The sequence below is a fragment of the Hirundo rustica genome, chromosome 8, assembly GCF_015227805.2.
Source record: "Hirundo rustica isolate bHirRus1 chromosome 8, bHirRus1.pri.v3, whole genome shotgun sequence".
Taxonomy (NCBI): Eukaryota; Metazoa; Chordata; class Aves; order Passeriformes; family Hirundinidae; genus Hirundo; species Hirundo rustica.
In genome coordinates, this window is record NC_053457.1 from 19442543 (window position 1) to 19577662 (window position 135120).

The following is a 135120-nucleotide window of genomic DNA, read 5'->3' on the forward strand; positions in this document are numbered from 1 at the left end:
AGCTAGAGAGGTTAGCAGGCTGTGACCAGGACCAGGCAGTTCTTCCTGAAGCTCTGCCCATATCTAATTCACATACCCTGTGAGAAACTTGCTGTGAGCTCTGCTTCTTTTTTCATGTTTTTTTCCGACCGTCTGTGTGGCAAAGACAGCGTGGCATAGGCTGCTCTCACTCTAAAATCATAGGAAGAACAGGAAGATCCTTCTTTTTTCCTCCCCCTAAGGCATCAATAAAGAGGATGCAGGATGGCATTAATCCAAATGAAACACTAAATTTCATGGTGAAGAAGCATAAAAACAAATACATACTTTACTTTTTGTCATGGATACCAGGGGAAAAAACTATGAAACTGAGATGCTGAAGGGCACTGTCATTTGTCAGTGTCCTGTTTTTCAGATGGCCAGGGGTTGTGGCCGAGTGACCACAGGAGTGAATATATTCCCAGAAATTCCTGCCTGAATGGCAGTGAAGATGCCACTGCCTTCTCTGACACTTGGATTCAGGCCACTGGGTTGTCTTTATTTCAAGTGAGTGGCCAGTAAATTCTGTTGAGTAACCTTATGTTTTCATACGGTGGTGTGTGCTGGGGAAGGGAAAAGGCATTGCTTTCCCACTAAGTAGCATGAGTCAGAGAAGTAGTTAGAAGGAAATGAGAAATCACCAGGGGCCTTGCCAAGAGACTGCAGCTTGTGAGACATAGCACAGTTTGGCTAGTTATTTTGTTTTCTTCATATGATCTCTCTGCAATTCTTAGTTTTGGCATAAAATGGAAAGAAATGTTGAAACACTGGAATTTAAATTCCTCCGGGCTCCTGGCTTTCCTGAAGTAAGGAAGTGTTGGGCATCTCTGACTGACTACAGCTTTGTCTGAATTCCAGCTCAAATAGGTATGGAAAATTTTTTCTTTTTCTTTTTCAATATTCTTAAGCCTTATTTGTCAGAGGCCAAATACATGGTCACAGTCTGAACTCTTAGGTTTGCATGTGCTGGCTCAGAATGCCAGACTGCTGAGGTTAGAGCCAGGTACAGGTGAATTTGTGATTATCCTTGCAATTTCCTTTTAGGCTTTCCTCTTTTAGTGTTCCATCACAGAAATCAGTAGAAATGTTTTTCCTGTCTTTGGGAGAAAAAACTTCACTTGAGATGTATATGACATTTGTCACCTCCTGTCAGAAATCCCAGCAGGTGACCTTGAGACTTGCACAGATGGAAGGTAGAAGAGATGTTGGTTTGATCAAAAGCCAGTCAATCAACAAATCAGGAGCAAGAGAAAAACTGTATTCCAAACAGAGCCAAAATAATGCACTGTCATGTGTTTTGAACATCTACCCAGGACTAAAATCACTACAGCTGTATTCTACGTCCAACAATGGTTATTTAATTTTTGAGGGCTACTGCCATGTGCAGCCTCTATCCCAGAGGCACAAACACAGGGACTCCATGCACAGATTCTGTAACGCCACTTCTAGGAAATCTTGAAGAACTGAATCCCAACATCCACTACACATCCATGCTTCCCTCAGCTTCATGGCTGAGGTTTCATGGAAACCTGTACAGCTCAGTGCTGATGAGGCTGGGAATTGTGCTCTTCTCACTAAGGATTTTTAAGGCAGGAGGAGCACCACATTCTATATCAACTATGGATTATTGATGAGAGGACAAAAGCATCTTCTCCTCAGCAATAAGTGCTCAGTGGAAGGAGCTCTCAAGGCTCATTCTCAGCATCATTCACAGTAACACAGTGCTGTGAAGCAGACCTCCAGCCTGTTGAACCAAACAAATTAATCCCAAGTAAAACATTAGATCCCTCAGTGCCAGATGATTGAGAAAGTCAAGTCTACTACTAAAAGCACTTTGCAAGTGCAGAGGACTTTCAACTTATGAATTTGTACAACCAGAAACTAGTCTGGGAAAATGGTAAATTTTAACCTTCAGATGAAAAACATAAGGCAATGGTGCCTAATTTGAATTTTACTGTCTGAGTTGTCTTTTACAATTTTTTGGAAATGAGGAATAGTCATGTGGAGGTGATCTTTTCAAGGACAACATTTCTAGACAGCTGCAGCATTAAAATGCTCAGTTTTGAATTGCCTTGAATCAAGCAGCTGCAAATAGTTCTGTGGTCCCAGTCACTGAAGAATGCATGTTGGGGCTCCTGCTTCTCTGCTGCTGGAGGGAAACAATTATAATGCATCTTCCCATGCTAGCTGCAAGCTAACAAAAAAAGAAAAAGAGGGCAAATTTTACACTTAGAATAACATTATGAAAGCATATTCACATTTGTAATAACTTATGACTTTACTGCTTAATTTTCTATTGACTTTTCAAAGAACTACTTTTTTTTACTAAGCTGCGTAAGCAATAGTGCCCATGCCCATTATGTTCTTGGGCAAGAAATTATTCTAGATAATAGGTGAAAGCAAATCCAATTTTGTTTTCTCTTTATTGTAAGTTAGCTATCAACCCAAGAAAAGCAGCAGCCTTGCTGTCTGGGTTCTTTCTTTATGTTTTTTGCTGCAGTATATCACCTAGTTTTTCTAAAATTTATACCACCTGCACCCAAAGCCCCCACCAGAACTTTTGATACATGCATGAAAGCAATGTTTGCATGTTTATTTGGTGGCTGGTCGTAACAGAATGAAGACATTGAAAAAGCTGTCTTTTTCCCTGGGTGCCACAAGTCATTTATAAATAAAAAGCAGGGGCGGGGGGGGGGGGGGGGTGAAGTAACACCTCGAATATAGGGTTAAAATGTAATTTTATTTGCTTTTAATTACAGCTGTACATTTGAGAAGGACACTTTTTAATCTCTTATCAAAGCATTCTATTTTTCTTTGATCTAACTATAATTTACTGAGTGCAGTTGCCACCAGCATCTGTAATCCTTCTTAAAATCCCTCTATTCATTCCACTTTCTTCCAGGCTGGCCTTTTTCTGTCCATCATGGTGAACGTATTCTCCCTTTTGTTTATATGTGCATCTGCCACATATCAGGGTTAGAGGCACCCACATACAAATGAATATTCCTTTGAAGTGTGTGTTTTCTTTGTATTTTGTTTCACATGATCATTAATTAATATGATTATTTGCCCCTTGGGGAGATCTCTGTTATCTATATTAATGGAGTCTTTAGAACTGGGGGGGGGGGGCGGCGGTGGAACCGCAAACATTTTCTTATTTGTTACTGTCTAGGAATAATGGCAGGGACATGTAGCAGCTTTCCTAGATATGGCAACACTATCACCAAGTTTCATTGGCATCCTTATGACATTTTTATGTAAAGAAAAATTAAAATGGAAAGTTTTGGAAGTGTAAAATGCTGCCTCTGTCACCTGTAAATGCCAGGGTAAGTGGCTTTAGTAGTTTGAAGCAATCCCGTAGCTGTTTTGTACACTCAGCAAAGTCCTGCTTTTCCTCACACACACAAGGCATCTTGCATTTGATGGACTGTCCCAAAACCACTGACTTGGCACAGAAGTCCTCCAGTGAAGTGTACACTTCTCAAAATGGTATCTAATACACTCTGAGACTACAGTACCCATTTCTTACTGAAAATAAAACCAAGCAAAGTGAGCTGTAGCCATTTAAGTAATCAAGAGGGGATTAGATACCAACTCAGAAACAGAATCATGAAACTTGCAGGCTCTTGGTCTGAGTGTATCTCCATTTTTATTGCAAAGTTACAGATGGGTGGAGTCAGTACACATGGTGCCTATAGACTTTTTTTAAACTAGAAGCCTAAAAATGCATAACTGAACAGAGGAATATTTTACATTTTCTTGCTTCCAACATTTCATTCAAGCAAATAATTCAGAGGTTTTGGGATGAAATGGTAATTTTTCCCTGTGCATTTTGGAATATTATACCTATTTCTCTTTCCAGTTAGAATAGGTTTCATAGTTCATAACTTTATGAGTTGAAGTCTATTGCCTAAAATCCATAGTCTCCTGAGATGTCATAAATGAGTTTGAAGCTTCCCCAATAATCAGTTCTTACCTTCAAGCATCTAAAACCCAGCTGGCTGAAGCTAATATATCCAAAACAAATAGGAAGCTTACAGAAGGAGCCCTTGACTTATTCCATTGCAATGTAAGAGCACCATCAGATAAAAACAAAAATTCCAAAATCATAGATTAGTCTGCATTTTGAAAACCCAGTAACCAGGAAATAGGTGCTACCTTCAGCATCTTCACAGAAGGTTGTGCCACAATTGTACTGGGCTTGACCCTAATTGCCTCAGTTCTCTTAAGATGAAAACCAACAATTTCCCCCTCTCTTTGACCAGCACACAGCAAATTTATCTCATTTTTGTCCTGCCGGCTGTGTGCTGTCAGCCAGTGAGATGGTGCTTCAAGAACTGTCACATCCATATAAGAACCATCCCTAGATGCAATAAAATTACCACAAACCACCATGTTGAAGTGCACAATTTGTGCCAAGGCTTTTCACTTCTCTTTCAGTATTTTCCTAAGTAAACTAAACACAAAAACTCAACCACAAGACATCCCAGATGACAAGAACAATTTAGTAATACCAGTCCTGCTCACAGGAGAGAAAACAAAACTTCTCTGAAGTTTCACAAAATGCTTCTTGCTCTAAGCATAGATTCGTTTCCACAGTCATCTCTTCCCATCTTGCAAGGACAGTTGTCTGTGAGATTTCTGCTGGGCTGAACTAGTGCAGAGTTCTCTTTGATCTTAGCAAACTTCCTCCCTCGTTAAGATGACTTGAGCACAAGGGATGAAAGGGAATAGCTCCTAATAGTATCCTTTAAGAAATGACAGGATGTATTTATTAGTCATAACAGTCGTGAGAAAGAGAAGCCAAGTAACTGTCAGAAGCATCAGCGAGAAGTGGACAAACTCAGCTACTGCGGGGAGCTGGACCTGGAGCTGCAAACACACTTCTTGATCAAAGCAAGTGCAACTCCACCTCTGCAGCCTCTGGAGCTGCAGGTTCATGGAGCCCTTAAGTCCAGGGAAATCATGTAGGGTCAGAAGTTTGCAGGGGTTTGGCTGAGGACTAAACCTCAGAAGCTGTTGACTCCCCCTTCTACTGTGTCTGCACATGGAACACAAAACCTTTACACCAGAAATTATTCCCAGTCGCAGCTGCTAGATATTCATAACAAATGCCTAATGACTAAAATTGTGTGCTGTGGACAGTGTCACCTTTCATGTCATATGGGGACAATTGTGTACTCTCCACTGTGGCTGGGATGTGTCATCCTAACATCATCCAGGGCTGCACTCCTAGACCAGGAACTGCTGTCACTGAGCAGTAAGTTCAGACCCCTGCTGATGCTTTGTATCAAGTTACTGTTTTCTAACATTGTAGATATACCAGAACTGAGGAGCTGCCACTGTGTCTCCCTGCGAGAGAGAAAGTGTAACTGTAGTAGCCTTGTCCATGAATTACATTTTAATCAGGTTCGATTCCAGGTTATGGCAGGACAAGGGACATGCGTGTCCTGTTCCTGAGCGCTTGCAAGTTGGTGCTTCCAAAGGCAATGTGCCTTCTGTGCTGATACTGGGTATCACCAGGAGGAAACACAACAAGGAATATTCTGTTGATGAATGGAGGAGGATGAGCTGCTGCCAACCAACATGAAGTTTCTGCTGGATTGCTCTGAAATGCCTTTCTTCAGAATCACAGAGTCTCTGAATATTCTGAGTTGGAAGGGACCCACAAGGGTCACTGAGTCCAACTCTGACATGAATGGCCGATGCAGGGAATGAACCATGACTTCAGCGTTATTAGCACCATGCTCCAACCAGCTGAGCTTCAACTAATCCAGAGCCAGTCTTCTGGGAAGAACGTGCCTTTCTACGGGTTTACACTGTAGAACTAACCTGGAATAAGATTTCCGTGAATCAGTCCATTTTCCAACCCTCAGAATCTAGCAATCTTATGAAAATCTTCTATTTGTTAAGATTCAATGAGGTGCCACAAACAGCCTGAGGAGATGGAGAACACAGGGAAACTACTGTAACATGTAGAGGTGCAGTGCCGGCCAACGACCAGAAGTACAATGCACCTCACACATCAGAGCCGGTGAGGACACACACTGCACCAGCTCTGTGCAGGCTCCAGTGCCCTCAGGGCACTTTGCTCCTGACACAGCTGGTTATATATCCTGTTCAGTCATATCCTGGATATGCTGGACTTGGGGAAAATACCTGGAACAATTCTGTTGTGCGCACAGCAGCTTGTCTGTGCTCAACAGCCAAATAACCAGAGGTTTCCTCTTGAAGTGGTAAGTTGCCTATTGAGTCAGTGGAATTGGTGCATCTGATAATCATATATGATTATCTGGTATTTTCCAGCTCTAAATCTAGATTTGACAGACAGAGATTTGAACTCAGGGCCAAAGGCTCAGACAGAAGACAAGGAAACCACACTTACTTTCTGTGCTTTGTAAAAGAAAAGAACACAGGACCCGGTGGATTTCCTGTGAAAGGACAGGACACATTGCATTAGATGCTGTCATCTTTTAACAGGTTCTGGGATTATTTTTGAAATGACAAAAACAACCACATGAGTTCTTTCTTGTTTAGGGGGCAACTGTTCTCACAAAATAAATCCAGCAACAAAGGGGAGAGGCAGGGAAAGATGGATAGTATCTGGTTTCACTAACAGTCTAGTCAGATGAAAATATCCCCCCTATATCTGACCCTCAGGGTGTGTTGCTGGTCAAGTGAAGCCAAGTTGCATAAGGTTCAGCCAAGGGAGCACCAATTTTGGCCTGATGAGGTGTTGAGGATGAGATTTGTCACACCATATTTATGTGTATAGAATCAATTTGAAGGAGCACTGCAACATTTTCTATCACATAGGTAGATGGCCTCACCCTGAAATACACTCAGCTCTCCTGCCCGGTGCTGAGCGCTGTCTCTAGAGGACACAAAGAGAAAATGAATACTCACACAATCTGACTCCAAGGAGAAGGCTGAAGAAAAAGCTTTATTATTTACTAAGACCTCATTTGCATAGATTCTGAACAATGACCAGGGACTGGAGAACAAGGTTACCACCTCTCCATCCCACTGGCCAGGCTAGAAGTCAATCAGTTCACTCTCACCAGAAAGGAATGTGAAAAACAACGATTGTTTATGGTACCAATGTGAGAACTCAGCTACAGAACTGTAAACATCTCACAAAACTCACAGAATGTAGCAACAAGCCGCTACCCTCCTGCGGGAGTTAATCAGAGCCGGGGGCTTTGGATATCTTAGGGTTTGTCTCATACAGAGTGTGAGTACTGGACCCTGCTGACAAACCCTCCTTCTCCACTGCAGTTTAATTTTAGGATTTGGCACTGGTGTGTATTTTGTGTCTTTCTTTGTCACCACACACATAAATTAGGGTGGAATTCTTACAGAGATGAGGGGTAAAAGTCCTTTTATGAGTAGTTGTGCCGTAGGTAAGAGAACTCTTTCTCATGCAAAGCAGAAAAATAGCATCTGTCCCACAGGAAAACCAAGAGTTAGCAGAACTTTGAGTCAGTAATGCCTCTACCCCTTTCTCTGCTGTACATCCTCCCTCTTGACATGTACTAACCTAATTTTTCACTTTATAATGGAGCAATCCCTGAAAACATTATATTTTTTAATATTTGCAAGAATATTGTCTCTGAGTTTGACTTGGGTTTTGTTGAAGAAAATAATCTTCAAAAACTATTGGATTCAATCTATCACTTCATTGATCTGGATTTCTAAATTCACTTACGTCTGTGACAGAAGAGCATCAAATATTTTAAGGAGCATTTTAGCTCAAATTTGCACTCTTGAGTTGCCAAGAAATAAACCATTTACATGAAAAGATGCAGCTGAGAAGAGGGAAATAACCCTAATAATTAGCAAATTTAGGATCTTGTTAGGAATTTAAAGATATAGGTTTTGGCTTTCATGTACATGAGATGAATCTTTCCCAGTCCCTCTAACGGTGGCATTGTGTCTGCACCTAGGAGTGTCATAAACAGATCATAACAAAAAATCATTCAAAACCACTTTTCTTTTTTTTTTTAATTACAGTCACTATACAATGCACTATGAATGCTATTATACTAAAAATAAGAGGAATGGTGATGATCCATATTAAATGGTCATGTACACTTTGCTGTTTCCTATATCTCTGCTATTCCTTCAGTGTTTCTTTTATACCCTTTCTAACAAGACAGTGAAAGTGAATATCTAATTCATAACCTCTAATCTTGATACAGTATTCTATCATACTGGGCTGTTCCTGAAATAAATCCGTCTAGTTTTTTATGTCATTTGTATTCTCCAGATCCCACCTACGTAATTGGAAGCTTTTGAGGCATAGTATGTGTGTTTATATCACAACACAAAAGAGAGCTATCCACAGGCTGCAGAATTGTGGGGCATTCATTTACATAAGGTAGGAACTTATAAATCACAAGATAGTTCTCTATGATAGTATGATTTAACATAATTTGTTCACATTCATAAAATATCTTCTTAAAGCAATTGGAAACACTTCTATTTGCTTATCATTTTATTTTTAATAAATGAATTTATTAGAATATTAGGAGGCATTTATCAAGTAAGCTGGTTTTTTTACCAGAAAAATGCCCATTACAGCTCACAGGTAGTTAAAACTACAACAATCTTTATAAAGAATCATTAACTGTATTCTTTGTTTTAAATCCCAGCCACCCCTGTGCTCTGCTAACAAGCTGTGCTGAACCAGGTGTTTCTACTAAGGACCAGCTGACCTTCAGGCAGGTACCTCATAAGAGAGGAGAGGGGATCAGCCCATCTCCACTGAGAAGGCAAGCAGGGGTGGAGCAGCTTTAGGTGACAGCAGACTCCTTTGTAGCCCTGAAATGAGGTAAGTGCTTCCTTTATTTTGGGCTACTGTTGAGGGAGTTATGCTTGCTTTGTTTACACTGTTATGCTGCGGTCTGTTTACTGTGTTTAATTGTCATTTATAATGCGCCTCACAGGAGTTGTGCTTTGAGATTATTGCCTTTGTGGTCTGAGATGTTTTGTGGAAGTTTAGACCTCTGTTTGGGTGCTTGAAATCTGTTCTTCAATAACTGAAACTGTTTGCTTGTCTTCCAAGTGTTCCCTAACATTTAAGACAGAAGATAATTCAGAGGAGAGGTTGGGTATAGCACCTGCCTGCAGAGCAGTGAGAAAGGAGATAAGACATAAATAGAAACGTGAAGTTTGTATGATGGACTACTTGTTGCTCCTCTGCAGGAGCAATTTCTTGAGGGGGATGCGGGAAAAAAATCCTATGTTTGCTTTTTTTTTGCTGGGTTTACCTTTGTTTGCTACAGTTCTTCATTTGAAAGGAAAAAAACCTTGAATATTCACATGGCCAATCTAACATTTGCCAAACAACCCCTACCCTTTCCCCTCTTCAAAACCTGCTGTGAATCTGAGTTCATTACACCTCTCATTCCCTCTTTGATCCCAGTTCCTCCCCTCAGGTTGCAGAGGAGATGAACTGAGAAACCACTGAGGTATGGGGGCTGCCCTGAGACCTCCTACTTCTTGCAATATATCTATGAAAATTACTGCCAAGCATTCCAGGGGAGGGGGAAAGAAAAGGGTGTGGGATGCTTGTCTTGAAGTGTTCCCAGCCTCCCATAAGCAGGGAGGTGCTGGTGTCTGGCTGGAGAGGGGCAAGGAGGAGCTCTGCAGCTGCCCCCTGTGCCCTCTGCTCTAAGGGCTGCATCTGCACTCACGGGCAGGGGCTGAGTCCTGGAGGCAGCAGGTTTTCCTCTGTTTCTGTTACTTTGGGAGAGGCCAGCAACTGTTTCTGAAAAGTGCCTGCTGGCATCAAGCTGTATTTTGCCTGGGAGTACTCCAACATCCGCCTTAGTGCTTGTTCATAGGTAGTCAGGAGCTTGAAAACCATGTTTAGTTAAGTGGCCAAACCCAGCATATGTGGAGAAGTTCAATTGTTGTAGCTGTTTTTCCCTTTTGGTCTTGCTGCTTCACCAGTCAGAGAGATCTCCAGCACTCTCTGGCTCTCTGAAGCCACCAGCAGGTCTTTGCCAAAAGCCTGATTTTATCATTGACTTTTCTGAGACCTGCAGATCTCAGGACAGGGGGCTGTGTGCCTTGTAGCTGTGATGGCACATTGTGATTTAGCTTCCTCCTGAAATGTTTAAAAACATCATGAATTGTTTTGTGCTGCCTGTATCCTGTGGCACCCAGAGCAGATGAGCTGGATGACTAAAACACACTCGGTTTCAGGTGACAGCCAGAGCCTTCCTGTGACTGTCCAGCAGAGCTAACTCTCTACAGCTCCTTGTTACAGGCACCCTCTGTGCAGACGCTAATTGTTCCTTTCCTGTCCCCTGGCAGCAGCCAGGCTGCGGAGGAATAATGCACAGCAAATTGTTTGACTCATGCACACCTTTAGCCTCTCTGCTCAGCAATGAGACCTGCATTCGCACATCAGCTTACGGAGGAATGATTTCCATAGCAACAGCCAGGATATGTGGGATAGTATGAATGCTGCCTTGGAGAGCATATAAAGCACCTTCTTAAGAAATAGCTGACTACACGGGCTCTGAAAAAAAAAAAAAACCAAACCACTCACAGTTGGCTATGTGAAGGGAGTGTTGTGTAATTTTTTTTTTGTTTAGTTGGGTTTTATTGTTGCAAAAAAATTATATTCATGGGGGTTTTGTAGATAGCACGTTTTTAAAAGGAATTTTTTAGGTAAAGAGAATGGGGCATTTTTGCTTTATGTAAACTGTTAGTTGATACAGAGAGCACGGAAAGATCTGTGGCGATTCTTCAGCAACAGAGAAAATTTAACACCCTGAGTGAAGACCAAGGGGAGGGGAAGGATGACTGCTCCATTGATTGAGGGGAAGGGAAGCAGGATCAGCTGGTAGTCCCTTTAAGTAACAGGTTTTGTTGTTATTGCTGTGGGGCAGACTTTCTGTTATCAAAAAACAGGGAGGCAATGCTCTAGTACTTGGACACACAGAGAAACGAGATGAGAAATAAACATGCAGGAAAGAAAACCATTTAACCCTTAGTTACATGCACGTGTACTTCTTCCCCTTGGTGCTGTTCTCATGCTTCTTTTTTGTTTTGTGTTTTTGTGGGTGTTTTGTTTGGCTGTTGTTGGGTTTTTTGGGGGGGTGGGGGAGGGAGTTTTGCTCCACAGCTCTATGTACCCACAAAGCAGCCCAGTACCTGGACACCCCCACCAGGCTTCTCTGGGGAATTGTGGCAGACAAGTGCATTGGCTTCTGTAGGGTCAGGTGTGTTGCTGCTTCAGGAGGGTTTGCCCCTTCCTTGGCCCTTTCACATCGGGGGAGATGTGTCCCTGGGCACACAGCTGCAGCAAGCTCTGTGGTGCCAGCCATGGTTACCTGGATACAAACAGCTCTTTCTTTCCAAATGGCATGAGACTGGAAGGAATTGCTTCAGCTCATTATAGGTGGAATGAATAAAAGCAACAAGGCTGATTTCATCACTTCCTAAGTAAGGTGATATGTAATCAACAGTGTGTGCTGCACTGCAGCACAAGTATCTTAAAAATAAACAGTTTTGGAAGGGGAAAACTTCTTCACATTTCAGAAGTTTAACAGATTAAATTGAATGTCGGAAACAGCTAAAACCATTGGAAGTCTTGAATCTTGCACTTTAGCTGGATGCTGCAGACAAACTCCACATGCTATTGAAATCCTACCCCTTCCACGCATTAAGAGATCTGGATGAGTTTGAACAGCCCATCTGTCTAGATCTTTTTTTAACCTTTTGCTAAGTAACTACTATTCCTAAAATATTTACTTGTTGACTTATACAACCAGCCAATATTTTGTCCACCTGGTACGTTTTCAGTGAGAAGGGCAGGCGTGGGGACAGTGACAACTGGCTGTGGTTCTGTAGGGACCCTGTATGTCTGTAAAGCAGCACCCAAAGGATTAGCTGGACCCTCACATTTGTAATTTCTCTTTGGAAATATGTGTGGTCTAGCTCTGGCACTTGTCCTGAGCAGAGATTCTAAATCTGTGTTTTCATATGGGAGCAAAGAGCAGGGCTGTGAGATTTTTCCTGACAGTGGAGCTGGGAATGGCAAGCCCTGCTTGCGGAGGTCAGTAATGGTGGGTTATCCCACACTGTCTGCTGCTGTGGGGTTTAGGTCTCAGGAACAAAGCAAGCTATGTTCTTTTAATGAGTATCGTGTACTTCCAGCTTATGCTTTAATAGGATTAAACAGTCTCGGCATGGCCTTGGCAAGGTTGCACGTACCCCAGGGCAGAGGAGTCTAGACTCACTCCTTTGATGCTGGCATGTGAGGAGTGTGGCTCTGTGGGCATCCTGGCAGGTGTGGTGTGGCTGAATCCAGCCCTAAAAAGCACTGCCTTTGTCTGTCATCAGCTTAATGCCCTGTGTGCATCTATTCCATGGGTTCTAAAAAGGCAAAAAATGAGCTGGAATACTGCATGTGCTGATGTAAAGAGTGTGGTGAGGGATGCACTTCTCTCTAAAGAGAATTGGGCTGGGGCCTTCAGTAGATCAATGCCATCTCCTTCTGCAGGAATCTTTTCCTCCTCCTCATTTTCTGTCTTTGGTCCTCTCCTCTGTATATGACTCGGCCATATAGAGACATTTAATGTCTAACCCAGCGTGACCGTCTGAGAGTGTCCTTGTTTATAGGGTTGCTTATTCCAGGCTGATGTGTTGCAAAGGAGGTTGAGAGTCTGAACCAGAGTGGGAAGACAGCCACAGGTTGCTTACACTTGGTGTAAACAGCAAGTCTCCCTCTGGGAGCAGGGGGTCTCGGGAAGCAAGACTTGAGTGCCTCATCCTCACTCTTCCTTCTCAGCAAATAGAGCACAGCCTATTTTCATATGCTTTCTTCTCCCACCAGCTACATCTCCTCTGCCCACATGCCAGCTCTCCTGGCAAGTCTCAGACATGGGAGTTGTGGATCTGCATTTCAGTGCCTGGCCAGCCAATACTGTGGAGGAAGAGCATGTGCACTTCCAGGGTGGAGATGTCTTGCTGGTGACTCTGAAGGCAGCTCTGTGGAAGTGAGCTCCAACTAAAATCAATGACTGTAGAAGACCGGTGCTGGAAGCTGGTTTTGTTTTATCCCTTGCATTTGTTTTCTTCGTGGCAATGCAATGTGTCTGTGCCAAGGCTACAGAATAAGATACCTGTTTTCTAGGAGTTTGTTGTGAATACATGAGATTACATTGCCACGTATGCTGAATGGAGAACAAAAAGGAAAGAGCAGCTTGTAATAAAATTCCTTTTATTGAAGCAGTAGGGATCCCCATGATCTTCTACCTACCCTTTAAGAAAGTGCCTCAGCTTGCCAGCACTGGTGACAAGGAGTAGATGCCTTAGAGTTATTTTGTTAGAGGAAAAATACATTAAATATAGCCTTGGGTTTATCAGGTATTAGCTTCTTAAATAAGCATGAGGAAGAGGGTCTCCCTTTAATGTTCTAGGGCTTGTGCTAAGCCTTGAAAAGAAATTCTCTGCTGCTAAGTCTGCCCCTCGACCATCCTTCTGGGGAGGGACATATAGGGTGGAGCTGAACAAGCAAACAAGGAAATTCAGAGTCTTGCCAGACTTGGGGGTGAGTCTGTGGCAGAAATGGGAAGATGGGGCTACAGAAAAACTTGCATCCTGCATGGCATTTTTGGTAGCTTCCTTGGCAGGAGCTCAGCTGCACACCTGGGATCCTCATGAGACTTCACCGAAGTATGACCCACATTCTGGACTTGCAGGTGAAGAAACGTTGGAGAAGCTCTTGTGTCCCATGGGGAATGCTGTAGCCAGGAGCAGAGGAAAAGATGGCAGGGGATATGCTTTGCTTTTACTTCTTAAGTAAACTTGCTCAGAGGCTCTAGGGAAGGGAGTATCTTTTGGTGCAACTGGCTGTACCCCTTGGAGGCTTGTAGGATGGTGGTGATCCCCTTCTGAAAAGGGAATAACTGAGTTGTTATGGGACTGAGTCTTACTGGGCTATCTGGTGAAAGTACTCACATATTGACTGTGACTATGGGATGTTCTCATCTCACGGCAACAGAGTGGTGGTATTCCTCCTCTGATTTCCCTACCAGAAACTGATTTCTTACTTTTTAAACAGTCTCTGAATCTATCCTCAGCTTTGGCCACTGAGGGCATAAAACTTTGCTTTCATCCTTGCCAGGGCCTACTGAACTCTGGCTCCAAGCCAGGAAATTCTGCAGGTCCATACTCAAGTCTGTACAGTGTTGCTTGTGCTTTAATTATCTGCTACTGCAGGTTGTGCCTGCAGACATCTTGAGTTCAGACTCAATCATCTGTGGGAAGAAGCCTTAAAGGGTATCTTAGAAGAACAGAGTTGAGTTGGTGCCCTGTGGGGCTTCTGTATTAAGCAGAAAAACATCATGGATGGCTTTGGGAGGGAGGAACTAGATCAGTTTAACTTGGAAGCACTTTACAAGTGAAAACTTTGCTGCTCCATGCAAGAAAAATGTGCTTGAAAGTATGTTCTTGAGGAGCAAAATAGATTTCAGCTATTGTGCTGAAAGTCCTTGTGTTTCACCGTGGGGGTGTGGGGCAAAGTATGCTGGTTTTATCTTCCAAAGGCAGAAAAACTGAAGTCCTACCCCTAGACTCAGCAGAACTTTTTTTTTTGTAGAGAAAAGGATGAGCAGGAAGGTCCTGCATCCCAGCCAGCAGTGAAACAGGGAGAGAAACTTCTGTTTAATAGTGTGCAAGAAAAAATGCATCAGGTGTTTCCAGAGCAGCACTAAGCTGTAACAGAGCTTGGTTAGCAGCCTCTGGGGGTGAGAAGTTATTCAACCTTGTCATCTGGCACAACAATGAGTGTTCTGTTGTGAACAAAATGCCTCAATACACTGCAGAGAAAAGCAGATCTCTCCAACACCAGCTCTTGGAGGGTAGGAGTGGTCCTTGTTCCACACCCACATTTTACATGCTGATGCTTCCAAAAGGTTCTGCAGACCCTCATTTTTAACATGCAAAATCCTAGTAGCTCCTCCTCTGAGTGTTTGGGAAATCGATTGAGGGTCATGTCTTGTGTTGGGAACAGATGCAGACGCCCTTATTTTGCTCTCAAAGGATATATTTGTTCCACGCACAGCGAACTCCTCCGCGCACGCTTGGCAATTGCTGACTGTTGTGTGCACTCAGTGTGGTGCAGCACACCCATTGCCCTGGGCCCCGGCAGCAGTGGAGCTGTGAGCAGGGCTGCAAGCAGCACACTGGCTGCCCTGGGCATGGCACTGCTCCGTGGGGGTGTTTGTGTTGTGAAGCTCACCTGACTGTGCTCCTGTACTGTCTCTCAGCACTGGGGGCAGAGCTGGCACAGAGGGGCTTCCTGAGGCTTTGACAAGAGCAGCTGTGCCTGCAGCACCTTTAGCAAAAGTAACTGGACAGAGATTTACACTCTGTCTAAAGTCCATTACTCAATAAATCTATTGCCCACTGCTCTTCATTGGTGTCCTGTGAGCTGTCAGCCAAAGCTGCAGGTCAGTAAGTGCACTTTCACATGGGAGCGTGCAAAGGAGATGAATCTTTCCTGGGATGGTCTTCAAGACAGTGAAACTTTCTCCTGCAAGCTAGAGATTGTTGTAGCTTTCAACAAAAAATAAGAACAAGTCACACATCCTCCAACCTATAGCACAAATGTATAGTAGGATTTATGTTCTCAGGGGGAAAAAGCTACCAAAGCAAAGGACTCTGCTGCACAAGCCTGGGAGAAAGTGGGGGTGAGAGTGAGGAGCAGAACAAATGGCGTGTGACAGACCCTGGCTGTGTTTTCTAATGCTGGCTGGAAGGTGCTCAGCAGATAACCTGGGTGTAGGAACCTAGTCAGAGCAGTGCTGAAGAGATTTCCATGGGTCATTGCGCTTTGGTTACTAGGGCGTTAAGCAGTCTACTTGAGTCCTTTTAGAAAATTAATTTTTAAAAGGCTATAACAGTTGATACACTAAACTCTGAAGCTAAATGAGATTTCTCAAGTTTGCCTTGATCTTCTTGCATGGACATGGAAAGGAGCTGGGTCAAGGGCATTAGCTGCACAAGGTGTACACATCTCTGAGCATTACCTCAGGATGAACAATTGGTTTGCTGTGTGGCACCAATTCCTGAAAGAATGTACTCACACTCATTTTAAATGAGGCTTGAGTGTGGTAAAAGAGAAAAAAATAGAAATCTTGCCTGTGAAAACTATGGTGAGCAGATGTCTAAAATGGAAGGGAAGAAGAAATGAGGCAGAATAGTTATCAGAAAGGAGATTGCTACTCATGAGGCAAAAATATTTTTAGGTTCCCCTCAACATGTTTGTAAGACCTACTGATCAATCTTCATAAGGATGGGACATTTGAAGCAGTGAAAACTGGCTATGGAAATACTTACTTCAGAGTCTTCATCACAAGTTTGACCAGTCCATATTTCTTTAGCCTCAACAACTTATCTTGTTCTTTCTTTTTTTTTTTTTCTTGTCATGATGTTACAGCGGGTTTAATAATCTGGCATAGACCAGCTGTGGTAGGAGAAGTGGGAATGTTGTTGAGGTACTCTCTGCAGGTGGTAGAGATACAGTAGGCAAGTTTGAACTTGTGTGAACTGTCCCATAAAGAATTAGTGGGGAAATTACATTTATAGGGTATCTGTTAAAATTTATTATAAGAAAACTTAAAGCAACTATTTGGTACAAGACTTCCATGCTGATATGTCTCTTGGGACAAACCTTCCTGGGGAATTTTTCTCCTTTTCAAGAGACAGGCTTTAGAGCTCAGATCCAAAGATTTGCAGTGTGGAAAATGTTGTGGCAATTTACTCTAGGAGAAAATATTTTGGCGTTATTTGTCTTGCATCAGCATCATTCCTTAATAAACCATATCTGTGCTTTTACAGTTCACATACAATGAGCATATCAAAAGCAGATGTATTTTCCATCATAGATCTGATCAAGTGTGATGCACAGCTGCTTAGTGCTCCGAGCACTCACACTTTCAGAGTGCAATCCCTCCTGTGGCATTGCTTCAGTCACTCTGGATGCCTTCAGTCTTCCTATGATTCCAGGTTATGTTTTCTCAGCTCAATAGTAAATATCCATGTGGACAAATATCATTGCTTTTGCAGAAGGCTGCACTGACAGGGCAGCCTGACTCCTGCAATTAAACCTCAGTGGAGGTTAATTGCAGCAGCCAACACCAGGCTTCAAGAGGGCACTAGTGTGTGGATTATGGATCCCTGCTTTGACTCCAACAGTAATTGGTGATTTTGTACTAAAACTCTCTTGGTACTATTATGGGAATAAGCTGTGATATTAAAATTGCAGCACTCGTCAGAGTGATCATAAAAACTTTAATATTCAAGTTGTCCCCTGAGTAAGATTGAATAAAATTTCTCCCTATCAATGTCTGAACCACTGCAAGACCAACCCCAGTGTTTCCTAATGCAATAAAAGCCAGTCTTGTCTGTTTTCAGGTCATGTTGAAAGTAATTTTTATGGTAATGACATGAACTGGTCAAAACCCAATTCCATGCAGTCAGGAGCTCAGGACAACCCTTAGTCTAAAGCAGAGTGAGAGGTCATGGAGGGTTTAGGAAATTCACACCATATGATCTGCAGGGCACTCTTTTCAGGTTTTGATGAACTTCTTTCTTTAAGATAACTTTATCATGAATGCAAACATCTAAGTGTTACTCCTTAGCCTTTCCTTCTTGGTTTGTTTTTTGTTTGTTTGTTTTTGTTTTGTTTAGTTCCTAAATATAACAGACATGGTGCTGTGGTGCTGCAATTTCTCTCCTGTTTCAAATAATTTCTCATTTTTTTTTTTTTCTTTCATTTTAAAATCCTGAGGATAAGACTCTAGTTTTCTGATTTTTCCATAATTGCAAGTTCTCCCAACTTAAGTTTGTTTTCCCCCTTGTACCTCTATTGCTTGTATTTTAGGTTCTGCTGCTGCAGGTGGCAGTTTCAATTTGATTGCTTTCCATTTTGTCCTCTGCCTAGAGCAAATTTCATATAGCAGCCACCCAGATATTCATCTCTTTTTGGTCCTTGCTCTGCTACAGTAGTCTTAACATTACCTTCTCCCCACCCCACCTCTCAAACCTAAATTCAAATCACATAGTATCAAGTAACCTGAACCTGTAAATAATGATGTGCTTTTACTCTTCTTAAGTTCCTCAGATCTCAAATATCCACTAAGATGGATTCTTATTAGTTCTCTTCATTTCATGCTTTTTTTCTATCATTGAGATCTTCCTAAGAAGTTTCCCTTTGGCTTGCTCCTACCATCATTTCTAAGTTGGACCCCAAAAGCTCCTTGGCCAACCTCAGGGGCTTTCTGCAAAGCAGGGACCTCCACCTGAAGGGAGGTGCAGAGTCCCTTGGGAAGTAGAGCCTCCCTCTGCACACCCTGGCTCCAAAGTCCTTTAGTGTCTCTGGAAGTAGAACTGATAAAGGGTTTGAGGTTTTTTGATATATCATCTTTCCAAACAAAAACATTGATTCACCAAAACAGACTCATCTCTAATGGAGACTTGTGCTTCCTTAAATTCTTGTCACTATGAGAATTCAAAAGCAGAGCAGCAAATAGATAATGATTAAATGGTTTTCCCTGGACAAAGAGGAGGGAGTTCAAAACTCTTGTCAGAATAGGACACAGTAAGGTTGTGAACTCAGGTATGTGGTGTCTCAGAGAAATTCCTGAGTCACTGAATTATTCCAGGGTAGAATTTTTATGCCTGTTTACCAAGCAGTTTCCTCTGTTTCGTCACTTCAGGGAATTATGTAACAAAACAGCGAAATAACATTTCTATAAAACTCTAACCCTATGAGTTTCTATTTTTGAGTTGTATATTTGATTTGTCACGTGTGGCTTCCTTAGGGAGCTCTTGGTTGGCACTCATTAAATCTGTTTGCAGATTACTAAAGCCTATTGCATAAGAGCACATTCATATAGCCAGGAGCCACACAAATACCTAGATAAGTGCTCATGGGGCTAAATTGCTTCTAATAGCTTTTTTTTTTTAATGTGCACATAAGAGTTGTTTTCCTGCCAAGGAAAAGTATTGCAATAAACATAAAATAAAAAACATGAATAATTGGAAGTACTTATATCGATTAAAAATACTTCTAAAGAAATAATAAATGTAGGGCATTTAATAGTATTTTCATGTGATGTTTGGCATTCATTCTTTAAGTGTTGATACAAGATCCCAGCAAGAACAGATAACTTTGAGGAAGGTGGTTTATTCTACTGATAAAAGGCTGTCTGCTGAGGAGGAATATTCCAAAGTTGTCTACTCTTAGGAAGATAAGATGTTCCCAGATGGGTGTATTCCTTCCATAAACTAAAATTAAATGTTTTTGTTGTTGTTGGTTTTTACCCCATCCATCACACTGAATGAACCCTGCATAAATGAGCAGAAAAATAATGACTGAAAAGCAGATGTTCCACTTAGCACATTGTACAAATTCGTGGAGATGAGCAAGCACAAATGAAAATGATCACAGTGGAAAATGAAAAGAAAATGGACAACTAAAAATTAAGGTTGACATAGTCCTGGAAATGAAATACTTTTCTGTATTGTCTCCTGTTATATGGTGCAGTCACCTGTATGGTGACAACTACCTCATACCATTTTATATGTGTTATGGAAATGAGTGCAAACTAAAACAATCTAAAATGCAAGCTTTGCCAAAGTAATTAAACCTCATTTCACTGCTGTGATGACTCCCTGGACTCTCCTTTTTGCTCCCATAAACACCTTTTTCCTGTGTGATCTCGCCATAATCTGCTGTAGCAGTCCATTAGTGCATCTGCACCCACACAGTCCTAGGCTGTTGAATTCACTCACCTGAGCCTGCTGCACATAACCAGACCTCCTTCACTGGGGAAAAGCACTCAGCTGGCAGCTGGGCAAGTCCCTCACGTAAGACCTTGGGCACTGCAACATGAATTCTTGGCAGAAACTTTCAAAATTTACAAACGTAATGTGAATAAGTAACTACACATTATCATAGTGATCTGTGCTTTGTTTTGGAAGTCAGCCTTTTCAGTTAGTCTACAAGTGAAGCATAAAATTATAGGTGCAAACTTGTTCTAGTGTATTTGTGTTGATGATCTCTCTTGCTTACTGTTCTTATGTAGTTGTTTGGCTGTTGCAAAAAGATGAGAGGAAAGGGCTTGTCCTTCAGTAAGAGGAGGGATTGACTTCCAGTGCACAAAGGACAGTCAGTGCAACAGTCTCAAAATTAATGATAATGCAGCTACCTGCAGGCAACACAGCCCTCCAAGCAGGCAACAGGATTGTGTTATCATTACACACCCCAAATTCTAGTTACTCAACGTTTACTGTGCTTTCTACCTGTGATGGTTGAATTGTAAAGGATGCCAGAAGGGAACTGCTGATGTGTGCCAGACACTCCATCATGGTGGGATGAAGTGTAACAGTGCTAGTTTGTCACGGAGGGTCAGTAGCTTTGCCTGGTTCCAGCTGCACTGGCTGCTCTGGCAGTGTGAGGGGTTTGCAGGGCCATGGCCCATGCTGACAGTACAGATGCAGAGTTTCTCTTCCAGTTCCATGTAACGTAAAACTTCACACATGGCATCTGTAGCCACGTGGAGGAAAACAACACTAGAGAAAACACAGTTCCCGCTTCTCCAGTGCTGTCTTTGCACAAAAACTTAGTGTCCTCCAATGATACTCTCACGCTTCTTTCTGCTTTTTTCATTCCAAAACTCTTCTGACTGCATCTGTTGTGACAAGTAAACTGCAGACTTTTTATTGAATATTTCAGAATAGTTAGGTAGACCTCAAATTCATAAACAAGTTACAGGGTATAAAACAGAGAACAGCAGATGGGGGTGCAAGTGGGACAGCAAGGCAGAGATTTGGAACTGAAGCTCATAGCAGCCCCTTCCCTTAAATAAAGCAACCAGAACTGGCTGGAATGGGGAATTCATTTAATACCCAACTGCAATTCCCTAAAAATATCATGGCTGTAAAATCATTCTCAAGTTCATCATAGCATTGCAGGCTTGTGCTGACACCCTGTAAAAATGAAGCGAGAGGGAAGATGCATTAGGGACTCGTGTGACAGCTCATTTAATTTCTGAAACTTCCTGTGGCAAAAACTCAGGTCTGCATTCTACATTGTTCCTATTTTGGTGTGGCTGTCCTTGCATCTAAGCTTAATACCAGGAACGGTCACCAACCGAGTCACTATTAAATAAATATTTCAGAATCTGGATAGAAAATAAATAATAAAGCTGTAATCATGAGGTCTTTGGGAAAGATGATGTCAAGTGTTGTTTGTTTGTGATAGTTGATAGTTCATCTGTTGGTAACATCTAATGCAGAGAATATAGCTTGTGTTGTTATATCTCCTATTCTTTAACATCATGTTTGAACCTGAGGCAAAAATAGTGAAAGGAGGTGAGAGGAAGCAACACTTCAGGTAACTGCCAAATTTGTAAACAGGGTGTTCCAATAATATTTCTTGTATTCCGATGATTACTGTGAGACAAGATGATATTAAAAACCTACAGACTTCTTTCAATGTGGGATTGTAGATGTGGAATATTTGATTTAATACATTTAATTCAAATACTCAATTTTTAGCCTTGCCTATTCATGAGGAAGGTTAAAATCACAACTTGGGCTGACAGAGAATTTTAGTCAAGAACAATATGAATTACATTACCACATCTGAATACTTCAGCACTTATTAAAATAATTTGCTAAAGCAGAAAGAAGATATTTCAAAGCCCAAAAGGAAAAGCTTTGCAGGTGTCCTGTTTGTATAAATTTATCCTTTAAAGTTCTCAATGCACTCAATATTGTATGAAAGGCCACTCAGCACTGTCTTACCATTGATGTTAAAGGGAGGTGAAAGTTAAGCTGCCATATGGAACTGTTGCAAAGCAGCACGGATAGAATCAAAGGAAATGACTTCACTGCCTTGGGTAACAAACTGACCACATCCTCAGCTGTGTCCTTAGGTCTCCTGCTACCTGCTCCCAGCCTTCCCAGGTGCATGCTAAGCTGTGATCTGGAGTGTCTGGGAGTCTGTCCTGCTCCCACAGTCTTCCTGATGCACCAAACCCGGAACATAGCTTCTTCCTTCAATTTTAAATAACCCCCCTCCTTGGGTTATTTATGTGGAAAACACCTGAAATGCAAGTTTGGAAGCTTGGCCAAGCACTTTGGACCCTGCCAAGCTACCTCAGGTCTTTAAAAATTGAAGACTCTGAGCAAGATGCTTTAGAGCCCATGGTTTAGATTTCTAAACCCATAGTAAAAAACTTACTGCTTTCTAGACCAGCCCTTAAATTCACTGCTCCTTAATTTTATTAAATAATAGTCCCTCTGCTCCTCTTAATCACTAGTTGTGATTTAAATGATTACCAATCAATCTGTTTTCCTTTCTAATTAGCAATAAGAAAGAATTGAAGTTGCTTTGCCCCTTGAGTGTGACACAAGGCATTTCCAAGCCTGAGGATGACACAAGCTGCATTCTACATTCTATGCTGAAAACAGAAGAAAAAAAAAAAATCTTTTTAGATTATAAGGAAGTTTTATGGCCTCAAAGAAAAATAGTGCATGCCCTGAAATTATTAACTGCAAGGACAAGGGGAGGCTGGGTCTTATCCAACTGTGTATTTAAGAGATGAAAACCTGGCCACCCACTATTATCATGAACAATTTACTTCAGCAAAAGATGTAGGAACTAAAGTCCAAGTTCAATGAGATGTTATCCACTTCTCTTTGTGACCACAGGGATATCTGGTGGTATACATTTCTTCCCAGGCAGGAAAAACAGATGACTAGGATCATAAAGATCAGCCAGGTGACATCACCTCGATTTTCCCTCTAGGGAGCTACACAAGAAAGGTGTGTTGAAGGCAAGTTTGTAACAACAACCCATAAGAAGGTATGCTGGACACTTGCTGCCCTGCTCAATAGGTACTTTATTTCATTGCTCTGATTGAGAAAGAAGAGGCAGAAATTGTGCAAAAACATGTAAAACATGTTTACCAAATGAAACCATTAACATGCTTATGTTAAATGGAAATACCATGGTATGATTGCCAACTGACTGCATCAGGTTTTACTGAATTTGTGGCCTGACCTAGTAACACAACAATAATTAAGACACATTATCCTCATTAGAGGAAAGGAAAGATTTGTTGTACAAAAGACTAATTAGATAACCTACACCCTCAATATTAAAAGCTTTTGAAATCAAATCAATAGCTATGTATAATTCCTGAGATTAGTTTGTCTTTCATGTAACCCAGAAAATCACCACTAAATGAATTGTGATTTATCTTTGAAGAGCCTGCAACTTCTCTGCTATGGATTAAAGAAATAAATGAGGCCTTAACAGTTTTTGGTGGGTTGTTTTTTTTTTTAAAAAAAAAACCAAAAAAACCCTGAGATAGAAAAGATCACAGGGAATCTAAGCCATTTGTCCTTCCCAAAATGGGAGAGCCTATATTTTTAAGCGCTACTAATGATATGTTTGTAACAGCTTATACTTTCCTTCTCTCTTCCTTTCCTCTTGGAAACCCCTGGTGGTGGATGTCCTATGCTGTGTCTACAAAAGCCTCTGCAGAGATTAACTACAAGAATAATTTGTGCCCCCTTGGGCTGTAAGCTGTCTGTTTCTCTGGAGTGTTTTGACATTCATAAATCCTTTTCCATCCCGTATGCTCCTGGCATAGCGATCAGACATAGCCTTGATGATGCTACCAGCACTCTGTAAGCAGCCCACACAGCATGGGTCTACTTAGCTGGGGGAAGAAAAATAAAAGTCAAACCAAAACAGCAGAACCATGTAGTCAAGGTATATATTAAGAAAAGCACCCAAACCATTACCTTATGCTGTTTTCTGTTGAGACTGCTGAAGGTTTCCCTCACGATTTTAATTGCATGATTATAAATTTTGAGTCAGCTTTTGAATTGTATAGCAGCTCAATCTGACGAAGTTGACAAAAATACAGAGCTCATACCTTGAGCTTTCAGTGATCACCAAAAGGGTAACCACTTAATGGTGGATATTTTCAGTCATGCAACTCTGTATCAGTTTTTGCCTCCTGGGAGTGAAAAGGAGTCCTAGTGATGCCAGAAGTAACTAATAACATATTTTCTAATATGACCTGAAGAAGCTCTGGGCCAGGTCTAATGTAGCTACAGTACTTAAAGGCAATTGATTTATGTCAGTCTATGTCAGTAGAGGACTTAATCCTCTGTGTTCAGATGGCACCACTTTGGAAAAACAGTTGTAAGAAAGTGTTTCTTTGTTGTCTCTCCTCCCCACCCACTGTAAACAGCCATAGGAAGGAAATGGCAAAGTTAGCTGGCTTGCCCCACCTCAGAATTCAAGGTGCATGATGCTGCCTCTAAACTAATCCTGTGATGCACAGCTCTTGTACTTGCCCACTCCATGGCCTGGCTAGAGAATATGTTCCTATTGGAATGCTTCTGCCCTTCGGACAGCGTTGTAACAAATGGTAATGGAGATTGGGCCCATAGCAATGCAGCATGGAGCTGAGAGTTTGGGGACTCTTTAACATTTCAGGGAGTTGTTTTGCCTGCAAGGTAGTCTTGCAGATAGGTGCAATATGTTGTACAGCTTCCCAACCCTTTCTGAACACCCAGGCAGGTGTTCAGAAACCACCCACCCAACATGCAGGCACTGGGTCTGCCATACAGGGACACAAATGCTATACAGCCTGGAGGGAACCAATAGAGTCTCCCCAGGGCCAGAGTAAGAACACACTAGGGCACTGAGATACATCAGCAAATTTGCCATTGCAGTGGAGAAAAGGAGTGTCTGAGAGCTGTTAAAGATGGGATTGGCTCTATTGTTGCCCCAGACTCTTGACAAATAAAGTCTCCCTCTTGATTTCCTCAGTGCACATCTCAGTTATGAAGGCTGTGTGCTAGGGGGTCGGGATTTGAGCCAGTGTTTGGCGACTCCAGAAATCAAAGACTTAGCACTTCAACTCATTTGCAAGTACCGTATAATGAGCTTTGAGAATTCTTCTTTAGTCTGAGTTTGTTCTCAGAAGAAGTTCTGTAGCCTATGTATATTAGGGCAGCGTAAATGACAGATGAGTCAAAGCCTTTTTCAGCCTCTTCTCTTTTGAACCTGCAGAAGAATTATCAGACTTGACTGTCTGTGCTCTCCTGAAATTAATTAGAGCTTTACTTCCACTACTTTTAGACTCAGTGAAAGGGTTTTTTCCCAACTTATCATGATGACAGTGAAAAGCTTCTTAATATTCATCAGCAAGTTCAGCACTTTCAAGTTCCCAAAAAAGTTAAAAGCTGGGAGTTTAGATTTTTTTCCCCCATTTTTCAGATTCTAGGAAGGTAACTAAAATCTCAATGCTTGGAGAAAACTCTGCACAGAACTTAGACTCAACTTCATTGCATGAAAAGGAGGCACATCCTTTAAGCTGAAGACACCAAAACCAAGCCAGATCATAACTGAAGTATGCTTCAAGGCTCCGTGTGAGCCTTCCAGCTTCATTGAATAGAGACACTGCAATGGCTTTTTCCTCATTTCCTTAGTTTGAAAACTTTAACTTTGAGGTGCATTTCAGACATTAGTTCTGAAAAACATTTGGATTGGCTCAACTCCTATTGAAGTCAGCAGAAGCTTGCAGTCATGAAGTCACCATAAACCAAGCTCACCAGAGAGACCAGTTGTAATGGAAAAGAAAGGAGAGTGGTCCTAGTAGGGAATACTCTGACTCCCTGAGACTTAGAAAGAAGCTTTGGTAGCAGACTGAGTGTGATAGCAACCCTTCCCTTTTCCAGTGCTACAGGTACCTTTGCTCCATACAGAGGATATTTCCTTACCCAGCAGGAAATTATCTGAGATACCTGGCAAATTAATGATTTTTTTTTTTTGAATGGCGACTCTTACAACTGAGGAAAGGTTGCACTTCTCTCTAGTGCAGCTGTGGCTGCAGGTCTCTGGAGGAGTAACATTTTCTATCGTTACCTTGAAATCAGGGCCCCAACTGTCACACTTCCAATTTCAGTAAGAAGCAACAATGTGACTGTGTCTACTTGCAGAGGGGTTCTGGCACTGTAGCTGAGTCACATTTTGACACACCTGAGGAGGACAGTGGAATATATTCTGGATATGGGGCACACCCAAAAGTTATGCTGTTCTCTTTCTGAAAAATGGTAAATTTATAGACCTTGCTGGTGGTAAGAAATATTTTCTTGCATTTCTGCTCTAGAACTTGCATGGATCATATGCCTGCCTGCCCAACATCAGCCAAAACAGTCCCTTCCTTATGTCTCCTTCAAATGAAAAAGTGGGAACTCTGGTATGGGCTGGGCTGTCTGAAATGTGAGACGGAGCAAGATGATTGAGGGAGTAAAATCCATTCTGCTTCTTCCTGTGTTGTCATTCAGGGTCATCTAGCTCTTAATAGTGGGGGAAGTCATGCAAATAAGAGCCTCTTCATGTCCAATTTCTTCAACAATTGAAAAAGTAAAGATAAGTGTAGGCTGCCCAAAGCTGAGCTGTTCCATGCTAAATGCCAGCTGTTCTCTTGTAGTATTTTTGATCAGGACAGCTAAACAAGAGCAGAAGGGATAGTTAAAACAGCCTTGCTGTTTTAACTATCACTTTACATGTATGTGTTTATATACATATTGATTTTGATTTGTATGTATGTAATAGTGTATGTGCTATTTTTGGGGCTATGTTTGGACTTTAAATTGGATGTGACTTTTTTTTTAGATTTGAGTTTGTTCCCTGGGTGGACCTTTCCTAAATGAGCCAACCACACTGTAGTTAAACAGCCCATCAGTCCTGCCTGACAATCTCAGCTTTTGGCAAAAGCAGCAAGAAGTACTTGGTGTCTTACCTGCACTGTCTCTGGTTTAAAATACAATAAATAACTGAAACTTTGATTTATTACAATTATAAGTTAGGCTCTGCTGTCCAAAAATACAGTTGCATACTGGCCCACTTTGGGTGATATCCTCTTGCTAGTAATCTCATTAGAATGAAATAGAGGATCCAAAGCTAAAATGCTTATTATGGGATCTATTCATGCAGAAATCTTCCTTTGCCTTTTTAATATCTCTTGCCAAACATCCTCCTAGGTCCATTACAGGAAGCAGTATAAACTATACCTTCTTCCATGTTTCTTAAAATATCTCTCATTGAAGACAGAATACAGAAGAGTACTTGATGCAGATTATACTGTGAGCTCTGCTGCTGTATAGCAATGAAAAAGAAATTGGTAAAGGAAGGATTTGAATCCTGCCTTCCTTCCTGCCATGGCTGAATGGAAACAGAAAACTGGAGGAAAATTTTCCAGAGTGGGATCTTGATCTGGAAATAAGTCCTCTGTACAGGAAGCATTCAAATGATAAATTCTAAAGGAAGAAGTCTTTTTTATTACTTTTGGAAGGTGTGTGGATTTGCATCCTGCCATCTTGTAGGAGACACAAGTGCCAAATCTGAATATTTTATTGTAGAATAATGGTAGGCAATTATTTGTGTGTATGATAAAGCCACAAGGGAGGCGGTAGGGAGGTGGGCAATGCAGCATGTCTCTCTCAAGTGTATCGTCTTCTAGCAAGAAAACAAGATGAGTTCTAAGCAGTTATATTAAATATCTCAAGGGGAAAAAAGGGGGTGATTTTGTATTGGTGCACATCTGATTCCCCAAAGCTACACGTGACAAAGAAGTTTGCTTCATTTAGATCTCAACAAAATCTCACCAGCAAAAATGTGATTTTGATCAAAAGCCTCTATTAAATTGGGTTTGTGCTACCATATCTGTCATTTAACAAACTGGTGGCTGGTGCAAAAATAGAAATATTAATGTATGCTGATACTGAATGTAGCACACACAAAGAAATTTTGGAGGTAGAGGCCACTAGCAAACTGCCATAAGGAAACAATACAAAAGTGATAAGAAATTTACAACTGTTATATGTATGAGAGCATTGAAGTTCTTGTCTGCATTAATTCCTTGTTATTTCTGGGTTACTCTAAGGCCAAGAGTGTGTGTATTTTGAAAAACATACATGTTCAGTTGAATGAAAAAGCTTGAGTTTTAAACCATAGTGTTATTGCCAGAGGTGGATTGAGCTTCTTGGTGGTGGGGAGGGCCTGAAACAATTTCAGCTGCTCAGATTTCAGAATTGTTTAGTTACTTCTGGGCTGCTCTGTAACTGATGCAAAACACAGATAATGGGCTGGGGCAGGGAAAGTAAAGGCTCTTAGTAGCTCTGTCCTGAATGTGCATTTATTTCTGCTCTCAGCAATTGTAGCAGTCACTGCTGCTTGCTGGGGATTTTGTTGCCCTGGGAGAGGAGGCCATCAGAAAAACAGCCACGTGGCAACTGGTACAGCTTGTCTGCTGAAAAAACAAAGCATGATTGTCGTGAGAAAAGCTACCTCCATAACGAGCACTTAGGCTACTCCTGGAACTTGGCACTTTGCTAACTTGTCTCTGTACACACACTTCCCAACCAGCTATTTCTGTGTACCTGAATAATTAGGAAGAAAAATTCTGCTGTTACCCCACACCAGGAAAAAAACCAAGACTCCAAGTACGTTTCTTAGACAATGCCTGTATTTCTTGTGCAGAGTGCTCCATTAAACACAAGAAACAATAAAGTCTTGAATTTAACCAGCATAGTGCAGGGAGCAAATTTTGAGAATTAAAAATCAGTACTGAGACTGCAGCTAATTCAGAAGCAAGGAAACAGTGTCGTTTGCTCCTTTGACTGATGATAAATTTCATAAAATATTTGGGTTTATAGTCCTTTCTCATAGTATCAAACCTAATCTACCTACCACCCTGAGTATTCACAAAGACCTGCTCTTTGTTAAATACTAGAGATTAGCATTGCCCTCCTGAACGGAGCCCCTGGCGCAGTGCTGCACCCACGAGCGATGCTCCTGCAGTGATGGCAGCAGCCGCAGTGAAAAAGTTGTAAAAGTTGTCATGGGTGGGTTCCCCAGCCGAAGATTTGTTTATCTTGAGCATCACCCCCCTAAGCGCACTTCGGTGGGAGCTACGGCGGGCTTTTTGCCATCTGCAGAACCTGGCACAGATGCAGGGTGGCGTTCCCCTTTCTGCAGGCGCTCGGCGCCGGCGATCCCCGCGGAGCGGAGCGCGGCTGGGAGCGGTGCGCGGCTCCCTGCGGCCTCTGCTCCGGCAGGCGAGGATGGGGAGGGAACCGAGCGAGGGTCACGGCTGGGAGGACGGACAAAAGAGAGGATGGGCGGTGTGCACAAAGCTGGGAGAGGGCTACAAGTGCTGCCGTCTTTCCATCGTTAGTAATACAGATGTCACTTTAGGGTAAAGGCGTCTTCCTTGTGCCGTACGACCCTATCACCTGTGCAAATGTTTCTAGGACAACATAAATTTGTCTTTTCTGAAAGAGAGGCTCATTTGGACTATTCGTCAGAAATAAGTTCTAAAACAATCTCAAATTATCTGTTCAAAGTAAGTTGCATCGCTATGCCCGGGGTGCTACAATTTCTGTGTCATTCATATGATAAAGCTATCAGGAGAGGACCTCATCCATGACTTGTTTCTGCTTCATTGCAAAGCTGACACCCTCCAGGTCTGGTAACTTGTTGTGACTAACAACTTGGTGGAAACACTGAGAACAGCTCATGGGGAGGGAAAAGGAAACAAAGGAGATAATTTTCCAGAGCAGAACCAAAGAGTGTTTTCTGAAAGTTTGCTTTGATCCTGTTTATAGTGAAAAGTACTGTGTAAAACAAAACTGTATGGTTTACAGGATAAAAGAAAAAATCTTTAAAGGGATTAAATCCTCATTCTCCTACTTATCTGAACAGAGACTTGTACCTTGACTTTCTTGTCTATGAAAAAAACTAAGAAATTAATTATATCTATGCTTTTTTTGCTTCTACAGTAAGAAATGTCATTCACTAGGTAACATTTCTTTGATGCATTGTATTGCTTTATTGATATTAGGATGATGCAGCATGTATTCTTTGGTAGTAGCTTAGTGAAGTTCAGTTATGTTTAGTTTTACTTTTCCTTACAGTAATGTGATAAATGAGAAAAACTAATGTGCCATTAAGATGTTTTCAATCTGTGAAGAATATTTGCCTCAGTAATTTTCTTTTAGGTGTGTAGATTTGCTGTGGACAGGAAGTGCTTTTTAGGTATTGTTAATATATTGCTCAAATTGATCTTTTCCTCTTTGTGATTTCCTTTCTGTGGGTCTCAGAATTCCTCTTCTGGTTTTCTAAGGAAACAGGCTTATGCAATCATGTGATTTGGATGTGGTCTTGCATCTGTCTGTCCTGCTGTGGCAGCTTTTTAACCCACTAATAAATTTTAACCAAACTGGAGAGCAGCAGCAGTCTCCAAACAATTTACATTCTTATATATTTATGAAAATAAGGACCTTGTTACCAGGGGGACAGAGAGGCTTTAAGGGTGCCCCTAAAAGGGAGAGTGCCTCCACTAAGGATTCAGCTCCTACAAGACACAAAAGATTCCACATGAAAAATTATGTCATGAATATCCTAAATCCAGATAAAACTTCCCTTAAAATGCACACACCATTTGCCCCCAGTGAACTGAGCTCCCAGATAAAATCTGCAGCAAATCAGGCTCTGTGCGCTTTTCTCACAGAACCATTTGTTTTGTGTATGTGACCTTGGCCGAGGGTAAGTTAGATCTAAATTCTGACTGTACATTACTATCCTTGTTTATTTAGACAGGACTGGATTAGGCATGAAGAAATAATCATAAAAATGCTGCATTCTATGATTCATTAAGCTTTTAGTTTGCACTTCGTGACATAATAAATAGAAGTGCACAAAAAGCATTTCTAGGGCTCTTTATTAATAGCTGTATTTCTGGTAAATCTGCTTAGAAAGTAGCTCTTCTCCCCTGCAACAGCATGCAGTTCTTTCACTTCTGATGAAGTTTAATCAACACAGAAGAAAAAAAAAAAAGAAAGAAAAAAAAATTGGTAGACATTCCAGGTCTCAAGAATTGTGGTGACTCAAACACTGAGTGCTTTTGACAGACCAGAATGCACTTGCACAGAATTGCAAACCTTCCATTGTTCTTCTTGTAAGAACAAAGGTAAAAATACAGACTCCTTGCTGCCTTCTCTGCAGCAGTTTTGTCTTGAGGGAGGTGATTTGTCACTCCATTTTTGCACATATGAAATAGTGAATGAAATTCATTACTGCTGTTTGAATCCTCATTCTGTTGTTCAGTACTTCAATAGTTCTCAGGAAAATTAACCCCAGTGATCCACCAGTTCTTTTGTGTAGAGCAACTGGGTTATTATGCTGAGATGTTAAATGTATTTTTATTATGTAAATCAAGGTGATTTTTAAAATTAAATATTTCTAATGTCATAAGGTATTACAGAGCTGATAATTGTGAAGTTTTACTATTATTTTTTATACTTAAAAGTTAGTGTTTCTACTATTATTTCCTTGTTGAGGAAAAGAAGGGGAAACTGAGAACAGGCTCAGTTTTATAGTTACAATATTTTATAACTGAAACCAAAGTGCTGTTCTCACCTACTGCTGCAAGAAAGCTCATACAGAGAAAATGTTTCACTTTCATGTTGTTCACCTCCCAGTTTCAGTACTGATGGAAGGTAAGAACATTCAGGTAGGAGTCACTTGGATTTTTCCGGTTTTCTCTCCCAGGTGGTGACTCTTTAAAGATCTGTCACCTTTTTCTTGCCTCACTAAAATCCAGGCAGGGATGAAAGTTGAGCTGAGACTAGTTTTTGTTCTGTGTAGTTACTTCACATTCACAAGGGACCGGTGATGGTGCAGCTTGCATCCCTCTAAAGATATTGCTGGTGTGCCAGAGAAATGGAGGCAAACCCCTGAAGTGTGGGCTTTTCAGAGGTGCACTGTTAGCTTTGCTACCAGCTGCAGACAAGAGTCAGGATTTCTGGCAAGTGACAATCTGGAGGCTCCTTGACTATGTTGCAATAGTTATTACCTCATCAGTGTGTTACTATTTCCAACTCCCTCCATGAGGACAGCTTTCTGGGTTTTGCTGTTAGGGAAACCATACTGCCTGGAAAGATATCTATATTAAGATAACATATTATATGGTGTTGGGAAATAGATTTCCATTTGATTGGTTTATTCTTAGAAGATTAACCTTAGGGACTAACCACACATGGAAGTGCTTCTTCAAATGTCATTTCTTATGCTTAATGTACAACTTGAAAACAAAGGCTCTGCTAAGAGCAAAGATGCTTAAAAACATTCACAGGGATTGAATGCCTGACCACCAAATTCTTTTACACATAATATTGAGTCTTATAAAAGGATGCTCTTGGCTTCAATTGCTAGTTGCCTTCTGTTCTTTTGCAATAATATCTCCTGGCTGGGTTCAGAAGAGCTGGCTGCCAATGGGAAGCCTGTGTAACAGGAAGGAGAACAACTGGGAAGATGCAGTAAGTTCCCCTGAAACCTCAGAGATGCTCTTTAAGCAGTGAAAGGAGCCCAATTGTTTTGCCTTCAGCAAAATTTGCTGGGAAAGCAGTTATCCTGTGATAGACAAAATAAGTACAGCATTCTAGGAGATAAGGATACGAACAGGTTTGCACTGCCATCTTCAGCCCTGGGAAAAAATGGAGTCTTTCATGAAGTAGGCAGAACACATGGCTAAATAGGGATTCCCACAGCCTGTTACAGCAGCCAGGGCAGAAACCCAGGCACGGGGAGGGATGCCAGAGATCCTCACAGGAAAGGTACTTCTGCTCCTCTTCATACCTCACTGAACCCATTGCCAGTCACACAGGAAGAGATGGAGAGATTTCCTCCACACAGCCACGTGTAGCAGGTGCTACAAAGGGGAAGTGTACAACCCCTCCAAGGTATGGCAGGGAGATGGAAATATAAGGAAGAAGGAATTGACAGTGAGGCATGACCTGTGCTGGGGAGAGAGAAATCTAAAAAAAATGGGGCTGCTTAGTGTGTTCTAAAGGGGAAAATTGACCAAGAGCAGAGGAAGAGGCTGGGAAGAAAAAAGGAAATTTGGGACAACGTATCTCCAAGCCTGCATTTCAGGTTTGAAAAATGGGTTCCACTTTTCCTCTCTAACACAAACTCCTCTCCTCCTAAGCAAACCAGCTTCACTAGTGGTCAGAAAATATATGGTCTGGTAAGGAAGTGCTTAAACAGCACTTAAGACTTTTTCATTAGATGAAAATACATATTCAACAGAGAAACATATTGACTGAATTTGCTGTGATGTTTCTTGTATCTTCAAAAATTTCTTACTGACTTCTTGGAGAACATGGAACACGAAGTACTCTGCTGAGATTAGTGGGATATTTGCATTATTGACCCCTCATCTCACAATATCTGGAACATATGTCATAGTAGTTTACAAAGCATTCTACTCAAAATGCAAAAGTGCCTTTAAAATACATTAATACTACTTTATATAAAGCCATGTATTTCTGGAAATCTAGCTGCAGAGTGAACCATCACATTACTACAAAGCTGAATTGCTTTAAATACAAAATGCTGAATTTCCAAAAGCTGCTCGCAGTAGCCTCTCTGTTTTATGCACTATTAAACTGGTGTGCAACAGGCTGTCACTGAACATTTGTTCCACATTTTGCTGAATGAAGAATGGATGCAAGGCAGCCGAGGTACCTTCCCTGCAGAGAGCAAAGATGAACAAATCAGAAGCTGCTGCAGGGGTGGGAAAGGAAAGGTGTGGGCTACCAGCAGTGATGCTTATTCAGAGATTGTGAGAGAGGGAGGATGCTGGGGCTTACTGAAATTGCTGAAGCTATTATATAAGCCATTTTAAAAAGAAAAAAACCCCAACCTGAAAAACACACACAAAAAAACCCCCAAAAAAGCAAAACAAAAGCCCCCACATCCCAAACAAACAAACAAAAAACCCTCTAAGCTGTGAGCTATATGGCATTTTACAGCTAAATGGGGAAAAAAAAAGTCCTTACTTGGTGCCTCACAACCGGAAATTGTTTGGCAGTGGATGGATATTCTCAGAAGACAAATAATCTGGAACAACTACCAGGAGTTACTCCTGGCCTCGATTCTGGCTAAGCATTAAGAACATGTGAACTGCATTACCTAATCCCACTAGTTGTGAAGCTGAATAATTTATCATCATAATTTAACCTTTGGTCTAGGACTTGCATCAAATCTGTTGGGTAAAGGAATGTGACCTCTTGGTAACAATTCCTCACTCTTCACACCCCTAGGAACCCTGTGGTAAAGCTGTTGAGAAAAGATGGGTGAAATCTTCCGTAAAGAAAGATGGCATTAAAGTAGGCATGCTGTCAGCAGGATTAAACTTGGGCTGATGAAATGTGCCTAAAATCTCTTCTGAAGACAGAAGTTTTCTATCTATCAGGCGGGCTTAGCATAGCTAATGCCAGTGTAAGTGGATCCTGTCACACCAGTGCTCTTCTTCCTTCAGCTCAGCAAGTGAGGCATATCTGAAAATGAACAAGGACACCCTAGCTCCAGTTGTCCCTCTTTAGTGGCTTTGCTGTCCAGCCAACCTCCTGAGTCAAACTGATAATCAACAGATCAGCATTTGTTCTTCTAAGGGAGAAGGTGTATTTTGTAATCAGTCTCCCAGGTTCTCTCAGTCCCTGGGCGTGGTGCAGGCACTGCACTGGAGGTGTCTGTGCATCACTGAGGGGTTCATCCATACACACAGAAGAGGGGCTCCATCTAATGGTTTAAGAACTCTTGTTCCAAATGAAATAAGTAACATGGGGCTCAGGCTAGCCTTACTCAGGCTTCTGAGGCTTAAGAGACATTGAAACACTAAAGACTATCCCTGCCCAAGGTGTGCTCTCATTTAGACAGATAACTTTTCACTCTTTGTTTCACCAAATACTGTGACTCATTTTTGAGCCTGGTACTTGACGACTGAAAGAATTCATCTCAAACAGAAACTAAAATTTACCTGCATCATACAGCATTTTCATTTTGAATGCCCAGCTAGTTATAGCTGGTCTTTTAAGACCCCAAGTCCTGCAGCCACAGCAAAATTAAGTATACTTGGCTCTATCTGTCAAAGCAAATCTCCAAAACTATTGTAAAACTATTTGAAATTGAAAATAGTTCCCTATTTAATATAAACACTTAAATATCCAGGTTTTGGCATTTATTTTTAAAAATGGTGGTTTTATTATTTTTTATTTTTGCATATACAGAGATGGAGTGAATACAGTTTTACCTGTGTGTCAGTTACTAAACCAGGTCTGACCAGCTTATTTTGTGTGGTGGAACGGGAGTATTAAAATTATTTTGTTCCAAGTAGGAAATAAATTCTGTCAGGAGCCAGATGTTTCCTATCTTAGATCCAATGTGTGAGGGCTTTTTAAGTAAGTTTCAAGGGTATTTACTCACTTCTATTTGATTTCAGGAAAATACCTACATGTAACATAGTGTTTTAAAGAAAGAATGCCTTTTGTAAATCATGATTTATACTTGACTGAGGGTGCTCTTTCTTCTTGCCTATCCTAAATGCATCCTTGAATCACAGCATCACAATATGTAAATGAGGACATCATCCCAGGTAGACGAAATCTATCCATATCTGTGTGATTCAGCAGCTGGGTTGTGCATCCATATTTTTATTTTCTGTTTTGCTATAATATATATATATATATCTAAGCAACTGTGGAATCTTCTCTTTCCCTTTGGTTGGCCTACACAAGTCTCTAATGCATTTACTTAGCATATTTAAAATGAGTGACTTCTATCAGTAACTAAGGCTATGTGGGGCTGGGCAGGTTGTAGTAGAGGAAATACAAGCTGAACACTGAGAGAGGAAGAACAAAATTGCAGTGATTACAGTCACCCAGCCTGGTAAGCCATTAACGTCATTGGCATATTTCATTCACATGATCTTGTGGGCAACAAGACGGAAAAAAAAGGGGCATTGCTTCCTTACTTCCCACGACAGATTTTGTGAATGAGTGCAAAAGCCGACACTGCCACGGTACGTGCGGTTAACCCTCTGATGGGCACTGCAGCTGACAACTTATACAGACACCTGAGTGAAATCTCTTTCTATGGCTTTTATTTCTCCAGTCTGTTTCCTCATGTTCTGTTGTTCTTTCTCATTTCATCTCTTTAACTATAAATCAGTCTTTATCAAATATGTTATATACCAGTGAAGAAGTAACACCTTAAATTCAAAATTCAAATTATCTCCATATAGCAGTGCATATGGATCCTGAATTTGGCAGGAATTTAGATGAGATATTGAAAGTTTCATTACATAAAATTTGCTTGTAGATTCTTCTTATTTACAGCTTTGACTGCAAGAAAACAGATTAAATATTAAGTTGAGATGTCCACCTGCTTCTGTTGATTCGTCACTAAGGATGTCTGTAAATTTGATTGCTTAAAGCTCTTACTCAAAACCTTGACTTTCAATTATATCCACCACTATGTTTACCATCAGCTTACAGAAAGCATAGTTTGGACTTTTAACCAGCGTTATAGGAAACTGTTTGATTAGTGTTAAGTTTCTGAAGTCTAGATCTAACTGGAGTTCAGCTGGGTTTTGAAGGAAGTAAGATACATAGTCCTGCAATTTGTTCATCTCCTGGCTTCCTTTCCATAATGATGTTTCAGCTTACTGACAAGTTCCAGCTATATTTTGAGAGAGATGCTTGTAGGATATGAAGCTCTTAGAAAAGTACAGTGTAATTTACAGTGAGGGATTAAACCTGACTGCTCTATCTGTGGGTTCTGGGGTATTTTTAATCAGGATCATGGGTGGTAGATGTTTCAAACCAAATCCTCACGTGTGTAGATTTGGGTAAAACACACCTTCCACACAGGTTGTTTTTAGGGGCCATATTTGGCTCTCTAAATACACATTTCTGTCCACACACACAGTACAAAGCCATTTGTCACAAACTCCCATTTGTAGCCTAGAAAGTGAGTTGTGGGTGTTTTGGTCGTGGTTTGCTACCAGCTCTGCTGGGACATAAGCAAACAGATTTGTTCTTTCTGCTTCATCCTTCTTTGCGTTCAGCACAGGGGTTTGTCCCACTAAAGTTCTGCTGCCTGAGGAATAGGAACATCATGCAGGATCATTGTATTATCTGTTATTCTCCCTGGCCTTAGTCATGGCTGCATGTACTCAAAATAAAATCCAGAGTCAATGTGTTTTCCTCTGGGATTAGGACACCATAAAAATTGAGAAGAGAAGAAATCTTCAGTGTTTCCTCATTAAAAACCAGTTAGTTAGAAGAGAGGGCTGAGCAGTGGGAGGAGCCAGAAAAAGAATAATCAGGCCCTGTGACCAGAACGGGCAAGAGCACAGTGGGCACATGGCCAGACACAGAAAGGGGTCACAACCAGTATTTACATATCTATGCATAAAATTAGCACTATGACAAATTCAATTATGAAAACACTATCTTTCTTCTGCATGAATTTTGCAGCTATAGACTCATCATGCTCTATTTAAAATTTTTCACGTAATGGGAGAATTTTCATGCATTTGATAAACAAAAATACCTTTGTAGCTGTTCTGATTAGGAGTATAAAGAAAAGTCTGTCAACTTCTCCTTTCTTATCTCTTGGTTCAAAATCTTTTCTATGTTGGCCAAGAAAATATACCACTACACTAACACCTGATAAGTAAATCATTCACTGACTCACTTTCAAAATAAATATATATATATATATTGCCTGATGAAAATTTAAGGTCTCAATAGCTGTTCAGACTGCCCACATACACTTTTACAGTAGTTTTACAAATCATTTGGGATTAAAAACTGCTGGATCACTGCTGTCTGCAAGGAAGCTTATAAGAAAGACTGCTGTGTTCTCAGTGATGGTGTCATCAGGTACATGCAGAGGGGATAAAAAAATGTATAAAATATGCTAATTTTAAGGGGCAGAAAAAAACCCCAGATTTATACTGTGCATTTTATTATGTGCTAAAAATTGAAATTTTTATAATATGTGCATGCTGTGTCATCCTAAGTATTTGGTAGTGGACAGGTTGATCCTTGAATATTAGAAAAAACTTCCTCTTACATAAGAACTCTTCAATCCATCAGTGTTCTATTGTGTCTTGTCTGCTTCTTTTTAAAGAAATTCAAGGAAGATCTCTGAACTGTGGGATGGATTTGTCGCACAAATCCTTCTCTTCCCTCTTCTCCATGTACTGTTGCATCCCATTGTAAGGAAAAAAACTCCAGCATCCACAGCTCTAGTTATATACAGCCAGACCTCAACCATGTTGCCCTAAATATATAACCCCTTAAAATTGTTTGTTTTGACCAGAGACTAGACTGAAAATAAATACTGTGTAAGAGGAACTTCTTTTTCCCTTTCTACCTTTTAAAAATCTTTACTTGTACATTCTAGTTGATATGCAAATAAAAACTTAGAAATACATTTGCCCTTTAAGTACTAAGGTGTTGAGATGCCCCAGTGAGGCCTGTGACAAAGTATACCAGATGAAACTCTTGTCACCTCAAGGACTCTGAATTCTAATTTAGAAATTGGGGTAATACAAGGACTCAACTGGTTATAATTTATTTTAATTGTTCAAGTTGCCAGCAAGAACCATGGCAGGTATTTTAGTTGAAACACTAGAAATTTGGAAAAAAACCTGATTTCTAGGGATCTTAAGAAAGAATAGTTATCGTACTTTATTTCACTTCAACAGTGGCTCAAATCAACATTAACAAATAGAAGTAGATTCAATTCAGGAAATATTTTCCTTCAGGATGATCTAAAAATGCTTACATCATAGGGTATACATGGGATCTAAATTTAGATATTTATAGATATCACCTCCTGAGCAGATACTTCTCTCAATCGCCTTGTGAGCTGTTTTGCACACCATAGGCTACAAAAGGGTAGTGCAGAAGACTAGTTCATGTCCTCATCTGTAAACAGAGAGGAAAAGTGTCCCTGCAGACTTTGCTATTCCATCTTCTTTTCCTGCATTCATTCCATTTGACAGTGTAAAAGTGATTGTCTAGTGTGATCTCTGGGCTGTGAAAAGACACCATTCAGTAATTATGCTCTGAATTCCTTGGTAAGGAATTGTTTCCTCACTGGCAGGAGGGAGACTTTCTCAGAAACAGCTGCTGTGATTACTGAGCACAGGTATCAGTATTGTCCTGCCATCCCACTCAGGTAAAGTGTTAGTAGTTAGTCTGTTAAAATCTGCTCTTGTAATTCTCTATGTGTAGAACTCCCCAATGTGCAATAGAGCACATTACTATGAGACCACCTCTCTGTGCCCTTCTCCATTTTGGAGGAAGATTGCCCATAGACACTGGCAGGTATTTTATCCTGCCTGTGAAAGGATAAAAGATGAAAATGACATCTTGTAATAGTCTTTTATATAGTGTAATTATACCTTAGTTCATATTCCATAAAATGATGAAAATCAAACTGGGAAACTCCTTTCTCTGATATTATAACCAAAATGCTTCATAATAATACTATGATATAGAGCATGGTTGAGTTAAAAAGTAGTGAAATGGAAGGAAGTAGAGAAAGTTTCTGGAACAGTGCAACTGGAAATGAGATATGACTTGCCTTAAAGCACAGGAGCAGATCTGTGGAGATTCTTGGTACCTTTGCAGGAGTGCAGAATTCCCTGATGAGGGTCTAACCCTGATGTTGCTGTAGTTGTGCTCCAACACAGAAAATATTTGTCTTTTACATATGTACTTATAGTGCACTAATAAATTATCAAATGTGCTGTTTACCCAAGTACTCAACAGTTTCTGTCATGAGGAGAAAGCAAACTCTTAGATTTTCTTGTGGTAGGCTCTATACCAACTTTGTAAAAAAGCAGCTATTCCAGCTGACACAAGATAGATATCTGGCAATTCTTACCCCTGCTGGAGCTGAAGCCAGGCTGAGCAGGTGTTTTACAGCTCTTGCCCCCTGCAACTGAAAGAAACGCCCCCAGTCTCGTCCAAAGGCAAGAGAGCACCTCTTTTCTACTGCATAATTCATGTCAGGGTGTTTCAGTATTTATAGATTAGAAATAAAACAATGCTCAAGTTGAAAACATCCACCAAAAGGCAGAATCCACAATTTAGTCTCAATGTTGGCATGAGCTACCCTGTAATTATAGTAAGACACAAAGCTGTGCTCAGTAAAATGCAAGGGTGCCTTTTGCTGACCAGAGAACAATTGATAACCTTGCTTGGAGAGCAAGTTAATTAGTAACACAAATTAAATGGAATGAAAAATCATAGTGTAAAATAGTATTTAAAATAGCAACGTGTTCTAAATAGGGAGTTAGGAGTGATGATACCCTCTTTTCAATTGGAAGTAGTTTCAGAGTAGTACTCTGCTAAAGAGTCAAATTCTGGATGAAAGGGAGAGGATTTATCGCTCACTGGCAAGAAGTCATAAGAAAGCTGCATAATTAATGCTAGACATTTTAAAGCAATAATTTTCAATTTCTATGTAATCTTTGGGAAAGGAAAAATGTACCTTGGCAATATTTCTGAGGACGTAGGGAGGGCACCCATTGAGACTTATGTATATTAGGTCAGAAATTGAGAGCCAGGGATCCTAAGGATCCCTGATGTACCAAAAGATTGTGGCTTGCCCTTCACTGGAAATTTTGTGAGCTTATTTGACAGGCGAAATCTACTAATGAATTGAAAGTTAACTCACAACCCTACATGTAGCAGCTGCTGAAAACCACTTGAACAATTTAGTTTTGCTTATTTTTTATTTTTAGAAAATATTTCTCAACTACATATTTTACACTTGAGTACAGCTTTCATGCCAGTTCTCCAAAGATGCATTAGCAGAAGAGGAGTTCCAGATGTGGCTGTTGCTCTAATCACAATTAACTGACAACTTATAAAAGCCATTGTCTTAAGGAAACATCTACATTTTACAAAGCTTGGGATCAAGAAGACAGCCCCAGGGAGTAGGTTAAGACTTCTCACTCTACTAGAAATAAAGTCAGCAGAGGAAGTGAAAGAAAGATAATTAGAGAACTGAGTCTTGAAACAGGCAAATCATTTTCTCCTGTATGCAAAATCTACCATGAAACTGCAAAAAACTGTTCACACTAAAAATTCAGTATCATGTAAGATATAAAATAAAAATAGAAATTATAGTTCAGGTTTTTAAAGCCACTCAGTGGATTTAGGTCTTAAGCAATTTTCATTGCTACACACAAAACGAGTAGTGCCAACTCTTGTGCTTTGATTATTAGTCTCTTGTTATTTGGTGTCTCCTAGGAGCTAAGAAAACACATGAGAAAATAAATTTTCATCTAAACTTACAGTTACATATGTACTTAAATATTGGCCCTCTAGTATTTAAATGGCCCTCTTGGCTGTGAAGAAACTTTTAAAAAGGGAAGTTTGTATACATCATTTAGGTAGACTCAGAACATTCGGTGAGAGGACTGTCAGTACTGAAGTATGTTTTGCATTGGGTGCTTTATGTGCCTTCCTTGCTCTCTTAGTGAAGAAAGTTAATCTGCTCTGAGCTCTGTCCTGCCATGTCTAGACCATCACTGGTAGCTACATTTCCACCTTGTAACAATACCTTGAATAACCTTATCTTCTGGTATGTTTTTTTCTGTGACTTCAGTGTTGGCATCAGTTGTTCCAGTAAAATCAATGAGTGCTCAAGCAAAACAAAACCCTTCAAAAGTCCCCAAAACTTTTAATGATAGGACCCAGGTCTCAGTTTTCAGTGAGCCTGATACGATAGTCTGAAGTACAGTCAGTCTAGGTTTTTCTCAGTGAAGTTTCTTTTAACCTCTCAAAATACTCTGCATTGTGTGATACCCATTGACTATAAACTCTGTGAAGTTAAATGCATTGCGCTGATAAAACCAATCTGGCTTATAATCAAGAACACAATTATAACCAACGGCTGACCTTACAGTCCAGATCAACACCAGTCTGACCAGCAAAGCCTCAAAATATCTTGTTACTGACAGGGTTCACTGCTGTCTAAATAAATGCAGTACTGTGATGTGATTCGAATGATGTTGAAACATCTTTAATTCAGACATCCTGGTAATTTGTCCCAGGAATTGACTAAAAGGGAAAAGTTCTAAGTAAGCAGGCACAAGAGAACTCTTCTCTAGAGGTTTGGTTTTGTTTTGTTGTTTGTTTTTTGTTTTGTTTTGTTTTTTAAGTACAATGCTACTTGGAGAGCATCATGGATGCTTTAATTTGAAGTTCTTTTCATCTAAGAATGAAAGTTGAAGTCAGGAAAGCAGCTAACTTGCAGGCGAATGCTCAGCTCTAAGTATCAGCCGTCCTGACAGCTGGCCAACCACTCTACTGGCTTGTGAGGAAATGGTTCTAGCCAGGGACCTCATCCCACACTTTGCACAAGCGGCTACATGGAACAGGTTATAGTGACTATTGATTCTGTTATCAGTACGGGGAAGTTGAGTGCTTCACCATCAAATGCCAGGAGAACTTGATTGAGAAGCTTACTCATCTGAAAATGAGTCAGGGAAGTTCCCGTGGTGGGTACTGAGAGCGAATAGTGGGAATTCCTATTGCAAAGAGCTCTCGGCTTATATTTCGATTTATTGTCATTGCTGACTGTGGGATGGGAGTAAAAGGAACATTAAGGAGCTGCTTAATGAGAATTAATGAGTACATGAGTTATGTCATACAACTGTTGCGTTCTGATCGTTTCCTTGGTTAAAACTGTTTATTTCAATGGAAATTACCAAGGATAAAATATGAGTCACACCCACCCCAGCAGAAATAAACTAAGGAGCAAATACCCATTGCCGGGATGGCCTTTTGCCTACACCGAGGGACCAGCGCGGTGTTTGTGTGCAGCGGCTGCTCTCATACAGCAACCCTCTCTCCCTGGGGCTGTCGGCTCCGCACCGAGGCGCGGTGACCGCGTACTGCCCAGACTGAAGTTTTCGGGATGCGATGCGCTAAGAGCGGGCGAAGGAGAAAGGTGTGGCTGGTGATGTGCTCTTGCCTGGCCCCGGCGTGGGCCCGCACCTGTCCGGGAAGGGGCGGAAAAGGGCAGCAACGGCTCCCGCTGCTCGGCGGGGGCCCGTCCCTGGGGCGGAGGGAGCACAGCCACCGCCCTGCTCGGGAAACGCAGCCACAGGAGCCCCTCCTGCCCGAGCGCTACCGCTGACAGAAGCGGCGGAGCGGGGCCGGCAGAGCCGCCCCCCCAGTTACATAACCAGCGCCTCGGGGGCGGCTCCGCCGGGCCCGGCCCCGCCCCGCCCCGCTGGAGGCCGGCGGACAGCGCGGAGCGCCCCGGCCCCGCCGGCAGGCACCGGGCAGCGGCTCCGCGCCCGCCCCGCCGCCTCAGCGGGCACGCGCAGGGCGCATGCGCGTCCCGGGCCCGCCGGCGCGCCGGGCATGCGCGGGGGCGGCGGGTGCCGGCGGAGCCCGCGGGGCACCGGCGGCCCCGAGCCCCGCGGCCCGGCGGGGGCTCCATCGGCGGCCGAGCGGCGCCGGGGGCCCCCGGGGCGGCGGCGCCCGAGCCGAGCCGTGCCCCAGTTTGTGTCCAATCAGAGAGTGCAGCGCCTGCACCGGGCGGGCGGCAACGCGTAAACAAGCCCCGGGAACTCCTCCGCCCCCCGCGCTCCCCTCCGCGCCGCTCCCCGCGCCGCCCCGCAGCCGCCCCCGCCCGCCGACAAGTCCGGCGAGGCGCGTTCCCGCCGCTCCGCCGCCCTCCCCTCCCCCGCCCGCCCGCCCAGCCGGCGCCGCCCGCGCTGCCACACGCACCCACTCCCGCACACGCCCGCGGGTGCCCGTGGCCTCTGCAGGGGAAGGTAAGGGGCCCGCCGGGGGCCGCCGGCCAGGCGGCGGCGAGGTGCGGATGCGTGCGGGGGGGGATCATGTGTCATAACAAGTTGTTGAACGTGACATTGCTCTTGAACCGCGGCGGCGGCGGACGCCGGGCCGCCGCCGAGTAACTTTCTCCTCCAATTCGGCGCTGAGAAGGGAGCCGGCGGCGGCCGGGCAGGGCGGCGGGGCTGGAGCCGGAGGGGCTGGGAGCGCGGAACGCGCTCGGGAGAGGCTGGTGCCGTTCCCGATGCTCGCGGCTTCCTGGGGCGACGGCGCGCAGCGCGGCGGGGGACGAGCGAGGGCTCCGCGTCTGGCGGCTGCTGCGGGAGCCGCTGCCGCCCCGGCGAGGATTTTTCTAGCAAGGCGCCAGGGCGGGCGGAGAGCGAGGAGCGGGTGCCGGTCCGAGCATCTCCTCCCGCGGGTAGTTATCCCCGCTGATTCTCCGTGGCGGTTTGGCTGGCTTCCGGCGTGATTAGCTCGGCTTATTATGTAAGATGTCACCGGAGGAGGAGAGGCGCAAGCCGTCGGCGTGGCGGAGCGGGGAACGCACCGGTCCGCCGCGCCTTGCCCGCTCCAGGTACCGGAGCGGAGGGAGCAGCCCCGGCCCGGAGAGGACGGGAGCTCCCCTCCCCTCGCAGTCCGCCGCTGGAATACGGCTGCACGCTTTACACGTGGGTTGGGTGTGTTCCCCAAACCTTGCCTTTGAGCAGAAACGTAACCTGTCCTGGTTCGTCTCCCATGTTTGATTGCTTCTATTTTCTCTCAAAGAAAAAAATAAACGTTTGAGCATCAAAAAGTTTAAGAACTTCATTTTTGCTTCCTTTATGTGCATATTTAGTACGTTAGTGTGATCTGGAGACGATTGAATGAATCATCGGTTCCCTGAAATAAAAGCAAGTGAATCATTTCGCATACGCACGCACACAACTGTGAGGGAGCATAGTTGGTACCGTAGACAGGGAAAGGTTGGTGTCAGTTTCTGACACGCAGTGGGATGGCAGAAGTATAGACAGTGCTCAGAAACCCAGCAGGTTTCCTGCGGCTGGTTTGTGAGCTGTGAAAGTTTTGCACCATTCAGTTGCAGTTTTTCTGGCTCGGTGGCTAAATGGTATCCTCTTTCAGTTATCGACTTGTTACCCGTTATTTTAGCCAAATAGTCAAAAGGGGGGTGTAAAAGGTAAGAATTAAGTAACTGTGTTATTCAAAGTGTATTAATTTTAAATATAATTTAAACAATAGGACCTAAAAAGTATCATTGCGCTATGTACAAACCCTGAAGCCAGAGACAGATCCCAGATAGTCTCTGTTGACATAAATATGTATTTTTATAAGCTAAGCCAGTTGATTTGATAAACATATTGGAGTTGTACCTGGATAGACATGTGTTCCTCGTCCTCTTGCCTATTGGTGTTTTAAATGGGATAGAGTCTGGATTCTATATATAGTTGTTCTTTCAACTCCAACTTGCTTCCAAAGTGGATTTTTTCATCCTCCATGGTTTTGGGACACATTTTTCTCTTCCTGTACAGAGGCAGAACTATGACTTTTACAAGATTCTTTTTTTTCTTTTTTTTTTTTTTCTCTGCATACCTGGCACTGTGAAGAAACAAAGTCACTGTTTCTAGCAGGGAGGTAGAGCTTCACACATAAAACCACCTGGTTTTATAACGTAAAGTATAACGTGAAGGTGTTTGTATGTCTTGCCAGTAAAATATTCCATTTTCTGTTGCATCAGGTATCCCTTATTGCACTGCCTGTGCTTTTTATCTCTCACCGTTCTCCACATGGGAATGGAAAGGATTGCTTTGGGTATTTGTCACTGTTGGAGCAAAAGGACATGTTATCATTTTTGTTTGTCTAGAGCTATGTACTGGCATAGAGGATTGGAGCAGCTAAATGAAAGAAAATTGTATTACTTCAGGGTTCATTGCATGGCTTTTAACATCTCAGTATCAGAAATTCTTAACCAAGTTAAGACTGCACTTGACAGTGAAAACACTATAATAGGGAATCTCTTAGGTATGGTGGGTGGTCAAGTAAACAAACAGGAAAATACTGTTTTATTTGTGCATTTCATTCAACAGTTAAATAGCATTCGTCCTTATTTATTGGATTTCCTTAAAAAGAAGATAAAAATATACAGTGTGTGTGGCATTTTGTGCCCAGACTTCAGCTGAAAGCAGTAAAGGAAATGATACTGAAAGTGGACTTACCACTCTGCTCTAGCAGGTTTTCCCTGCTCTATGAACACTCTAGGATTTAAAGTGGAAATGAAAATCCTAGGTTTCACTTCTAAGCCTGCAGGATATGCAAAACAAAGTGAGATAAAATGTATTGGTTTAAAGTTGCTCCTGTGCAGCTCCGTTTTTAGGACTGATAAGCAAATTACTGTGGAATGCACAGAAGAACTTAGAGAAAAATGGAGAGCAATGCAGATAAAAGTGAAGTGTCTGAACTTTGTATCTTGATTTTTGCCTAGCATAGGAATTGTTCTTAGCAAGACCTATTGATCTATATCTATATCAAAATTTATACTGCCTTTTATAAAAAAAAAGATACTAAGTTATAATCTTTCTGTGCTTTGAAAGACTGGTGCTGACAGCATCTTCATATGTTCTTCCAGCTATCTCAGTTAGAACATCCCAGTGAGGAAGAAAAAAAACAACCCAAAAGATTAGTTAATTTTTGCAGTTTTGGCTTTTAGACAAGTGTAATAGTCCCAAGCAAAGTCCTGATCTTTTCCTGTAGAAGGACATACTGCTCGTGTTGAAAAGGGGAATCCTTTCTTCAACTATTGAAAACTTTGCACTAAGTACACCTTAGCTTGGGGTTGTTTGTTGCCCAAATCCTGTTAAAAAACATTTGGTTTAGTTGTATGGGAAAAAGTTTTATTTCTATTATTAGGCTCAGTATTTGAAAGATTAAGAAACAAAGTTGATTCTGTATCGGTGTTGTAGCCATCTGTTTTGAGTGATGGTGCGTAGCGCCTTAGACATTTCTTACAATGAAGCTTATTTTCCTGATTATTGTGTTTTTATCTTTGAACTTTTCCAGTAGATGTAGTGCCGTGCAAAGTAACAGCTTGACAGGCTTTGAGACTGAAGCCCATAATGAGCAGAGCAGGTGTAGCACTGGCAGCCAGTTCCATCAGGCTGTGACAAGACAGTGTGTGTCCATGGGAAATACAAGTGTTGCTGTCCTTATCTTGATTATTGCTTATAAAACAAGCACTGTTCAAGTGTAGGCCACTTCTGGAATGAAAGATACGTAGTGTTACTTGAGCACTGTGGTCTCAATAGCTGTCGCTCTTAGTTCTTACACGTGAAACAAATAATTTTGACTGGTTACCTAAAGCTGAATTTCACAATGAATTTCATAGCGAAATTCACGCGTATGTCAGTAGCTTTCCTAACAGCTGGCCAAACATTTGCTCCTGTGCATTGGTCATGTCTTTCCCTTAATGGAATAATTTTGTTTTCTATTGATTTATGTATGTTTTGAGATTTGAAAGGAATTAAGAAAGTAGCCTGCTAATTTGCCATAATACTCCTATTTTCATAAAAAAATCTGACCCGGAAAAGGCAAGAACGCTTACTTTCTCAGAAGAGGTTAAAGATGAGAATAACAGTTATTGGGAGGTTCTTCACTTCCTTGAGATACTGTCGTGTAACTGTCTGGTGCATCACAGAGAGCTTCAAGTTGCTGTGGCCTGTAATGGCTCAAAAACTGCCTTCCCACACTGAGCCTTCACTGGCAGTCGAGCTGGTGCTCCTTGCTTTAAAGATGGAGCAATGAGTGCTGAAGAAGAGGTATCCACACTGCAAACAGGGAATGCCTTTAGCAGCCCCTTTGCTCAGCCTCAGGACGGGTTCTTCCACAAGGAGGAAAACCACTTTGTGTTCCACAGTAATGCTTATCATAAAGAACCCTTCCCAGACACGACGTGCCCGTGGAGATGTACCAAGGAACAGCAGTGAGACCTAAATGGTAATCAGTGGTATTTTCCTGATTCATGGCTATGATTCTCATTACATGCGTGATATTGATGGCAGTGTTACCAAATTATTTTCTGTCAGCTGAATCTGTAAGTACAATCTGATACCCACAGGGAGAGTCCTAGTTCATCATTGCTGTAAAATCGCTCACATCCAGTTTGTTATTCCCATCTTTCAAACTCCACCCTACACGCTTGTTTTGCGCACCTGTTGTTGCAGCTTAGTTTTTGAAATACAGTCTCTTGTGGAACAATTTATAATTCAGTCTGACTTTTTGCATTGTGTTACATCTATTAAAGGCTTTGTTTATAAACGAAGCCCTTTCAAGTAAGGGAAACCAATATTTAAATATTCTGGAGATTGATTTCAGTGCTGGTTACTACTAATCAGGTCAGACAGAAGGAGAAATTCTTTCTGCCACAAAAAAAAAGTAGTTGATCTTGAGATAAAAATTTTGAGTGATTCTTAGAGAAGTGTCACTATTGATTAAAGCAAGTGTAATTATATTTATTTCCTTCCTTAAGAAGAATAGACTATGTAAATAACAAGACTCTTGATTAATTTCATAATGAAAACATGGTTCTTCTTTCAGATGAAAGATCATCTCTTAAATAGCCAGTATGTGTATTGAATGAAGTTAAAGATGTTTCTTTCTTTCATGGTTTTATAAAATTGTTGTTTACTTTTTTGAAGAATCATCAGTACTAGCTGCAGAGACAAAAGATCCTTTATATGATATAAATGGTATTTTGAGTAAGTATTCTTAGTTGATTCTGGCTGTAGAATTTCTCTGCTTACAAAGTGATTTTGAAGAGCTGCCTAATCAAACCAATATTTTTCATCTTTCCATCTTAACTCTTTTGATAGATCATAGATAGAGTAAATTTTTACGCTTTCATCCCAAATACATATTTACCAAAAGTACAAGAGGGATTTTTTGTGTGTGTGTGTGGATAGTGATCAGAGAATGCAAATAGATTTACTTGAAATAATGTACGCAATGACAGTTGGTGCCTCACACAGGCTAGCATTTAAAATCTACTATTGATGTGGAGCTCTTGTGTATCATTGCTGAAGATTTAAAATGTAAATTTACATGGGTTTATCCTCCAATTCAAAAATACCATTAATTGCAGAGAAGCTCTTTCAGTTTATTTATCGTGAAGTTGGGTGAAACCAGTGAAACTTGTAACAGAGGAGCTTTACTTTCACATCTGGCTTCTCAAGGTGTAATAGCTCTAAGTACATCCACTAGTACAGTAGGGAAAACCACACAAACTGGTGGGCATACAAGCCCTTCTTCAGGTTTTGAACGATAGCAGCAAATAATGAACTAGGGCTGCAGTTCCAGAAGATATCCAGTGCTGCTGCTATGGCTTATGATCTCTGAGCCCTGGCAGTCATTAAACCATAAATAAATTAGGTTTAACTAAACCACCAAGAAACTAGGAAAAAGTTTTCTGCTGCTCTAGAGTATTAAATGAACTTAGAGATGAATTTACAAGCTCCAGAGTGGTGCTTCCCATCTTTTTGGTTCAATTGGTCTGTTAGATCAGCTCTGCTGTTCATCTAACCATAGGTTTAGGCCGAATTTGGAAGAGTTGCTGTAAGTTTATTTTAGTTATGGCAATTAAATAGCTATTTTTATGAAAAGTGTAGTTATCACCTATAAAATGAAGGGGATATTAGTCTGGTTAAAAATTCTGAGGAAGTGCTCTGTCTTGGTCAGAAGGAAAACAGATCATTCTCAGCAGAACACTGAAGGCCTTAGCTGGAGTGTCACCACACACTAAAGACAGTATCTCCAGTTAAGTATGTTATTTTTGATAACCAGAAGATCTGTGGACCCTCATTTCCACGTTTGACTTGGTGATCAGAACTAAGAAGCGGGGGATTAATTCTGGCGCTGGAAGTCTTGCTAATATGTATGTAACATTGACAGAATAGCATTAAAAGAAGAGGATATATGAAGAAAACAGTTCTCTGATATTTCCTGATGGTAATCTCTTACCTTCCTTTCTTGGATGCTTGCTAGGCCACTGCACTAGGTGTGGTTGAGTCATGGACAAGAGTTGCTGGAGCAAGTTTGGTGTTCTGTGGTTCTGGGCTATGAAATACAAACTCTGCATCTGAATTCTTTCTTGGCAGAAGAGAACTCTCCCCACTCCTCCCATCTAGCTGTCTTATACATAGGTTTCTCAAGCGTATCTGATATACAAAGAACATTTGTAAACATCCGCCAAACCTTGGACTGTTGGATGTACAGTTTCCATCTTTTGGAGTGGGTGGGTAATATGAGATAACACTGACAGGTGCTGACTGAGATTTCTTACAAGGGGTGGTAACTACCATGTAATTTTTACTGTATGTTTTCAAGGAAGTGTCTTAACTCTCACGAATCAAAGGAGGAATCCATAAAAATACAAATAGTTTGAAACATTAGCTTTAGCTGATGAAAACTGCAGTAACTTAAGCTTTAGTTTATCCACTTGACATTATGCCAGTATTGAATATGCCTGTAGACAGAGTAACCACACGTACTCCTTGTACTTACTTAAGTTACCATAGACCTTGCCTTGAATTGCTTATAAAATTGTCAGTTATTAAATAATTCCAAGAACAAGATTAGGGAGAAGTAGTTACTTTGCCCAGTGTTAAAATGGTTTTGGTAACATTTTCATTAAGCCAGGACCTCATATTTGATTTAGTTATTGCACTTGCATTATAAATGTATTTTTTCCTGTTCTTGTGAAAACAGAAGTGTTCGATGTAGGTATAAGCCTTTGAAAATAATAATCTGAGTTCTTAGATGAGGTTGGTGAGAGTTTGCCTGTCACATTTTCCAAAGACAGTATCTGTAGCCAAGTCCTCGAGTAGAACTTTCCTTTTCATTGTTCCTCCTTGAGCAGCAGAGAGAACAAGCAAAGAACCTCTCTTCACTTCAGTGCCTTTTGGCTTGGTATTGATTCTGTTTATTCACAAAGGTGAAGTCTGTTTGACAGGTGCAGAAGTCAAACTGCTGACAGCTTAGACTGCATGGAGCCATAGTAACTCAGCAGTAGAATTCCTGTATTTTGGGAATGGTTAAGTATAAATATTAAACTGTTATAATATAGCTAAAGGGCCAAAATGTTAAGGCCTTTCTTATTTTCTTAGTTTATCCATTGTAGTGCTCCTCACTTCTGTTCTTAAAAGGCTTTCTCCCCAGCACCCCCTTATCACCTGCAGGTGAGTGTAGAACGGGCACAGAGGAATGCTGCAGGAAGACAAAGGATAGTCAGCTCAGGGAAGTTGAATATTGCCTTGGAGGACTAGTATCTGCCTGTCTTGGATACTAAATTACAATTTCTTGCCGGGTAGGTAATATAGGTCAGGGGTTCACAGATGGCCTTTCATTTTTAACAGTTGTGAGACACATGTAGCCAAATTTGCCCTTGTTTTGACATCGCCAGTACAGTCAAAACCGTGTGAAGCAGAGCTGTTTTCTGAGTCCTGAGCGTCCTGAAAAGTTGAACCGTTAAACATCAGGTGTTTGGAAATAGAAGAGTACTTGGAACAGTTTTGACCTAGACTTCTGTGTCTCCCTTTTCTGTGTCTGTAAATTGCGGCTTACAGTGTTGTCTTGTTGAATAGGTTGTGGAGAAGATTCTTTTATTACTGTTTGGGGAGCACTGAAATACTGGAGGAATGAGTGGGTATAACTGTGCGTGATAATCAAACACCTGGGAGTAAAATACTAAAAAAGGGCATAACTGTCTTTTATACTAATTTTTTTGGTAGTAAATATAGTACTAAAACATATGTGCAAAGGCACAGATTTTTTTTCTCTGCAATTCATTTGAAGTCTGTAATTTTTACTGAAGTTATAATGATCTCAGCAGGCCCCATTTAGGTATGGAATTCTTTTGAGTTTGGCTTTATGGAGACTTATAAGAGATTGGTTTTGTGTGAAGGTTGAGTATTTAAACAAAGGAATATAATGGACAAATTGAGTTCAGGGAGAGACATTAGTCATACGGGTATATTTTTCCGTAATGTGCTTGGGTGCGCTGCTTGAAGTACAAAGTGCTATTTTATTTCTTAAAGGAATTATGCATAGAGGTGCATCTGTGTAACTTTTAAACAGATGTAAGCTCCTGCTGCCCGAGCTTGAAGAAACTAAGAAGATATCTGCTAATGTTTAGTGTAATATAATGGCAGAGTATATTAGCTGTGGTTCAGTGCCATGGTAACACCATTAGGTGTTAGCCTGATTAGAACCCTAACTAGAATATGGTTTCTAGTCAGCTTCCAACACAGACACATCTTGCTGCTAATAAAACCATCTTGCAACTTTTCTTGTCATTAAAACAAACAGGATTAATTAAAAATGCTTTATTAAAACAAAGGAAGTGTTCTCTAGGAAGCTGTGATAATGGAATTTTTGTGAAGAAAGGCAGAATTTAGGGAAGAACTAGTGTAAGTTTAGGACAAGAGAAAGAAGCCCCATGAACCTGGACAATGCAGAGGCTTCTCTTATACATCAGTGAGTGGGATGGTATTGATCGTTCTTATTGGAGTTAGGTGAAATTTATATTGTTCACAGCAATAAAACCTCACATTCCTTGGAAGTGGCAATTGACAGTTAAATGTTGATTCCTGTACTTTCCCACCAATAAGAAAAGCATAAACCTTGCTGAGCATCCTGTATTGAGCAAAGCCTCAGAAGTTTGTTTTGCAGGAGCTCTTTGTAGGTTAGATAGATCAGGTCAGTGTGGTGTTGCTGTAAGAGTGGTAGAACTTTGGCATTAATGATTATGACTGTTCATTCAGATACTGGACAGTGGTGTTACGTGAAGTGCTGCATCTCACAGGCTAATTGAACTGCTAAACTATAGTCACTTCTTTCTGACCACTTTTTTCCTAAGTATTTTGTGGGCTGCACAGGTTTTAGATAGTGACTAAAAAAGCTGATGCTCCATTATTGTTCATTTTATCATGTTACCATGAGCGTCATTCACTTGGAAGTCGACAGTTCTGTAGGCCTGAGTCTCTGGACCTATACCAAATACAAGGAAAGCAGTGATTCCATTTAAGTTAAACAGGGCATGGAAATCCAACTGCTGACTGTGCAGTTGCTGCTCTCATCTCACTATGTACGAAAATTAATCAGTGTAATATGAGCAGGAACTCCAGAACTCTTTTGAGTGGTCCTAACATAGGAAAAAAACTTTGAAAAAAACTCTTCTACAACTTGTGCTTTAATTTGTTCAGAATATGCACAGATGCACGAGGAGATGTTTAGGCTGTATTCCTTCACCAGAGGAAAGGCAGTGGATCAGATCTTTGCAGGATACCAGTTTAAAGCACCTTCATAGTTAGGATGTCCCTGCAGGAGTGAACTGCATTGCAATTACCTGCACCAGACATTACTGGACTTAATGACTAAGAGTCTTCTTGAGAGTTGTGTTCCTGTAAGCAAATAGCTGCTAAATATTTTCATTTGGGGGGGTGGGGCTGGAGCTGCTGTCTATGTAAGCATATGCTTACAGTCATTTGGTTTTTAGGTCTCATGCTTGTGCTTTTCTCTGCAACACGTCTGAGTTAGCAAGGCTTCATATTTAGAGGTCTAGTTTTTCATTGTCTCTTTTTCTTTTCTTTGCATGTTCCTTATTTCACAAACACAAGGAACTGATCGAAATCCAAGTAGAAGATAAATTTTGGGATAAGAAGAAGCCTGTTTATGCTGAAAAGAAATCACAGAAGGATTGTTGAGAAGAATCTAGAGTTCAAGTTCTGGTATGATATTCTAAATATTTTTCTTGGAATTCAGGTCACTGTCTGCTCTGGAAGACAAACCTCACTTAGCATAGATTTTAGCATGTAATATAGTTCTACTGAGTCTGTGCAGGCCAGACAAGGTTACTTTTTACTAGAAGAACTATGTTTAAATGGGTTCTGACTAGCATAGCTCTTACTCTGTTGTACATGGTACCCACTAAGATAAGTTTCATCTTTTAACCAAATGAAGTGTCTTACATGTAAGAAAAATTTTTTTTTTTTTTTCTTTTTTTTTTTTTTTTTTTTTTTTTTTTTTTTTGTATGGAAACTAGCCAAAAAGTCAGGTCAACTTTCTAGTGCTAGATTTTTTTGCCACTGTTAAAAATGTTTTGAGTATGATTTTTTTTCTTCCTTAAGTTGTAGGACGGAAAACCATTTTTAAACTATTTGAGATGCATTCTTCAGTCTCCACAATCTAGAATCAAAAGATAATTCATTTTTTTAACGCTGAAATGGTTGAAATATTGCACACAGTTAAATAATGCTGTATCATTATTCCCCTAGAAAATACCTTGGTCTATTTCTGACTATTTTCACTGAAGGCACTAGCAAGTATTCCTGCTAATTTAAGGTCCCACAATTTGAATCCTTTATACTTATTTCAGAAGTTCTAAATTTAAATCTGCGAATTTGCACAAAGTAAGAAAAAGGGTATTTTATTTAAAATCAGGTGGTTAAAACCCAATAAATATTATTTAAATTTAGAAAACCTTAATTGCTCTTTTTTTCACTTCTGTAGCACTAAAATTACATATTTGTTTCTTTACTCTTAATTATCTCCAGGATTGTGCTATGTAAAGATTTATCAGGCCAGAAGTTTACTGACTGGAATCAGTCACCTAATCCTAGGGAAATGGCTTGATTACTTTTAATCATATGTAGGTGAACTTTCTGGTACAATTTCAAACCCTTTGTCTTTGAAATTGCAAGACAGAAGGCTGAAAGGTCTCTATGTATGTTTTCCAGGCCATATCCTAAGTGCTCTTTCTTAAAAACACCTGTTCAGTGTCCACTGCACTGCAGTTCAAGCCATGATCTCACTGTTTCTAAGTGCCAGCTTCAGCTGGTGTAAAGTGCTGCTACCAGAAGTTTGTTAGTTCTGTGTTTGGGGCAGCCAGCAGAAAGAACAGGGAGCAGGGGGAGGAGAAACTCATAAAATATTAGTTTAACAAGATGACACAGACCCTTGAGTAACAACCAGTGCTTTGCTAAGAATGAAATGGAGACATAATCTGGCACTTTTCTTGCAGGATTATAATCATGATTTGTCTACAATACACATTTGATCCAAATATTAGAGTCAGCTTAATTATGAATCAAAAAAGCATCCTAAAGGAGGTGGAAGCAAAACAGATATAAATGGGGAAGGCTAAGCATTCGTGTCCTACCAACTCCTTACACACTTAAAACTGCAGAAATAAGTCTGCAGTGTTCAGTTGTTCATGAGGGAAACAGCGGAAAATATCACATAGGAGCACTTCTAAAATTGATATATTCCATATAAATATAATTAAGTTCCCTGACATTAGACAAGTTCAAATAGAAGTCTTACACACTTCCACGTGCATATTCCAGAGCTAAGATCTAAGATAATAAAACAGAAGAATAGGATAGATAGCAAAAGAGAAATCCCTATGTAGAAGCTATTTGTAGGTTCTATTTACGGAATGCCTCATTCTTCCCTTTACAAAGCACAGCCTTCTAAAGGAGTTTTGAAGAGTCATGGTATAATCAGCTGCCAGTGTCAAGAGGAGACAAAAGAATGAAGGTAGTCTTAGATGAATGGGCAAGGGGAATATCAAGCAGTTGTTGAATTACATCGGTTCAGTGGTTGTTAATGCTGTGATCACCACTCATTCTGAACTTGATTCTGGCAATTGCATGCCGAGAAGGATGCAGAGAACTTGAAAGTCGTATAGAGAAAACCTAAAAGAATGATGGAGTTCTTGGCACACATGCTTTATCATGAATGGCTAGGGGCACAGCTTAGTAAAAGTAGAGCTAAGGTGGCACTTCCAGACTGTAATCAAGCCATCTCTTGATATTATCTTTCATCAACTAAATGGAAACATTTGAGATAAAGTAAGTCATATTCAAAACCAGAATATTCAGTCTAGCTGATTGAAAGCAAATCAAATTACTGTATCTTAGCAAATGAGGTAATAAAAAACTGACTAATTCAGACTACTATTAAGTTGTTTTTTTTTTTTTTTTTAACATTTGAAACTAGTAATGACTTTTGTAGATCACTCTTTACAATAGAAAATTAAGAAGGATGCTTTAGTCAAAATAATCTGTTGAACTTCAGGAGAAAATTAATATTTTTAGTGCAACTCAGATGAGATGATTGGCTTTTTTTTACTTGATATGTATTACAGTAAAGATTCTGCAGTTGAACTTTGCTGTGACTTTTGGAAGTTTAATTGCACAGAGTCCTGGCATAGAATTTTTTGTGCAGTTACCTGAAATTCTCTGGAATTCAGATTGCTAATTCAGAACAGAGGGACATCTATAACAAAAAAGCATTAGGATGGTATTAATCAGGTGAGACATTTTCAAGTACAGCACATCTAGTATGGTTTGTCAGCACTTTATAAAGGCATGATAGGGTCTGTCCCTTGTAAAATACCTGACTATTTAGATTTTAAATGCTCTTTTATCTTCTTTTTTGATGAGTAGTATTCAGAAAGCATGAGGAAAATAAAGCAACAGCTAGTCCTGCAAAAGATAGCCCTGGGATACAAGGGAGAGCTGTGTACTGTATTTGCATAACATGTTGGTCTCAAAGTAGGTTAGACATCTGCTTAGCCATTAAGTTTTCTGTAAAAATACTGTTCCCTGTTTGTTCTGTATTAAACCTTTCTCCATTTATATTTTTATGTTCTTTAAAAATAAACCTAGAAGAGATGTGTTGTTTTTACCATTAATAAAAACAAACTAGCTAAGGAGCAGAATGGTCCAAGATCAGCGTTCCAGAATTCTTTCAGAAAGAGGAAAGTCAGACTCGATTGAGTGGCTCATATTTATTTTTAAAATAAGGTTAGAGAAAATAAATATTGTGTGTAATTGTATGCCCAGCTTCCCTAAAGTAACACAGGGGTGTATTGTTGTGTAAATAAAACTTAACATATGCTTAAGCATTATAAGAAGTCAGGTTTCCTGTCTTTAAGGCTCCTTCTCTTCATTGTGGCAATTTTTTTTCATAGCACTGGCAGAAAATAAATATTTTGTTATGATCAATAAAATATCCCTATTAATAACCACATACTTTAAGCCATCTTTGTACAATATTTCAGTGGTATGCAAGATAAAGCTTTGCTTCAGATGTACAGTAATCTTTAAGCCCCTTTAGGAGATTCTTGTTTGCTTTAAGAAGTAGATTAAACAAGTTCTTCACTATTCATAATATTTTTCATATGTGACAGTGATGCAGTGTTTATTTATAGAGTCAAAATCAATAGGGAAAATTGCTTGCAATGACTTCCGACTTAGACTCGGTACATTTGATTTCTATTTTACCCATAAAATTTATGTATGAAAATTTAATGCTAAGTGTTTTTTATTTTTGATGCAATACAGCATTTTAGTGCTCAGTGAGAGAACATTAAGAATATTCAGTAATACAAATGGTACCTTTCTATGAATGCAGTAAAAGCAACAAGTATTTAGTGGGATACACTCAAAAATATTATCATTTGTATCTAGTATATATGCCCAGTCTTAAAAATATTTTAATGACTTGACGTAAATATCTGAGATTATGCTGTAAATCTGTACGGCTTCTTATAACGTATTTATTACCATATAAATGAAACATCTTCCAGCAGCATAGTAAACAATGTCGCTAACATCTGTCCCAATCTTTTCACACATCCTCTCCCCTGGGTGAGAAGCATGTGCAGTACATGGCTGTTCTGGTGGACTTTTTGTGTTTAGTTTGGGGCAAGTGCACTGAAAGCACTTATGTGGAAAACTCACAATCAAGGTATAGTGTTACACAAAATTGTTCTGATTATGTTAATTGACGTATAGGCAAACTAGAAACTGAGCTGCATGCTGCCTGGGTGAGTACTTCGTCTGGCACCCAGCCCACTCCTGCATTCTTTCCATCCCTCAGAGGTGTTGGTCATGTCATCCCGTGCACATCTGCATGTGGCCATGGAGAAATGGGACAGCCTCTGTCTGATTGTAACACAAATACAGGCTTAGTCACAAGTGTGCATAAACCCCCAGTACCTACTCATACATCACCAGGCAGCACAACAGAAAGGTGGGAAATCGCTAATTTTGTTTATTAAGTTATTTTTGTGGGTTAAGCCCAGCGGGCAGCTAAGCACCACAAATTCCTGACTTGCTCACCCCAAGCCCCTGTGAGATGAGGGAAGAGAAGTAAGAAAATTTGGGAGGTGAGGTAAAAGAAAAAAAAAAAAGTTTAAAAGTTTGTAAAGTGAAGGATAGATGAAAGCTGAAAGAAAGGAAACAAATGGGGCAAAGGCAGTCACTGTCCACATCCCTCAGGAAGACTGATGAACAGCCCCTTCCAAGGAAACGGCAGCTGACATCCCTAAGGCCCCCTGTTATGACAGAATGTGGTGTTACATGGCACGGAATATCTCCTTGGTCGGTTCACACCATCTGCCTGGTTGCATCCTCTCCCGGTGTATTGCACCCCCACAGCCTTTTCTGTGGTGGCAGTGAGAAAGAGAGAAAGCCTTGCTGCTGGCCAAGCACTGCCCAGCAATAGGTAGAACCTTAGTGTGCCGTCAGCACTGTTTTAGGCAGGTAACCAAAAGACCGTGTGAGCTGCTGGGAAGAAAGTTAATTCTGTCATAGCCAGGCCCAGTACAGTTGTTTAGCAGAAGGACTTAGGAAACATTTGAGACTTAAGCTATGAAAAGCCATAGAGAGCATCTGAATAACAAAACATTTTTCAGGAAGGAGGAGCACAGTATTTTATAGATAACCTTAGTGCTTTTGAACACGTTTCATAGGTCACGTGGTGCGGGAGATGAATGTTTCTAACTCAGACTGAGAAAGAAATCCACACGTAAAAGATAGTCGAGGTATGTATTTGTGTGTCCCATTGAAGTTGCTCAAGAATTGAAAAATAAGAATTTACGTTTGTCTTGGACAAAAGTTTGTATTTAGGTCAGTAAGTAGTCTGTTTCATTCCTTTCACTGCAGAAAACAGACTACTTATACAGTTGTGTGCATTACATAATCCTCAACTTTCTCTAACTACAGTATCAAATTTCTTGTGCAGAAACCTTTTGGATATTTTGACTAAATGTCTTATGTTTCTGCCCACTTCTGTCTAACAAAGTGCATTCCTTTTTTAAAGAGATGAGATCTGAAAGATCATGTTTGGCATTAGTCTCTGGTGGAACTGAATTTTTTGCTGGAATCTACTGAGTTTTTCAGGTTTGCTCTCAGTGCTGTTTTGGCAATAGAGAGAAAAAAGGTAACTTATTTTTTGTTTACACAGAGTCCGTAGGGCTGTAAGCAGTCTAGAGTTCTTCGTGTGAGTAGCTTTCTTTACATAACAATGTTTGAATATTGTGTGAAAACTTTACTTTTTATTCTTTCATCATCTCTGCTCACATGCTAGTGAAGTGAGTCACTGACTCCACTGTGAAGTAGGGAGTTTGTTTATGAGCGCTTATGAAGTATTGGAAGTACTTTAGACAGATTAGAAGGTACTTACAATGTCTAACCATCCTGGGTTTGGGAGCTGTGAGGAAGGGACTAGAAAAAGAAAAAGAAGAGAAAATTTGGCAGTGTCAAATAAGCAGTTTCTGCCTGTGCAGTGATCACAGCGTGAGCAAACATAAAAAAACACCCTTGGGACTATAACGCTATCTTTGTGGCTTTAGGACTGAGAGGTGCAACAGAGCAGTAGACCAGAGGACCACTTCAGTTCTGAATAGTCCACAAGCTTCCAGCACACTTGTATTAGATAACGCACTGGAATTTTCTCACATAAGAATTACAGGAGTTAGAGGAGTGACACTTTGTTCTCCCAGTTATCAGTTATGCACTGGGGACACTGGTGGTATCCTTTTTTTTTATGTTTTCACCCCTGGTTATTGGAAAATTGTGGTACTTATATGTGTGTGGAATGGGAGTAGTTTACAAACACGTTTCTAGCCATGCTACCAACAGTGCAATGATGGAGATATTATATTTAATAATATATATATTCACTCACTGCGGAGTGAATCTGTAACAGCATTTTTCTATTTCCAACCAAAAATACTTTCAGTTAATTACAAACATAAAATGAGACAGTATTTCTGTTTCAGTGATTATTAATACTAACTGCTGCTTTGTAAATGAGGATAACTGTGCATTTTTATTTCCTTTTTTAATAAGTCATGTTTAGTTGTAAAACGCTATATCAGCTCTAGATGTGTATTAAAAACAATCTCTTCATCACAGCAGAGGTAAAAGTACATTTAAATGCATCATAGTGACATAAAGATAGCATATTTCAGGAAATCATGATGGTATTGTGTGGGATTAGGCTTTGTAAACATCAATATTCATGTTCATGTGTTGTTTGTTAATGTGAAAAAGAAAGATGAGTTGATGGGTCTAAATCTTTGCCATCTTAAGTGATCATTTGCTCTTGCTTAAAACCAAATCAAAAAATGCAATTAAAACACAAAGCTGTGTTTCACTCAAAGCATATAAAATTTTGTATCTATAAATACACAGACACATACTATATAAGGCATGAAGCTCTGAAGAATCCAGGTTTTTATCTTCAAGTGTTTTATCTTGCAAAATGTTTTTCTTGCCTCCATATGCTGAAAATTTGAGACTCAACTCTTAATTTTTTACCAATCCTGTTCTAAGACTATCTGCCAATATCCTGACTATTTTCAGGAGCTGGTATCAATAGCAGTATGAGGCAAAATGTACACTAAGCGTTCAGTATGGCTATTTTTTAAAAACAGAATCTCTCACCTCAGAGATTAGTTGTCTGGCTTAAATGCATGTCAAATTACCATTCAGATGAAGACTAATGTTGTGATTAACACATTGTATTGGAATTTGAGTGTTGGAGGTTTAATTCCTAGGCAGTCATGTCTTCCTGTGTTGCTGACATCAAAAAATCATTAGGAAACAGCTAGAAATATTTTAGTCTTTATGTAAAACAGGCTCAGTAATGAATCCTTTTCTTAACACAGTTTATGTTGGAGACTTTTTAGAGCAGATGGACTCTCAAAAGGGTATGTTTCCACTGCAGTTGAAGGTATTAGCTGAATGGATATATTTGGATATATTTGCCCTAAATGTAATCTAGTCAGTTTCGTTAAATACCAATAAAAATACTGTCAGGTGTTTCAGTAAATGGGACTCGGATTGCCCTGCACTTTGTGTGACTAGATTATGCTGATATTCTGTTCACTTCTGTTTGTTAGGTTAGCTAGTTAAAAGAATGGATGTACTTTTTCCCTTTCAAAAAACAAATTGTTTTTTCTTTAACACCTTTTGTCTTACTCCTTTACTAAATACTGCAGTCAACCTTTAGATTTTCTTCTGATTTATTTTCTTGTAGAGGCAACAATTTTCCATCCTGTCTTCCCTTGGCCCTCTCTGCCCCATAATATGCAGACTATTCCTTTGTGCACAGATGACCTAAAGGCACACCTCTGAAGCTATTTTGCCCAACAGAGCTCTTTTACTGGGGAATACTAGCTGGCAGTTGCTCCAGAATTCCCAAGGTGTATGATTTCCTTGGTGCTTTCACAAAAGCAAAAAACAGGCATAATTAAAGCTTGAGTCCGTAGAGTTTTGCCCGGATTTCCCTGGAGTTTGATTGTGACAATACATAGCCTGGGCCTTAAATTTGGCTACGCTCATTCTCATCCTGAACCACACCTAACAGAGAGCCTGTTTCCAGCCTGAATTACCCACTTCTGAAATGGCATTCTCCTCTAAGACAACTGAGTTTTAAGTGTTCTGAAGTCAAGTTGTGAAGTGCATGTAAAACTTAGTTGACTAAGTAGAGTTCTGTACTGTGAAAGGACATCTCCTGCAATTTGAGATTGTTGAGTTCTCCTCTTCAAGAAGGATTTAGACTCATGTTCCATAAATAACATGGGATAACATCTCTACCCCAAAGCTATACTATTTTGAAATTATTTCTCTGGAAGCTAAATTTGTTCATCAGATTTTGAGTTAAAATTTGATACCTCTAAGAAATGTAGCAACCCACATAAGCAGGGGAATTTAGAAGGGAGATGAGAAATAGAAAATCTTGAACGAAGGGAAAAACAAGGGAAGTTGGGCCACGCAAAGCAGCCATTAACCCAATTTAAGAGGACTGTGTATTTTGCTGTTACGCACTATTCCAGGAAGGTTGCTATAATAATAGCTTTGTCATTAAATTAGTAAATAGTAGCTTTTTCGTGGTTTAAATGTTTAGCCATGTCATGGAGCAAATGGGAGGGGACACAAAGCTGCTGTACAATCCAATATCAATCTGTACTGATTTTTAGGAGAACCCAGTGGCTTTTGTTGACATCATGATGCTCAGCATAGTGGATGCCAAAGGATAATGTAGACAAGGAGGTGACAGAGCCAGTGTAGTGTATTCCTAGTAACCATTGGTCTCAGGAGAGACCAACGCCATAGTGTGAGACCAGACCCCAGCACTCCCCATGGCATTCACCTCTGATACAGGTCAGACTCAGCTGGGGTAACTAACACTTTTTACACTTTCTGTTAGTATTTTTTACACTTTCTGGTTAGTATTTCACAGAATCCCTGAATCACTGAGGTTAGAAAGGATCTCTGGAGTTTATGTATTCCACCTCCCCCACTTAAAGTGGGATCAATAGAGGAGATTGCTCATGACCTTATCGAGTTTGGTTTTGAAAGTCTTCAGTGATGGAGGCTCCACGGGACAATTACAGTGTTCCAACAACCTCACAGAAAAAAATCACTTATTTCTGATGTTTAAGTGGAATTTCCCATGTTTCAATATGTGTCCATTGGCTCTTATAATTTCACTAGGCACTGAGAAGATTCTCTCTCTTTTGTATTCCTTCCTCCATCAAGAATTTACAGATGCTAAGGTCTCCCCTGACCCTTCTTTCCTGCAGGCTAAACACTCCCAGCTCTCTCTCTATCTCTCTGTCCTTGTGTAGATAGTTTATACATTTGTTCATCCTCACATTAGGTTTTTTTTTTCCTAATGTTTAAATGGGATTTTGTTGGTTTTTGTCTCTTGTCCTGTCACTGGAAAATACTAAGTATCTTGCTGTGTCTTACTTATTTCCCCCTCAAGGTATTTATACACATTGCTAAGAACCTCCTCTGAGCAAGGCTAAACAACCTCAGTTCTCTCAGCCTCTTCTCATATGACAGAAGCTCCAACCCCTTAATCACCTTAGTGACTGTTCAAGCACTTTTTATGATAAAAACATAAACAGAGGGGAGAAAATTGTGTGCTAAGAATAGCATGTACCTTTCACTTTTTAACAGTAAATAGTTGCATCTTCTCTGCTAAATGTTTCTGTGTTCTGTCTTTTGAAAAAAGACACTTATCAAAGAAGTAGGGATCTCCATCGCCTTTTGTCTATGCTAAATAAATTACAGTATTCTTGTAAGTGGTTACAAGTTTATTGTTCTTTGGCCACTAAGTGCCATTTAAATTGGCTTCTGTTTACATCAGTGACTGCGGTTTGGACAGTAACACCATTGAGAGGTCACGTTCATAGCAAGAATATTTGCTTCAACAAACAATAAAATTGATTTTTTTTACTGAGTAAAAATCGTATGTAAAGATATGGACAGGTGTTCCTAAAATCCAGACAAACTATGGACTTACTTTTTCCTTCTTCAAAAAAGTGACTGGATGCAGTCTATCAAACTGGATTGGTCATACAAACCAGTATGATTTTCCATTTCTCTTCTTTATGGCTATCTTTGTTATGTGGTTTTGTTAGCACTGCATTATTTTACCAAAAGCATTAGTTTTCAGAAGTATTATTCAGTCTCTCTACTGAGATTCATTAGCTTATGCTTATTGACTGAGGGACATTAACATAAAATAGGATTATAAGAAAGAAGTTTCATTACCTCATCTTGACTGTTTTCTTGAGTTTTTTGTACTGTTCACTGATACATAAATAAAAAGGCAGGGGAAATGATTGCTTCACTGGTACAAATGTTAAGAAAAACAGGTACAATTAAGAAAATTGTACAATATAATTTAAATATATCAGGTAAAACTGTGAATTGCGAGGCTGTGTTTGAAATTAGCTGTTTTAGATGCATTTTTTAACAATGGTTTCTGTCATGAATTTGGTAAGTTGATGCATAATGGAAGACACTGCCCCCAAATACGTATTTTAGTTCCTGACTGTTAAAAGGTTATGATGGCACCAGTGTTTCTGACAAGTTTAAAAGACACAGGATAAAACACCTGACAGAATTCCAGATTTGTCAGCAGGAAAAATGTAAATCGCCTTTATTTTATTCCTACTGAGCAGTGGCAAACTGAGGTCTTGTATTTAAATGTGAATTATTAAATAGACAGCAGGATGATGATAGGAGCAGACTGTGTGTTACATGTATCAACAAGTTCTCATAAGCCAAATTACTTGTCAAAATTTCATATTCCTGTCTATGCATTTATGCTAAAGGGAAAAAATTTTAAGAGTATTACACCTTTTATTCTTAAAAGCTTCTCAAGGATATTAGGTTAGGGAATGGAGTGAGATTTGCCATATAAACTGGTAGGTGATTCTTTCTAGGTTTACGTCTCTAGAACTTGAAGTTATTGCAGCACTGAAGAAAACAGTCACATCTAAAAGACTCAGTAAAATGCATACAGATTGTAGTAATGTAAAAAGGTCAGAAATTGGATATCTTTAGCATAGTTTATCGTTTGCTTTAGAAAACCATTCTTGAAATGTATTTAACATTTATGGGAGCTCAGTTCATTACAAAATGTGAAAAAATTTGCAAGTAAAAATGTTAAGGGTATGTTTGTGCTTTTTCAAGTATGTTGGCAACTGGCAATCTGAAGCTGAGCTATTATAGCTGTGATAAATCTCATAGAATCTCTTAGTGTTTGACAGTCACTATAGAATTTGGAACTCTTGTAATACAGATTAGAAATAGCAGCAAGATATGGAACAATAGTAAAGAATGATGCATGCTCTCTGCTGATTTTGTGCACTTCTGTGAGATATAAGGAGGTGACTGTTACATATATCTGTACAGTCCTGCATGGACTTCCAGACTAAAGCTTGATGAAAGCTGATAGCCACGATTTTAATGAGGATTGTAGGCTTGCATGGACTCTGGGCATGCATAGTGAAGCAAGATAGTAATGTTTATACAATCGAGACCTAAAGATGTTACATAAATATGTACTTAACCTGCCATTTAAGTATAGATATCCCTGCAGGGGAATGTAGTAGTTTAAGCAAGATTGTGATTCTTTGTGAGGAGGAAATGAAGATCTGGTTTTCTATATATAAAACAAGACTCTTAATACAATTATCCATTTTATACATTTGTTAGATTGTTTCATTAAGTGCCATTATATATTTAAGGACCAAAACAGATATTATTTTGTTGTATTCAAACACCTTGATCTCTAGAAGGGCTTTGCCTGTACTGGTATGCTTAAGAATTTATTTTAGACTCAAAAGCATGTAATCTCTTGAAGTATTAGTTACATTTCTCACCAACATTTTCTTCCTACAGAATTTTGTAGCAAAGTAGTCTGCAATCATGTCTAGTTGATGAGACTGGACAAGTTTGAAATGTGAAAATGAGCTTCAGCAGACAGTAAATTTTGTAAAAGCAGGATCGTGATTCTTTGTATTCTGAGAAAGACTCAGCCCTGCTCTGTCGAGAGCCCTAAAAACAGAGAGTCCAAACTGCCACAGCCTACTCAGCTAAAAGCCACATGATCTCATTAGCACTGTGCTGAATCCAGACTTCCAAGTACTACAGGAGGAGGTTCAACATGCAGAGATGGTAAACGTGGTCTCACAGTTTTTGGTTGATTTTTTGTTCATTCTGATTAAATGCACATAAACCAAGAATATGCTGTTTACATGAAGGCAAGGATTTTGTAATTACAAAAACAATTATCAAGTTTCTTTTACATACTTGAGAATTCTTTTATACATCTTTTATTTAGAATATGCAGTGATCATAATGTCAGATGCTCACACCATTTATGCAAGCTTTTTTGGTTTCATGCAGTCATGGAACTAAGGTTGGGCAAACAGCAGTCAACTTCTTAAGCGAATGTCACTGCAGAACTGGCAGATGATGCCAAGTTATGGGCCAATTGCTCACTTGAGCATAGGTTCTGGCTAGAATCCTGAGTTTGTCTCTCTTCAAAACTATCACAATATTCACATGAAAAATCAACTAAATGTATCAGTTTTGCGTAATTGTTAGCATTACTATAGTGGATAAAAATTATTCGAATGTCAAGATAATGCTTTCAGTGAAATATTATATCCAATGACTCTCATTTGTTAATGTGAACTGTTAAAAACATCTGAAATACCTAAAGAGCTTTTATTTTTGCTTTTTCTTATGGAAAGTTTTTTTTATTTAACTCAGTAGGCCAAATTCCACAGTGACTGTAGTGATATGATTGGATGGACAAGATCACATGGGACAGGTTGCTGCACAGACCCTGACTCTCTATATACATAGATATGTTAAATTGCTAGCAGAAAAGATCATAGGAGGATGTGAAGCTTGGTATCTTGGTCTGCCCCCTGTTTTCTCTTAGTTTATCCAGAAGAAACATTCTCTCTGTTTTACAGTTTAAAATCAAATTCACAGGTATCTGTGTTTTCTCCAGCAAAGCTGACTGTTTTAATGGGCTGACAAGTCACAGTTCCCATGAAGGTGTCCTACACAGTTCAAATGAAATGGAATCCACCCAACATTGTGTTATTAAGTTAAAGGTTTTATTCTTGAGAGAGCTGGAAACAGAACTCCTGTTGAAAATCAATTGAAGTAGAGTAGTTAACTCCCTAAGACATTGTGAATGTCCTTAATTTGTGTTGTAAAAGATGAGGTAATTTGGTTGCTACTTTTCTATTTCCTTTCCAGCCTCTCTGTTTTCTGGTTCTCCCATCATAACAGACATGAGTAGATTTGTTGAGGATTGCATTTGCTGAGCTTATTGATGTTTGAAATTTGTTTTGACTTAAGATCTAGTAGGAAATCTTGTTTTTAATTTGCAGCACAAGTTGATTGCATAATTGTGAAGCTGTTTGACATGTGTGATACAATTTGATTTGCATTCCTGCCAGTTTTCAACTGTAAGAAACAAAATCTGTTAGTAACAATTTTAGTAGGAGTCACTAGAGGCTTTTTACAGTTTGTTTTCATTGTTTTCATTTGTCTTTTAATTTCGTGGAAATTGGAAGATGAAACTCGATAAAACTATTTGAATACTTCATATTATTGTTTAGCTGAGCTGTATATGTTGATGTAAGTGGCTTTAATAAATTATGGGGAAAAAAGAGTGGAAAATATTATCTGTAATAGGTATTTTTATATAATATATGTGTACAATGCAGTATAGAATGGAAGAGGATATATATTACTGACAGAAACAATGAATTTTTAGAATAATAGGGTCATAGCATCTGAGACGCTTCAAAAGCTAACCTCACTTCCCCCAAAATCAATTACCTATGGGTAATTGAACAAACAAACAAATTTGAAAAAACAAACAAACCAATAAATAAAACCCCCAAACCCTGTTGTGGCACAATACAAGGTTTTATACTGTAAGAATCTTCGCCTTTAAGGCCAAAATCATGTTAGTTAGGTTATTTCCACATGAAGAATCAGCTTGGCTGCATGGCTGTCTATATCTGTACTGTGCTTTAAAGAACCAAACAAACCAGAAAGCAACAGATGATCACAGTTCATTCATTGGACACTGGGGTAACTGAACAGACCATTTGGTCTGTAAAATTTTCTAAGTTTGTCTCACTTCCTCCGAGAAGTTTCTTGATATGTTTGTATCTGATACATGTAATCATGCCTATTCAAACTATTCTTCAAAATAAAAATCCAGAAGAGTAGCAAAATAATGAAAGAAACAGAAGGAAAATACCTTTTAAAAAATATGCCCATCACACTTAATTCTTAAATCTACAGCTGCTTTTAGCTGATAAGTTTGGATTCTGCTGAGATAGGTTGTTGTTTTTAAACTTGCAAGACCTCTGAAGACTATAATCACAGTTCTTAAATTTGCTGTTTCCAGGGAAGTATGTCAAACTGGTCACAAGATCTTCACTCAGTATGTTTAATGGTCAGCTAATAATACGTTCTAAACCAGGTATTTTTTTTCCCTTCAACGTCTGTATACAAGTGACTAAAGTTAAATCGTCTCCTTCATGCTTGTGACAATTTCTAGTCAATTTTGTTTCAGAGTTATGATGTGGGGGTTTTTTTGTCCTTTCACCGGCAATCTCCCTCTCCCACTGCTGTGACCTTGTTTCGTGTTTTCTGTTTCCCTAGCTGAAAAGAGACTGTGTGCTATGGCTGTCCAGTGGTTTATTGCACTAAGGAAATGTTAAACAATACAGATCTGCTCATCTTTGCCGGAGTCACTTGGTTCTCTTCTTTACTAGCAGCCAATTATTAGAAAGTCTGTAGGAACTTACTTCATGATTTCTCTTACTTCTTAAAAGTTCCTGGAATTTAGTTCAACACAGTTGGAACACTGTGTGACACAATTTTACCTTTCTCTTGAAGTGTTCCTTGTATGCATTTTTCTTGTTTGTGCATTTGTAAATGGCCTAATAATACAGATGTTGGCATTTTGCAGCCTGCTTTGCTACTTTACTTTAGGCTATAAAAGAAGAGTAAGCATTAAGAAATGCTACATATATCCCAGAAGTGCTATTATGTGCTAATATATGACTCTTATAGAGAGCTTAGTAAGGATGAAGAAAAACCATCATGGTAGAAATACAAAACCTCATTGCTGATGATTTTCATGAGTAACCGATGGGGATAAGAATAGCCTGATTCCTATTGTTTCCTATCAAATCACAGGCAGTTTTCACACTGAACATACTACTATTTTTATATGATAAACAATGTTACTACTCTGCCTAAAAAGCAAAGAAATATGTCACATAATCCCAAGACTAAGACAATGACTTGAATAATGGTAGTAAGAGTTTGGTTTATTTGCTGCTAGTAAATTATCCATATATATGAGAAAGTGTGCAAGATGGAGCAAGGAAAATTCCAACTGGACCTAAATAAATTAATTCATCAGGGATTGAGACAAGTTGCCTAGAGAGGTTGTATAATTGCCATCCTTACATATACTCGGAGTTTCTTTGGATGAAGCCCTGAGCAATCTGAATTAACTTTTAACATTAGACCTGATTTGAGTAAAGGCATTAGACCAGAAGATGTCCAGTGGTCCTGCCAACCCACTTAGTGTTCTCTTCTAGATAATGTTCTTCTTGGTTACTTGAGAATTTAACACTGGAAATCAGAGTTCCCAGGTGGTTATATGTGATCTCTTCTTCCTACCTGAGTAAATGTGCAGTAATTTTAAGTAAGTTGCCTGCAGTTTGAGGGAGGTTGATCTTCCTCTTTGTGGTGCAGAGCTGATGAGGTGACATATTGAGTGCTGTGTCCAGTTCTCAGAACAAGAAGAACATAAAGCAAGTGTTAGGGCCCCAAAGGGCCCACAGGGCCCCAAAGATGTTTAAGGTATTGAAGCACTGTTCATATAAGGAGAAGTTGAGAGTTTAGGGACTGCTCAGTTGGGGAAAAAAAGTTTCAAGAGGATCTTTTCAGCATATATAATTCCTTGATGGGAGGGAATGAAAATAAAGATGTCAAACTGTTCTCAGTAGTGCCCACTGACAGGAAAAGAGGTAATGGGTGCAAACTGAAACATATTTCAGAAACATATTAAACATATTTCTGAAACTGAAATTTCATAAACTGAAACGTCTGATAACAAGAATTTTTTTTTTATTTTAATTTTTTATTTTAATTTTTTTTTTTTTTTTTTTTTTTTTTTTTTTTTTTTTTTTTTTTTTTTTTTTTTTTTTTTTACTATGAAGTTGATCAAAACTGGAACAGATTGCCCAGTGTGTGTACAGCCCCATCTGTGGAGATAGTCAAAACCCAGCTGGATACAGTCCTGGACAACCTGCTTTAGCTGACCTTGCTTGAGCAGACAGGTTGGATTAGATAATCTCAAGAGGTGTCTTCCAGCCTAAGGAATTCTGTGAAGTTTTCAAGTTTTTAAAAGCTGTAGAATGGCATTGCCATCTGACGTCTAGAGAATCAGTATCCAGTGAAAGTGAACACTTTGGTTCTCTCGAAATGCCACAGATTACTGCACAATTTCTATCGAGAAAACTGGGGGGGGGGGGGGGGGGGGGGGGGGGGTGGTTGTTGTTGGTTTTGGTTGGGTTTGGTTTGGTTTGGTTTTTTTTGTTGTTGTTGTTGTTTTTGGTTTTTTGGTGTGGTGGTGGTTGTTGTTGTTGATGTTGTTAGTTTCCTCATTCAGATGTGCCCCAGTAATTCTTCCATCTACAAAGTACAAGTTGGAGACTTGCCTAAAAACAGAGTAGCTTGATAAGGATGTAACATTGTACAAATGTTGATCTTCTTGCAATGTTAGAATAATTCACTCATTTCAGATTTTCCTGAGAATTTGGCTTTATTGACCAATAAATTTACTTTGTCTCTGAAATTTACTTGGAAGCTGACATCAAACATTGGTATATTTCAAAAAGTATTAGAACTGTTTTAATGAAATGCTTGGAGTTCGTAAGTTCTTGTGTGTCCTGGCTGTTCCTTTGAAAAGATACATTTTATTCATATTCATAAGTAATTACTCTGTTTCATGTCAGGATGATACAGTAGTTCTTTAGGGATTTCAAGGAACTTCTCCTCAAGGATGATAATGCTTAGAAAGCACCATTTATTTTCCTAGCTCTATATGAGCTAGGAAAGCTCATATATGTGAAAAAGGACTTGGCTTTTTTTTTTTAAAAAAAAAAAAAAAAAAAAGTATTAGAGGACACTGAGGACTGCTGAGTAAAAGTCAGTTGATGAGAAAGTCAAAAGTTTAAGAAACACAGAAAAACGAGAGCAGTTGTATTTTCATCACTTGTTTGAGGGCTATAATCACCGTCTCTGTCACACCATGTGTCTTAGGGTGACTTTATGGTACTGTATTGTATCCCTCACTGTCTGCTTAGGCTGGATATTGAGTTCTGTGCCTTTAAGACTAGATCTAAGAGCAAAAGGAGGGAGAAGCAGCGGCACACAATTTTGTCTGAAGAAGCTTCACCTCCTCCCCTGGATTTCTTTCTCCTGGCATGTTGTCTGCAGCACGGATAGAGGGAGGACAGCTTTCCTTTGCTTTTTTATGCTAGTTTCTCATTTGTGAGCTGAGTCAAGAAAGTTTTTCCTCAGATGGTGGCTTTTTTTCTGGAACTGCTCAGCTTTTCTCTGGTCTAGAACACCAGGACAATCACCTGGGGGCTCCCTAAGCTGCACTGCAGCCTGGATGCCCGGCCTGAGCCCCGGGGAGACTGAGTGAGAGTAAAGCCACACCCACAGGTGATTGACAGGTGAACCACAGAAGGACTCTGAATTTGCCATCTCTTCAGAACAGGGAGGGGTTTTATTGTTCAGTATTATTTATGTTTCCATGCTTATGAATAGTTTGCTTGTTAAATAAACAGGTTTTTTCCATTTTCTCTAAGGAGATTTTCTCCCAAACCAGCTGGGGGAGGGGCTACTGGAATCTGCCTTTTCAGAGGAGACACCTTTTAGGTGTTTCATCCCAAATTTGTCTCAAACCAGAACAAATATTTTGGTGCCCAACATGAGGCTGGGGAAAGTGGAAAAATACTGTACGAATTGCATTTTGGTTTTACTTACTCTATGTTGGGATAAAGCAGTCAGTAGTTATGCTGCTTGAATTTATGTTGTCTCTCTGGCTTGAGGCACTGATGTCTTTTTGGTCTAACTGCACCCTTTTGTTAGAGGAGGAGCACGGGATGCAGCTTCCCAGCCTTTCTTCTCCTTTAAATCTGTTATATCACCTTTTGAGAATGCTCAATTTTCCCTGCATGTTAAAGAGACCACTTTCCTGCTATTTTATCTGGTAATCTTCCTCTATATGGTCTGCAGTGTGTCTAGAGTGAGGGCTGAGATGTCCAGAGGGATTGAGATCCCTGACCCAGGCAAGGAAAATCCTGAGTGGTATGGGGAATGGGAGAAAATGAGCCATATCCTGGAGGAATTTTCTGATCCAAAAGCCTGGGACTTTTCCTGAGAACAAATTCAGAAGCCACATGAGGTGGGGAAATATTTGCAAGAGAACCAGGACACCATGTTTCCTGTCACTAATACGTGACACATATTTACTCTGATGAGGTCAGTTCATTTCTTAATTCTGTTTCATAATATGAAATGACTGCCTTGTTTGATTCAAACTCTGTTCTTGTTACCTTTGAACTGCTATAAGCAGATCAAAATGTTCACATCACTTTTATGGACCTATATTTTTAAATAAACCTGTTGCATGCAATTCTAGGGGCTAGCTATCTTTGAATTTATAATTAATTCATAAGCCTTTATTAACATAATTTGCTCCCTGATGACGTAAAGCTTAAGTATTTAAAGAACTACTTTCCTCTGATAATGAAATGAGAGCTTCTCATTTTCTCTTTATGTTGTGGTCTGCAAAGGTGCTGAAAGCCTCAGCTTTCATCACCTTCAGTCAGCATCTCATAAATACAACTTGGTACCAGCAGGACTGAGCTCCTGCACTGTGGAGAGATGAGGCAAGAATTTGTCATGTACACTATCACTTAACTGGCATGGGACTGCTTGTCCTTAAAAGAGGGACTTCAGTATGACTTATGGGAATCAATATTAGTTGTGTGTGTTTGCAAGTGTCCCAGCTGCTGTGTGAGCATTACTGCGTGGCCTACACAGTATAATAAATGACACAACTAAGTTTTTAATGTGCTTGAATAGAATACTGTGCATCCATTACTGTTATAACCGTGAGCCTAGCTGATTAATTCACGCAGAAAATGTTGGGTGGGGGTTTTTTTGGTAGTTGTTGTTGTTGTTGTTATTGGGGGTTTTTTTTGGTGGGTTTTTTGGTTTGGTTTGTTTTGCTTTGGGTTTTTTTGGTGGTTTTTTTGTTTGTTTGTTTGTTTGTTTTTGTTTTGTTTTTTTTTTTAATGGGACACTTGATAAACTATGCTATGAAATCTTACTTAGAATACAGTTTAGTTGTAAAAAAAGTCTTTCCAGATGCAGTGGTTTGGAAACAGCCAGGAGAGCATCTGCATTTGCTTGGTTTTGCATGTATATAATTTTAATAATGCTGTAATAATCAAACTAGATTTGAACATTTGAGTAAACATTCAGTCAACTTTTACTAAACTGACTGAATGTGACTAAAGAAAATATTCCCATGAAATGTATATCGTTTTTGTTGTCTCTTCTCTGTTTAGCGTGTTTAGCGTCTGTGACTTGGCAGTGTGTGCTCTGTGGTATAAAACTGCCAACGGTTAACAGTAGAAGGTCTAAACCATCAAAACACAACTCTGTTAAGTACCCTGGATCCTGGGGTGCATCAGGCCCAGTCAGGGCAGGCGGCTGTCCTGTTCTGCTCTGCGCTGGTGCGGCCTCACCCTGAGTGCTGGGGCATTTCCAGCCACCTCAGTGTAGGAAAGATCTAAAGCTGTTAGCGAGTGTCCAAAGGAGGGCTCTGAAGATGGTGGAGGGTCCAGAGGGGAAACCTTACGAGGAGCAGGTGGCTCAGGTCACTTGGCTTGTTCTGCCTGGAGACTGAGGGGAGACTTCATAGAGCCTGCAGCTTCCTCGTAAGAGTTTTAGCTTTGTTCGTGTTGTGGAGAAATAACCTCATGCAATATGAACGTTTTATCAGGAAAAATCATTCCGATTCTGTTGAATTGTTCTATGTCTGGTTTATCATGCATTCATCATTGCACTGTAACTTTGATTGTAACAGTTTCTGATGCACCTGACTCAGACTAGCCATCGACGTAAATGGAGATCTATTGCCTGGTAAATATTATAGCAGTAGAACTGGATGGCAGAAACAGGCCAAAGTTATTAAAGCCTTCTGCTGTTGCAACACATGGAAGAAAGGGAAGAGTGCACCGGATGGTGACTGCAAAATGAGCATTTATTTCAAAATGCAAAACAGAAAATACCTAAAACAGTGGCAGGTAATGTAGCAGCATTGCAGCTGATACAGGAAATACCTCCTTATGTTTGTCATTAATGTTAAAAAGAGTATAAAAGAAATTTTCTAGAATAGTACAGTTGGAAAATTCCGGCAGAATTAGTTTTATGGATAATTACCTGGTAATATGATGGATTTCTGTGACTAGGGGGCCTAAAAGCAGATGCACTGAGACAGCTTTTACTCGTGCTAAGCCTTTGGCTAGTTGGTCCCGGTTCGAAGAAAGCACACGAGATTTGAGCTAACTTCGTGCAGCATTTAGTGTTTGCGGGCTGGAGAAATGGGTTTAACTTCCACATTTGCACAGGCAGAAGCTGAAGTTATTTTTAAGAAACGGCGCCGGTGCCCCGGCGGGTGCGCGCCGAGCCGCGGGCGCGGGCCGGGCGCCGCCGCTGCGCTTACCTGGGGCCGGCAGCGCCGCCGCCCCGCTCCCGTCCGGCCGCCGTGCGCGGGCAGCCCGCGGCGCGGGGCTCCGGCCGCCGCCGCCCCGAGCGGCGCTGCGGGCTGCGGCGCGGCGGGGCTCGGCCGGGAGCAGCGCCTGCGCGCCCGTCCCGCCCGCCCCGGGACCGGCCGCGGCAGCCCGGCGGGGAGGAGGGAGCGCTCCGAGCGGGGGAGGCGCGCGGCGTTTCCCTTTCTCTTTCGCCGGGCGCCCGCCCGAGGCCGCGGGGGCCGCGCCAGGTACGGCCGGGGCCGCGGCGGGGGCGGGAGGCGCCGCAGGTGCGGGAAGGGGGAGGCACGGGAGTCGGGGCGAGCGGGGGCAGAGCCGGGCGGCCGCCGCCCTCTCCGGCCGCGGGGCCGGGGCGGCGGGAGGGGGGGGGGGGGCCGCTCCCCGCGGGGCCCGGCGCGGCCTGCGGGCCCGGCGGGGCGGGGCGGGCCGTGCCGGCGGGCGGCGGGGCGGCAGCGGCCCTGCACCTGTCACCGCGGCCCCGAGCCCGTCCCGCCCGCGGCCGGAGCGCGGCGGGGCGGGGGGCGCGGCCTTGGACCTCGGCTGCCCGCGCACGGCGGCTGCTGTTATGTAAATTACAGCCCCGCGCCGCTGCCAAGTTCATGGCGACGCTGGTCCGCCGGGGCATCGCCGCTGTCCGGCCGGGTTCACGCGGCTCTCTTTTTCCACGTGTGTTACAGGTAGGAAAATGACTCGCCCGGCACAGGAGCAGGAGTTACGAGCCACGTCTCAGTGAGACCTGCGGAATTAAGATCAAATGCCTGGAGAAGTCCAGTTGCACAGAGCAGCGCCGCAGCTCTTGTGAACTGCGGACATCGACGCCCCTCAGACTTGCTTCTCTGGCCCCAAGCGCTCTACCTGCATTTCCCCTCTACGAATGGCTACTCAGAGGAGGCACTTGGTGAAAGATTTCAATCCTCATATCACCTGCTATATTTGTAAAGGCTATCTTATCAAGCCAACTACAGTAACGGAGTGCCTCCATACCTGTAAGTAGTACTTTGCAAAATAGTTCCTCCTTCATAAATTATATTTTTTTGAAGTGTTAACGTGTTTAATATGACCACTGTGCTTGGTTTTGTTTACTGAATTTTTACATTAAATATTCTGAAATAATCCAGTTTCTTCTGGAGTTTCCTGAACAATGTTTTGCAGTCTGGGTTATCTTGAACTGTGTGCAGTTCTGTGCTCCACAGTACAAGAGAGATATGGAGCTCCTGGAGCAGGTCTAGCAGAGAGTACTAAGTTGATCTAGGATGTGGAGAACCTCTCTTACAAGGAAGGACTGAGGGAGCTCGGCCTGTTCAGGCTCAGGAAGAGGTAGCTGAAAGGGGGCCTCATTAAGGTGTGTAAATCTAGAGTGGGTGTCAAGAGGATGGAGCCAGGCTCTGCTTGGTGGTGGCAACCAATAGAACAGGAGGCAGTGGGCAGAAACTGATGCACAGGAAGTTCCACCTGAACACGAGGAAGGACTTCTTTACCACATGGGTTACCAAGCACTGGAACAGATTGCCCAGAGAAGGTGTGGAGGCTCCCTCATTGGTGATATTCAAGAGCAGTCAATGCAATACTGTGCCATGTGCTCTGGGATGACCCTGCTTGAGAAGAGAGGTTGGATGAGATGACCCACTGGGGACCCTTCCAACCTGACCCATTCTGTGACGGTATGTCAGCTCTGCTGGAGACTGGGCAGAGTACAGAGACCCTTTTGTTTGCCCTAGGCTAGTGGTGGTTGTGCTGGCTCTAACACCAAATTTATATCACTATGGCCTGTCTCATCACAAGCGAGCTCATTAGGTCAGGTGTGCTCTTTTGATAATATAACCATGCTTGGAACTTAAACGAATGTATCTGTTGGCAGTGTGTATGATGGATACGCTAGTTTGGTCAGTACTGGCCCACATCTCTTATGTGTTCCATGGCACAGTGCAGAGGAATACTTGACAGGTGGCAAAATACTTACAGAGAGAGTAGATCTGTTTCAATGAAACTGTCTCAGAAAAAGCTGTCTTCTGCTCCTACTACATTTAAAACATTGACATGTATGAATTATATTAAATGTATATATAAAGGTATAAATAAATATAAATGTATATAAATATATAAACATATCGATAAAGGTCCTGTCAAACTCCGTTGTCTTACTTTCACAAGCTTATTTACATGCTTGCTTTTTTAACATTTATTTCTAAATAGGCAGTAGTTTCACTAGACCTGCTTTAGAATTTGACATCTTTCCAAATAGCATTTAAAGTCTTCTAAACAAAGAGTAGGGGGAATTGTATGTCTTCTGGTAGATTTCCCATTTTTAAACCTTTAATAAATGTCAGTTAAAAGTCTTGTCTTGGAATTTCCTGTCATTTCTGTGCAGTGTTGTTCTTGCAGTTGTTGTCTTCACTGTTAATTTTTACAATTTCATGTTACATCCCTACTATTTGAAGCACACAGAGAATTAAAACAACGGAAATCACTGTGCAGTAGGAGAGCTATGGCACAGTGGCCATCACAGAAGCATGCACAGCACAGAAGCTCACACAACTGGAGGGATGCAGTGGATGGCTATAAAACTCTTCAGAAGGGACAGGCAATGAAGGAGAACTGGTGGGGCAGCACAGTGTGTTAGGGAGCATTTTGAGTGTCTAGAATTCAGTGATGCCATTGATAGAGTCGAGTGTTCGTGGGTGAGAGTTGGGGGGTGGCCAACAAGGCAGGCACCGTGGTGGGAGTCTGTTACAGATCACCTAACCTGAATGAAGAGGCAGATGAAACATTTGAGAACCAGCTGAGGGTAGTCTCAGTCACTAGCACTTGTTCTAGAGGAATACTTCAACTTACCAGATGCCTGCTGGAAAGAGCAGAGAGAAGATGGTCTAGGAGGTTCCTGGAGTGGGTGGAGGGTAACTTCTTGACATAGTTGGTGAGTGAGGCCCTGCTGTTTCTGAACATAGAAGGACTGGTGGATGATGTGACAGTTGGAGGACATCTTTGGGCACAGCAACGCAAAATGATAGTTTTCAATTCTTGGAAAAGTAAGGAGGGCATTTAGCAGAATCACTTCCCTGAACTTCTAGAGGGCAGACTTTGGAGCCTGGTTGAAGGAGTTCCTTGGGAGGCAGTTCTGAAGGGCAGAAGAGTCCAGGAAGGCTGGATATGCTTTAAGAAGGAAGTCCTGAAGGCACAGGAGCAGGTTGTCCCCATGTGCAGAACGATGAGCTGCCAGGGAGGGTGACCAGCTTGGCTATGCAGAAAGCTTTGTCTGGAATTTAGTAAGAAAAGTAGAGTTTTTGAATTTGAACGAAGGGGCAGTCAACCCAGAAAGAATGCAATGATACCAAGAAGTTATGAAGTGAGAAAATTAGAAGGGTCAAGGCCCAACCAGAACTTAGTCTGGCTACTGTCATAATAGACAATTAAAATTGCTCCTATAAAAACATTATCAAGAAAAGGAGTGCTAAGGAGAATCTTCATCCTTTATCAGATACAGAGGGAAAATAGTGACAAAGAATCAGGAAAAGACTAAGGTACTTAACAGAGGTAAATTTATTAGAGAGAGGTAAATATATTAATAAATTCTCTTTCCCTTTAAAGAGACTGGGAAAATTCCAGTATTAGCTAATTTTTATGGTTGAAGTTTAATGAACATTAGTAACTTTTAAAAGGTTGAGATTAGGGGAAAATAGTTATATCAGAAATCAGACTTAATGAAAAAAAGGTTTTATTGTGGTATTTTTTTGTTTATATAATTTATTTTTTTATTTATTTTTGCTCTTATTACAAAATAATGGCAGAAGGAGCATTCTCTTCTCAGCAGCATCTGCTTCTTTTGTTCTTTTTTAGTTTGTGAGCTCTCCACTGAGCTAACTCTGTTACTGCCTCCTTCCCAGGTTAGAGCACATGAATTTTACTGAGCAGCCATACAGTTACACAGGTCTCCTCACCAAAAAACTGCCACACATTTGGGTCATTAAGTAGAAATGCAGGAAAGATGGTGAAATTTCTTTAAAGCAAAGTCCAGTTATAGTTGCCAAAATACAAAGCTTACAACGATGGAAAGGAAAATGAAAAACTTGAAAAAAGTGGTGATATGCAAATCTTATGTCTGCAGAGGAAAAGATGATGGCGGAATTCAGGAAGCTACTCTGTTTTCTTGTAGAAAACATTTAATCTTTTTAAGTTTTTCTTTTCAAATACAGGTATGGTACCATACAGGTATGATTCTTCAGTGTTGTCCAAACAGATACTACAGAGTACAATTATTTTAACTGTCCTTTGGTATTTGTCTTACTAATAGCCATAATTGAAAACAGTGTTGTAAAAATGATCAAAATCTGCAGATATTAATGGTTGAAGAAGCAGCATAAATTCATTAGATGCTGGGAGTATAACGTATTAGTCTGGACAAGATGAAAAGCTTGTATTGACATAGATGTTCTCCAATGATCATAGGGGAACTAATGTGATCAGTAGTAACCAAAGCAGGGAATTGGCAGTTAATTTGCATATTCTGTATTGCTGGAAAATATGAAGTAAAGTCTTGCTCTGAGAAATGAATGCCTTTTCAATAAGAGATTTTTCTGATGGGGCTTTTGAAATTGTGGGATACATAACTCCACTATTCACTGGGAAACCTAAGCACAACTTGGGTACCAGAAGTGCAAATTTTCGTATCTCTGTTGGGAAGGAAATGGTTATGTTACTGCAAAATTACTTATTCTGCAAGTTCAGTTCTTAATTTCTTTTTTGCTACTTCCAACAGAATGGTTTTGTCTTATGGACTGAGACCTTTTTTTCTAGTCTGTTACACAGTTGTCAAGGATGTTTAAGAACTACTGATGGAAGCAGGCTGGATGTGAGCTAAGGGGCATGTCCCATCATCTGTCTCCTGAGTCACTGCATTGTTTAGTACAGTGTGCACTTACAAAATTTGCAAAATAAACTTTCCTCAAGAACATTCTTTAGTATCTTAAAAAACAACAGACTGTTTACACAATCATAGAAATGCTGGTTGAAAACTTCAACAAACATCTGGAGGCTGTCTAGGCCTACTTCATGCAGGAGGCAGGTTAGTTGCCAACACTACCACGTCAAGCCATGTCTTTGTGTAGTTGACATTTGAAATTATAAGCATGGATTCTCCACGGCCTCTCTTAATAACCATTTTCAGTGCTACAGGCTTTATCTAGTTTTTCTGAATGTCCTGCCAAATGTCAACATATGACCATTGCTCCTTGTGATACCACTTGCCACTCCCAAGAAGATGGGCACCATCACTCCTGTTACTGCTGTTCAAATGCTACAAGCTTTTATTACATCACCTGCCAGCTTATGGCATAATTTGCTTTTGCCAAATTGCTATTGCTGCTTCCTGATTACATTTTTGTCCCTCACATAGTTGGAAATTGTCTCCAAGGGACATGATGTAATCTGCCACCTTCCCAGTGAGCTAGAGGAGGCTGTTCAGCTGTACTTCCCTTGGTCATCCTTCCCCTCTTTATTATGGGTGGCCATGATACATTACCTTTCTCTAGTCATCGGGTGCCTCTCATTATCACTCTGATTATGGTGATAAGCTTTCATCTTAGTGAATCTACCTGGCTGGTAGATTTAAACACATCCAGTCCTTCTCAGTAAGCTTTAACTGGCTCCTCCTTGGCTGTTGATCATCCCTCTCCTTCCCAAATCAAGCTGGTATGCAGGGAGATCTGGGATCAAGCACTGCCTGTGAAGACCAAGGCCAAAAGACACTGAGAACTTCAAACCTTTGTGTATAAGCTATTCCTGAGTTGTTTCCCTCATTCATTAACAGGCATATTTTGTCTAAGCTTCCTTCAGCTGTTAGCATACTTACACAATCCCTTTGTCTCTCATCAGTTGTAGTGATGGCTGGGCCTTGGCTTTCCTACTTTGGTCTCTTAAGTGCCAGACTAGTGATTTTATATCCTTTTGTTTCCCATTCTTGTTTCCACTTTTAATATGATCTACTTTTGCAAATTAATTAGGAACCATGTGCACTAAGCAACTTTTGTGCACTGAGCAGTTCTTCTTACAAAATTCCCTGTACAGTGGACTGTATAGCTCAGCCAGCTCTCCTAAGTCTCTTTCCAATGATAGTCTCCTTGGGAAATCTGATGAGCAATTGCTTAAACAGCTTGAAGTTCTATGTCCTGAATTTCAGAATCCTAACTGTGCTGTTTGAGTGTATATCCTTCCTCAAGACCCTCAACTCCCCTCAAGGCAATCTGCTGTCTGTGGCTGTATTCATCACCAGCTCTTCCCTGTTTGTGGACAGGAGATCAAAAAGTGCATTAATATTTGTGTTAAGAAATTGCCAACCATGGTAGTCTAAGAATTTTCAGAACTGTCCTTCCCTGCAGGAAATTTACCAGAGATATAATTTTCAGTATTAAATAATCTTTCAACTAGAGTGGTTTTCAGATTTTGCTAAAAACCTATGCTGTCAACAGAAGATCCCAAAAAGCTTCACTGCAGCAAAGTTTCTCACCCTCAGACAAGCGAGCTGAGCTGCCTTCAAACTCCTTCTCCTGCAGAAACTTCAGTCAGTGGCATGTAGCAGGGCCTAAATGTTATTTTTAAATCGTTTTCAACACAAAAAGTGTTTCTTGGTTATCAAATACCGAAATTCTCTCTCCCTTTTAACAGAAGATAATTCCGTGTGACTGTGTTTGGTAATTGTAATTAAGAGAGCAGTAGTCCTACTTTGTTTGGTTTCTGAAAAGGGTAGTTAAGTGAATTGAAGTTTTCTGTCCTGTTTTTAAGCAAATGCTTTCCCTAAAAGTGCTTTTAAAGCAGGCTTAAGGTAGATAATTAAATACTTCAGTAAACATACCAAATAACTTGTTACACCTCTGTGCCATCAGTGAATGGGTTTGATGTTCTCCTAGCTGTGCATATCTTGTGCTCTTCCTTTTCTCACTGAAATCAGAGTGATTAACTTTGAGAGAGGAGATCCTTGGGAGAATTCAAAGGATGGGTTCTGACAAAGAATTTGTTCCACAATTAACTAATTAAACTTTATCTTGTAAAATACTTTATTTAAAAAATGCAATATGAAGTTTTATTTAGGTACCTCATTAATCAACATTTAACCAGTAACCTGGAGGGATACATATGTATGTAGATATTCATAAGATAGGTACTTTTTTTGTTTGTTTGTGAAATACAGCACAGTCTTGGCACTTGTATCTGTGTTTTTCATCTGATTACAAAGATCTGAAAGAATGTGTGAACCAGATATCTCTGTATTGGAAAACAGCGTTGTTATGGTTGCCAGCCAATTAGCATATGTCGCACAAATACTTTTATCAGCTGTAGAAAGTCATCTTACATGAGTTTAACTTTCATTGTGTCTCATCTGAAGTGTCATCATACAACGATGTAACTCAGGTTCTCATTTCAGTGCCATGTGTAGCATATACCTCAAAATTCTGCAAACTGTACATTTCAGTTAACTAGGGGATTTTTTGGCTGTTTTCTGCCCTACCATGACCTACAGTAAAACAAATGAAACGTGTTATTTTGTTAATCTATATGGGAAGCATGAAGGGGTTTTGGTTCGGAGTTTGGTTTTTTCCATAAGGTGGTGAATTAACTATATTTGTCATTTAATTGTGTTTAAGGATTTCCTTTTTGCCTACCTTTTTCACCCAGTATTTAGATTTCATCCCATTTTCTGAAACTGCAAAGAGATAGGCTTTGAAAAATGTTCAGTGTTTTACATTGGGAGTAACAGAGGACGATTATACCTATCGTATAGGAACATATTGGTTGATGATCCCACTAGGAGTATCATGTATCAGTTCATTATTCTTACATGCTAGAATTTATATGTATTTTTACTCTTATACGCCTGTTGGTAAAACGAATTTAGTTTTGGTCGGCAAATCCTCATAGCACTATAGCTCTACATGAGAAAAAGCAAAAGTCATTTTAGATTACTTCAGTATTGATTTACAGTTTCAAGGGGGTTTTTATGGTATTGAGCTGGCTGTACAAACCCATGATCCAGTTCTGTGTGTTCATTGGCGCAGAGAAACATCCATATAGGACTGGAATAAGGTTCTTGGTTCCTGATGATGGCTTCTTGGTATATGTTGTACTCAAAGACCTTTCCTACACTGGAAATTAAGCTCTTCATTAATCATTAGGTCCTTTCTTGGTTCACGCACGCTTTCCAAGAGTGTCATCTCCTCTCAAAAACAAAAAATGTAAAGAGAGCACAAAAGTATAGTCAGACTTAGGACTTCAGTTCACTTCCATAGATTGGTTTATATTATAAATATTTTTTTCGAGTTACATTCCTGTGGATATTAGCATGCTTTAGGGTTAGCAGTGTTTAGTCTTTGGAAGGTTTTATGGAGTCAATTGTGTGACTTAAATAAATGTAATAGTTATTGATCCCATGGCATGCAGTTCTTCTGAATTGTAATAATTTTAGATTTCTTGTAGATGTAAATGAAAGCTATAGCTAAGGCCTTATTTGCCTTTAGTTTGGAAAACAAACAAAAATCCTAGGAAGCCCAAATGTAAAATACAAGACAAATCAATGCAGTAAGAACAGTGTTATCTCATCACAGACTTCAAGAACTTCTCTGACATGAGTGGAGCAGTAATGCTGAGAGCAAGGGAAGGGAATTAAATTCTCTTAAGAATTTCAGGAAGTTTTCCTAAAATGCAAGGGAATTCTTTCAGAAGGAGACTAATTCTATTGCTTACAGAAAAGAAAGCAATTCATTCTGGTACTGATACAAACCCCCTTCTCCTTTTGAAGAATTTTTGTGCTAATTCTCTGAGTCTCTGTTGCAAAAAAAAAAATTCATAGACTGGTTTGGGTTGGAACAGACCTTTAGTTAGTTCTGACCCTCCTCCTATGGGCAGGGACACCCTCCACTAGTTCAGGTTGCTCAGAGCCTCATACAACCTGGACATTTTCCAAATAAGAGAAGGTTAGAGGTTGAGCTTATCAATTCCAAAGTTAATATTGACCAATTAAAGTTACATTTATACATTTTTTTCCACTTTGTTTATTCTTTATCATTTTAACTTGGTGTCAGGCTAGAAAGACTCCAGAGATGCTGCTCTTTATACCAGACAGAAAGCTTACCAAAAAAAATAGAGAGTATAGGAGTTAGCAGAGGAAGCTCCATTGAAAAAGAGTTATTTTTAAGCTCAGTTTCTTTGAAGTCAAGTTAGAAGAGGTCTAGAGTAAGCCAAACCCTTCTGTTGCTTTACCTCAGTGACTTTCAGCTGAATTTCCAAGTGACAGTAATTTACATCTGTGTTAGACTTCACAATTTCATCATCATACTTGCTCCTCAGCCCTTTTTCCCCCACACTCTTTAAACTGAGGTTTCCAGCTAATGACATTTCTGAGACAGTCAATGACTCTTAACCATCAGTATTGTCACCACCCACCACTAACCCAGACACTTTCTCCTGACAGAAGCAGGGTACTCAGCGCAGATACCAGGATTATGAGCTATCAGGTGTTGCAGCTGAAAAGCTCAACTGACAGAAGAGTTATTTGACAATTCCTTGAGAAACTCGGGCTGTGAAGTTTATGTCTTTTAGTTAGTGGTTCAAAGCTATTGGAAGAAACACCTACGTGGGGGTTTAATGTGTGGGCATTATCAGCATCAGCTGATTTGATATAACACTTCTGAGCATTCTAAGGCAAAGACAAATACAGGCTTTGTTTGTTAAAGGAAGTTGAAGATTCCTAGAGTTGTCTTACAGTTAGGATTTACCAGCTTGTTTCGAGATGTTCATACTTCTTTAAGTAATTGATGAAAAAAATTACAATGTTTCAGCAGAAAGCATATTGCAGTCACAGCAGTTCATTTATTTTTTCAGTCCATTTACTGATGAATTTGCAGTTCTTATTTCGGTGTAGGTGAATTAATAATAAGAAGAGGGTAGAGTTTATCTCCATCCAGAACATGGTTGTGCAGTAATAATAGCAGGTATATTTTTTCTCATTGGCTTGGCTTCCATTATTAATGACATAAAAATCTACAGTCTGTAATTAATCATTTGGAAGCAACAGTAGTGTAGCACCTTGTTTAGCTTACTTCCAGTTGATTGGTTTTTAAATTCATGCTGTTGGTTTGGGTTTATAGATACTTGCCATGGCCCTGATCCTGATTTTTCATTGTAAGATTGAAATATTAAATGTTGAGCGTACATTCTGGCATTGCTTTGGAAAGCACTGTGTCAAAAAGGAAACACTTTGAACCTGCGTACAATTTCTGTGACCTTTTCTCTTACAGTAAGTGTTTAAACCAGTATTTTCAGCTGCAGGCAATATCACTGGAACAGAAGTGATGTGTGTAAGTCATTTTCAAATCAGCTAAGGTGATGGTGGGCTCTGCTGGCTGAAGTTCCCCAGCACACACCTGAGAACCTGTTCTCTAAGGTGGTACAGAGGATGGGCTTCCTGTGTTATGATACTGGGAGAATACTAAGTAACAAAAAATATCCCATAATTTACAACAGTGCTTGTCCAACCTGTGCTGCTGACCTTGGTGTCTCAGTGGAGCAAAATTAACTATGGTTTTGAGGAACGAGAAGGGGAATAAGATACATTGTAATTATTTACTTTAAGACAATACTCTTTTATTTCTGATGTACGAAGTAGCTACCAGTAGGTATCATTAGCTCACACTCAATATTATTTAATTTTGTCTAAGTGGGTTTTTTCTTTTCTTTTTCTTTTCCTTCTCTCTTAGTTTGTAAGACTTGTATTGTTCAACACTTTGAAGACAGCAATGACTGTCCCAGGTGTGGCAACCAAGTGCATGAGACCAATCCACTAGAAATGTTAAGGTAAGAAACTATTTTACAACATTTGCTGAAATGGAAGAACAATGACAACAAAAATATCTTAATGTCCTTATCCTTATTTCCATAAAAGGGAAATAATTGTTTTGCTTATTTGTATAATGCATATATTAACTGTTCTAAGCCATATAGGTTGTCATTTTCTCAGCTCCCACTACATTCTAAATTTATTTTTTCAGATATAGTAAAAGGAGGAAACATAAGGGAAAGACACAGAAATAGTGCTTATATTGTACAAGTTTTTTAAAAAATATTTGAATATCTCTATTAAGGAAATAAATGAACCAGGTACCTTTTATTCTTTACATGAAGTTAAGTTCTAGAGGGTTGTTTTTTCAAATTATTTAGGGCATTCCAAACCTCATGGCAACTTTTTCTATTTAGAGCAACTTATAGAAAATTAATCATGTTAACACCAATGTTTTTTGGGGCATAGTCTACCAGTCTGAATTGAAATCTGCTCTAAGATTAATGAAAAGACACTCATGAAAAAGGTTTTTACATTAAAAATACCAATTTTTGAGATTTTTCTAGTATTATATTAACACACCTTTTTAAAAAACAATTCATTTTGATGAAATTCTGGATTCACTTTTAGTGATGTTATGCTGAAGCAAAGATGGTAGACATCCAATAAGATAGAAAAATCAAGAAATGTCATCATAAGTGGAAGAACTTCATGTTTTCCTGGAGTGATGAAGGCACTCCCTACCCTCACTCCCAACACTACATCCACCCCATCCCCCACTATTATTATTTTGTAATACTGTTGTGAACTAAGGAGGACTTATTCTTACATCAGTGTAAAAATATAAATTTACATCTGGAATTTACTAGGCTTGGTATAATTTCCTGATGTCACTGGTTTAGTTACAATTTGTCATACATTGCTTTGATTTTTGACTGGTCCATGTGTGCACAACCATTCCCATACTTCAGTTATGTATCAAGAGGATAACTGAGAGAGATTGAGTTCAGCAACTGTGAAGGTTGTTATTTGCCTAAGTCTTTGTCATCTGAGTATTTTTTGGAAGGGTGGGCCTGAGCAGGTTTATTTAGATTATTTTTCTGATTTCCTGTCAGTTTCTGAGGTGCTGTGTGACTCAGAATGCGCTGTAGGTTACTAATAAGCTGAGAACAAAAGCATTTAGAAATATTTCTTTTATTCTGATAGGACCATTTCATGTGAAGTGAAAAATGCATTTTCTGAAACATGTAGTAGATGTTTAATAAACAAATACTGTCCTTTCTGAAACATGTAGTAGATGTTTAATAAACAAATACTGTCCTTTGAGCAGGAAATTATAGATGGGTGAGGAAAGTTGAGAGCACAAGCCAGAAATGTGGGAAGAGCTATTTTCTGCACAATTGTTTCCTGAAGTTCATTTTAGAGTCATTTGGTCTCTTTGCCAAGAAACTGCATATAGTTAGTAGTTTCCTGGTTGTATTTTATGAACCAACTTTAAATATTTGCTAAACTAATAATCAGAGGAACACATGAGCCATGCAATGGAATAATCTTTCTGGGATGTTGCCTGCATAACTTAATACAAGTCTTACACTCTGCCCATGGAGATCAGCCCCATCATTGCTAAAGAATGAAGTCATTTTCTGAGAAATAGTGTTGAACACCACTTAGTAGTTTTAACTAAGATCTCTCAGATAAGCTTTATAAACTACTTCTAAACTCAGTTCTGAGTAACTTCATAATTATGTGAGCTTTTTACATGTATCTTTTAGTTGGCAGCACTTGGGGTCCATTGTAACTACAAGTCTGAAATTCAACATTGAGCTCTAAAATGAAAATGTAGGAAGAGTGTTAAATTTTAAGAATTCCTTTTACTGATTTAACAGAATTCTGCATCATCAGTACTCAATAGGATCTGTATTGATAATGCCATGAAGGCAGACTTCTTTTCTTCTTGCTAGCATACTCCTGTGCGTGCAAGTTTTCCTGAGCAATAGTCTTAGTTTGGTGCACATTTGCTGATAATTATCAGAGTGTTTTGATTTTGTAACTCATTCAATATTACAGAAAAGGTGAAAAAAGGAACTATACTAAGCTGACAGAAATGTGTGGTTCTTCTTTCTATATGTTCTGGTTTGGAGATTTGGAAGATGGTTGGAAGCTGTGGAAGTGGAAAGAGGTGTCTCTAAAATATCAATGTTCTTGTTCAGGATTTACAGGGAGTATCACAGCAAATCACTGAGACCACCTTTTTCAGGTAGTTTCATTTTGGCACAGGTTTGATGTGAGTCATGGAAATACAAATCTTTTTGCCACAGTGCTTACATGTATGGATTATGGGAACACTGAAAGATGCATCTGAAATTGAGGATCTTGTAATAGTTTCATTTTTCCCTAAAGTTTTAGTTTCCCTGCCTTTAAACACCAGATAAACTTTTTTTTTCCTGCCCCTTGTCAGAATATTGATTAGTGTTTATCCTCTATAAGGAAAGAGGTTTGTTTTGTTTAGTTTTTGGAAGAAAATTAAGTCGTTGACTAGAGTGGGAAGCCACTTCTTGCTTCTAGCATTGTAAATTTGCAAAGTATACTGGAGTTTTTTGCAGCTTTAGCATTACCACTTTTGTGGTGACTTTTGTTTTGGGCCATTGAAAATAAATTAGAAAGTGCTAAATTTGAATTTTCAAAAATAAATGAAAGAAAACCATCATGTATTACACCATCCTGAATAACAGAGGGATTTTTAATTAAGGTTCTCTTTTGAAGTCCTTATTTCATTTCTTTTAATGAGTAAATTATGAAGATTGGAGCTTTCTTAGAGTGTGAAATGAATTCCATTTCCAATCCACGTTCCCAAGTTCCCAGTGCTCTGCTGTGGGAACATCACAGGAAGCAGTACCCTGTAGTTACCTTAGATACTGACAGAGGAGCCTACAAGATACACCATCCAGGAAGGTGGACCTACATTGTCACATCAGAAATCGAGCAATCAATTTGATCAATCAAGATCAAATCTGTAAGACATCCTACAGTTTTAATTTCCTTCTTACCAGTGAGAAAGTGCTCTCTGTGCTGCCTTGTTTTATGGGAGGTATGTTTCATTTGCTGATTTTTTGTTGTTGACTCCTTAAGAAGAAGCAATTAAAAATGGATTGTGGTTGTAGCTGAAACATGAATATTCCTATGGTATGACTGTATCTACTGATGGATACCACAGGGATCTAGTCTCAGAAATTGATGGTTGGGTAATGGGTCTAATGGTAAACTTTGAAGTACAACTGAAAATTCTGTGAGGATAACCTTGAATACTCATATATTTATTTTAATAATAATTGTTATCAATTTATAGGCATTCCTCAACAATAAAAACATTCAGTCTTACTCCTGCTTTGCAACTGTTGGTGAGCAAATGACAGAACATCTAGGGTTTTTTAAACAGGCCTATATGGTATACAGGTGTATATGGTATTATTAATACCATGTACACACATGTATTTGCAAAGACATATGTAGACAAATATATTCAGATGAAGAAGACAATTTAAAATATGCCAGATTCTGACTGAATGTCAAGGCACTTAGTGTCTTTCTATTACTTAGTATTTTACTTTGTCATGAGTTTTTGTTTAGGCTGTGGGCAATGGGTGTTTCTGTTGACAAGAGAGAACATAAAGGGCAAAGGAGAGGAAGGAAGAGGAAACAGAATGAAAGCCAGAGGAAGCTGAAGAATGAGAGCCCAGGAGAGGCAGTACAACTAGAAAGCAGATGATAAACTAAATGTATAGAAGAGTTGGTTAAATTCAGGAAAAAGGAAAGAAAAGTATTTTAGCTTCAGCAACAAGGATAAATGCAGCATATACACTGGAAGGGACTGCAATAACTATTTTTGGCACTAATATCAGGGTATCAGAGGACATGCCTGTGCTGTGTACTGTCTTCTGGTTTACAACTCATGGCAGATTTAAATAGTTCAAATTAATTATGCTGGGTACTGAGAACTGTCAAATCCGAGCAGCTTAGGTGCCAAGACTGGTTTGTCTGTGGTGTGGTAAGTAGGGAAGAGTCTGTTCATTTTTCATAACAGACTTATTACCAAAGCACTTCAACACTTAATATGATAATGGAGTTTATGATTTTCATGCTTACTACTCATGAGCTGGACCTTAAAATTGTATACTACTTTTCCAGTCTGTTCCTTTTAGTAACACTATTGTTTGCATCTAATACAGATTTTAAAAAATTAAAGTTTTAGAGTATAATGTTTTTCTCTTTTGCTATGTTCTTTATACATTAAAAAATAAATTCCTTAGTTATTTCTATTATAAATCCATTTAGGAGGTGGTTGACATAAGCTTTAATGCATGTTGTTGAAATCAGTTGGCTTTGACAGGATTTATTATTTACCAGAAAAATGCAGCTCATTTTATTTTTCAAAAGTTTTTGTTATTTAAACTCTAAAAATACTTGAAATGCTAGTTTCCATTTAATGTGAAATGTATTTTTTCCCTCTGAAAGGCTGGATAACACCTTAGAGGAAATTATATTTAAGTTGGTGCCTGGACTTCGAGAACGTAAGTTTCTCATTTGGTTTGGGGAGCTATTTGGGTTGGTGGAGGGAATATGGCTATTTCTAATTATATACCTGTATTGATTTAAAAATTCACATTACTGTTCTTTGATGTTAACTAGAGGAACTGCAGCGAGAGATCGAATTTTGGAAGAAAAACAAACCTCAAGAAAATGGACAAGGTGATGGGGTTTTTTCTTCTCTCTCATCTGTGTGTTAAGTAACACTGCTTATTAAGACCAATTTCTTCACTCACACAAGTACATTTTGTTTTTACTGAATTCAAAGATACTACAGAAACTTGTGGCAAATCTGTGCTAATGTATGGGCCTTCACATACTAGTGCTTATCTATCAACCAGTTGGTTAACAAACTAGCTGTTTTACCATTATTTTTATTTGCATTGCCCTAGGCTCTCACTTGCAATGCTCTCACAGTTGTCCAGCTGAATTCTTAATTTTCTTAATAGAGCAGGACACAGAATTTTTTTACGGAGTTTTTATAAATTACTTTCTCTTACCAAATTTGACCATCTGTTAAGTAGGAGGTTGTCAAGAATTAGTTATGACAAGTAGTAAAACAGTTTTCCACACATGTTAAATAATTGTTTTATATAGATCTCACAATGCTTTTTTGTTTCTTTCTTTCTTTTTGGTTGGGCTTTTTGTTTGTTTTTTTGCTTTGTTTTGTTTCATTTTTTGTAGTTGACCCGTGAACTTTGAAACTCAGTATTGAGGTGCTAAGTGAGGACTACACCCAGCTGGTCTTACGCCTTTTTAATTTGACAACAAATTTTTAATACCATAGCTGATTTGATTTGATTTTGAAGAACTTTTGAAAGACTCTGCTAAGTTAAAAAATAGCTATTTTCAGTAAAGGATAACACCTGGACATTCTTCTTCTGCATTCATTTCTTTACAATGTCTTCTTTTCAACTTCATAACATTTCATTTTCTTTCTCACAAGTTTTGTTGATTTGCATTTGACGTCCATTGTAAAGGACAATGTTATTTTCTGTATTCTATAAATAAATTAGGAACTGCAGAACAGTTTAGATGAAATTATATTAGTTTACTACAGTATACTATGTAGTGTCTACCTGTTCAGTTTTAAAAATACTTAGAAAATATTTTTGTGAGGTATAAACATTTCTTAACAGTTTAGAAAATGGTCTTTTGCTATGTACATAGAAAGAATTAACAGATAATTTGCTAATTTGTGGAATGTAACCTACTTTTGACCGACTTACTATTCTGGTTCTTACCTTCTTCTCCTAATTTAATGATAAACCTAATGGTGAGGAGTTAGTAAGTGTAGTGAGAGGTTGGGTTGTTTTTGTGAATGAGAGGAAGGCTCTAACTCACAAATTATAATTTTGAGCAGCTACAGATGTATCCAACTTCATTAGTAGTTGCCTGGGGCTATGGAAGTTCGTCTCTACAAATCATTTGATGTCAACTCATTGAGACAAATTATGAGCACTTAAGCTATTTTCTGCCATAAACATGCATTTAGACTCTTGCCTGGGAAGAAATTATTTGCTGACAATAATTTCACTTAGACACCATTTCAGTTGTCAATACCATGCCCTGCAATCAGATTGTCACTGTAGTTTAAGAGTCTGTTATATCCTGTGCCACAGGTCACGGCATGGTTCCTAACCTAAGCATCTAAGAGCTGTAAAAAAATCCCTGGACTTGAAATTTTCACATACCAGAAGGAAAAAAACCTAAACAGTAAAGTATATCTCAGGCATCGTTGACTCCTTTAGGAGAGTGGTTTCCAGAAAGAATTGATGAATGATGCAATACCATGATACAGAGAAAAAATATTCATTAGTGCTCTGCAGTCTGAAGTGGACAAATGCTTATGACAGGTGGACTGCACCTGCTTGATTAATAGTTTGCTTCCTGGACTCTAAAAAAGAGAGAAAAAAATCTGTATTTTGATACTGTAAATTCTCAGTAGGAAGATGATAGGAACAAAATATATGTTTGATGCACATTCAACTAAATGTGTCAATAGCTAATAGTTACTTGGGAATAAATCTTCCATAATTACTGAAAACTTAAAAATTGCAAGAGAGAAAAGTAATGAATATAGCTTAAAACTCATCTTGAATATGTAAACTCCGCAAAGGCAGATAATTACCGTGTCAAGAAACTCAGTCATGGCTTGCTGTTTATTAAGGTTTACATTCTGTTTTCTCATCTGAACTCTTCTAAATTCCTTTTGAAGTCCGGTAAGTGTAGGAGAGCAGCAGAACTTAATCTGAAAGTTTTTTAAAGAGCATGAAAGCAGCTTATTCAAGTTAATTGTCATAATGGTTTATTCCAACAGAGCCTTTGTTTTAAATCAAAATAAGTAGGTTGGGGATAAAAAAAAAAAAAAAAAAAAACCAAATGTATACAATAAGATTATTGTATACTGTACTCTAAATCTGTAAAACTTACTCCATTTTATGATTATTGTTTACATACATTGCAGCCTTATCTAGATGTACTTCCTAGTCTTAGCATTCGAGTGCTCAACTTTGCTAAACTTTTCTAAACTATACAATATGGTGCCTTTTCCAAAGAGTTAGAATTTTAAACCAGGAACCAATAGATGTTAACAGCAGAGCGAAAGGGGATAACATGTTGTATATGATTATGTAATTTGTATAAGCTCTGTGAAAAATACACAGACCTTTCCTCTTTTCTTAGATTTTTTCTTTTTGAAGGGGAATAAGTAAATATATGGCTATTTCTGGAGAGAAACACCTAGAGTTCTTACAGTGACCTACTAAGATCTGGTCAAAAGTGGATGAAATCTAAGGTTTCATTTGCCTTGTAATTACATTACAGGAACTTGTCTTCACTGGATTATTGTGACAGTTAATATGAATTGATTAGCCGTGTTACTTTGATATATAAGTGCTGGGATTAGTTATTCCAGTGTTTATTTAAAACATTATTTTTGTCATTGAACTGCCACACTGTACACTAGGTTTACATGTCTGAGTGATTGTGATGCATGCACAGTTGCAGGGTTTGAATTATTTGACATATCAGAAGTAGGCAGCCACACCCAATATAGTCCATCAACTAATTATTTTCTGTTTCACAGAAATCTGTTGCTTGCATATTGCATCAAAATTTCAGTAGTAAAAGTTTGTTTCCAGAGATTTTTTAATTGGTCAGTTTAAGAATGCACTGAATTAAAATTGTGTAAAGTTTACGTGAAGAACAGTTATAGCTCATAAAAATGCCACATTTCCTTGAACATGCGATTTTTAATTACTTTATACTTAAATAATAAGATCTTCATATTTTACAGATGAAAGTCCAAAAGCTGATAAACCCAAAGTAGATGAGGAGTGTGATGAAAACGAAGAAGATAAAGACTATCACAGGAGTGACCCACAGATTGCAATCTGCCTCGACTGTTTACGCAACAATGGGCAGTCAGGAGATAATGTTGTCAAAGTGAGTAGCAAACAAGCTGTGCTGTAGTTACTGATGACAGAATAGCATCTTAAAGGAACCAAATCATTTTATAACCAGTAAAAAGAAACCTTAATGTAGTGACCTGCTCCCACTTCCATGCTTATTTAGTGCTTCCCTTTGAGACATTTCAGTGCATCTTTGGAATTTTGTGGAAAATACAGTTCTATACAGAAAGCCATCTGTGATAGTAGAATACTTTTCTGTGTGTGTTTTGTAGTGTACAACCTCTGTGGTATATAACTGCATTACACAACAGATTACAGCACACCAGAGAGGTATTTATAAAGCTAGCTGTCAGTGAGCTTCCTCATACCTTCAGGATTACTGTCTTACATGCCAGAATGAGCCTGCATGTCAAGTATGTGGTGCCCTGAATGACTGGGATCCAGATCTTCTGAGCTGTAAACCTGATTCTGACTCTGATGTGTTGTCTGTGGCCTTGGGGACATCACTTCAGTCTGCAAAATATGTAGAATAATATCTGACAATTGCTGTTTTAAGAATTAGGGATATTTGGTTTCTATTCCTGAAGGGGATTACTTAACATACTGAGTCTGGAAGTAAGTCTTTAGAAATCACCTTAGATTTTAACAATGTTTTATTAAATAACAAATGGAAGAATAAAAAGAAAAATATATTTAAGAACTTTTCTAATAAAACTACTTGTATTTTCTGTGTGTTGTTTCATGTATAACTTTGGAGGTTCTTAATGCTTCTAAGAAATGCAACATTTGTTTGACCTGCAGCGTTACTAACACAAACACAGATTATTTAAGTTCTGGGGGTTTTTATGGTTTTGGTGGTAGCTGCGTTTTGGGTTATTTCTTTCCTCTCTTCTCTATCTTTTAGAAATATCTTTAGAACCAGAGATGGGTCAAATGAACTTGTTTATCATCTTTTAAATTTTGAAAACAAGTGAACAAAAATGAACCTATGGTGTCATTATGAATTAGAAGAGAGTGCAGTAAAATTGGTTACTGGTTGAAAAAATTGTCAGTTACAGCTGTTCTTGCACTAAAGATTGCTCACCTTGTCCAGAATTTCTAACATATTTTTTTCTGCTTTGTTGCTGTTGCTTTAGGGCTTAATGAAGAAATTTATCCGCTGTTCTACTCGAGTGACCGTGGGAACTATCAAAAAGTTTCTCAGCTTAAAATTAAAACTTCCAAGTTCCTATGAGGTACATTTAAAAGAAAGATGCTTGTATTTTTGTTTCCCTGCAACATAATACATTTCTATGAAATTTAACGATGTTTGAACCTGCTTTCCCTCTTCCCAGGGATCCAGGAATTTAGGCTGAAGCACAGACTATTGCTTTGGCCTGTTGTCTCACAGGAGCCAAAGGCCCCATGAAGGGCAGGCTGCCTTTAGCACAGCGGCAGACTGCCAGCTTTGGTCAGGGGCAGGGCTGAGTTAGGTTATAACTGTACACAGGAGTTTGTCACAGTGTCGTGACATGCTGACCAGCCTTTTTGGTGTCATTTGGTTTTTAATCTGTCTGGTACCTTAATGGCTTGTGTTACAAAGAATCTGCTTACTTCAAAATTTTGACTTGTTTTGTTTAAAACCTAGTAAACATTATAGCTCTAGTAATGAAGATATTGTCAAACATTTGCAGTGGTGGGCAACAGGAAGATGCTATAATACAGTTTAAAGTAGACTTTTTTTACACTGAGATCATTGTTTTTCTCTGTATTCGGCTTTCAATTAAGGAGTGTCTGTATACTTTGAAGTGCATTTTTATTGTAATTTATAGTATTTTTAAACTAATTTTTAAAAGTTTCTTTGCCATCTGTTTTTTAAATGAAAATTGCTGTTCTTCTGGTTTATATCTTTGGATTTCAAAGAGCACTGGCATAGCAAGGTGGACTTCAGTATACAGCACGAGGCTTTCTCTTCAGATACTGTGTAGTGTAGCTAAATATAGGGAATGTTGGTCTACTGGTGATTTCATACCTCAGTAGCAGACTTCCTTCTGTCCACACTTCAAATAAAAAACACAAAAGTGAAAAAATACCAGTTGAGTACCAGTGTACAAAATAGCATATTGTCAGCATGCTGTATTCATCCAGGTTTGATGTACGTGTCTGATGCAATTGTTGTATAATGATAGGAGTGGAGGGATTAACTCTGGAGATTGACTTAGCAGCTCATTTAGACATTAAAATTATGCATCCCTTTGTCTTACTGTTTGTTCTGTTATATTTTAAGCTGGATGTACTATGCAATGGAGAAATCATGGGGAAGGATCATACTATGGAATTCATCTATATGACAAGATGGAGACTAAGAGGCGAAAACGTAAATGCTATTACATTATTGATAAATGATTTTTGATATATTTATTATAGAGACTATACATGCTTTCACATCTTAGGCCCAAATATTATCTATGACCCTTCAAAAAAATGCTATTTAGAAATGCTTTCTGCATGTTTTCTGAATTTCTTATGTAAAACCCTGTGGGTGAAACCCTGCAGCACATATACTGTGTAGATTCTGAAATGTCAAAATAGCAGATGTACGATGTGTACATGGAAGTTCTGCTCAAAGTTTTAAGCCAAGTAACTGAAAACCCAGGTCCTTGTTATTTTTCAGCAATTTTGGGTTTGGTGACCTTTTGAGATACAGTAGTTGGGGAATCTGCATCCAGCAGTCCTTCAGTAAGAACCTGTTTTATTCAGTCAATAAACTGAAAGTGATAGTGAAAAATTACTGGTGACAATTAATTGTTTTATTACTGTTTCTGTTAATGCTACATCTATTCTTTTTGGATATGCTGTATAACAATATTCAGATGACAGCCAGACGGTTTTTCCTTGCTGCATGTGTATATTTTAGAATTGCAGTATTTAACTTTTTAGAAGACTTTTTTTTCAGGACTGATAATCAGTTTGGTTTAATATTGCCTTTATATTTCATTTTTTTGGTTAGAAGTGAATATCCCGTTTCCTTCTCTTTCTTTTATGCATTTGTTTGTGTGTGCCTGTTGATTGGTCTTCACTCTTCATTGGTTTGTAATATATGCAAGTTTGTCCATCGTTACTAGTGGAGGCTAAATTGGAGTGCAGCTAAGGTTAAGCATTTAACATACCTTAATGTACTGATCTGAAGAAAATTCCAAACTTCTTCTATTCCTTTTTTTTTTGTTTTAACCTTCGTAGTGCTCAGAATAAAAAGCACTGGGGCACGGACAGAGAAGACAGAGGATTGAATACACTGTAGAGTTAACAATCAACAAGTTTCCTAAAGTTTTACCTTAATCAGAAGCTGGAGGAGGAAGGATAGATTTTAATAGGAATTAGGGAGATCAATGTATGTGTTCAATAAATTTGAAAGTAATATTGCACTGAAATTGGTAATCACTGAAACCCCAATATTGCATGAGTAAGGGAGCTTTAAGTAGAATTTTTTCCAATACTGCCTTGAAACCAGTGGATGTTTTTTGGTTTGCCATCTTGTATTTTGTTAGCATTGGCTGTACTATTAGGAAGTGTTGAGGCAACAATGTTAGTGATGATGGAATTTTTTTCATGGCATTTCATTCTGCAGCCCTTGCCTACAAACGGACTTTCAGCAGCTGCATGAAATTGGAGGCAGTAGTAACTATGATCTTGATAAAAAGATATTTGCACTAAAAATTTTCAAAAATCTCAGAACTATAGTTTTTAACATTTAGTGAATTCAAGAGTTGACAACTCCCGGTTAAGTTTGTAAGTGTATTTATATACACAGAGCATAGCTAGGTATGTGTTCATCTTCTCTTTTGTGTGGTTTTAAATCACTCCCCTGAAATTAAAGATTTAAACCTCTAAAAATTTCATTGTGCTGGTAATGAATCCAGTAATTTCTAGGCTTCTATGATTTTGTTTTCCTCAATGAAGTTCTAAGGGTAACTAATTAACAATCTCTTCTTCTAAATGCAGATCAAGTGAATCTGTTACCTTCATCTCTGGTACTATTGACCATGAGCTTTTATTGGCATATCTGTGGACCTTACATGAGGTAGACAAGAAAAGGGAAAAATGTCCATTTATTCATTAAATAAGCCTTTCCTGTTTTTAAATAAGTAAATTGATTGTAACCTTTACATTTAAATTCTTTAAAAACAATCAAGAAATGGTAAATGTGTATGTCCAGCTGTGGATGCCTCTTATCTGATCAGAAAATCATCTCCTTCGCAGTTTCGGTGTCAGAACTGCTCATCTTCGCAAGTCTGCTCACAGGATGGCACTTTCTATCAGGTAAGAGGCACTCACGACTGTACATCTTACAGTCCTTAAGGTCCTGTCAGCACCTCCATTGAAGTTTAACTTGTGGAGTTTTTAATATTCCTCACTACAAAGTGTTAAAACGCTGTGAGCGAGGCCTGAGCATTTTCATTCCTGCAGCACAAACTTTATTCAAAGGATTTAGGAGTTTGCTTTACTTTGCCTTAGGCCAATTTTTGTGATTTTTTTGAGAGATACCATTCTGCAGGTTGATATGCATATCAGCCTCAAAGGATTATCTACCTCTTCCTATCTCATTCCTCTAACTAAGCAGCATTGGGCAGTCACTGGCAAGGGATCAAAACTGAAGTGTGAATTAAGAGACTACAATGGTTTCATCTCTTTATGGGAATTCATATGTCCTTTCTGGAATAATAATTAAAAAAAAAAAAAAGTTAGATTTTTCTAAACTCTATTCCTTTTACATTTTTAAAATTAGAAACAGAATAATCTCTAGAAGCTAAACCTCCAGAACCTGGAAACTGAAGCTGATTTCTAAGTTTCAGTCTGGTTCCCAATACTATTTGAAACAGTATTTCAGTTTCCTCATTGAGAATTTTGATTTGAACTGATTTCTAAAAGTTATTTAGCAACTTTGGAATATTTTTTTTGTCTAGACCTAGTGGTAGAGGGTCACTCCCCACTAGTGATGGAAGTGAACTACTGCACTCATGCCTCCTTCAATAATTAGAATTTTCCCAGCATAGTGCATTTGATTTGTACAATTTTGTGATTTTGTTTGCTAAAGCAATGAGCCTCACTGGTTTCCTTGGCAGTTTCAGTGTGGTGATTGCTCTGTCTCTGCCTGTGCGCACTTCCAAATAGATGTGCACACTTCTAGAGACAATTTATATACCCAAAGTCAAAACCATGTGAAACAGCATTTAAATAATACGGTAGTCATGTCCTGCTCAAAGAAAAAAATTAATCAGAGACCAGGTGATTTATGGTACCACAGATACATGTTAATTGCACATGCAGACTAGACATGATGCTCCCTGTCTTCTGTCCTAAATACTCCTCGTAGTGTTGATACCTCTGGGTTTACCTTGTGATTTCTCCGAACTCCAGCTTGTAAATCCCCTGCAAATGTGATCGCATTTAGTTCTGGTGATATTTCACTACCATGGCATGGAAAGTTTATTAACCCTGTAAGTCTCTGGAGCTATATCTTTGTTCATCTCTGTTGCATTTGAAGGATGAAGCAAAATGTTTCTGGTTTTAATGACAGCTTCTGTAGTAATTTTATTTTCCAAACTATTTTATACTTCCAAATTTGGAATTTAAAAATAACCTAAGTTAACTTTGTTTCTCTGTTGTATGGCAGAGAGGTATTTAAGGCCATACAGCTGCTGAGGCAATGAGATTTACCAGGGTTTTATGCTATAGAAAATATCCAGTATGCTAATGAAATTAAGAGGAAAACTTGAGACAAATGAAATGCTGACAGACTGAAAAATAAGAGATTGAGTATAGCAGTTTGAGCAACAAGCACCCAGATATTCTACAGCTCTCTTGGGAAACCAATCTGCTCTTGCCTTCCATTCCACAAGTTTTATCCCATTTAGGGATCCAAGAAGCTGATTTGCTGCTTTTTTTTTTTTTTTTTTTTTTTTTTTGAATTAAAATTTTTCACTAGATCTGAGGTTAAGGAGTTTGGATTTGAGGGGAGGTCATCTCTCAGAAAACCAGCTGACAGCAGTTTGACCTTTTTTTATAGTTTAGCTATGGAACCTCTGTATATAAATTTCAAAGTATATCACCTGTAAATATACTTTGATTTAGAAAGTTTAAAATGTCAAGATTGCTTTTTATCAAACACAGCAACACAGAAATAAGACTTGTTTGAGCACTCCCAAGTACAAATGTAATAAAACATAAATATTGAACTATATAAAAGCAAATACAGAAACTGTATATCAGTGACAAATAGGTAATAGATTTGAAGTATGGGGATGGATTTAATTGTTGAAATGTATGGAATTATTTAATACAAATTATCATATACATCTGTCTTAGCGATAAGGTTTGGCTATTCTTAAGATAATCTTTAATTGCATTTTCTTTGTATTGTTTATGAATCATGTCTTCATGCTTTCTTGTCTGTTTTTGTTGTTGTTTTTCCCTTGCTCGTTTTCAGTCTTACCCTATGGTACTTCAGTATCGACCTAGAATTGACTTCGGTTAGACCAAAGGGCCAGATCCCACTGAGATGAATCCTGCACTATTTGTTTACCCATCGACAGATTGCACAATGAATGGATGTGCCTGGATTGGGGGGACACAGCCAGAATTTCAGCATGCAAATAAGGACATTGTCTTTCCTAAAAATTGTCAGTTGCATCTCTGTTGTTTCTATTAGAGCAAGCCAAGTGCCATTCTGCTACTGAAATGTGCATAAGATATTTGTGTATCTTAAGAGTGTGCTGCGAATCATAGCCAAAATCATGAAGTGTACAGTCAAGACTCAAAACCTATGGAATATTTTTGCTTGCGTGTTAGAAAATTTTTCTGGTCCTAATATTGACTACACTAGCAAAATGGCAGAGTACTCATTCAGTGGTGTTGCAGTTTCACACACTTACTATTTTACTGAATATTGTTGTTCAAATCATAGAGTACTGTAAAAATAACTAAGGATTATACCTTGATGATATTTTGTATAGAAAATATATTTTAACAAGTGGTGATTGGGCCACTACCTTTTCCTTGATAAAGTTCTCATGGGTCCAGGTATAGCTCACTCATGAGTGTGCAACAGTCCTTTTGCAGTGAATGAAGATTAATTACACTGAACAAGAGATGTAGAACATGATAATTCAAAATAGTAGTTTTAAATCTTCTAAATTGCTAATATTGCTTAAAAGCATTGCAGCCTTTGTGATTGCACTTTCTCTTGGTTTTCCTAAAGTTTGGAATTCGGGATACTACCTATTTTTGGAAAAATGGCTTCTGGTCAGATTACATTTCTTCTAATAAAGCCTCCATAAAAATGAAGGTAAAATAATATAAATGTCTATGGAACTAAATTCCACTACAAAATTATGACCAAGGCAAATGTTTTCATAATTATTACTTTTCATAATAAACATTTCCTTTTAAGATTGAATAGAGGCCTATAATATGCTAAGACAAAAATAATATATAGCTTTAATTACATACTATCTCTCTTGTGACTATCTGTAGTTTAGAATTCATTACAGAAATTTTCATTAGTTAAAGTCACATCATAAAACTATTTCCAAAAAATTAGAGGTAATGCAATACTGAAGATTAGCAGTCTGACCAAAATAATTGTTCAGGTCATCTTTTTTCCTAAGACCTGGTAGTGCTGGATAAAAAGTGATTGTTGCCTTAGGTATTGCAAGCATAATGGTTCTAGTACGGGGTGTTTCTTGGGGTTTTTGGTAATGTTGCAGGGAGCATAGCAATGTGTATATTTTCTGTCTTCCGTTGTCTTAAATGTCAGTTGAGTTTTTCTGATCAGGTTCTCTGGAGATACAGTTCAGTCACGCTACGTATTTCTACTTAGTACATGCCTGCTAGTGTTGTAGATAGCGATTCACTTTCTTTATGCCTTTTGCATACGGCAAAAAGGAACCAAATCAATTTTTCACAAGCTACTGTGGAGTGAACTGATCATTCTTAGACAAAGTGAAAATTCTTTCTTGGGATCAAATACAAAATATAGATGTAAGACTGTAATTCCTCTGTAAGTTTATGTTCATGTACAGTAGTATGTTCTGTAGGAGAAATAAGCATGTCGTGGATTAAATCTGGCCCCTTTAATGTTGTTAGAAGCTCTAACACTGATGACTTGAGGAATCACGTGCAGTTGAGTTGAATCCTATCATTGCACTCCAAAGCCCATATGAGATGCAGACATCAAGCTGCTGTCGGTAGCAGTCTGTTAGGGAACCCTGCCATTACAGGTCAAGGTTGCACATATTGTGCAGATGCCAGTGGAACTGGGGAAGGAAAACATCCAGGAGGAGGCTGCTGCCCCTTTCTGCAGTGTGCTGGCCAATGCAGGCGTGCTTTGCCCAAAACCAGGCAGGGCTGCACATGCTGGCTGCAGGGAGCAGACATCCTTTTGCCCAGCCAGTCTGTGATGTGCTACTCAACAGAAAGAAGATATTCTTTGTAGGGAGGGCCCTTCTCTGCAGAGTCTCTAGGGAAAGATAGATTCTTCTTATATATAGCAGGCCATCTCATGGAGCAGCTTGGAAGAGCAGAGCATGCTTTCCGATTGAAAATCATTCTTCTCTTTAGTATATACAGATGTTTTGTACAGTAGAAATAGGATATTATTTGTAAATATTTACATGCACATACAAATTACACCTTACAGTTTTTATATATTTCTTGTGTTTTTATACCAGAATTTTCACTGTAGAGTTGCTTGACATTAAACACCTGTTTCAGTTTATCACAAAACTAATGCTAGGATGCTTAAGCATAATTTCTGCATGGTTCAGCGCACAATTTTTTTCTCAACAATTGTGTTTGCTGTTTTGAAAAAATTTGAACAGACTTGTTTTAAAAAGACAGGAACATACAAGTTTTAATCCATCCACCTAACAGGACCCTTGGAATTGCACTATTTTGCCTTGGCTTTAGAATGGCAACTAATAGAAGCTTTCTTTGACTGATAACTTCCTGTATTGATAATTCACAGAACCGTGAATTTTCTCAATCAAAGCTGGACATCAGTTTTGCTTCCTGGTATTTTCTTGATGCAAGTTAAAGCTAGATTACAGAAGGCACATCTTCATTTTAAGCATTGAAAATACTGAGAGATCTGAATTGATGTTCCCAGCTCCAAATGGTGGCATTAAATGCATATGAACTAACCACCTACACTTGATGCATTTCTGATTTGATGGCATGGTGCCTGAGTGCTGCTATAGTTTAATAGTTTGTGTAAAAGTGCCAGTGAAATACATATCTTAACTGGGCAGCTTGTGCAACACAGGCATTGCCTTTTTTACAGGAAATTTTCACTCAGATAGTACATATGTGCCATGTCTCTACAGATACACGGATTTAATTAATTTGTGCCAATTAAGAGTATCCGAGGACCATAGGAATATGAGAATGCATGTGCAGATTCCTGTGTGCCAAAGATGGAGTAAAGTGAAATGAGTACCTAGGCATTCCCTTCAGACTGCACCATATGCCATGCTAGAGCAGATGCCTGGATAAAGTCACAGTTTCTGAGCATTTCCATGACAAAGTGTCACCACTGCATCCTTGTAAAGCATAGGAATGTGAAATAAGTGTTGCTGCCGCTGTGTTTCTATGAGTTTCCCATATTAGCAGTATCTAACTGCAGAGGGACCTAAAAAAATTCCACACTACTACCTAACCTTGCTGTCCCTTATTTAGCACATTTGGTGCTGCTTGGGTTTTTTTTTTTCCCTAGAAGTGAAAAACTCATTAATGAAAATCATAGGCGACTTTTTGTTTAGCATAGCTGGTTGCTGCATTTATCTAGTAACAAGCTGTAAGCTAGAATTTAGAAACAAGATCCTGTAGCATCTCAAACAATATGGAATTAGATGATTAATCAAGAAATGTATCTTCCATGATGCATTACTACAGTCCTGGAAGCTAAGGGCCTAGCCCTATGAAGGATTTTTTTTAAGGAAATACCAAATAAGACTGCTACAATAATTGAAGTGACTCATCACTATAGTAGGTATTGTTCACATGAAAGCTTTGGGGATTTGGGTCCTAGGAGTATGCAGTGCAAGAAGTATATTGTGCACACTCGGCTAGCTTGCAGTTATGCAAAGAAAAATTACAGAAGTATTATCTTGACTTTACTGAAAATGTTACACAGAGTGAAGTGCCTGATTACTAATACAGAATACCTTTTAAGCCCATTATTTTCATTTGACAGGGTAATATTTGCTTCTGAATTTTATCTATGGTCTTAATATTTTCAGCAAGAATATATCATAAACATACTGTATTGAGAAGCTTTCATGGGAAAAAAAGGATAAAAATGTGTTCTTTTAGATAGTTTAAATTAAAACCGCCCTATCTCCGTGGAAATTATATTAAAATAAGTACTTTCATGTTGAAAATATTCCATTTTCTGCATGAGGAGCCCTGTAATTCTGGATTTTGGTCTTTTTTTTTCTCCATAGGTTTCAGCAATTTGACTTGACTTTTCTGCTCTTGTCACAAACAGTTCTAGTGTATCTGCATGAGAAAATAGATTGATCCCATTCCATTTAGATATAAGCTAGGCTCTTACTGCACACAAAAACAATGGTCCAGAGTTTCCTCTCATCTCTCCCATGAAAAACTGTTATACATGACTTTGTGAGAGAAGTAAGCAATTTTTCCTTCTCTGCTGTTTATAAAAAATAGGCCATGGCTTAGTCCTTTGATTGAACCAGTCACTCAGTTTTATTGTTTGTGGGTTTTTTACATTTTCATATAACTGAAGACAAGAGGTGTTTATTCACTCCTCAGAAAAAAATCATTCTTGAGAGGACTTGCAAGAAAAGGCATAGACTATGTCTGATAGAAGTACTAGAGAACAGGTAGCTGTTCAAAACCAGTCTTAAGTCTCAAAATAAATAGATTGAGCCTTGTTTATAGGGGGGGCTACATAAAATACTGGTTAATAACATTCACTGATCAAACTCTTTATTGTCCTGGAAAAGTGCAAAGGCATTTAAGATTTACATCCTTATCCAAGGGTTTGGTCCAATTTCTTCACTTATTCTGGTAGAATGAAGGCATCTCTTTGCTTCCTACAAAAATGCATATATCATGCTGCATATTCCCCTCTCATTTTACTTCATGCTTTGTTGACTTATTATTTTTGTCAGTTAAAATGTTTAAACAGGCACCATTTCTATTAATTCTAGGTTCTTACACATATTTTGGCTATTCCCATACCCCACCCAATTTCCTACCCAAAAGTCAAAACATTAAGGACGTAAAGGTGAAATTGTACATGAAGTGTCAGCTCACAGGTTTCGTTTATCAGGTAGCTTTCATGGATTTCAGCAACGTTTTCACAGTTCTGCATTTTCCATCCTTTATAGCCAGTTTGAGCAAGGTCATGCTTCCACAAGGGTTTCCAAAGGTAAAAACACTTGTGTGAGGAGGGATTGTAGTCTACTGGAGTTGTTCCAGGATGAGTTCCATGACACAAGGGGATGGATTCACCTGAAGGAAATGTGAAAACTTCCAACTGAACATTTACCTCTAATTTCATCACACAGGCGTTGTTTGACCTTCAGACCTCAGCTGAAATATCCCTTGCAGGAATGTCCTTCAAAAGATGATCTTGCAATGTTTAAATATATTTCTTCATAAACAGATCTACCTATTGATTTTCTTTTCTACCTTCTGTCTACACTGTCTGTAGGTCAGATTAGAACCTTAGGTTCCAGAATAAGAGATTAATTCATTAATGAATTCCCAACAGATTCTTCCATCCAAGGTATGTGCCATATATCTTCTGCATTCAGGTAGCTTTCCACTACAGCTGAGTAAGGATGTTGTTTCATTCTCTAGTAAGCAATACTTACAGTTGAGGGCTCTGTGGTCCTGGAGTGTGGCAGTGGAGCAGAGGAGCTCTGTGCATGGGTAGAAATGTCCAGGCTATCTTTTGTATTTGCAGGAGACAAAGTTCTGTAAGCTCAGGATGGAGGAGAAATTCTGGAATGATACATGTCTGTAAATGGTAGTTTTTTGCTGTTACATTAGTTTTAACCAAAGATAGGCATTGTTTTTCTGAACCATTAGGTACTTTTCTTTGAAGTAATTTTACGTGTATTTTTAGGAAATGCTTCTAACATGGTTGACAGTTGACAGGATGAGGTGAACAGAAGTAGCTACTGTGCATTTTCCTTTTCCCTCATGACAGTCAGTGTAAAGCAAAGAGCTGAGAGAAGGTTACTATAGAATCTACAAAATGGCTGCACAGTAAAATGGTTTTGCTGCTACTTAACATAACTGAGGGTTTTATTACAAATGAAGTTGTAATGAAGATGTTTATTGTCAAAGTGCAAGGCACATATTTTATAATGGTATTCTACTCTTAAAATTCAGTTTTGTATTATATTGAGTATGGTACATATTGTTCCTGTTGTCTCCTGAATTTTGATGTGGTAAAATGAAACGTGCTCCATTTTTACTGAAAAAATATCACATACTTATTGATTTAAAATTAGTCTTTGTTGTCAGATATTTAGTTTGTTCTTAAAAACAAGGGTTTTTTAAAAATAAACTATTTTTACGTATAATCTGATTGCCTAATAGTTTTAAGGGGCCTATTTAATACCAAAGGTAACGCCACCCAGCAATGGACTTGGAATATGACATTGCCACTTTCCTGGAGTGCCTGAACGGTCAAGAGGTACCTGGAGTCAATCAAGCAAAACCCAAGCAGTGGTAGTTGTCTGTGTCACCAAGCTAAAGGGTTAGGCACACCTAGCAGTTTCCAAAACAAATTAGAAAAGGAAAAAAAACAACAGGAATAGCATTGAGGCTGAGTCAACAGGCATAGAGTAGCTCGGAGTCGTAGCTCATGTTCCTGAAGAAAAGCACAAAGGCTTGCATTTACTGATGTGTCTGCTATACCTGGCCTGGGAACTAACAGAAAACTCAGTGTGCTGTCAATCCTGTAAACCTTCCAAAGCACAAAATAGTCACCAAGCTACTTTTGGGGTTTCTAGTTGTAGTTCAGTGATATTTTGGAGGGTGGAAAGGACAGATTTGGAGAATAATGAGAAGATACTAAGTATGTTTTACAGATTTTTATAGCTATTTTTTTAGCAAATGGCATTGCTGTCCTTGACAGGAGACCATTGATTAGTAAGAAGTGATTATTTTACTCGTGCAGTATAAAACAGAATTTAAAAATCCAAGTTATCTTGATTTCCTTTTCCAGGATAGTGGTTGACTAAACTGGACAGTAATAGGTCAATATAATTATTTAGCTGGCTGAAAGATTTCATTCTAAATACTTACTGACCGTATTATTTTTTTCCTCAAATAGAAGCTTCTTAGCATAAGCATGAAGCAATGCATCATTTTTTCCCTTATTGCAGACATAACTATTGAAAGGAAAGTATTCTGCATTTTTTAAAATTAATGCAAAGCCTGAATTGTTGGATGTTCCAGGCTACTGAATAGATGATACAGAGTTACTCTCAATGGATTTTTTGGGGGTGGGGGCCTAAGTGTCCTTATATAAGCTGTGATCCAAGTTAAAAGAAAGGAGCCTATGGTGAGCAGTAATAATGTTCTAATGCTTCCTTGCATTTGATCAGTAGTTACCAGTTTTTAATAAAGCAGCCCTCACAGTACTTAGGAGCTTATAGAACATATTGTGATCTTAAGTTGCTAATTTGTTTTAAAATATAAAATGTTTTAAGCTTTTTGTCAAAAGTGATAACATCCTATTACAAATAAACCTTTTTGTGGTTGTAAAATTTAGCTTATAAATCATTCAAATTGAAGTGAAAAAAAAACACAGGTCATTGTTAATGACAGTCTATCCTACTATTAAGAATATATGTATTTTTGTAAAGGAAAAGCACTTGTAGATATTTAATCAGTCCAATATCTATCTATGTTAATGTTTTGGGGGAAAAAAAAAAAAAAAAGAAAACAAAATGCTGCTTAGAGAATCACGTATTTTTATTTTTTGTGCTTAAATGCATTTTCTGGTGATTTATGGAATGTTTATTCTGTGTGAAGCTGTATAGTTAGTACAGCTGGGCTAAATGCATTTCTCACCTTAATCAATTGTATCTGACTATGATAATATATTTTGTGTCCAATCAGAAAGCAATTCCAAACACAGGCTTGTGGTGCTGTTTTTCATCTTTGATATTAGCTTCATCCTGCCTTGGAACTTCTCTACTTCATAATAAGTATAAAAAACGCTAACCATTTGTGTTTCAGTGGACATTTCAGGGTATATCTGGTTGTTTAGTTGAATCTTACTATGCTTACTAACATTTTTATAAGGGGACAGAATTTTACATGCAGTATTTCATAAGCAGTCCCCTGGATGAAAAAGCGTGCAAGATTAGTCAAGTTTAATACTTACCTCCCTTCAAAGGAAACTACTGCTGGGTACATGGGTGGAATGTTAAGTGCATCACTAAAGATTCTGAGAATTTGTACAAATGCTATTTTTTAAATGCAGAATAATTCACTTCTGGTGATATTTTGCAGCTATTTGAAGCCTCACTTTCAACTGTATTTTGATTCATCATAATGCATTAACATAGTTTTGAGGAAGAAAAGATACAGTAAAGAATTTTATTAAAGTATAGTAAAGACTGGCAACCATATTTATTTGTGTACATATTAGTGCACAATCCAAAATCTTTTTACTTATTTCTGTGGGATTCTTCAGGGATCTACTTCATGGGTCTTCAGCTTGGCCTCAGACTTTCTGTAATTATCCTTGTAGCTGGGACTTGAAATAAGCCAGACTTCCCACTTCCTCACTCAATTTCCTTTCATGGGTGACTAATATTGTTTAAATTTACTCTTATTATATTAACCTTCTCATAAGTAAGTTTTGCAATAATGAGTGTGTACACTAGCAGTAGAATTCATTGGTAGGAACTCAGCTGAGTAAATAATTGTGTCCTTGACAAACCGGGGGAGAATTTTACTCAGATTATGAACACTTGAAATGGCATTCTCTCATTTATGTTCATGCTTCACAAAGATCTGCAGTTGATCAGGATTTGATGTGTTTTATTACACGAACATTGTCCATTTTTATATTTTTAATTAAGAACTAATTTCTGTCGTGTTTCATTAGGATCAACATCTCAGGGTCCACAAAGTAGCAGTTTAAAATCCATTTGATCTGAGTGCAATACCAGTACTGCAAGCTTGTATCATTTGAAGAACCAAATATGTTGTGTTTTGAAGTACTTAAAAAAGCACTGTCAATTTCACCCAGTTCTACCAAAGGAATGTGAGGAGTTTTTTAATCTCAAATCTGAGTGTGGCCCTAGAAAAAGTGAGACACTTGTAACTGAGTCAGCACTAGTGGTCAGTTTTCCATTTAGGGATGGGAAGTGCTGGTACTTGGGGTTTTTTGGCAAAGCCCCATGGTTGTGCCTCTTGGTGTAGAGAGAAGCCTGTTCAAATCTGCATCAACATTTGTAAGCAAGATTTATTTTGAAACAACAGTTCCTGCAAACCCTGTGAATGGGCTTCTAGAATCTTGTGTATAAATTTATCAGGTATGTAATGATTTTTCTAATAGTGAACTACCTGTAGGGCTCAGTACTGGTGATGTTAAATTGCGTGTTCCCTGCTAATGTCAAGAAGGTTTACAGCACCTGTATAATGCTTGATAACAAATGACAATTTGGCCTGACCTGTATGCTGCAAGATGCCTCTAGCCCAGTTGGATTAATTTTATGAAAAATCTAGATGAGCAAGAAGTATAACTAATCTGCTTACTAGCACTGAATTGCTCCTTTCTCAAAGCAATAAATATATTCATGTTGTAACATCTGTTGTGCAGCCTACAATACGAGTTGTTTTGTTGCATTGTTTCTATATAATTTATTTTGTGCAATAAAAAAAAATCTCTGGTTTTATCTGACTTCTTTCTAGTTTGTAATAATATTTGAATTAAACCATTTACTAGCTTTATATCTTAATCTTTTTTAATCTTAATCTCATAGACGTTTGAGTAGAAAATGGAATGCGTAATATTATTAATTATATAAAAAACAGAAGGTTTTTAAACGTGGCCTGATTTCATTATAGTTAATGTCATAGAGTGCTACCATCAATTTTCACAGGTGCGGAGTTCTGCCTAACATTAATGTTGCCTGGACTTGGCACCCCATTTGAAAATATAGCCAGCTGGGTTACACTGTGATTGTGTGCTTGAGTCTAAAAAAAAAAAAAAAAAAAAAAACCAAAAAAAAAAAAACCACCAAACCATAGAGCTTCTGCAACTTTTTTTTTTTTAACCTAATTTCACTGCTTTTTGTTCTCTCTCTTTTTTGATGTTTTTCTGAGTTCATATGGTTTTGGTAGTATTGATTATTCTGTGCACTTACCTTTATTACGTCATTGAGTTGTTTTAACTCTAAGATAGTGTAAAATAAATGTGTATGCAAATTAGAAGGTAGAAGATATCCTTACAAGTGAGCCCTTGGTGTGAAGTAATGTTATTCACACTATATACTGAGTTACTGCAAAGAAAAACGATGGAGGGAGCCCTGTTAGTCAAGAGAACTTGTACCTTTTATCTGAGATGCTCCTATGAAACCTGCAATACCACCACATGAGCTCTGAGACATGGCTCAGATTTGGAAGAAATAGAAAGGATTGCTGATTGAACTAGAATGATCTGAGACAAAAGTACATTTTGTATCTTCTTGTAAAATCCTTCTACATGTTAGCAGAAAAAAAAATAATAATTGCTTGTGAGCACAAAACTCAATAAATATGTATGATTAAATAGGATATGTTAGTTACCATTGGCTGTTAACAGGCTAAGAGCAGCTGTGGCACCACTGGCTGCTCTGTAACCTGTGCAGATGAAGCACTGCAGCCTCAATGGCTTTCTTTGGACCTTTTTCACATGGGATATTTGACCTCCAGATTTGTCAAAGGTCATAAACTAATACTTTCCCTTCTAAAATTGTTCTTGAGACTTAAGGTCACTCAGAGAGAAAAAAAAAAACCCAAACTTTACATAATGCTTCTACATGATGTCATTATATTTTTTATTAAACAGAAATTGAATTGTAGACAAGTGCAAAATTCTGCTCCTAAATAGGGAACTTTTCCTATTTCCTAGCAAGATCTCCATTTAAAATGCAGTGATTAACATAGTGTAAATAATTACTGTATTTCAGATAGCTAAAAAGAGAATCATTGTGGGGGAAAAAACCCCCATGCATAAGAAAAATAACAAATGCCTGATAAGTCATAAAGCTGGATCATGTTTTATAGAAGGAGGAAGGTAGGTGGTATACAAACAGCTGTTTACATCAGGGGTGTAGCTCATGAATTTCCCTTTTGGAACTGTGATTCACATTCCTTTCTACCCTAATTATTTTTTTCCTCTTTTATTCTAGAGGAGAATATGCAATGCAGTGTCATTATAGGCAAGAGTAATGTTTTTCAGAAGAAAAGTGCTTTCATAATTTAGGTTTCATTAAAGCAACAGAAATTTGCTGGCAGTGTGTAATATGAGCACCTTGTTCCAGTGGCACACTTCCAACATCTTCATTTGGAAAGAAGACTGCTGCATTCACAATTCATAAAAGCATTGGCATCTATCCCATTAAACTCACACAGGAAAACGAAACCTTCTTATATGCAAAAACACCCTATCTTTTCTAAACTATTTATAGGCAATGTTCTGTCCTTTCCTGTAGTACACAAATAATGACAGTAAGTGCACTTCTAGATATGGAAAATAATTACAAAAAGGAACTTAAGAAAAGCTGTACTTAAAACCAGATTTAAATGCTTTGGATTTAATGTTGTCCTCTTGCACATGTATGTGTCCGTGCCCCCAGAGACTTCCAGTCCTGCTGCCTACAAGCAGCCTCTACAGATTTGTGTCCTATTACATCTCCAGAACCAGCACAACTTGTTACTAGCTCGTATTCCTTGTTCAATTTCTCTGTCCGTGTCCTTCTCAAAGTAATGTGATTTTGTCTTGACTAGTTTCTAAAATGTGTTTTATTCCTGTGCTCCTCCCTACAACCTGCTAGAAGTGATGCGGAGAGAGAAGGCTCTGTGTGCTCTTCATGTCCTTATGCTACACCCAACATCATGAGTTCTAAACACCTTAAACAGTGAGCTCAGAAAAGTCCACTGCTGCTCCTGTGCTTTGCTAGTTCATGATGTTGGATCTGTAAAGTACCTTAGTACTCATAAAGAACTCATGGAGTGTATTTGATACTATTAAGAGAGAAAGAGAAAGGGATGTACTCCCAACAGGAAGCCCCTGGAAGCAAACAGCCTCCAGAATAGAACCCGTACTTCTCTGAGTACTGCCCTCATCTCCAGTGTGGATTGCTTTATAATGCTAAACAGCAGTTACACCAACTTCTTCCAGACCCTTTCTCTTTCTTCAAGTGTTCAGCTCAGATTGTTATTCTCCTGTAATCAAAATCCCTGGAACAAGTGGAAAAAAAAAGGCATGGATCTGTACTGCTGAATAGTTCAGTAACTTGCAGCAGTCAGCCTACCCCTCTTCCATGTTCTGCTGTTTGCCAGAATCTTTCTTCTTAGACTGAAAGGTGCTTCCGGAGTACCTTATAAATAAGCAAAAAAAATTACTACAGTGCTTGAGGTAAGCAACACGCAGCTTGTTTTCTAATCATTATTTGGAAAAATTGCTATAAAAGAGCTCTCTGGCTAATACTTTGAGTGGATGAATGTGCATGTTCAGAACATTACCCATGTAATTTGACTTCTTTAAAAAAGTTATTCAGAGATATAAAAAATCAGAAATATTTGCTAATCAAAAATCTTGTTCATATAAAAATAAATATATAAATTAGGCTAATATAGCTTATTTATATTATTTATTTAGAGCAGTGATACTATAAAGGAAAAAATCTACACTGTTGTTTCTGACCCATATATCGTTTGATTTTCTATATTTGCTATAAAAACAAGGTGTTATGTCACATAATAATAACAGCATGAAACCAAAGATTTTATGTAGATGCCTGATCCTATAAAGGCTTGTACTGAAAGAATATTCACACATGTAACATGCAAGACGTGCACATAGGCTCTTAGAGTTGTGGAAATACAAATTGGCCTGCTGGTAGCATATTCTCCATTTGTTTTACAGGTTACACTTAAAACAAGAAAATCACTTGGAAAATAGATGCTTCCCATTTCAAAGGAACCCAAAGCACTGTAGGCTATGTATTTAAAACATACAATGGAGGAGTGGCTTTGCCACAGCAGCACAACCATAGGTAAAGTAAAACAGAACAACTCATCCCGAGAAAGTAATTCAAGTGCAAGAGGAGTGTTGAAGGCAACAGTAACATGAAATCAGCCACACCTAAATCTGTTCAGGTTTATCCCCTGGCTTTGGAGAAAAGTGCCAGTAAAGCATCTGCATTCAGCCTCAGAACACTGATTTCCGCCTGCAGCTCCAATTCTGTGGCAAGACTATTCTGTGACAAATCCTCAGGTAAAAAGAAAACAGAGGAAAATGCTTTATGAGCCTTAATATAGTCTCAATTTCCATCATGGGGTAACTACAATAAGAGCTGCTTAAAGAAGCTAACAAGAAGCTAAATTATTCTGAGTTCCTTGTAATATCTTCTAGATTTTGAGAAGGAGGTGGATGTGATAGGACAGCCTACTTGTCTTTCTAAGGGAGAGGGCTGTACACCAATTTTCTTTATCCTGATGTCATCTACTACTAGCCACTAGAGGAGACTGGCTAATTATTATTATCTTTTTATTATTATTTTTTTATTATTTATTTATTTATTTTTCATTTGAATAGCCTGTAAGAAATTCAGTCTTCAGCTCTGGTAGTTCTTATCACTCTCCATTGCACAACAGTTGGTGAGGACAAGAATTCCCAGAGATGTAACATCACAGAGAGCACCATGTGGAGGAGATTGCTCAGCACACCAACACAAGGGTGTTGGCCAGGCAGCCACGGAGCAGTAGTGAGCCAGCCAGCTGGGCACAAGATCCACAGCTGCATTGGTGCAGGACTGTTGCAGCTATTTGCACTTCTGTGCAAGGAAACTGGCAGCACAGAGGCGGTGGCTGTGGGCTTTGAACCCTTGTAGGGCTCAGATCACCGCCAGACTGTGCACCACACTTCACTGTAGACAAGGTGTCTGTCGTGGGTTATATAGAAAACATTGTATGTGACCTTTCACCAATAAACATTTTAATGCCACCCATATTCTTAACTGCTTCCAGGTTAAAGTACATAGCCAGTAGATAAACTGTTTTCTAAATGTCCTCACATTTTGCTACTAGGAAGTGTAGGCTTTGTTTCAGCTGCTGTTTGCAGCCTGACATTAAGAGTTAGCAAGGAGCCTGACCTTGGAAAACAGTAGAAGAGCGTCCTTGAGCTTTTCTATAGGAATGCAGGCAGAAGCTCTGGCAGAAAACAGGAGACTTGTTGGTGTGGCCATCAGCTTGAGACTGAGGCTGTGAAATCCAGTGTCCCAGCCTGTGGATTCACAGGTTTCTTGTTGCTAAATTCTTTGGGATCATAGGTCATAGGGAAGGAAACCCATCTGTTGTGCGGCAGCTGTATTATCTGCTCTGCTTTTATTTGCCCACAAGAACCTCCTCGAATAAGAATAGTGGTAAGGAGTGCACAGTTGCGAATATAAATCAAAGATTTCTGTGGGAAAGTAAGCACTAGACAGTGCTTCATACTATTAATAGCTCTAAGAAAACATAGAATGTCCCAAAAGCAAAAGCATCATGGGTTGTCACCTGCTCTCAGAGAACTCAACCAAATGTAATCCTCACAGATGATTATTTCCATTGATTCTGTAAGTCAAATGTATTTTCTTCCACTTCAGCACAGGATCAATCATAATCATCTCTAAAAGCCTACAGGTACAAGCACCTCTAGTGCAGCAGACCACAAGGCACATTTACATTTTTAATTTGAGGAGCCAAAGCTGAACTGAATCCCTCTTCATGTGTCAGTAATATTTAGAATGATGATCAATGAATGCTGCATTATGAATGCTTAAAACGTCACTGATCCCTTCCAAGCAACACTTTAGGAGGCTCCACTTGTGCCTCTACAAAACTCACAAAAGGCAGGTGGTTAGATTTTCTCTAACTTCGATAAACACCTGAGCAAGACAGCAACACCCAGATAGATGCCAAAGCAATTCTGAGTAAGAATGTGCAACCCAGCACACAGCTGACTGCTCTCAGCAAAGCCATGTGGATGTATGAAAGACCCAGCTCCCAGGGTGGGGGGGGTGGGACACAAAGCCAGCACAGGTGTCCATCCCAAGGAATGGGAGGAAAAGTTCCTCAGGTATTCTTCAGAATCAGATGGATCAAGGCTTGTTTAGCTTTCACCCACACCCGGATCTTTTGTCAAGGGTGGAATGCATGTGAAGATGATGCTTTGCATTCAAAGAAATATTACCTTTTGACAATTTTCCAAAAGCCCCTGGCATTTTATTTTCCTAAATTTAATGATAAAGCCCAACACTGGAAGACCAAAAGGCAAAGCTCCCCCCTTACACTGAGAGAACTTCAGTGGAGTGGAGAGACTACAAGTATGGCAAACACAACTACAGCAAAGGAAAGAGGGTTCTGTGATGGAGAATGTCTTATTAAATACAAAAAACTACAAAAGATTTTTTAAAAATAGCTGAAGTATATCAAAGTAAATGCCAAAGAAATAAGAAAAAAACAGGAGGAAAACCCAAAAGTTGTTAATGGTTTTATAGATGTTCTCCATGTTTATTAGTATCTAGCCTTTTTCCCTGTTGAGCCCTAAGCAGTTGGCATATAATTTACTGCTGTTAATTATCAGCACAGAGCAGCCTTCCCCTGGGCTCAGATGTGTCTAAGTCGAGATTTTGAACTGTAAATGTAGCCACCTTTACAGTGCTTAGGTAAAAACTGAGCTTAAATGCATGAGACAGCTGCTGCAGATCAGATGTGATTGCTGGGGAGGAGGTGTAGAGAGTTATCTTAAGGTCTGGAAACTCCATCTGTGTGCAGTCTGTCATCAGCCCTGATTTTTAGGAGCTTGGTGTTAGTAAAACACTGAGACCATGCCCAGGCAGGATGAGACACCAAACACCACTCTGCAGCTGTAGTCTCTTATGTGGTAAACATTTCTAGCAATATCCTTAATCTTTGTTCTTTTCAATATGTGACACAGCTGGAGCTGGACTTTTCTGATAGCATTTATAGCAAGTAGTTATGTAGAAAAACAAGGGCAAATTGACCTGGTGCTCTGCTGCCCAGCAATAAGCAGAGGAGTTACTCATGTTCTGGAGCAGTTGGTATGGATGTGCTGGACCTCCACATTTTAAGCTCATTTTAGGTGATACACGTCACAGATGTCTGTTTAAATCACAAAGATTTTGCCCACCATCTTTTAGTATCAATTCTGTTGAAGTAGCCCATGGGCTTGTGAAGGCATAAGCTTTTGCCATTGATTGCAGCAGCAGCAGTGACTGTTCTGCTTGCTCTCCACATCAGAAGTCCCGTGTAAGAACCCAGCTGCACTGTGTTAAACCACTTCCACCCTTTCAGGTCGGATCTCCTCGCAAATAAGGTACTGACTTATCAGATTTTCTTAAGAGATTTCTCTCTGTTTGTCGTTAACCTTTGTCCTTTTAACAGCAACAGCCCTGTTTGAAATTATAGTAGTTAATTTCTTTACAACCGACTCTCCCAGTGCCCATTGTGTCAGCAGGATGGAAATTGCTGCTAAACCAGCAGCCACAGGTACGTACAGTTACTAATGCAAAACTCTTTTAGTATTCAACCCTTTCCTTATTAGCACAACATCAAAGCATGGGACATCCTCCCCCAGTAGCCCATCTCTGGAAAATTCCCATCCTACCTGAATGGGGTGGCACAAACTCACAGGGAGCTCCCTGGGACACCTGCAGCATCCTCCAACCAGCCCTACACTGGATCATGGGGCAAGCTGATTTGCCTCCCCCCCTGCCTTTCCACTCAGAAGATTCCTGAGAGATAAACTCTGGGAGATAGGCTCATTCTGTCTCTTAACTGTAACATAAATAGTGCCGTGCTAGGCCCATGGTAGTGAGACCCTTGATGCTGAAGAGACAGGAGGATTGTCCTGGGTATGTGAGTAGATCTGTTCTATAAGTGCCCTGAGTGGCAGTACTCAGTTAAAAATGCATAATATTAATCTAAAATGCTGCTAAATAGTAGCTAGTTATATCAGTTTCTGCTTTCATTCTCTCTCCAATAATTATTCAGTGTTTCTCTCTCGGTTTTAGTTCATGCCATAGCTCAATGGTCCCTGTTCCTTCACACCTTTCATATGTTACAATTTACATACTGTGGGGAGAAATGCTCTACATTGATACTGCATTTCTGAGTTATTTCTGATCCATGTTTCCATGTTTCACCATAAAATCCTCTTCTTAACTGGGTGCTTCTTTTTTTCTTCTTTTTTTTTTTTTTTCTTTTTCTTTTTTTTCTTTGTTTTTTCTTCCCCCCTCCAGGAGCCTTCTGCCTCTGTGGAAACCCACTTCACCTGTAAATAAGTTGTCTTGATATTATTCCTGTGAACACCTGTAATTTTTTCTTAAACATTAAATTGAAACCTTCATCTTTCTGTTTTCTTCTAAACTTTATCTAAGACCAGCTAATGCACTCACTGAATCTATGCCCCTTCTACCCAAGTGTGATTCACACAGAAATTTAAACTGGGGGCAATTTCTGTGCTGCCTTTGCCAGCATGTTCAAATCAGGGACATTGTACATTCTTGTGTACAAGAACCTAATTCTGAACTTTCTCAGTTTAAGTCTGGACTTTCTCTGTGAACATCAGGTTCAGGTAAAGCAGAGTAGATTAGATTCCAAAGTCCTCTTGTCAGCATATACAATGCTGAATTTCATTTTTCTTATTCAAAACAGAAGAGAAGCAAAGCGGGTGCTGTCGTGTATTTCATTCCTGAGATCAATGCTAGTGTTTATTACTTCCCACAGGTTTGCAAAAGCGCACCCTACTCGAATGGTTTTGAGGGTCTCCCCAGGAGTATCCATATGCTGCAGGGATCCTCAGGCTCTCCAGGTGAGTCTCTTCTTTGTTCCAGTGCAGACCTCCTCCTGAGATGAGGCTAGGCAGTGGGACTGGTTCCTTCTGTCCCTCTGGGACAGTATTAGAATGGTGATAATCTGTGCTGTGCACATCATTGGGCTTTGTCATTAGTTGAACTTAATGTCAACTTTGAATTTGTTTCAACATGAAAACAGTATTTATCATAAAAGTGGATTGGGTCTAAACAGAGCAAGGATGGACCCGAGCTCATCACTGCTCTTTATTAATCCTTCAGTCAGCTAATTAAAGAAACAGAACGCAGTCTTGCTCTTTGCATTGCTTCCTAGTATAGGCAAAATATTGATTTCAGCCTTAGCTGTAGGAGGACATTGGCAAGAGATGTTTGGATCTGAGTAGGTTTCCGTTTTGTTTTTGTCTGTTTCTTAACATCTGCTGAGGTGGGTGCCTGCTTCAGGGGGGAGGGAAAATTAACTTTATTGATTGAGTAATTTCCTTTATGAAGGCTCTGAAGGGGATGGCTGCCTGCAGAAATAATATTTGTTAAATGGCCATATTTGAAAAATGAGTCAGTGAGAAAATAGCATGCAAATCCCCCATCTTATCTCCAGGAGGAAAAGAACAGAAATGTGCGAGGAAAGGAAGATAGATGCTGACTTGGAGATAACAAGATAAAATGACCCTAATAGGATTATCTTAATTATTAACTAAAAAAAAAAAAAAAAAAAGAAAAGTACATTAAGAAAATATTGGAACGGGCCATTCCAAATGCTAAAACTTTTTTTTAATTAGAAAATTTGCCCAGAGATAATTGCCCACCTGCAAAACGTGTTTAGTTCAGGTTAACACTGTGGGTGCAGGGTTTTGCAGCTCTATCCTTTACCTACCTGCTTTTTTCTAAAACAGAAAACCTAAAAGTGGACACAATTATGTATTCAAGACATTAACAATAAAAGAAAGGGAAAAGAAACATCTTTTGTTGTACTTCAGCATACTACGCAAGGATGGCAAGACCCTAAAAACTTAAAATACCTCCCAGGTAAATCCTTATGTTTCAGAGGCCGGAGCAGCAGCCCATCTAATTAGCTACAGTTACTGTCTCTTCAGCAGTTTTGCCACTGCTGACCTCTCTCATTTACTGTGAGTCTTTATAGGAGAACATTTTCCGCAGTCTTTTGTCCTGGCAGCTTACTCTTTCAACCCGGGAGCGGTCTGAAATAGTTTCTACTTTCTACCAGTTCATGGGTGTCTTGGGTCTCGTTTCCTCTCGTGTTCCTGAAGACACGCCGTGGCCTCACTTGGCTTTTATGATGCTGTGGGCTTGGAGTGCCTGCCAGGGAAATGGTAATGCTGCTTCTTTGGAAATCTTGGGGAAGGGGAGAGGAGACCGGCAGCACATTGATGTGAAGTTAAATTACTGCTTTCCTCCTTAGCCTTGAGTCTGGGGTGGGAAGTGGTAGATGAAAAAATATGAAATCTGATATTTACTTAGTAAGCTTTTAAAACTCCTGCATTACCCTGGGAGGCTGCCCGTGGAACAGAATAACTCTGCACTGATGCAAGTGAAACGCTCCCTGCCAAAAGCAGCTCAGCAGCAGAGGCGTGAGCAGTGGGAGCGCCTGTGCTCAGTGACACAGCCCCCGAGGGGACACCGCAGCTGGGGAACGCTCTGAGGCCTTGCCTTGGGAGGTATAAAAGGTCTACAACAGCGCTGCTGGCTCTCACTGCGAATCCCTCCCCACCACTTCTCTAACACGGGTAATAAAGCCTGCAGCTAGGAAAGCGAGCGCTGTGAGTGTCCGGGGCTTTGCAGAGCAGATGCAGCACAGGCAGGGACTGCGTGGGTCGGCAGTGCCCCGGTGGCAATGCCTGACCTTCCCTTCCCTCTTGGTGGGCACTGCCCCGTGCCTGTGCTCCTTCCCATGGAATTCCCAAGTCTCATCAGGGACCAGGAGTGTTTTCTAGCCCACCTGAAAAGCCTTCTCTCTCGAGTGGTTTCGCTGTATGATTTTTCAGAGACGTGAATTCCTGTGCTTGGCACTGGTGAGTCTGCACCTCGAGTCCTGTGTTCAGTTTTGGGCCACTCAGGTGCTGGAGTGTGTCCAAAGAAGGGCAACAAGCTGGTGAAGGGTCTGGAGCAGCTGAGAGAGCTAAGTGTGTTTAGCCTGGAGAAAAGGAGGCTCAGGGGAGGCCTTACTGCTCTCGACAACTGCTTGGAAAGAGATGATGGCAAGGTGGGGATCAGCCTCTTCTCCCAGGCAGCTAGAGATAGGATTCAAGTTACACCAGGGGATGTTTAGATTGGGTATGAGAAAACATTTCTCCATGGAAAGTGTTGTCAAGCATTGGAACAGGCTGACCAGGGAAGTGTTTGAGTCACTGTCCCTGGAGCTATTTAAGAAGTGTAGATGTGGCACTTGGGGACATAGTTTAGTGGTGGACTTGGCAGTGTTAGGGTAACTGCTGGATTTGATGATTTTAAAGGTCTTTTCCAACCTAAACAATTCCATTATTCTGATTCTAAATGTTCTTATAGGGAATCAGTTGATCAGAGCAGTACTGAAATACAGTGCTGTAAGTGCAGCCAACAAAGAGAGGAGTGTAAGGTGTGAAACAAGCACAAATGAGCAATAAGACTGTAATGAGGTGTGTTATGGCCCTTCCTAACATTATCACAAAGACAAAACTTGAAAAAAAAAATACAACTCCCTACAAGTCAGAAGGCACCAGCTCTGGCCAATGAACATTCTGGCAATTCTTTAAAAGATAATCCTTATAAGAATAGTATTTAAACCCTCTGTTTACAGTGAGGGTTGTTTTCTTGCTCTGGATTGCAGAGTGGTTTTATCCTTATTCTGTTTGCTTTAATAAAGATGGATGTATCACTCTCATGTCCCAGAGAAATAGGAATTAGGTTATTTCCTTCTAGCTGAAGTTTTCTCCGTATCTTAATTGGATGTACTGTAATTTGCCCTGTGAGGCTGGGGAAGAGGAACATTCTGTGCAGAAAATCCTGCCCAGTCCGGGTCATACAGGACGTCTAATGAATGGTTGTTCCACCAGCTCCCTTGATCTGCCCCAGAGCCTCCATCAGCTTGCAGAAGAGAAAATAATTAAGCATTGCAATAAAAGTTTTCATAGTATTTACAGGAAGATGAAGAGCTGCATTACTGAATGTAGTGTAACGCAATTTTAAATGGGGCAACATGTCCTAATCTTCTTCCACTGACTTTTTTTCCAGAAGCAGCATATTCAGAACTGAAAATGTTGTTGCTAGTGCCCTTTTCATGCCAGCCATGTCACCTTGAGCTGCACCCTTTCCACTAGACTCTAGTTATATGTTGGGGACCTCTTCCACTGGGAGTCTCAGGGAAGTCCAACAAGTGTCAGTTCTGATCTCCATACCAAAATGGCAAACACTGCTCTGCTTTGTGCTGGATTTGGTGCAAAGGATCGGGTCAGTTATACCTGTTTGAAGAACAACATCAAACAGTGCTGGATTCACTGCATTTTCTGTAGTAGATTTACTCCAGCTCTGTCTGGTCTTCAACAGGGGCACAAATGACTCTCATAGAGTGGACCACAACTGATTCCATAGGCAAGAAGAAAATCCCAACTTTTTTGAAAAAACACTAGGCTTTAATGTCTTTCATCTGCATTCCGGTGTATTTGGGTTTACTCCCAGTAGGAAGACTATTAATATATATTTCTTCTTAATCACGTGCTATTATTGAAAAATATATTGATTCAATGGTGAGCCATTAAAATGGGGATCTATGGAGGAGGCTGAGTATATGACAGAGAAGAGAGGCAAAGGAGGGTGGGTTTGTTTGGCCTGAGGCAGAAGGGATTGGGAGGATCCGGTTGCATTCTCCTGCTATCAAAGGGGCTGTTAGAGAGTTAAAAGGTAATTTCAGTAAACAGAAACTTTTTTAAATAGTAAAATGCTTTGTAGGCAGCAGAACAGGGACTGCCACTGTGGTTACACAGTACTGAGAATTAGGATATACCTCTGTACTGGTAATAACTGTTCACTGCTAGAAGCAAGCCAGATTAAGCAATGTTCCTCATATATTCCGTTCTCAGAATTTTGGGGTTTTAAATGTTCTTGTGATTTCTGAACATATACCGTGCCCTTGGAGTTGCTGTCCTGACAGTGGTGGGGAGAAATAAAAAGCCTCAAGTTAGAAAGCTGAGTTTCATGGGAATTGTAAATGTGTCAATGAATTTCAGTGGTTCTTTAGGCAAGCAAAATGAGAGACTGCTCCAATGCCTCAGTGTAATCAGTTTCAACATTTATGACTCAGACTATGAAACGTGCAGTGCTGAATTATTCACTCTGAGCCAAGAAGAAAAAAAAAGACAGCATCTCTTGCTACACTGTGAAATATTATTACAGGAGAGCAGTGGTATGTTGAACTCCTAAAAATCCTCTTAGTGTAAACTAACTGAAAGTAGCAAAACATAACAGTCAGCTTTTGGACATCTACAGTTTAATTTCATAGTCTTTTGGGGTTTGCTTTTAAAACTGCAGTTTTCCTAAAGCACAAGAAAAGCTGAAGTGAAAATACACACATTTGTTTATTGGAACAACATGATGTAACATGATAATTGTTATTTCTGTTGCCTTTGATCTTCGGCACACAAGACAGAATGGCTTAAAGTTGGGCAAAGCCACAGTCTCTGTGGCCCCTGGGCCTTTGCTATGGATGCCTGAAGTGTCTTCATTTGACACTTTCACAGTAGCCTAAAACACTCAGCAAGTGATCTGTGTCCCGCTTGTGAATCTCTTGGCACCTTTTCAGAAAGATCATGCCCTGAGACAACCTTTTTGCACTTGGACTAGCTGTAAGTAACTCAGACCTAATGCTAACACTGCTTGAAAATAAGTTATGCAGGGAAGGAATTTTCAGGAAAAATACATAAATAAATAAACTAAATCAGGTATAAGATCATTTTACTTGAACTTGTACTACTGGCTCAGTCCAGAAAGCCTCATTATTACCCTACCAATTTTTAGGCAAAATCACTGTTTTTTCTTTTCTCTGTAACATATTAGATTAGAAGTCAAAAAGCCTGAGGAAAGACTCATGCAAGGTCTATATGCTTAGTAAGAAGTTGGATGCTTGGTTGATTACCTGAGTAAAATGCCCTACTGCAGCTTCAGGGAAATGTCTTCTTGCAGGAGCCTGGTCCTGGCTCTGTCCTGAGGACACTTCCATGGCCCATTCCTTCAAGGAGTGGGCTACAGCTCACTGTGTGTCTCAGATGTGCACCTTCCCCACGGCAGTGCGTTACTGCTCTTGCAGATAAAGCAGGGGGCTTTACATTTGGTTCTCTGCTCAACTTGAGAGAATTCAAATCCACATGTCCTATTTCCAAGGCAACCACTTATCCTGGAAGAACACCCTTCTTTCCTTTTGAATGTGTTCTTCCAAACTAAATTAATTAAATGGTGAGAAAGCAGGAATACAAAGGAAAAAAAAGACCACTGCAGAGCTGTGGGCTACATCTTAGGGCACTCCTGAGGAAGAGGGGAGTTGTGAGCCGTGATTCCTGCCCCCAAGTTGCGTTTGGCACTTGAACAGTAATGTATGTCAGCACTTCTGGCAGCAGGGAGAGTAACAAAACTCCCTGCTCACCCTGGAGTGCCCTGAGCATGGTAAGTGCTTCCCTGAAGTACCATGGCTTCAGCTGGTGAGATGAGGAGCGTGGCCTCGTGGAGGATGAGGACGTCACCCAGTGACAAAGGCATCCTGTACACAATCAAAGCTTTCTTGCCCACAGGCAGAAGCAGCCAAGCATCAGATTAAGTAATAGAGAGAGCCCCGCCTCATTCTCTGTTCTACAGGAAGATAGGGGTGCCATGGCATCAGTCTGCATCTCTGAGACTTGGAAACCCACTGACTGCCCCATGGCTGTGTTTCCTGCCACTGGACTGAACTAAAGCGCTGCTTCTGTGTGTGGAGCATGTCGAAGCAGAGCAGGATGCTGAGCATCTCTGCTTACCCTCAGCTGAGGCATTTCTGGATGTATAAAGTGGTGCAGCTTAGGGCACCTGGATTGGGAAATGGAAAAAGTAGGTATCTGTCAAATTGAGTTTTCTCCAGTGCTAGGAGGCAATGAGGCAAAGAGAGTCTGGGATCAGGTATTCAAGTCCTGCACAACTCTCTTTTGATGTCCTTGTATGCTTTTTTTGTCTCGCTCACTCTCTCTTGCCTTTTTTTTTTTTTTTTCCCTTTAATTATCTCAGGTCTGTTAGTCTGAATTCCCTCATTTCAAGAACCCTAACATATCTCTGAAAGGATAAGAATTTAAAGGGATTAGGTACTTCTAGTGCAACTAAACAAACAAGTGTCCTCCAGTATATGGAAAACTAGTCTAATACCTGCTTCCAGTTCCTCCATTAAATCTAAAGTTGTCTGTTCAAGAAGCTTGTTCATACTAGTACTTAGTGATACAAAGTAATGCTGCTTTTGGGGATGTGCAAAGCTGGCTGTAATGATGTTTTAGCCCGGACATGCTCAGCCAGGGTATGTTACCGGAAGAGGGATCAGCATTGGCTCAATCCTGCTGCATTGGCAGGAATTCCCTGTCACTGATGTCTCTTTGCTGTTGGAGCCAGAGAGAGGGAGGCTGAAATGAAAGTTAGGATAGGCAAGGAAAGAGTGATGTGTAAAATCATGAATCTCAGCATTCCAATCACAACCATGGTTATAATTAGTGATATGGCAAGGAAAAAATATGCAGTGTGCCTGAGGGACCTATATATCCACTGCTCCTGGATTGCTATCTGACAAGCTTATTAACCACAGCAATGTTGACATACATCCTCAGAATGGTTGCTTGGGACTGGACTGACTATTCTTTCATAATAGTGACTTGGAGAGAGCAAAGAGAAACCTAAGGGTAAAGGAAGAAGTGAAATTAAGAGCCTCTTTTCTCAGTCAGGAAGAAGGAGTTGAGGCTGGCAAACCTGCATTACAGAGTGATCTCCGCCCCTTGGAGAGAATTCTTGTGCTTACATTTTGGAGTGTCTTCCATTTTCTTTTGCCTAAGAGCGGGTACTTCTGAGTCACCAGGATTTCTGAGGATGCAGAACAAGAACATGAGCAGTGGAATGATGATGGAGCATTTCTTCAGGATAAGCAGAATGAGGCTCCAAATTTGGCTTACTAAATGAACAGCTTTCTCAGCTGTAGGTGCTGGGGTACATAGTGCTGAGTAACTACACTTAAATACGTCATTATTGCTTGGTGTGTGCTGACAGATTCTGGTGCAGAGGGAAGAAATCCTTTATCTGAAGGAGAAGAATGCAGAGAAGGCCATAAATGACAATTTCTCTCTCCTGTGAAATGCTGATGTGTCAGCATGTGCTCTTGTCCTGCCTGCTTGGGACAGAGAGATGAGATAATGAATATTTTTTTGGTTTTGACCTGTAGAAGATGTTGGTCATGTAGAAAGTGCTCTCTGGAAAAATTCAGATGGATTTCTATGCTGGCTACACCTACAACGTCTTGGCAGGGCACCCTGATAATGCTTTGGTGGCACTGCCTCACACTTGCTCACACCTTTGGTCTCTGTTGGATGTACTTCAATCCCCTTCTCTGTTGCTCCAACAGAATGGACTGTTCCAAGGTCTGTGAATTCAAGTTACTTGTTCTGTCCCCTTAGTCAAATGTGGCAATTTGAAGTGGAAGCCATAGCTCATGCAGGGAACTTGCACACTGTTGAAACCATAGGTTTAGAAACTTGAAACTATTAAAGAACAGTTTACAAGTGAATTGGAACATTGCAGGTGAAATAGGAACGTTGTAAGTGAATTGTGGATCTGTGGTCAGACCCAGTTTCACTCCTGTCACAGGTGGAGTCTGACATGGCAGAGAACAGGCATGTCTGTAGGAGATGACATGTCAAAGGGTCCATCGACATTTTCATGGGTGATGTGTATGTACATGAACTAGGAGGGCTTTTGGGAGTACCTTTCAAACTTTCAACTTCCTTTCTGCATTATTAGCAGAAAATTAAAAGAAGTGTGTTTATGCTTGGTCTGATGCACCTCTTGAGTAGTTTATGCTTTTGCAGAAGCTGGCTATTAAAGGAGCTGCTTACAGAGGTTTGTGGTGGAAGCTCCTGTCTGTATGTGAATGTCAGGGTTACCTTCACTTCATTCCTTGATGAGCGAATGAGAGCACCTCCTCCAAACTGAAAATGAATTGTAGCTGAAATTTAGGGAGCTTCAATGATGATTAAACAAATCCAAACTGTCTCATAAATTTGGAGTTGAATAAGTTCATACTTTGTTCTGCTGAGAGATAAAAGGTCTGTGTTTAAACAAAATATTTTAAATTGCATTATTTGTTCACTCAAGAGCACCTCAGCACATTCTCTGTCCCTCACCACAATTTCTTGCTCTCTTTTCAGCCACTACTACACTACATTGTAGTACAAAGCCTGGAAAGAGAGCATGGAGGAGAATTAAGAGGCCAGTAGAGCCATTCTTGATTTTTCAGGTGGTAAGAAAAGGTCATCACTTGCTTTAATTTTGCTGCTTTGCGAAAGTATGAAATGTCAAGACACCACTGTATTTTGGGTCAATATTTAAAATTATTGAAAGAAAAGAAGTAGAAAGGATAGTAGAGGTAGCTGAGTGTTGATTTTCATCTTAATACATGGGATATTTCTGATTGAATGACAAAGGTCCATAATGCCAATAGACCAAAATGAAGTTTTGGCCCAAAATGCACATCTCGCAGCACTTAATCAAGCAAATATCCTAAAAATTCAGATGGAAATCTTGCTGCAGGATCATTTTTTGGCTATGAAGTATAAGAACAGCAACTACATTAATAATTTTTGACTTGATATACTTACTCTCTTCTTTGTAAATGACTTGTTTCTTATTTGTGCTTATAATGCTAAATCTTCTTCTTCTTGCACAGCCACAGAGCTTGCTTTAAAGTCCAAAAATTGTTATTGGCCTGTTTTCAGCTGATTCTCTTGACATCTGTAGGGAGATCTGCCTCTCCCTTGAATGCATTAGTGGATATGAATGTTATAGATGCATGAAGAAATAAAGACATTTCTTCAAAATAAGTGAGCAGTAGCTCCTACCTCAGCAGACACCTTGCCACCTCCACTCAGCAGTAGGCAGAAGCATGGCTGTTTGCATAGATGCCCTTCTTCTGGGCTGTTGCCTTCCATTTTAAATCCATTATTTTTAAATGCTTCTATCATATAAAGTAAAATCTAAACAAAGGAAGGTCTTGACAAGTCAAGAAAATAAGCAGTATCATTCTACTACAGAGTCAGAAAAATAAATGAAATACTTGCTATAATTTTATTTCCCCGGTGCAGAAAAAAATGCTTGCTAGTCAGTCATGATGACTGTTTTCTTTTCCCTGGGCTTTCATGTTGGAGGAGGTGCAGAGGGTAACCTGGGACATCGGTAAGTGGCTTTTCTTGTAACATGAGATTTTCCTGCAGCACACAAGCAGGAGCAGCATTTGTGTGCAACTCAGCACAAGTAATCCCGCAGAGGTGATCGCACTTGGTTATTGATGGAAGGATGACACGGCTCCTGAGCCGCGCAGAAGCGGCTCCTCGACGGCTTGCATTAGTTCATATAGAAGGCATCCAGACTATGTCACTGCCAGATAGCTCTGCCTTATTAGGATGAGGCAGTTTTCTTCTGAGCCTGCACCTCCCTGGCTTGCTCAGAGCCTGATGAATGGGTGGATACCAATCTGACTCTCACCTTTTTCATGCCAAACTGGTTATGCTGTTTTAACATAAACTAGAGCCCCTTTCTTTAAGCTGTATGTTGTCATTTCTCTGAACCTAAATCTGCAGTCTTCTATCTTGGGAAGGCACAGACTGTGTTCCTCGCCATCTGTGGGTGAACATGCACATGTTTGGGTTCACAACGAATCCTATAGTGCTGGTGCAGAAGGGAGAATTTCTACCTGAACCTCTTCCCTTCTCAACCTGTCAGCAGTGGTTTTTTTCAAGTGGGAACTTCCAGAGGAACTACTTTATTATTAACAAGCAATTACTATTAAGACTACTTGGACCAGGGCTTGAATGGTGTTGTGAAGTAAACACAAATATAAAACATGGGCACTGACATTTGGCATTATTTGGCAATTAAGAGCAACTGGGTTTTTTACACCAATAAATTCTTTACTTTAAAAAGCTGCTGCAGCAGAAAAAAACAGTTTCAGGGAGGCTAATTCTATTCACCCATTTCCCTAAAGAATCACAGCATGCTAAGCATGCTTTTTTTTCACCACCGAGCAGAGCCTGTGCATTATGTAAGTGAAGGCATTGGTCTCCATTTGCAGATACTGAAGCTACAAGTTAACACGTGCATCTGCAGGGCAGCTGGGCACTTCTGCATGTCTGTGGGTGAAGGTGCTGGAGTCCAGCAGTGGGACAGCTGGGCCAGGAGTCAATTTGTAACTGGGAATGGGCAAGATAGCATCGTTGAACTTGACTTTGATTTCCACCATTTGATGTAGTCTGGCCCAAAATGTTCAGGCAACAAGGTATCGGGATACCTTGATATTTGCCTCCAGCTTGAAATAGATGGTTTTGTTGAAGCTGACAATTTACTCTTGTTTGTTCTTTGCTCTAATTTTGCAGACAAGCTTTCTGAATACTCAGAAAACAACTGACAGTATTGTTCCAGAATAGACTTAATGAGGGTAACTTCTGCTTTTAGGAAAATGTCAGTCACATGACTCCTTTGAACATTTTCTGAGACCACATTTGTCAGTAAAGGTTTTTTCCAGTAGTAAGTGTAGGCTTTTACAGCACCACCTTAGGAGCAGCTCTGAGGCCAATGGTAAAGAGGACAGGACTTGGAGTCCCGCTACATTGGGTCCCACTGATTTTGTATAAATCACAAAAGGTTGACAAGTTCCCCAAGTGGTTTAGAATCTTTTTCTGTTGTCTAAATTCCTGTTACAATCGTAACAAAATAGCAGAATATAAAAAGTAAATTCCTCTCATTTCTTCTCCAAATTAGAAGTTCCAGCGACCATGCTGGGGGAATATCTTATTGCTATAGCATTTCATTCATTTTTCTGCAATAAACTGTGAATTCCAGGAGGAAGATATTGCTCGTCTAGACTCCTAATAGGAGATTCATTTGTCCTAAGGATTTCTATCAGTTCTCTTATCTAAATTTCCCACTTACTTTAGAGCTGTTGTTTCTGTAAATTTTGCCAGGGCCATCCCACAACACTTCCTGCTCTAGACTTTCACCAAAGCCAAAGAGCACAGCAGCTACACCCATAACTTCCTTAGACAGATTCCTGAGAGAATGCATCATCTCCCTTTTCTTGGCTTGCTGTAACATGCTTAACTTTTATAGGCACTAGACCTTTTAACACTTTCTAAATTTATGCTAGCAAAGACATGAGCAGTGTAGAGCCCTGAACTGCATCCATCACATTGCTCTGTGTTAAATATACCCGAGGATGCAATGCCTCTGGCCTCTCAAAGATTCTACTTTGTATCAAAGACAGGTACTTTTAATTAATAAAAGCTGAAAGAAGGCCTCAAGCAGAGGTGTTCCGTAAATCATTAAATTCTCAGGTCTCGATCTGCAGAAAAAAAAGAGACATGTTTAGACTATTACACTTGTGCAGAGCATGACTACCTCCTCTTCAAGGATTATAGTTTTTGATGAGGAAGAAGCATGCAGGGGGTGGGAAAAAAAAGAAATTGGAGGTGAAACAATGCTGACCTGGATAATGCACCAATTCTTTAAATATATCTGTTTTTATTAGCCAAAAAAATCTTCTTTCTCCATTGTAAAATATTTGCAGTAGCAGCTTTATTACCGTAACAGAATTCCACTTCTAGTTACACTTGTAACACCAACAAAAGCTCTTTATAGCTGCTTTTACAATGATACCAGCTTAGGATAAGCTTGAGGTTTCATCCTTCTTAAAGACTATTCCTTGGCTATTCATTATATTTGCTTCCCCACTCCTGTTTTATTTGAAGTTCTGTATAAAAGCAGCATATTGATTTTCAGTTACTTGTTGTGAGCTTTCCCTTAATACTGTAGGGGAGAAAAGTTTTGGTGCTTGTTTTTTTGTTTTTTTTTTTAATCCTTTTCAATGTTGATTAGAAAAGTATTTTGATTTGAGAATTCTCATGTTTGCTGTATAAAGAACAGACTATAGTCAGAGAACCAGAAGATCTCTCAAACACCTACTGAACTTTGAATGACTTAGAGTAGGTACACTATAAAGCGTCTTCCATCTTTCCTTCTTTGGCCTTGCAGAGGAATTAATACACTCCCTTGTGGTTCCCATGGAGCTGGGCACGAGCTGCATCAGAGAAAGTGCTTTGTAAATTACAAGGTTTGAGGTTTGTTTGGGTTAGTTGGCTTTGCAATGGGTTAAATGGGTTTGCATCTAATCCTGTTTCCATTGGTCTTATTGAAAGTAATGGCTAGTTGACCAAATTACAGCAATATAATTCCTGCCAGAATGGAAGTCAAGCATTAGAAAATACAAAAACTAAAATCTAAGGGTCCCTGAATAATACAGAGAGGCATCTAGCATAAGATAGACTTATGATCCTATCTGTTCATTTTTTGTACTAAGCATCCAAACTCTAAATTCTATTTTAGGTAACCTTACTGTCACCTGAAAACTTACCTGTTTTCCTTAAACAATCACTTTAAAATTTAGGAGCACCTCCAGAATGGCAGTTAAAAACAGTTTTGATGGTGTTCATCTCTGATGCGATTGCCACATTATCAGACTTCATAGCTTTGCAGATTTTACATCTGAGAGAAAGGGACAAATTTGCTGGTGATAATAACTTTCTTACTGTATAAAGCACAGACTTAATACCTTCTAGCGAGTAAGAGGAATGTTTCTCTCCTTCCATTGCTGCAGTTCTTGGCATGAGCATTGCTGTGATGGAGGGTCTATCTCAGGAGCAGTTCCCTAGGTTTCTGTCACTGACTTGTAACACGTCGGTTACTGTCTGGTCCCATCTAGACCATACAGTACATGGGGGCTGGATCCAGCTGCCAAAGCCCCTCCAAGTCCCCTGTGACTGCACAGTGACAGATGGCTGCTCTGCAAAGCCCAGGTGTACAAGCACAGTCTGATCTCTGCTGGGGCCATGGGACACCACAGTTCAGCTCCCCACCTGCCAGAGCCGCTGCCTGGGCTTGCTATGAAACCTTAGTCCAGGGTTGTCCACCTAATCCTCTGCAGGTGGCTGATAAAGCCCTGAGCTGGCTTGTGGCTTAGCTTGACATTCAGCAAAGATGGGAACACGAAAACAAAGCCAGCCATGTCAGCCCATTGGGGCTGCAGTGGTAGGAGCTGCTCTCTGCTCCAGCGCGTGCCCATGGCAGGAATAAAGGCATAGCAGCAATAGTGCTACTGCTGGCTGCCAACACCAGAAATCCACTGCCCGAGGCTCTGCTCACCTCTGCCTGCCTCCAACACATGAACTGGGCTGGTAATGGAAGAAAATTTACAAGGCAGTAATTTCCAATTGTAGTCACCAATTAATGGCCACAAACGCAGAGGCAGAGCAGAAATGCTTCTATTGTTCTTCCAAAATAATAAATGGCTCCTCCATTTATTTGGCCTTTCAGTTAAAAAAAAAAACAAAAAAAAAAAAAAAAAAAAAACCCAACAACAACAAAAAACTAGAGGGAGAGAGAGCCTGTTAAAAGGATTTTTCTGAAATTTTCTGCTTCTCTGAACAGGTAGGTCATATAAAAAGATCAGTACTGTCTAAGAAAACAGGGTGGGGCTGACTTTCATTTTATGATTTCACAATCTTTGACCTTGTAGAATGAAATTAAACACTGAGAAAGGTGGGGATATTGGCTTCGCTGAGTCCTTTGCCCCATCCCTTCTGACCTCTCCTTAACTGATTATTTTGCTATTTAGTGTGGTCATTTTGGTGGGTAGGATTGGAGGACTAATTGGATGGTATCTTTCTTCCCCTACTGCATTTTTAAGACCTTTTGGAGAGTTTTCAGAACATACTTTCATCTCATGTAATTTAAACAGAGTTTTTCCTAATAAGGTTTATTAAGTTCTTGATTTTAACTCTTTTCCTTTTTTCATGGTTTTTAAAAGTGACATTAGAATCAGCACCAAACCCAAAAATAATCTGAGGTTTTCTGTAATATAAGACAGGGAAAAATGGTTTCCCTGTTACTGGCCTGCGCAAGCCAGCTGAAGACTTGTATGGCATTCTGATGTAATTTTATCCTAGGCTTTGTTTGAAAAACGAGGTCTTGCAACACCCCCATTGAAGCCTGAAGTGCAGAACATGAAGTTAACCCAACACGTGGCCATCTTTGTCTCTGACGTGCTGGAACGAAGGACAGGACTGACACAGCTCCTTCACCGGGGGAATCCTTCATACTGTAAAGGTGCTAAGTCTTGGTTGAAGTAAATAATGCTTGAACTGTGGCACTTCTGTACCTGGGGAGTTGCTGTCTGAGAATCTTAGCTGAGGCCAGGGTTCCTTTATCTTCCACACTTGACATTTTAAGTTCACATCTTTCTAAGTCATATTACTGTGAGCTACTAATACTAGTGTCAATTAGATAAGGAGATTACTTTGTGCTGTTGTTCATATCTATTGCAATACTTCATTGTTTTCTAGGCTGCATGATAGGAAGGAGAGATTAGATCTGTCTTTTTCAGGTGTTATCTATGCCAGGATGGGACTAACAGCACCCGAGTCTAATAATGTCTGCAAAGTACTTTGCCATAATTTTTTGGACATGTTGGAAATTATAATGGGCTTGAAGCAGAGATTTTGGGCCTGGATTTTCTCTTCTTTTCCCTACAGCTGTTGCGCACAAAGTTCTTGTATTATGAGGGTGAAAATTCATCTCTAATCTCTGCAGACAAGTTCCTACTTGCTGTGTATGTCCTTCTCATGTCAGAGCTCAGTATTGGATTAGTGCTAGGGCTAACATTAACATGCATTTCCTTAACATGGAGAAGTGGCACAGCACATGAATATTACCTTTGAAATGCCCCTGGCAGATTTTGCCAGCCATCTGTCCAAACTCTGCAACAACAATAATTTCTCTAGACTGAGTATAGTGCTCTGGTTAAGATCTGTATCACTTTCCATGGTATCTAACTTGCCTTTCTCTACTGTAACCAGTGCATCCCAGCACAGAGCTCTCTCAAACATGCAGAATGTTTAAATCATGTTTTGTGGCGTGTCAGAGAGGTCTCTCACTCTGAGAGAGACCTGCTCCAGAATGGCCAGCAGCCCAGTGCTTTGGGCTTATGCACCAGCCAGGCAGCAGAGCCAGGGCAAAACAAGGACTCTACCTGACAGCGAACAAGAATTTGACCTGGACATGCCATGGGTGCCTTGAATGCCAGGCTTCTGTTGTTCAAAAGGTTTCTGTCTTTATTTTTATCAAGCACAGACGCTTTTTCTTTCAAAGCTACACTAAAAAAAAAAAAAAATATATATATATATATATATATAGTCTCTCTTTCTTTGGCAACTATTACCTAAGAGTCTAGCAGTCTAAGTTCCCTTAATAACATCTATACAAAGTAGGGAAGGTCTGTTTTGACACATTTTACAAACCAGGACGTGAGAACAACTATGCAATGTAAACTAACCCTAATAAAGCAGAGCACTGACACAGCTCTTCTAGTTTGAACCAGGCAATGCCTCTCTTGGTCTCATACCCTGAGTGATGCAGGCTATAGGCAAACACGGCAGCCACTGAAACATTTACTACTAGTCCCCCTCGGTGGTATATCCCAGCTGGCTGGAACACCTTCCTAACTTCCACCTCAGCCCATGTAACCGAAGAATTGCGATCTACCCTCTCACGTCTGAACATGGATTCAGAAATCAGGCTTGTATATACACTTTGAAACGATACTTCTCAAAAGCTTCTAGTAAGGCAAGCTAAAAAAGCTACAATTTCCACAGGAAAAAAACACAATGTATGTCTTTCAAAGGCTGAACTATAGTGAAGTGTGATAATTGCCAACATGTGTGTCTTATTTTCAGACTGTAATCCAGCCAAGCTCAGTCAATAAACCAGATCATCTATTTGTTTACAGTGTTCTTTGTTGAAAAGAGAAGTCCCATTTGTATTAATCTCATACACATGGAAATCATTTTATTCATCTCTTATCAATTGGCCATGCTTTTAGAATAGTCTTTATTCCAGTTGCACTAAAGCACGGAATATTTTAGTTACAAATCTGATTAAAGAAAAATTTGTGAAACTTGTTTGCTAAGCACTGCGGACAAAGTAAGAATTATTTCTGTGTTTTTTGTTGTTGTACAATACTGGTATACTCCAAGCCTGCCCAAAAACTCTGCCACATTCCAGGAAAGACCAATAATAACTTATTTTCCTCTTTTTATTCCAGTCTTTCCCACATTGAGCACACATTTCAGTCATTTGCCAGATGGAAATGCTGCTGCCACCCAGCACAACCTTGCAAACAATATCTTTCAAATGCTGCTCTCCATATTGCCCAGATTGTGTAATTCACAGAAAAACAGAGTCAAATTAATGACTTTTTAAAGTCTCCACTCCAAAAGAGTAGAAAGCCTGCACACAAGAGTTTAAAAGATCAAGGACTTGCTGTGGTGAGCTTAACATCACATTCAGTTGTTCTTAACAGTAGCAAAACAGACTATTCACATTTCCAGTTCAGTTTTAGGTCGCATTTAGACTAAATTACAATTGTCTAAGAGAGAAGTAAATAGTGATGGAATTTTTGCTGGAATATATACTTTTTCATCATTGTGCTTCAGGTTTTACGTGAGGAACCTTTTTCATTGATCTAGTTTTTGTTGGATTATTTTCCTGTATTTTGCAATCCCAAAACAAGTATTAAACCATACAAAAGGGCTTTTTAATATTTCTGCCTGGTTTTGCTCCCCTTACTTTCATATTCCTAGCCAGCAGATCAACTGTGAGATACTCATATTCCCTCTGAGCAATGTCTTACTTCCCAAATAGTTTCCTGGACATCAGTAGATGTCCCTGTTATGTCTGGCAGCAGCTACCAAAATGTGATTTACCAGCCCAGTGAGATTCTGGCAGTTCCAACAGGGCGACTAGCCTGACAGAAGTACAATTGTTCATTTAATTTATATGGTTACAAGCCCAACAGAAGCAAGATAAAAGGAAGGAAAAATTGGGAAGGGAATCTAGGATAAAAACTAAATAGCTGTGTACACAAATATCACAACCTGGCTCTTGATCATGAACGGCATTGTTGTTGAATACTGTAGGACTGTTGCAGATGTTTTGTGATGCAAAAGACAGAGGGAATCCTTGGCATTTAAAGATCACCTGCGCATGCCAGGATCCTTCATTCATAAAAACATTAACTTTGGACCCCAATCACCATCTGCAGCTCTGTTGCAGAAATCATGCCAGTAGCTTGTCTGGACAAATGGAAATTATTATGCCTTGGCTTAATTCATCTACAATGTCATGAAGAATTTTTCTTTATAAGACTTCATCCTACTTACACCATGTGTCTCTAAATCATCTTACTTGTTTGGCTGTTTCAAAAGAACCACTTTACAAGCTTATGCTTTTGGTTGCTAAATGATACAATAAAAGTGCAATTCAGATGCAGAGCTAATTCCACAACATTTCATTTCATCTAGTTTAAGGTTTCATCATGTTTATTAAATGTTTAAGGGGTCAAAGTCTTGTAATACCCAAAGAATGGAAGTTAGTTAAGATCCACATCTAAAACTAATAAACTTGTTAAAACCTATAGGGTCTGACAATAAACATTGGGTTCTT

At 39.6% G+C, this 135120-nt stretch overlaps 1 protein-coding gene across 8 annotated transcripts; it reads left to right on the forward strand.

Moving 5' to 3' along the window:
* Positions 1-8696: 8696 nt before the first annotated feature.
* PCGF5 (polycomb group ring finger 5) lies at positions 8697-109133 on the forward strand. Of its 8 annotated transcripts, none has more exons than XR_005701991.2 (12): positions 8697-8851; positions 53481-53591; positions 58625-58696; positions 75052-75360; positions 85117-85213; positions 89709-89764; positions 89883-89942; positions 93079-93227; positions 94330-94428; positions 95460-95549; positions 97175-97253; positions 97433-97492. XR_005701991.2 is itself a non-coding variant. In XM_040071703.2 (12 exons), the coding sequence occupies exons 4-12, from the start codon at positions 75249-75251 to the stop codon at positions 99705-99707; spliced, it is 771 nt and encodes a 256-aa protein (XP_039927637.1). In that variant the 5' UTR covers positions 8697-8851; positions 53481-53591; positions 58625-58696; positions 75052-75248; the 3' UTR covers positions 99708-109133. The 8 variants fall into 8 exon arrangements, 7 of the variants coding, with proteins under 7 accessions (XP_039927637.1, XP_039927639.1, XP_039927640.1 ...); XM_040071703.2 differs by lacking the exon at positions 97175-97253 and adding an exon at positions 99660-109133; XM_040071706.2 differs by lacking the exons at positions 8697-8851; positions 97175-97253 and adding exons at positions 43725-43802; positions 99660-109133.
* Positions 109134-135120: the final 25987 nt, after the last annotated feature.

Bases quoted from the DNA above. Each gene is read 5' to 3' on its own strand.
- PCGF5 (XM_040071703.2), top strand. From the start codon at position 75,249: ATGGCTACTCAGAGGAGGCACTTGGTGAAAGATTTCAATCCTCATATC. The intron at 85,214-89,708 runs GTAAGAAACTAT...TCCCTCTGAAAG, and splicing joins AATCCACTAGAAATGTTAAG to GCTGGATAACACCTTAGAGG. The intron at 89,943-93,078 runs GTGATGGGGTTT...CATATTTTACAG, and splicing joins ACCTCAAGAAAATGGACAAG to ATGAAAGTCCAAAAGCTGAT.